This window comes from Callorhinus ursinus, unplaced genomic scaffold (genome assembly GCF_003265705.2).
Source record: "Callorhinus ursinus isolate GAN/ISIS: 27379988/994484 unplaced genomic scaffold, GSC_fseal_2.0 scaffold10, whole genome shotgun sequence".
Lineage (NCBI taxonomy): Eukaryota > Metazoa > Chordata > Mammalia > Carnivora > Otariidae > Callorhinus > Callorhinus ursinus.
In genome coordinates this window covers 66,218,521-66,362,699 of record NW_027397072.1, presented here as the reverse complement: position 1 = coordinate 66,362,699, position 144,179 = coordinate 66,218,521, and the positions used below count along the sequence as shown (strand labels likewise).

Genomic DNA, 144,179 nt, shown 5'->3' with positions numbered 1-144,179 from the left:
AATGAAGGGTTCTGAATAGAACATTTGGAAGCCAACTCACCTGTGTGCAGCTGCCCTGGACTTCTGGAAGAGGCACATTCCTTCCCTCTTCCCCTCTGCTTGCCAGTGGAGTTTACATTGTGGCCCTATGTGGTGAATTACTTATGACTCTGGCATGAGGAATCATCCTTTATTAGGGCAGCAGGACAGTCTTCTGCATTCTTACTTTCTGCTTAGGACCTGAAACTCTTTCCGTTTTATTTTTCTTACTGACACAGTTGTAGGCAACTACTCTACAGATTTAACAAGTATCTAAGGGAAAGATAGCAGAAGTATCCATGAATGTCCTCAATGTAGGTTTTGGCATTAACTGAACATTGATCTGCCATCATTCATCAGCTTAGAACTTTAGCCACAAAGAAAACCCACTGGTGTTTTTATGACATCAAGAAATTAGATGAAAACTAAAAAGTGCTCTCAAAAAAAAAAAAACACCATTTTTCCAACTATCTAAATATTTGGCGTTGGATAAACGCAAAATAGTCCTCTTTTCTGTGTGGGAAATGTAATTTGTAATACCTGCTCTCAATTTTCTTGTCAGTTTTCTCTAGCATCCTCTCTCTAAAGTTTTTATTAATGATCTAAAATCTGTGGGCATTTTCCTCCAAGCAAGAAATCTTTGGACGCTTAATGTCTTTTATGGTTATTTGGTCTATTTCCCCTCTTGGTGTTAAGCACATTTTCTCTCCTTACATATCTAAACTTTTATCTCTCTGTCCTAATTGCTCCTGATAACTTGCAGTGCTGTGCCTTGGCCCTAATGTCCATGTGTCATTTTGGACTTTCAAAGAAATGAAGAGAGAATGTTCAAACATCATTTCCTCTCCTTTCCTTGCCTGTCAGTATAGGGCCCGTGTAATGGGCATGGAGATGCTCTGTCTTGTTGTCTTAACTTACCATGGAAAATCTCAAAGTTACACAAAAGTAGAGGAAATAGCATAGTGGACTCCTTTTCACCCAGCTGCATCATTCTACAGATGGTACAAATCTTCCCCTGCCCCTTGTTTTTTTTCTTTTACTTACTTTTTGGCTAGACTATTTTAAAGAAAATTTAAGACATCGTGTCTTTTGACCTGTATATACTTCATTAAGCATTTCTAACTTAAAAATTATATTTTTATTATTTAATTGAAGTATAGTTGATATACAATATTATGTTAGTTTCAGGTGTACAACATAGTGATTTGACATTTATATACATTTTGAAATGCTAACCATGATAAAAGTAATTATCATCTGTCACCATCCAAGGTTGTTAAAATATTGGCTGTATTCACTGCTGTACTTTTCATCCATAACTTATTTATTTCATAACTGTAAGGTTGTACTTCTTAGTCCCCTTCAGTTATTTTGCCCTTTTCCCAAACCCCATCCCCTGTGCAACCACCAATTTGTTTTCTGTATTTATGAGTCTGTTTTTCTTTTGTTTCATTTGTTCATTTGTTTTGTTTTTTAGATTCCACCTATCAGTGAACTCTTATGGCATTTGTCATTCTCTGTCGGGGCTATTTCAGTTATCTTTTGGAATTGGTGTTTTTGTTTCCTTTGGGTAAATACCCAGTCATGGAATTACTGGGTCCTATAATATTTCTATTTTTAATTTTTTGAGGAAACTCCATACTGTTTTCCAAAGGGGCTGCACCAATTTTTATTCCCCCAACAGTGCATGAGGGTTCCTTTTTCTCCACATCCTCGCCAACACTTGTTATTTCTTATATTTTTGATAGTAGCCATTCTGACTGGTGTCAGGTAATATCTCATTGTGGTTTTAATTTGCACTTTTCTCATGAGTGATGTTGAGCATCTTTTCATGTGTTTGTTTGCCATTTATACGTCTTCTTTAGAAAAATGTCTATTCAGGTCCTCTACCCATTTTTTAATGGGATTTTTTTATGGTGTTGAGTTGTATAAGTTCTTTATATATTTTGCATATTAGCCCCTTATCATATATATCCTTTTCCAATAGTTTCTCCCATTCACTAGGTGGCCTGTTTTTTTGTTGATGGTTTCCTTTGCTGTGAAAAATCTTTTTATTTTAGTGTCCTGATAATTTATTTTTGCTTTTGTTTCTCTTGCCTGAGGAGACATACCCTTAAATATGTTGTTGAGGTCAATGTCCAGGATATTGCTGCCCATGTTTTCTTTTGTGACTTTTATGGTTTCAAGTCCTTAATCTATTTGAATTTATTTTTGTATATGGTATAAGAAGGTGGTCTTGTGTCATTCTTTTGCATGTAGCTCCCCAGTTTCCTCAGCACCCTTTGTTGAAAAGGCTGTCTTTTACCCATTATAAATTCTTGCCTCCTTTGTTCTAAATTAATTGACCACATAGGCATGGATTTATGTCTTGGCTCCCTATACTGTTCCATTGATTTATATGTCTGTTTTTGTGCCTGTACCATACTGTTTTGAGTACTATAACTTTGTAGTGTATCTTGAAATCTGGGATTGTGATAACCTCCTGCTTTGTTCTTTTTCAAGATTTCTTTGGCTATTCAAGGTCTTTTGTGGTTCCATGTAAATTCTAGTTCTGTGAAAGATGCTATTGGTATTTTGATAGGGATTGCTGTCAATCACTACGGACATTTTAATAATATGAATTATTCTAACCCATGAGCATGGCATATCTTTTCATTTGTTTGTGTCATCTTCAGTTTCTTTCATCAATGTCTTATAGGTTTTAGAGTATAAGACTTTAGCCTCCTTGGTTAAGTTTAATTGTAGGTAACTTATTCTTTTTGGTACAGTTATAAATGGGATTGCTTTTCTTAATTTCTCTTTTTGCTACTTTGTTATTGGTGTATAGAAATGCAACAGATTTCTGTGTACTAATTTTATATCCCGCAACTTTACTGAACTCATTTATTAGTTCTAATAGTAAGGCCATATATGAAAAACCCACAGCTAACATCATACTGAATGGTGAAAAACTGAAAGCTTTTCCTCTAAGATCAGGAACAAGACAAGGATGTACACTCTTACCACTTTTATTCAACATAGTACTGGAAGTCCTAGCTGCAGCAATCAGACAAGAGAAAAAGAAATAAAAGGCCTCCAGATTGGTAAGGAAAAAGTAAAACTGTCACTATTTGCATATGACATGATCTGATATGTAGAAAACCCTAAAGACTCCACCAAAGGTTCCTCCATGTCTTCTCATGGCTTGATAGCTCATTTCTGTTTATCACTGAATGGTACTCTATTGTCTGGATATACCACTTTTTTTTTTTTTTTTTTTACTTACCTGCTGAAGGACATCTTGATTGCTTCTAAGTTTTGCCAATTAGAATTAAAGCTGCTGTAAACATCTATGTGCAGGTTTTTGTGTTAAATTTATACCTTGGTTTTTGTTGTTGTTTATAAAATCATTTATTCCATTATATTTTTCAGCTGTTTTTTGCATATGTTGAAGTTGTTGATTCTGCACTTAATTTTGTATGCTGTAGCTTGACTAAATTATCTTGTTTATAATTGTTTTTACATTATTTTCTTTTGAGTTTTCTAGATACATAGTTGCATCATCTGCAAATAGAAATAGTTTCACCTCTTCCATTCCAGCTCTTATGCCTTTAATTTTTAAAACCTCACCTAACTGCACTTGTTAATATGTTCAATACAAGGTTAAATGGCAATGGTAATAATCTTGTTCCTGACTCCACTGGAAATGACATTAAATAAGAATCTGACTTTTGAGTTCACACACACACAAACACATCATGAATAAGCTACTGTTTCAGCAGTTTCTGTTTCTAAAGGATAATGGCCCACAACATCTGGAGAGCCAGCCCATGTATAGTTGTTCTTGAATGAATCTGGGTTTTTCAGTGAGAGTGCCTTGGATTAATAGATGAAATCCTTTCTCTTCCCATGGATGTGAGCTAGAGGCTTCAATTTCTAGTAAATACATTTCTAGCTGAAATTCTCTTTAACCTAAAGATATGCCTTCCACAGGAAAGAATATTACATTTGAAACTTCTCATTAATATGACAGCAGTGTCTTCCCCTTTTTTCTGTATAGGACCTCTATATCCTGAGAACTGCAATCTTATGATAGTGGCATTAATTTTATCTTATGGAAACATTCTGATCCATTATAAATATTTCATTAATTTGTTTAGAGCATAAGTGAGTAGACTTTGGTAGCAATAGGAGGGTTAGAAGAGAGGGCTCAAACATGCAAAGAAAAGTCAAAGCTCATGATTTTATTATAGACCTTATGTGTATTTTAAATTACATTCTAATTTACTTGTCCTGTTAGATGTATTTAATGAAAGACCAAATGTATGCTTTTAATAAAACTCTGTATTAAAGCTTCATGACAACTAGATTTTTTTTCTATTTGTCTCTTACAGAGGGCATAAAGACAAGATATTTGTGGTTAAGTGTAACCCACACCATGTTGACAAACTGGTTACAGTTGGGATGAAGCATATCAAATTCTGGCAACAAGCAGGTATTGTTGTTTGGGTTTATTGTTTATGTGGTTGAGAGCTTTAAAAAAAAAAATCTATCTGAAAAAAAGCCCACCACCATTACCTAGCCAGTCTCTACAATTTAAAATTAAAATGTTCCTGGAAGACATTCTCTTCCAAATTCCACTTTGGGCTGTTTATGTCCAAGCTGTAAAACTTGGAACACTCTGTATGATGCTATGCATGTTTATCAATATCTAGAAAGCATTGGGAAATGTTCTGTAAAAACAATTATTTTTATATTTAATCATCTGTTCTGAAAGCTGTAATTATGTTGGACCACTGAACAAGAAATAAAATAATCACTTTGGTTGAGTGGATAACATTTTCAGTATTTTGAGCGTTCTTTTATTACTTTCTCACTGAATTTAAACATGAATTAAACCCCAACACTATACACAACAGGTGATCCAAAAAATTTTTGTGCGTTATAATATTGATAATAAGGATGAGTGAATAAGCATATCAAAACATGCAAGGACATCCTATTCTTCTCACTAATAAAGCAGACCTGTTATTGGGATTGTGAATTCTTAGTATTGGCTTAGGTACCACGCACACGAATCTTACACTGGACAAAATGTAAACACGCAACTGTTCCAGTGCTTTCCGCTTTTAAAGAAAAGATAGTGGCACCCAACATGTCTGGAGAGCCGGTCTATGCATAGTTTTCTGGACTAGGTCTGGGTTTTTCAGTGCTTGTCAGGAAGTGCAGGGAAATGTGAACATCCTAAGGACAAATCTGATGTACCTTTTCCTACATAGTGATTCATTTTCTCACCCTAAAGTTCCCATGACAAAAATCGAGGCAAAACATATGTCACATGTTCACATTTTTCATTACTGCTAGTGTTGTTCGCATTCTCTTTGGTCAGCATTCATGAAGACTTTCCTAGCTAGCCCAGGCACTGAGTCCCTCCTCCGCTGGCTGGAATGGAACTGGCACTGAACCTTGGTTGGATGTATGTCTTGTTGGACTGAGATGCATAAAGACAGCCTCTCTCCAACCAGGACCTAAGTTCATTGAATGAAGAAGCTCCTCTTCTCATCTTTATACCCCAGCATTGACCACTGTATCTACCACAAAGGGGGGGATTCAATAAACATTGAATTAATGAATGTGTAAATGAGAAACCCTCTTAGAATATTTTTGTTTATGATGTTTTCTGCCATCTTTATACATCTTTCCATATACATATAATGTAGACACACTGGGGTTTTCATTGAAGACAGTCATTCCAGATGCTCATAGAAGGTGTCAGTATGTAAAAAAATAATAAATGCTCTTGGTCCACTTCAGGTGGGGGCTTCACCTCTAAAAGAGGAATTTTTGGAAGTGCTGGAAAATTGGAAACAATGATGTGTGTTTCTTATGGGCGAATGGAAGATCTAGTGTTCTCAGGAGCAGCTACTGGAGATATTTTTATTTGGAAAGATATTCTACTACTAAAGACAGTGAAAGCTCATGACGGGCCTGTGTTTGCTATGTATGCATTGGATAAGGTATGGCATATTTTCATCATTAGCTTTCTAAAATTATAAATTAGTCCGAGGAAGGCCCACACCAGCAGGATGCTTGCTTGTCTCTAAAGCCTATCTGAATTGGGAAATAGTTGTCATGAATGGAGAGGAGTACAAATATTTTTAAAAATTCTTTCATTTATAATTATTTACTTATATGCAGTTTCTACTGTTTTCATACTCGTTCCTCCTGGCTGTCAACCCTGAGAGCCCCTTAATAAGTGTTGAGATAATGTACAAACTCAGTAGCAGACGAGTCCTGAGAAATGTTTCAGCATTCTCTTTCTCCTTTGTACACAACAAGCAAAGACCTCAAAGTACCAAGTGGTTCGATTATTGTCCCACTCATCAATTTGACCAAAAGTTTAGTTGATAACCAGTTTGTTCCTGTGTAGACAGGTTCAGCTTTAAAAAGAGTGTTAAAGTGAAGTCTTGGCTTTGCCTGTATTAGGGTTTTCCAGAGAAACAGAATCTGTAGGACATACATACACATACACATCTACAAAAAAAAAAAAGATTTATTATAAGGAATTGGTTCGTGCAGTTATGGAGGTTAAGAATTCCCACTGTGTCCTCTGCAAGCTGTAGCCCCTGGAAAGCTGGTGGTATAACTGAGTGCGAATCCAGAGGCCAGAGAACCAGGGATGCCACTAGTGTGCATCTCAGTCTGAGGATGGGAAAAGAGGAGATGTCCCAGTTCAGTCAGTGAGACAGAAAAAACAGGGATGAATTCCTCCTTCCTCTGCCTTTTGTTCTCTTCAGGGTCTCAAAGAATTGGATGATGCTCGCCCACATTGGGGAGGGCAATCTACTTTATTAAATGCACCAATTCAAATACTAATCTCATCTGGAAATACTCTCCCAGACACATACAGAAATAATATTTAATCAGAGCACCCTGTAACCAGTCAGGTTGACACAAAATTAATCACACCTGCTCTATTTCCACTTAAACTCATCTTTGTTGTCCAGCCACCTTCCTGCCCTACAGTGTTTTGTTGTTGTTGTTGTTTGTTGTTTTTCAAAGAAAGATCACACTTACTGTCAGTACTATGAAAATACCTTGTTCAACCACTTTGCCAGAAAAATCCATTTTTTATTCACTGCCAGCTTGCTGGTGGTACCAGTTTGTCTACTCTCTGACCTCTAAACAGCATAAGCCACCCAGCAAACCTAACTAAACCATGCCTCATTTTGCATTTCCCTGTTCCCAGGTAAATATGCTGAAGTAGGTTCTTGTTAGATGTGCAACTACAATGGTAGTTTTAGTGTTTAAGCTGTTTTACTGGCAAATTTGTTTTGGCTAAAACTGTACGTTAGACAAGATGAAAGTAGAAAGCAGAATCTGAGGAGGTCTCGAAGTTGATGTGCTGGTAACTTATTTAAACTCTTTCACTGCTTGGTAAATTAATCCAAAACATCATGTAAAATACCAGGATGTCACAGTCTAATTTGAATATAATTTGGGGATTGAGTCTCCCCTAAAATCTATAATGAGAATATGGGTATTTAATATAAACAAAAACTTCAAAATATTATTTCCTTGTGAACTTCATTGAAATAAAGGAAACTAAAAGTCTCCAAGAAAACAATGAATTACTTAGTATTTTTTCATTTAAAAAAGGCTTTTCCTAAGAGCAGTTGGTATGTATAATTTGCCGGAAAGGAAAACTAGTAAGGCCAAGAAATCATAAGCTTAGAACAAGAATAAAGATCACTGTTCATTAAAAAACAAAAACAAAAACAAAACCTAATATGCTAATCATTTTGCTTTCCAGGTTTTATAAAACTTAATCTGGATTTTAATTATTATGGGCATTGATGTCCATTGAACAAAATAAGATGGTTGTGTTACATGAAGTGCCTAAGTTCCTCTTAAAAGCTAATGATGTTTTCTCCTGAAAGTAAATATCTAATTTGAACATATTTAGTAATCATTTTTAATTACAATGTTAATTCCAGTTCATTCAGTAGGAATAGATGAGATGCCAGAAACTCTGCCAGGCTTTCCTGTTCCTTAGGCGCCCACATTGAAGTGGGGGACAGGGCACAGAAATGGCCATCCGGGACCTAGGGTGCCAGATACCAACCAAAGTTCTGAGGAAAGTGTTGGGAACACACATTGAGAATGTGCTTTATCCACTAGAGAAGTAGGGGAGGGATGCTTCTAGGAAATACTATATTAATATTACTTGTAGTCAGGTTTTTCAGTCTCCTATATTTAGGAAGGAAACACAGACAAAGCTGCCTTTCCCAAGGGGGAGCCCTTTATAGGTGGGGTGGGCAACTTGTCATTTTGATGTGTATTTCATTCTTCCCATGTGTGCCTTCACAGGGTTTTGTAACAGGTGGAAAGGATGGAATTGTGGAACTCTGGGATGATATGTTTGAAAGATGCTTGAAGACTTATGCCATTAAAAGAGCAGCGTTGTCAACCAGCTCAAAAGGTGCCACCCCCAAATATGTGATTGGAATCTTTCTTTTTACAGGAATGGAAAAGATGGTACCGAAGTTCGTGGACACCCATTACTAAATCGGTTCTCCTCCTTCTGCAGTTAGACCTCTTGGCCCCTGGTAGAAATATCAAGGATGATTGCCTAGTACCTAGTACTTTTGAACTACAAAGATGGAGTATATATGACTATGAGGCTTGTTGTTGTTCTACTAAATGCACTATTTACAATATTAAGTACAACATTTCCCCCCTCAGGCTTGCTTTTAGAAGATAACCCTTCAATTCGTGCCATCACTTTGGGACATGGACATATCCTGGTGGGAACAAAAAATGGGGAGATCCTGGAAATTGATAAAAGTGGCCCAATGACACTGCTTGTTCAGGTACTGTGTACATATGCTAACGCACGGTTCCCATCACAGCTGGGACTTGGGTGAGGCCAGGGGGCCGGTTAGGGTGCAGTGTTGAAGTACGCACTCAGTCTCAGGGTGGCGCAACTGCTGTGTTAATGACTTATTGCAATATAACAAATTGCCACAAATCTAGCAGCCTAAAACAATACACGTTTATTATCTTAGCCTTCTATGGGTCAGGGGTCCAAGCATGGCTTGACTGGGTCCTCTGCTTAAAGTTTCACAAGGCTACAGGAAAGGTCAGGGCTGCAGTCTCATCAGAGGCTCACCTGAGGGAGGATTTGCTCCAAGATCATACAGGTTGTTGGCAGAAATCACATCCTTGTGGTTGTAGGACTGAGGGTTGCATTTCTTGCCAGCTGTTGGCCAGAGGTCACCGTCAGCTCCCAGAGGCTGTACACAGTTCCTTGCCACATGGGTTCCCCAACATGGCTGCTTGCTTCCTTGAAGCCATGAAGAGAAAGAGAAAAAAACAGGCACTGGTCTTATGTCACCTAATCATATCATCAAATGCATGTAATCAGGAACAACCATACCCTTTGCCCTATTTTATCAGTTGGCAAATAGTGACAGGTCATGCAACACTCGAAAGGGGGTGATTACACAGGGGTGAAAACCAGGAGGATCATGAAGGTCACTTCATGAATGTGTCCACCACAGTCTTCCCTCTGGCTGCAATAATTACTGTCCCTACCATATGCAGAGTACATTCCCCCCCCCACCCCCAAGAGTATTATCCCATTACAGTATCTGCTCAAAGTCCATAACCTCATTGTCTAAATCAAGTTCAGGTGTGGAGGAGGCTCTTTAGGTATATTTCTTCTCGATCTGTCAATCTATAAAACTATCAGGACAAATTATTTTCTCTACTCACAGCAGATATACAAATATCTCCTTAGATTTTTTGCCTCATTCTAGTCTTCATCTTGGTGCATATAAACACATGACCTACTTCTTGCCCTCCATCTCCCCTCAAGAATTATATTCAGGTAAAATCACATTACAATAACATCAACAGAATCCTCAAAAATCAGTGAAGTGATAAAATCTCACTTGAGGGGGTGAGACTATGTGGAGGTGACAGATAGTCCTACCCAATTTAGTAATGGACAGGCCTTATTTGTAGATGGAAGAGGCTCAGATTCGGATGAGGGTGTCCATTCAGAAGCTGGAGTGAAAAAATATGCACTGGTTATAATAAGCTTCAGGACTTCTGTGGTCCAATAGAGAAGCTTCACCTCCTTCTCCTACAGGCTTGCTATATTAGAGATGAACCCCAAAATCCCACTGAGAGTGGCCCTCGGATTTGCTACATCATGGGAACAGGTCTGCGCACACACCGTGGTTCAGAACACTGTGAGGTTTTAAAAATGCATGTGCCCAAGTCCCACTCAGGATATCCTGAGTAAGAATGTGTTTAAAGAAGAATTCTGTGTTAAAAACAAACCTCAAAAGCTCTGTAGCTAGGGGTGCCTGGGTGGCTCAGTCGGTTAAGCATCTGCCTTTGGCTCAGGTCGTGATCCCAGGGTCCTGGGATTGAACATCACATTGGACTCTTTGCTAAGCGGGAGCCTGCCTCTCCCTCTCCCTGCCACTTCCCCTGCTTGTACTCTCTCTTTCTCTCTATCAAATAAATAAATAAAATCTTTAAAAAAAAGAAAAAGAAGAAGGAAGGTAAGATTCCAAGCCCATTCCTATACCACTTGAGAAACTTCCAGCCTGTCTTGCTCACTGTCCATTCCTATGGTATGCAGAAATTTAGTCCCATTAGATAGGAAAATGCCATGTTTAAGTCAGTATATGAGGCAGTGATTTAAAAGGGTCTCAGAGCCACACAACCCTGTCCTCAAGCAAAATGTAAAAGGGACTTGGTCTGGGAAAGACCTCCAAGCACATCCATTCTGGGGGGACATTGGGGTTGACACCTGACCCATCCTCTGACCATGACCTTTGGGATGAGAGGCTTCTGAAGGGAAGAAAACTAGAAAACTAGGGATGTAGGGTACTCCAAATCCAATAAATTCAAAGACAGTATCTACACCATTTGGCCCTTCTCAGATATTTGAATGTCAACATGTCAGCTCTGTTTGGAACTTCTGCCAAATTATTGTTTTGCTCAGTTTCCCTGTTAAACCAGAATCATCCAGTTTCTCTTCAGAAAGCCACCTGTTCCCTGAAGCAGTCCAAGTACAAACACCTTTCCGATGCTGTGTATGGTCTTCCTTTTTGCTTTACTAAGCAAAGTCTTTTTATAAGTAGACACTAAACGCAGAAATTCAGTGAACAGTCTGGTCTGTTTTATTGTTCTATGCACTAATCTATTCTTTACACTGCTTTATTGAGTAATAAATTACAGGAATCAGTCATTTTCTCCCTAATTGTTCATTTTTAAAACACTTTTATCTTATTTCTAAGTCATTTATGTGCGTGTGTGATAAGATATAGGTATATGGAATTGGCCCAATGCCTATTAAGCACCTTTTAGTTTTCTGATATTCACTGAATAGAATAATGTGTGAACAAACACTGATCCTGAGTTATTCCCAGGACACTTGATATGAAAACTGAGCTTTTGTTTGGCCAAATGCTATGCGTTCAAAGGACTAAAATTAAATTAATAAGAATATTGCTGTCCAAACTTAAACTTATACACTGTTATGTGTCACTTGTATCTCAGTAAGACTAGAAAAGAGAAATATGACAACCAAATGCAATGCATATGCCTTAATTGGATTTTTTTTAAAAGTAATTACTTTTTTTGGAAAAAATAAAGAATATTGCTGTCCAATCCCTCTGACAGAGATAGGTGGTTACCTACATCTTTTAGAACATGGGTTTATTCATAAAGGTGCTTTGTGTCACGATCAAGCTGTTTTGCAAGTGTATGTGTGCCTATATATACTGTGTTAACTCAATATCAAGCAAGAGGATCAAATGAGGGTATTTTATCATTTACCCAGATGTTTCTAAAAGGAAAGACATTTGGCATCATATAAACAAAGCTTATGAGCAACGAGTCCATGTTTTGCTTTACAAATGAAGATTTTGTCATCATGTAGGCCCAGCTTTAGATTTAAGTTCAAATGAAAAAATTATTCAGTGCTTTCATTTTGGTTTAAGGAAGCTCAGCCTGTGTTTGTTCATATGTGAACCTGCTGGGTCTACAGCACAGTGCTACGGAAGGGCTAGCCAAGAAGCGTGAACCGAGTTGATATGGCTTTGTTTCCTCTCCCACAGGGGCACATGGAGGGAGAAGTATGGGGGCTGGCAGCCCACCCTCTCCTGCCCATCTGTGCAACGGTGAGTGATGATAAAACACTTCGGATCTGGGAATTATCCTCCCAGCACCGTATGCTGGCAGTTCGAAAACTCAAAAAAGGTACGTGATACCACTTTACACATCTGTCAAAGTATTTACCAACAACAGAATGTGTTGCATTCATTCATTCACTCAACTTATATTTACTGAGTGTGCCTGGTACATGCCCCCCCTTATGCTAGGTAATGGGATTTCAGTGTTCGTTGCTACAGATGGAAATTACAGAAAGCCGGCCTGATCTATTATTTCCTTCATTTTCCTTGCACTGCACAGACATTTGCCACCTGGGGGCAATATGTCCTTCTTCTTCTCCTGGTGGAGCTCTGTGGAAGTCTGTTGAAACCCATCAGCTTGTAAAGAATGCTTCTTTGTCTTTATGTTTAACAGTCTCTACAACTGATTTTATTACTGAAAAGCAAAAGTTTTATTAAAAAATAGTTAATATCAAGAAATGAGTAAATATGTATTTAACACTCTTTGCTACTAGAACAAAGAGGTATACCAAGAAGTGCAAATTCGGCAAACATTTATTGAGTAGCTTCTGTGTGTCAGGTCCTGGGGATCCCAAGATGAACGGTCCCATCTCTGGTGTCAGAGATGGACAAGATTCAGAGTCCCAGCAACAGATGGTCCACTCAAATAGGGTGATTTGAGGACAGTCTAAAAATGGGACCATTTGTTAAAGGGATGGGTAAGGTGTTGAGGAATGACGAGGGATAGTGCAGCGCCGTGCAGCTGCTAACAGCCAGGTCCCTCCATCAGCCCTGGGCCTGAAGGGGCAAGAGGAGAGAGCAATGCTAGAACCCAGAAGTGAGAACTTTGTGAGAGGACAGGCCGGAGAGGAGCTAGGACCTTCAGCCCAGGGCTGCCGCCAGTGCATAGTGACCCTGCAGGGGAGGCAGCTACGGGGGTACAGAGCCCAAACTCCCTGTTCCCCCTTCCTCCTTTGCGCCCTCCCTCGAGTCTCTTGTTCATGCTCCCCCTGGGCCAAACGCAGCCAAAAGCCAGAGGGCCAGGGAGACCACCGACGCGATCTGCGCAGGCCAGCAGAAAGCACAGAGAAGGGTGGAGAGCGGATGTGGAGCGACAAATGAAAGATGTCTGGCATAAGCAAGGTTGTGTGGAGAGGCTCAGGAGAAGGCCTGCTGCCAGGGACAACTTCAGCAGGGAGGAAACCCGAGAGCTGAGGCTCAAAGCATTTGTGGAAGTTCCTGGGGAAGGATGAGATGGGACCTGGCCCTAAAATATTTATATGGGGTAGTTTTACAAGTAGAGAGACATGGAGAATATATTGCAGGGGAATAAAATGAAAAAAGATGTCAACACAATAGTAACAGTGATGGTGGCTGATCCTGTTGAGTTGGTGACTCCTAGCCGTTTGCATTTGGTCTTCATGGGAACCCAAAGAGTAAGGCCGTTATTACTACCACGTACAGCTTAGGAGACTGCGGCACAGAGAACTTCGGCTGTTTGCCTGAAATTGCACTGAACTCCCACCCAGACAGAGTGGCTTCAGAGAACACGCCTACGGCTACTGCCAAAAGCCGTTTTTCTCTGCCATCTTGCCTTTCTTTACAGTGGACTTGTGGGCTTTAGTAAGTGGGGGAGCCAAGATTCAAACCCAGGTCTGACTCCGAAGCCCATGCTTCTTGCCACTGCAAGACTGAATCATTTGACCACGAATTTATACTGGGAAAATGATACACTGAGACCTCCTTGTGAGTGACTTCAACATCAGACGGTGGATTTTATTCACTGGGTTAAAAATTAGTTCAAAAGAACAATTACCCACATATCTTAGATGGGATGACCGTTCGATCCAGTTTATAGCAGTTTTCCTGGTGTAATTATTACTAGCTCTCCCTTTCACTCTGAGAAGTGTCCTGGTTTGTATAATAAAGTGTATGGTTAACCTCATCTTGATGACTCTCCTCAAGGGCAGGCTTGTCTTTTGTTCTCTCAGCCCTGGCACCATGCGTGACTCACAGTACATAAATAACTTGTTGCTACCTGAGTGCATGAATGAAGATAGAATTTAGATAAGGCGGTTTGCAGTTACTGGTATGACATAGCTTTCAGCATACCATGAACCGTGACAGAGGGGAGTGTGTGGAAGCTGAATTTGGAGTGCCTTAGCACAAAGCTGTATGATTGTCCCATCCCTGGGGCCATGCTTACCAAAATCTTGACAATAAGGAGGGCAGGATATTATTAAACAGGATTCCTATTAAACACCCCACACACAGAGTCCACACTCATTCAGAAATATCTCTCTGTGACCCTGCAAAGCAGGAGAAAACATTGCTCACGTGGCACTGGCAGCTCGTACTATTTAGAGACACCTTTTGAAAGAGTATTGTCCACAACAGAAGAGGCAGGATAAAATCTATCACCTCCAGAATTATGCCTTAGGACCCATGGATCAAAGACTTGGAGTGACTCTAAGATCAACAATGTCTCTAAAGCAAGTTTTGTGTGTAAGGCATGATATCCAAAAAAACGGCTTCTAGAAACTGAATTCCAGAATTCCCATTCTTAAGTATTATCTCTCTTCTTGGGAGCAAAGGTACTGGTTTTATTAATCCTTTACTCCTTTCCCCCACTCACTCCTGGGGTCTTTTGAAAATCCCATGTACTCAAGTAGTAAGAAATGAATGGATAAACCTTCAAGAAATAGAAAAGGTTTTGTTTCATGGGGTTTTGTTGTTAGTTGTTTTAGCATTCTGATCATTGCCCTTGGGTTTGAAGAGAAGATACGTTCTAAATTACAAAGTTTTAGTTCTCACAAGTAATGTTAAAGACACAGTCACATGTCTATGCGTAATGCATGTACGCAAATGTCCATCTCTTCATTGAGTTTGTTTGATAACAGAATCATGGCAATAACTGTTCTTCGTGGATTCTTTTGTAGGGGGAAGATGCTGTGCCTTCTCCCCTGATGGGAAAGCCTTAGCAGTTGGCTTGAATGATGGGAGTTTCCTGGTCGTAAATGCTGACACTGTTGAAGACATGGTCTCCTTCCATCACAGAAAAGAAATGATCTCTGATATTAAATTTTCAAAAGGTGAAGATTACAGCAGAAACTTTCTAGAATATGTCAGGACAAAAATTTATAAGAATAGACTATTTAAATACTTCCTTGACCTTTTCCCCATTTTGAAATAAGCTCCTGGAAATAAATTCCTGTATAAAATGTTTGGGTGTTAACTGCACATTTTCTTTACAGATACAGGAAAATACCTTGCTGTGGCCTCCCATGATAACTTTGTGGATATTTACAACGTCCTTACAAGCAAACGTGTTGGCATCTGTAAAGGTGCTTCTAGTTATATTACACATATTGACTGGGACTCAAGAGGTAAAGTATGTTGAGGCTTCTAAGATATAATTTTTGTTTTAAGAAAGTCAATATCCATTCATGTATTGTTTCCAGAGAGAAGAACAGTTGAGTTTTGGAGAAAAGCAGAGTGGGAAACCCACAACCAATATAAATGACTGTAACTTTACACCCCAGGGGCACCTGCTATTAACATTTTGAGTATTTTTTCTGTGTTATTACTACTACTACAGTTGCTATTATTAATTCAAGCCTTTGAGTTTTAAGACCGTTAAAGGTACACGATGCCTTCTGTTACCGTAGCAAGCCACTCCTTCACCTTGGGGTTCGGCGTGCTGTGTCATGGCCTTGTGTCTCTCCCTTCCTGTTTTCCCTTTTCCTGTCAGTGCTCCACCTCCCGGAGAACTACCCAAGAAGTCTCCAACAATTTTCACCTTCCAGCAGAGGTAGAGAGCTCCATTCAGCTCACCTAATATCACCCTACTCTCCAAAACTCCCAGCCGCCCCCCCACCTCCTCTAAGTCATGCCCATAACAAATCTAGTTTCTACCATGTGTGAGGTTTTAAGCCAGAAAATGTGAATGATTCAGAAGTAAGACACAGTTCCTGTAGTTCTCCACCAGCGTTTATAAGTTAGTGAGGGAGACATACTTGTACTTGAAGTACAGGCGCCCAAATGGTAAGGCACTGGAATGAGAAACAGTAAGTCACGGGGCAGTGGCGTGCAGGGCCTCTGAATGGGCCATGTCAGCATTAAGCACCCAGGGTGGAGCAGCATTATTACAGTGTGGGTCACTTTTTTTTTTATTATTATGTTATGTTAATCACCATACATCATTAGTTTTTGATGTGGTGTTCCATGATGGGTCACTTTCAAGTTTCATCTCAGAGACTTGGCTGATGTTATAGAGTTTGGGGTAGGCATGTAGGAATGGGCGGGGTCCCAGCTTCAAAGAAGTTTTAGTTGACTGTGATAGAAAAGCACCAAGCCCAGGGGTGTCTTTGAGGGAAGAGCTCACAGGGGAATCCATGGAGCCTCATGGAAGCAACGTCCTTTGAGATGGATCTTGAAAGATGAACGGAAGTTCACCAGATGGTGAAGTCTAGGACAAGCATTCCAAACTCAGAAGGAATATGGCATGTCAAGACAGGAGATGGGAAGAACAGGGGAGGTTAAGAAATAGTGATGTTGGGTGGCTGAGGGCAAGAAGGGAGGAGGTTGTGGAGGGACAGATCAGGACGGACTGCAAAGGAACATTTATATCATGCCAGGGAGCTGAGCACTGAACTTTATCCTGGAGGTATTAGGTAACTCTAAGGGACTTAGGGTGGGGCATTCCCTGCCACCTCAGGAGGACGAGTAAGCCTGGAGTTGGAAAGCAACTAAAATCAGCCAGGAGAGAGAGGGGCTGAGGGCCTCAACCCAAAAGAGATGATTTCAGAGTTGCCAGAATACTTTATTTCAAGTATTGCTTGAAGTACTGGCCATAGACAGATGGATCCTTCTGCTAGGCAGGTATTCATTTGTAATGGTACCTGCTGCCCTGGGATTTGGACTTTATTTGAGCCTTACAACCCATAGACGTTTTATACAGGGCACTAGATGGAGGGAAACATGCCGTGAATTGTAAGGTGCATGTTCCAGCAAGGGCAGAGGGAGATCACATAAGTCCCTCTCACTTTCACATCAGAGCCCTGCCAGACACAGTGTCAAGGGCCTAGGCTGGCCTTGGTGACCAGGCAGTACACTGATGGCCTGAGAGTGCTCTAGGGACCAGTGAGGCTGAGAGGGTAGAGGGAGACAGTTGCTTCTCAGCGCCCGCCCCCCCATGCATGTTCTCTGCTTTATTGTTTAAAAAAAAAAAAAAAAGGAGTGACTTCCCCCTGGATATCCTCTTGCTAACGTCCCTATTTATGCCATCATGGGAGCAGGGTTTAGAACACTCAGGGCCAGCCTTATGCGTACACAGAGTAGAGTACAGATCATTTTGTTGGGGATCCAACACCCACACAGTACGTGGCACAGCGTGTGAAATCCCACCATTACAGCGACCATTGATGGGGGGGGCTACACTCAGTTATTATTTATGTGAGAAAATGGGACATAGGAAGAATAAATTTCAATTGGGAAGATTTCTTTTACATTAGTTTTAACTGTGGTAAATACACATAAAATTTACCATCTTAACCATTTTTAAACGTACGGTTCAGTGGCATTAGCTGCATCCACATTGCTGTGCGCCCTTCACCACCGCCCATCTGCACAAACTCTCTTGTAAACCATCAATAACTCCCCTTCGCCCTTTCTCCCAGCCTCTGATAACCACCATTCTACTGTGTCTCCATGAATTTGACTACTCTAGGTCACTCATGTAAGTGGAATCAGACAGTATTTGGGTTTTTTTTTTAAAAGATTTATTCATTCATTTTAGAGAGAGAAAGAGAGTGAAAGAACATGAGCGAGGGGAGGGGCAGGAGGAAAGGGAGAGAGAGAATCTCCAGCAGACTCCCCGCTGAGCACAGAGCCCGCGGTGGGGCTCGATTTCAAGACCCTGAGATCACTATCCAAGCTGAAATTAACCAACTGAGCCACCCAGGCGCCCCCAGTATTTGTTTTTTGTAACTGATTTATTTCACCTAACATAATGTCCTCAAGATTAATCCATATTGTAGCATGGGTCAGAATTTCCTTCCACTGTATGTATAGACCACATTTCATTTATCTAGTCATCCATCAATGGACACCTGGGTTGCTTCCACTTTTTAGTTATTGTGAATAATGCTGCTATGAACATGGGTGTACTAGACCTTGCTTTTAATTCTTTGGGGGTACAGACCCAGAAGGGGAATTGCTGAATCATATGGTGGTTGTATTTTTAATTTTTTGAAGAACCACTGTACCATTTTCCATAGTGACTGCACCACTTTACATTCTTACCAGCAGAGCACAGGGTTCCAATTTCTCTACATCCTCACCAATACTTGTTATTTCTGGGGTTTGGGGAGGTCTTTTTATAGTCACTATCCTTATAGGTATGAAATGGTATCTGACTGTGGTTTTTACTTGCATTTTTGGTATTATTTTTTAATTCTGCAAATGTAGGGCACCTGGGTGTCTCAGTCTGCCTTCGACTCAGGTCCGGATCCCAAAGTTCTGGGATCAAGCTCCACATCGGGGCTCCCTGCTCAGCGGGGAGCCTGCTTCTCCCTCTCCCTCTGCCATTACCCCTGCTCATGCTCTCTCTTTCTTTCTCAAATAAACAAATAAAATCTTTTTTAAAAAGTTAATTCTGCAAATGTGTAGGCCCCGTGTGCATCACTTAACTATGTTAGAGATATAAAGAGGAGTAAGTCCTAGATGGAAAGAGCAAGATCTTGGCCAGGATCAGTGGGTCGCAATCATGCAGGTGTCCAGGTGATGGCCTATATAGATGGCCCTCAGTGTGGAGCCAACACTTTGCAGGGAGAGAGGCACACCTCACTATTTCCATAATTCTGCCCTAAGCCAGCCTCTGTGGTCCATCGGAGCTCCGCGTGATGGAAAAGGCCCTGGGAGTGAGGAGGCTGAGTCTTTGGAAAGCGTCCTCATCTCTTGTCCTAAGTGTCCCCTTGGGTCAGGTGAGAGCGTCAGACCAAATGTTTTCCACGGACAGAGAGGAGAATAGAATACCTCTGACTTTCAGGGGGGCGTTATGCCATCCGGAGAATAAGAGCAAGTATGCCCATGGATCTTCCCTGGTTTAACTCCAGTGTGATGGCCATGAGACCTGTGTCGTGTTGGTATGGTGTGCTCCTGACAGCCCAGCTCCCAGAGTGCCTGACCTCAGGGATGTGCCACACCACACTGCCTCAGGAACAACCTAGCTCCTCACGGCAGGGCCTCGAGGGTCGGGCAGGGGTAGAGAGCAGAATTCAGGAGCAGGGATCTGTTTCATTCCTTTGATCTTGTCAAAAATAGTGAATACATTTGCCAGAGCCAGCTGGCTCGTCAGGGGTGGGGGATAGCGGCGCAGCCACCAGCCGCGCGCGGCAGCCTTTCGTGTCCATGGCAACCACGGGTCCTAAGAAACCAGAAAGTGCATCAGGCTGTTGCAGGAATATCAGCTACCCCTGAATGAAAGCTCCTGTACAGAATGCTTGAGAAAGAAAAGAAAAATGTGGGGAGAGATAAAATAAGGGAAGAACATTTTCTAGCTGATAGTAGTTCGTTTCTAGAAATATCAGGACTATAAGATTTTTACCAGTGAACACTTTGGGCCGTAATAGAATGCTCTTTGCCATTTTCATTGCAAATGGTCTGATATATTTAATACATTTAGTATGAATTTTGGAACTGTTCTAACTTGTAAATCATATGGCAACTGGGATGATGGGTGTGAATCATTTTGTGGATTCTATAGCTCTGTACACCTGCGGGGATTGTGGTTTCCTATGCCTGCTTAGTAATGAGGACATGTGGACCTTCCAGTTCTCTTCCTCCTTGTGAGTAGACATTTCTAGTGAATAAAAATTTGGGGAATCTGAAAGAATAGGGTTACTCTTACTAAGGGGCAATTATACATGGATTATACAGATTTTTTGCTCTTTGCTTCTGTTCTCAGAATATTTCGGTGTTTATATGACAGAGCAGAAGGCAGCAGAAAAAAAGAGTGATGACCTAAATATTTTCTCTATGCTTAAAAAGAAAAAAAGAGTAATAACCTCAGTAAAGAATAGGGTGGGGGCAGGGGAAAGAATCACACCCATAATTCCACTTACCTAACAAAGAATTGTTGCAATTTTTAAAAATTCCTTCATATCCTTGGTTGCAAGGAACTCAAACCCACTCAGCTTAAAATTTTTAAAATCATAATGAAGAATGAGCTTATTGGGAAGATACAAGGATAGCTCATAGAATCCAAGAGCAGGAAGCAACGTCTCCTGAGGAACTGGCTTTAGGAATGAACCAGAAAACCAAGCAGGCACTTTGCCCTTCTTCTCTCCTCTCCTGCTCCGGGGCAGCTCGGTTCAGTGTCCACTGCTGTCCTCGGTCTGGTGTCTGTTTTTGGCCCCTCTCTCTGCACAGGCAGCTCTCCTTAATTCATCTGCACTCGGTCTACTCAGTCACCCCAAAATGCCACCCTCACTTCCAAAGTCCACATCTTATCCCAGCTAGGCACCCACTGATTGGGTCTCCTAGATTCTGAGTCCCATGGAAAAAGAATTTGAGTGCCCACTCCCATCTCTGGCCCAGCCCGTCCTGGGTCATTGTCCTCCAGAGGACAAACACGACCACAGGGGTCCAGCCCAAGGTGGGGGGCAGTTCTCAGGGAAGGGGCACAAGCTAGGTTGGTACCGCATGGGCATTATGGTGCTGGAGAGCACTTCCGGTGCTTGTCTTTTGTGTTTAGATTTTCTAATAATCTTGCAGTCATAAAGTGCTTCACTTAACTATGCTAATAATTTTAGGATGTTCTTTAGGTAAAACATTATCTTTGAAACTATGGTGTAGAGTGAATTGTTGGGATTATCTGGGAATTATAATTCTTTGAATTCTCTTAGTATCTCATGGCCAGAAGTCATCTAAAATTAGCTGCTGAATCAAAGGCTGTTTTCATTGAATCCCTTAATCCCTTTTCCAGATCATTTGTTATTTGCACTTCCTCTTGAGAATCCTAAAAAATACTTTGTAGGTCTATTTAGTCATTGGAAAAATATTGATTATTCATTTTCTTATAATATTAAATAGCCAAAACTAATTTAACTACCTTTTTTTTTTCTTGTTTGTGTATGTTCAGCCATAAATTCAGGGAAATGTGCCCCTTTCTAAGGAAATATTTTCAGATTCACTTGCTCCTCACGGCCAAGGCCCCTCATCACCATATTATAACCCAGCAAATTAGAAACAGTTAAGGTTTTCAGTTACAAAATTAGAGAGAATTATTTTTAATTAATCACTGAGAAATAGACCTGCATCTTCAGAAGGTTAGCCAAACCAGCCTGCAGACCCAGGTGGTACCCACCTGAGCATTAAAGAGCATGATAGAAGACACAAAGTTCTTTTTTGAAATTACTTTTTCAGGAAGGACATTTCAAGACCACTAGATGTCCAGAGTTATGGGGGAAAAGCGGGGGAAGAAATAGTATGATGTAAATATGCACAGAATTATTTACAGATGAAATATTAGGCCATCTGAGGTTTGCTTCGGAATAACCTGGTGAGGGCCTGGGTGGAGGCTCATGGAATGGGGTTGGGCCATGTGCTAATAACTGTTAGAGCTGAACATTGACTGGGCACATAGGGGTTCTTCATACTCTTCTTACTTCTATGTGTGTTTGAAATGTCCTGTGATTTAAAAATGCTGAAAAAATATCAGAGTCTGTATCTTTTCAGTCATTTAAATTTCAAGGCATAAAGAATTAGTGAGGTGTTAGGAGGAGAATCAGGGTATCTAATCTTTTTCAACATTAATCAAAATGAATCCAAGATTTTAATTTTACATCAGACCAAAAGACCATTTTTGTTCAACACTTTGTTTTGGGAAAATCTTGGATTTCTTTACAAATTTTCAAGTAAGATGGGGGGGGATTTATAGGTTGTTTTACACATCCTTATCTTCCAGTTTCTAAACTTCAAAGGACAAATTTAGAATTTAGGCCTGGATAAATGTGGATGCTTGCCACAGGGTTCTCACGTCTGATGCCATAGTTCTTGCCAAAGCCGTTTCCTTTTACTGCATGCTTGTGCAACCAGGCAAATGAGCAAAAAATCCCGGTTTTTGTCAAGCTTTTGAAAAATATGTACTTCCTTTGCAACAGAGTAAAACATAGCAGGCTTGATTCTAGGAGGGATGTGCAAGGCCACATGAAAAGGGATGAGGTGCACATTAACAACCTCCTGGCTTCGGGGCCTACACCATGCCATGTAATCACCTTTACATGCAGTTCTGGAGAATTCACCATTTATTTGCTCAATTTATGAGAATGATTCAAATGAATCAGAATAGTTGCAACCATGCTTATCTCTTTACAATAGAAAGATAAATGCAGATGTGAATTGTCTTTCTGTTTCATTCTCTCATATCAGGAAAATTACTGCAAGTTAATTCGGGTGCCAAAGAACAACTCTTTTTTGAAGCCCCAAGAGGCAAACGGCATATAATAAGACCTTCAGAGGTAATAGTCCTACACAGAGCTTTTTAAAAAGTGTTTTGTGAAGATGTAATATGTGCATTTTAAATAAAAACCTGTCACTTATTATCCCTCAGTATGGGTTATATTCAGTCTACCTTTAAGCCTGCTCGCATCTTAAATCTGACTGCTTAATCGGGTTCCCTACATTCTGAGGACCTGTGGATTCCCCGGGCTGCTGATGTAGCATCATGTATTCGTGTAGTCAGCCTTCAGCTCCATTTCCCTCTGCTGGAAGCCACCGACTAAGCTAACAGCTTGGATGCCACGTAGTACTTCTTCCACTGGACACACCCTGTCCTTTTGTGCACAGCTTTCTGTGAACATCAATTGTTGAAACATGCTTTCCCACTCTTTACTATTTGTTATATAGTAATACCTTCTGCAACAACAGTGAGAGAAATTACTTTTCAAAACAAAACCTATCTATAGCCTGACCATCCATTTGTATCAAACTGTTTCCCTTCTCCCTGTTTTCCTAATGTCCTTGGCCACTTAACGTCATTTTTTAATTGTTGAAATTAAAGCCTATATACAATTTTTGAATCCATGACCTAATGCCATCCTAAAGGCTCAGCTGCTCTTGTGGGCAAGTGGCTCTCTCAGGGTCTGTGCTAATGTGGATGGCCAAAAGGTAATTGCATGATAGAGCACTAAGGACCTCCGCTTCGCCCCAGGAGGCAATTTATTTGCTATGTAACCTTTGAAGAAAGAAAAGGAAATCTTGCTTCTTTAGAGGGAAAGGGGTCAGAGGATACACAGCTGAGAGACAGGCATCTGCCTCTCTCTGGAACTGCAGTTTGCTGGTAATAGAAACTATCCCATGGTTGCAAAGTGCCCCCAGGGACCCTGGGACATGGGCCCATTCATGATGTTTTCGTGGTTTCTAAAAGAAGTACAAATGCATTATGTAAGAAACAGAAGTTGTTATAGATGATGACATCATATTCATGGAAATTGTTTACTAATCAGTTGCTCTCACTCCCAGATCCCAATTTATTTATCTCTGAATAGTTGCTGTTTTAACTTTTTAAAAGAAATTTCTGTTGCCTTGAGTAAGAGATATTTTAACTTATGTCATTTGTTCACTGGATACTTGGTGAATGTGCCGGGCCCTTCATATGCCTGTATTTTTGTCTGCAGAAGTGACTTGTGTGATGGTTGTCAGTCTCCTTTTACAGAGAGGGAGATGAAAGCTCCAGGAGAGTAAGAACCATGGAGCTGTGGTCCCAGTCTTGAGGGGTCCATGTGTGACTCGGCAGCTAGACCATGGGGCCTCTTGGATTTCTCCTGTGTAGTTAAGCATCATTTTACACCACTGCATCTGTGTTTTCCCTTCATGTTCTGGTGCCCCAAAATAGGTATACTGAAATAAAATCCAGTCTAACCAAGTGGTGGAGGGGGAGTGATGCCAACTTGGGACCAATGAGCACTTAACTACATATAAGAAGAGTAGGCACAAGAGGGAAGTTCATGTTACGAGGCTTCTTGCAATGCCAGGCTCGGGCCGTGAAGAGCTCACTTGTCCCTCTGTGGTACACAGTTGGTATCCCAGAGGCTGATGTCTGGTGTTGCCGTCTGGGGAGGCCATCCAGCTGATGTTTCCACGCCTGGGCCTCCCTGGTCTTGCCCCCTCAGAGCACCAGAGAGGCAGCTCAGCATTTCCTTTACCAGTACTGTCAGGCCCTTCAGCTGCATATGAAGGATTTGGGAAATCCTCTTTCCACGAAAGATTAAAAAAAAAAAAAAAAAACAGCCATGGTGAAGCTAATGCAAAGCTTACTGAGCAAATTGTGAAGTATGACAAATATTAAAATGTCTATTTAAATCCTCCTGCCGCAGCCCGGTGCAGTTAAAGCCACACTAAACTAGGAGGCCAGCTCTCTTGAGCTCGCTCCCCCTCTGCTCCTAAGCCGGCTGTGCTGGACGTGGCTCGCCTCTCTGGGCTTCAGTTCCTTCCCTTGGAAAATCATGATGGTAATGGCACATCTGCCCAAGGTGAGGTGCTGTGGAAAAGACCCTTTGAGGACCCTTCTTCCATCTAAGTTCCAGGATTTTTTAACAAGTTTACCCCCTTGGGGTTTTGCGAGTTACAGGGGGTCATTCTTAATGTTCCATTTCACATGCAATTTCCATAGCTTCCAACAAATGAGATATTTGCTTGGGGACCATGGTGCCCAGATCTGGCCAAGGATGAGCTGCTGGGGTGACCACAGGGTGAGCCCTAGATACCGAGGTCAGGGAAAGTGGCACAAAGGGTGCTAGCCCTGCGGATGGACGGGAGGGTCTAAGAAATGGAATCTAGAACCTGGAAGGGAGTCAGTGGCCAGAAAGCCTGCTTGTACAACCAGCAGGAATGGTTCCCTCCTCTTCCCGTGAAGGCCAGTTTAAGCCACCTCAAGTCGCCTCAGTCTGCGGTCCTGGCCGAGGCACCCCAAATCACTAGGGCCAGTGCAGCTTTTTGGTTCCAGTTCTGCATGGGTCCAGAAGGGACACAGAACATGAAATGAGGAGACATTTGAGTAACTAAAACACATTCAGCACCTCCCCACGTTTTGTGACTAATACCCTAGCTGCATCTTTATCTTGCCGTTTCTCTGTAATGCTAAGGGATACTAGCAGATCAAAGCCCCCAGGAAAGTCTAATACAAAGTGTGGTTACTGTTGTTTATTTTAAAAAGGAAAGCCTAGATTATATCAGGATTGGACCTATACGAATTTTAAGTCTTCTGTCCATGAATTTCAGACAAAATAGTGTTAAAGAATAAAATACACATTCATGGCAATGCAATATGAACAATCCTTCAGATTTTTAAGATAGTCTCTGTGCTAGCTGCAGAATCTTAGTACTCATTCCTTCTAGAAAGCAGCCCTTCAAAACAAAAGTTATATCTGTGACTTTTTAAAATAGTTTGCTAACTGATCAGCCCGAGTGATCAATGTAGCTCAGTGGTCCTCACTTGGGAGCAGTTTTGCCCCCTCTCCCAGGGACATTTGCCAATGTCTGAGGACAACTTGGGGAGGAGGACTGCTGGCATCCAGGGGGTAGAAGACAGGGATGCCGCTAAAATACTACCACGCACAGGACAGCCCCTGACAACAGAGAATCATCCGGCCCAAAATGTTCATAGCGCTGAGACTGAGAAACCCTGGTCCAGCTTACGGATTCAACGATGGTAAATATCTAGGGAAGAACTAAAAACTTTCTTACTCTCTGGTTTCCACAATTCTGAAATGTTGATTCTATCTGTAGAAAAATATATGGCTATCTGACTGTAGTGTTTACTAAGATAATGCAGATGCCACTCAGAAAATGCAGCTTAGAACTTCCGCACCTCAGATCACAACACAAATGCCTGATGTTGGCGAAGTCGTTAGTTAGAACGACTCTGCTTCATATCGTTTCTTTTAAAAGAAAAACAGATGATACAGCATAAGGAATGCAGTCAGTGGTATTGTAACAGGGCTGGATGGTAACAGATGGGAGCTACACTCATGCTGAGCAGAGCTCAATGGACACATAGACTTGTCCAGTCACCGTGCTGTACACTGGGAACTAATGCAACGTTGCACACCAACTGTGACTGTGCTTCCATTAAAAAAGATCTCTAGGTTGTGCGAAAGTATGTTAACTTTCTTTCCTTCTTTTTAAGATTGAGAAGATCGAGTGGGACACATGGACATGCATCCTGGGGCCCACCTGCGAGGGCATCTGGCCCGCGCATAGCGACGTGACCGATGTCAATGCGGCCAGTCTTACCAAAGACTGTTCCCTCCTAGCAACTGGAGATGATTTTGGCTTCGTTAAGCTTTTCTCCTATCCCGTCAAGGTAATACTGCATGTTTATTATATGTACTTGCTCAGTCTCATTAATAACTTCAAATCTATGTATCGTATCTAAGTGGATTTTTAAATATGGAAGGCATAAGCAGTCAGTAATGTCATCAGCAGCCCTCTTGTTATGAATGCTATCTAAACACCTCATGACTAGTTTACTATAGAAGTCCGATTCTCGTGGTATCGAATTCCTCCTTGAAAGGCCTTCAGTGGCCATTAAATCCAACACCTCACCAACTGCGAAGGAGGAATTTCTTTACAATGTCTTGGACCAGTGTCTTTCCAACACATACTACCATACGTCCAGGGAGGAGGGATTTACTACCTCACAAAGCAGCCCAATTCATTGTTAAATAGTTGAATTGTCAAAATGTTCTGTTCTATACAGAGCGGAAATTTCTTCTCTTTAGCCAAAGTTCTGCCTTCTGAACCGTCACTAAATAACTGCAGTTCCTCTAACGGTCTTTGTGTGGAGGAAGATAATATTTGACTCCCCGAAATCTCATTTTCTCCTGCCTAACTGTGTCCGGTTCTTCAGCCATTTCCCACAGGACATGGTTTCCGGCTGCCCCTGCCTCTGGGTACACTCCCTGTTATCAGTTCCATTCCAGACTCTTTCATCTAAAATGGAATGCACCACTTCAGTTGTTGACCAGCTCAGGCTCAGTGGGACTCTTTCTTTCTTCTTTTGATTTTGTATTTGGATTAAATCAAACTAAAATGGCACCAACTCTGTGGGCTGACACACTATGCAACTGAATCATAGATTTCATTCTAAAAAAAAAAAATGGTTATCCCTCATATGTACACAATTGATTTTCTAAAATTTGAGTACAGAACTTTATATTTGTACCCAAATGAGATATATATCTTACTACACCTTGTTGTTCTAACCTGTCAACATCTTTTAAATACCTTTTCAAGATACTTACTTTCCTTTTCAGCCTCACGTTTTCGTCTCATTTCACAAGGGGAAGTTTTAAATCATGGGGAGAAAAAAAAAAAAAGACTAGAACAACCAAGCGGCACCACCAGGAGCCCCATTCATTTTGATATTCTGTTTATTAGCGTACACATTGAGTTCAAGTTCCTCAGTCAATCATAGACGTTTACATTTACCTGACTATGCTATCACCGAGCTCGCATTTCTATCTCTAGTCCAATGAACATCATTAATGACTTGGAAAATATCTTGCTACAAGCCACATGGCCTATGTCTCTGGTATCCTTAATCTCTCCTTCTTTTTTTTTTTTTCTTAATCTCTCCTTCTAATAAACCAGTCAGTAAAAGATATGCAGTTCACAGTGAACCCTTGTCGCTGCTTAGTAATCATTACTTCCTTTTCCAAGTGTTTATTGACCTTTTGTGTAATAATTCACCTTAGAATTTTCCAGGGATTACATCAACTCATGAATCAATATTTGCCATAGTCTACATGTTTTCCCCTTTGAATACAGGACCTTTTTATGTTTGATGCCACCAAGCAGGGGGAGCTGCAGGCAGAGGGAGAAGCAGGCTCCCCACTGAGCAAGGAGCCTGATGTGGGACTTGATCCCAGGACCCTGGGATCATGACCTGAGTCAAAGGCAGACACTTAACCAACTGAGCCACCCAGGCACCCCTTAAGGTGCCCCTTAAGGCCTTTTGATGAACATTGACAAATACATACACCTACATGATCCAAACACCTATCAAGATATAGATCACTATCATCAACCCTGGAAGTTTCTTCATGCTAACTTCTGAGTCAATCCCCACCCTCACCCCCCACCACTTCTATTCTCATGTGAAAAGACTATTCCATTGTTTTTCACCATAGATAAGTTTTACCTGTTCCAGAGCTTCATATAAATGGAGTGATCAAGGGGCGCCTGGGTGGCTCAGCCGTTAAGCGTCTGCCTTGGGCTCAGGTCATGATCTCAGGGTCCTGGGATCGAGCCCCACATCGGGCTCCCTGCTCGGCGGGAAGCCTGCTTCTCCCTCTCCCACTCCCCCTGCTTGTGTTCCTGTTCTCACTATCTCTTTCTCTGTCAAATAAATAAATAAAATCTTTTAAAAAAATAAAATAAATGGAATGATCAAGTAGGTACTGTTTTGTATCTGGCTTCTTTTACTCTGTAGCTGAATGGAATTCCATTGTATGTATAGAACAGAGTTTGTTTATGCACACGGCTATCAACGGGCACATGCTTTTCCAGTGTTTGGTTGTAATAAAGCTGCTATCAACATTTTTTGGATGAATCTTGTGGACATGTTTTCTCCCTCTTATGTAAATACATAGGAGTGGAATTTCTGGGTCATAGGGGGAAGTGCATATTTAACTTTTTAAGAAACTGCCAAACCTTTTCCAAAGTGGTTGTATCATTTTACATTCTCATAGAGAAGGTAAGAGAGTTCCAGTTGCCAACATTCAGTGTTGTCCAACTTGTAAAATTTATCTATCCCAGGAGCAGATAACGTGATCTCATTGTGTTTGTAATTTATGTTTCCCTGATGACTAATGATACGAAGCACTTCTTTGTTTCCTTATTGACCATTTGTGAAGTATTTGTACAAATCTTTTATCCACGATGCTAAGTTGGATTGTTTCTTTTTACTCTTGAGTTCTACTATGTAAGATCTGATTGAAGAAAGAGTTTCATAATTTAAAAGCATTTGAAAACCCCGGTCAGTGTAAACTACTTTGATAGTATCACTTCTCTTCCTCTCCTTTGTCTTAATCTGATTTTTCTGGCACACTTTCACTCCTAAATATGTTGACTCAAGCTGATGAATATTTCTAGCTGTATAGTCATACTCCTCCAGTGCTCTGAGTATGTGGGACAAAGTTCTCCATCTGTTAAGGACTGAATATTTGCTTCCCCACCAAAATTCATATATTGAAGCCCTACCTTCCAATGTGACTGTATATACAGAGAGGGAATTTGCAGAAATAATTAAGGTTAAATGAGAACATAAGGCTGGGGTTCTGATCCGATAGAATTCGTGTTCTTGTAAGAAGAGACACCAAAGAGCTCACTCTTTCTCTCCATGCACACAAACGCTGAGGAAAGGCCATAAGCACGCTTGCTGTGTTCTCATAGAGAGTGTGTCCAAGCTAGGAAGGGAGCTTTCACCAGGAGCCATATCGGCTGACACCTTGATCTTAAACTTTCCAGCCTCTTCCTATGACTGTGAGAGATGAATTTCTTTTGTTTCAGCCCCCTCGCCCGGATGTGGTATCTTGTTAGAACAGCCCTACCACATTAAGACACTGTCCCAACTGCAGTATTCTAGCATTGAGTTCCATGTCATCGGGTCTTAATGAGATCCCATCACCACACAGCCATCTCTTTGCTCAAAGTCCAAGTTCCATTTGTTAGACTCTAATGTCAGGGCTTCTTCTTGACTCTTTTTCTTGTTCTCTGTTCCCAGGAGTGACTTGGCCTATCTTCCAGGCAGTTTTCTTGCAATGACTAATACATGCTCTTATATGTTCAGTTTTACAGTTTAAAATCTTCTTGATGAGGTATTAGTCCCCTTATTTCTAGCCTCCCTGGAATAAACTCTTCTTTCCCAGAGTCCATCCATTTTTCTAGTACCTTAAATCATGTAGCAGAAATCCCAGCTCTCTCCTTGGATGCCATCTATATAGCTGGCCAACTGTTCCCTTAGCCTCCATTCCCTTGCAAGCTGTGCCCTTCCACTCTACCAGCAAGGCTAAAATACACCATGTCATTTACATTTCTAAAACCCACCCTTAAGTTCTCAAGTCTCCTTCTCGGAAAATCAAAGGCTCTAGAGAATGGTTCTTCTGAGAGGAACTTTGTCCAGTAAGTATTACAGGCAGAGAAACTCTATGTGAAATGTTGTGAATCTGGGGAGAGGGTACATTGCTTTCATCAAATTCTCAGGAATTTCTCACTGAACAGCAGTTAACACCCAGTCCTGTGGGGACATATTCCAGATTCTCTGTTCTGTCATGACTCAGGGGAAGAGGCAAGTTGTGGTAGTGAGTCCTGATGAGTGATACACAAATGCGTGGTTTGACATGGTGACCAAGAAGGACAGCTCATCGGACCAGCTCTGCCAGGTCTTCAGGAGGCTCCTTTCATAAGCCTTCAGGGAGCCACCAAACATCCCTGCTGGCCTGTTCCTCCTGGGGGAGCAGCTAGTTTCCTGGAAATGTCTAGTAACTGCGAATTCCCGTTATTGTTCCATGGAGCAGTGATCTTGTTTCATATTCTGAGAATCTTTAATCCACCTCTGCTGCAAGAATCTCAGCTTTGTTAAATTGCTTTAGTGGCTCAGAACTTTTTCCTCTTTCTCCTCTGTCACTTTCTTTCCCTCTGCAACCTGATTATGATCACCTTAGAATATTTTTTCTCCTGAACCTTTCTTTTTGGATTTCTTCTTTCATCCTGTCTAAAAACCGTATATCCCGTTATATAAGTAGGGGTATGGAGCAGCATTCCTCAGGCTCTTTTTCTTTGTCCACCTCAAGAAATAAGCTTGTATGTGTAGTAGATAGAGTGGGTAGGTTCCTGCTTCCAGCTGGGAGACCAGCAGGACACACGGCTGCAGCCACTATAGCTGGCCTCTTTGCTCCCATGATCTCACATAGAACTATGTGAATAGTGGTTTCCCTTGGAACTCCTTATTTCCAATGCTAGGAAATGTGCCTATTTTCTAGCAACTAGTGGCTCTGGAAGGCTTCCTGGAAATATGGCCTGCCTGTCTGCTTCCCTAATCTTTCTACACTCGGTATTCTGTTGGGGAGTGGGCATTTCCACTCTGCTGTCAGGTAGGGGTCCGCCCGATTCAGAGAGATCTTAACTAAGAGTATTTTAGAGTCATACACTCTGCTGCACCTATCTTCTGCCGTGTGTCTGTGCTGGTTTCAGGTTCCTTAGCATGCCAGTCCAAAACCCTCTGGAAGCTTCTTCTGTTACTGAGACCAGTTTCCATCAGGGACACCGATGGCGCTCTCACAACCTCAGAAAAAGCATGCAGCTTCCCACTTTGGTCAGGGTATTCTCTGGTTGTTGCTGAGAGGATGGAAAAACTCTCCCTCTTTAAATGGCTCTCGCTGGAGCTGTTTTTGCCAAGCCATGGCTCATGAGCCAAAAATGGAAGCTGGTTTCTGGTGGCAGCTTCAGCTTCCACCACATGTCAGGACTGCCCAGTGTGAGCAGCCGACTCATATTCCACCCTCATCCTTCCCCACCTGGGATGAACGCTGTGTGGCCTGGGTGGGCAACTCTGAAGAGCTTTCCATAATCACTCATAAGTTGGGCTCTTTTATTTGGTTATGCTTGTTGAAAAGGAGCTTCCTTTGTTTTAAAACCAATTATTTGAGTGTTGCCAGTGAAAACTGTTTCCAGTATCCGTGGCACAAACTGCTGTGTTCATTTTAAATCTTACTTTAGGCCCCAGGATTATAAGTGGTCCCTTGCTCTTCTGTCCTAGCCTGGGCTGTGGTACAAAAGCCACTATGGGGGATGACTGTGAAGACACTTCTGATCTCAAATGTCAGCCAGACTAACCATTAGGAGTTTACACTAGAGACCCGTGGAGAATGTACACTTAATATTTGAGAGAAACAAATAAGCTTTGTACACTTCATTAGGCTCCCAGAAGTAGGGTCTGTAGTCTAACGTTTCGTTCCTTCCCTCACAAACTACCTACTGAGGACCCATGATGAGCCAGGTAATGTTTTAGGAAAAAAAAGAGACCGAGTTCCTGCCCTCATGGAGCTTACACTCTAAAGAAATGGAGGGAAGTTGCTGCTTAGATTGACTGCTTAATTTGTATCTACTAGAAGCCACTCTGGAAAAGAACACGGAGGAAGTAGTCTGGAGACAGGAGTAATGAGACTGTGGAAGGGGTGCTCACGGGTTTCTGGTTTTACAGGGCCAGCATGCAAGATTCAAGAAGTATGTGGGGCACAGCGCGCACGTCACCAACGTGAGGTGGCTGCACAGCGATTCTGTGCTGCTCACGGTCGGCGGTGCCGACACCGCCTTGATGATCTGGACGAGGGAGTTTGTGGGGACCCAAGAGAGCAAACTGGTGGACAGCGAAGAGTCGGACACGGACGTGGAAGAGGACGGAGGTGAGTGAGCCCCACCTGCCGCAAGCCGGCTGCCCTTCCTACACATTCCCCCCCTCCCCCACATTCCCCTTTCCCACTGCCAACCAACTCCACGCCCCTGTTCCTTTCCGTTGTTTGAGGCTATGACAGTGACGTTGCTAGAGAGAAGGCCATTGATTATACCACCAAGATCTATGCGGTGAGCATCAGGGAGATGGAAGGCACCAAACCACACCAGCAGCTGAAGGAAGTTTCAGTGGAAGAAAGGTATGGTGTTGCCAGGTTTGTTTGCATTTACTGCATCTGATGACAAGAAACTGATTTCAACAAGAGTTCATTTTCTTTGCCCTCAGAGTTGCTACCTCAGCTGGTCTTTTGTGTATATGCACAGAGTCTTAACCTTCATACAAACTGAAACTGGGGAAAATTGCCCATGGTCCCTTGCTATGTGGCAAAGGGTGGGTTACCCTTTGCAGAAGTTGGTTGTGGAATATGACTTGAATAGAAGTGAGATCTGTTGAACCAGGCTTCCCCTTGCCCAGGAAGGATGTCAGGATAGCCACACACTGTCTGGAATGTGATGGCTAACAGGAGACATGCTGATTAGAGGGGTAGAGGGTGGGAGGGCTTCTAAGGTCCTGGAGGAGTATTTGTGGGTCATGAAAAATAATCCTCTGTTCTTACCAGAGTCTGTGCATTACACTGTATCACTTGGCGTACCTTCTCTCATTGTGTCTTCACCTGCCCGAGATTGTTCAGGTGGGTTTGGTGAGTCCAGACCTAACCAATTTGGTTTTGTCACCTCGGGATCCTTATATAGAAAGAGAGTTTCAGATGTCATTTTAGACCTTTTTGATGTGCTGTTGTGAGTATTGATAAGGGCAATAGCCAAATACTTAGGCATTTTTAAGAAAAAAGCTCCCAGTTACTACAGTTTCTTCATTTACCATATTCATACTAGGAAGGATAAATACTCGCTAAAACTCTAACATCTGAAGAGAATTTAATGGATCACAAAAATGTTTTAAGAATTCTCTATGGGTTCTTTATAATGACATGGGTTCGTTGTTCACAAGTACCTTTGTCCCACTATAATTAATGAGATTCAGGTTGGTTTTTTTTGCATTCAGTGTGGATTTCTGCCTAATAATTATTTCAAAAATTTGATCTATCACTTCTTAAAATTAGGTGGGAATATAAATATAAAGAAATATTTCTCCCTCCTGCTTCAGTTCATTACTAGATGTTAAAATAAGCTTGATAAACAGTGGGGGTGCTATATACAAACAGATGGAATCTGCCGCAAAAATCCCTAATTCATCCCTGACATTTTTGTTAGATGTCACTGTGAAGATTCAGAGTTCTCTTTTGATTAAGAAAAATTAGAGATTTTTCTGCAGTAGTCTGTAAATTATGGTTTATCTTCTTGCAACATGGTTTTTCTAGAGGCCACGAAGAGAAAATAATTTTTAAGGGCCTACTACTTAGAATAGAGAAAGAAAAGAATCATATGCACATAAGTGCCTTAATAAACCTCACCTTTAGAAACATTTGGCCTAAATTAAACATTCTTTTGGGAGAAAAATTACTCAACCTTCCAATGTCACATAACATTATGAAATGAGTTGCCTTGGCTGTTATTCCAAGGTTGTTTCTGGCTGATGTCTACAACCCAGTGCTTCATCATGCTGAGACTTAGGCCAGCCACTAAGATTTAGAAATCTAAGCAAATTCCGAATTCCAAACACTGCAGTTGGTTTCTAACCTAAACTGAGGCTCATCTGAACTTCCCCTTGTCATGATGTCTCTTTGGGTAGGCCTGTAAAAATATTCATCCCTGTTCAATTTAGGAAAAGGTGTGAGAGGTGAAGGTACAGAGGATCTTTAAGAATTTTCAGTAACTCCAGAATTTAGAAGCTACCTCACCACATCAGTTTGGGAACTTGTCATATGTACATTAGCAGCCACAGGACTGACTTTTTTATATATACAAAAAAAAAAATGCTGCATAGTATTAAGAGATATAGGGATAGGCATTTCAGGACTCTGTTGACATTTTAAAATAATTCACACCAGGGTGTAGCGAAGAAAACATGCACTGAACAAAACATTTTTGAGATAAATATAGGGTCCAGAGGAATAATCAAGCCTTTTTTACACAGAGCAACATCCTTGGTAACTTAAAAGCCTTGACAGCTTCAGTTCCCAGAGTGGGCTGTAACCAGAGAGCCGGATGCCAGCTGCAAGGCATGCTGGGAGCAAAGCTCGACCACAGTAGGAAGGGGTGAGCAGGGGGGGAGCAGCAAATGGTGTCTGAATCAACAGTGTCCATGGGGGCAAATCCTAATCAGAACCAAAAACAAGCAGTCTCCACCAGTCCTCATCAGTAATGTTAGGGGAACTTGAACCTCAGAGATATGACAGTAGACAGCATCTGATCTGCAGAATAGAGAAGGGGCACCAGACAAGGCGGGATGTTCAGAGACTTTGTGAAAAAGCAGGATGAGAGAAGGAAAGTGGGGTGGGGAGGACTCTTGCAATAAGCTAGGCAAATACCTCACCTGAGTCCTCACCTGGGATAAGAAACGGGCTCTGTGGACCCCAGCATCCCAAGCAGAAGAGAGAGAGGCAGAGACAGAAATGCTGGGGAGCTCAGACAAGAAGAGTCTGGGGTCAGGCAGCACCTGGCTTCTCCCTGCCAATATTCAGGACGGTCAGCCCTGATACTCTTCCCTCTGGCCCCTCAAACCCTCCTGATTGGAGAGACGGAGGCTCTTCTTGACCTGCCCTTCGCTGTTCCCTCCCAGGCATACCTGTGGGTACCTGGGTGCCTTTTCTAAACACCTGGGCCAAGACATGCCCCCCAGTAAGACTAATGGGAGACAAACACTGGAGAATTGCAAGAGGTGTGGCTCGGAACAGCCTCTCAGTGCAAGGACTTGTTTTGCCTTTTACCAATGTTTCAGAAAATTCTACTTCCGGTTTAAATCCTTTTCCACTTTAGAACCGTGAAATGAGCACAGGATCCAATATATTATTAATAGTGCTTTGCAGACAGCTGCACATTATGCACCAGTAAGTTTTTAAGCAACTGCATCTCTAATTCCTCACATTTCAGATAGTCCTAGATTGGTTCTAATTAGACTCAGTTATTTGATTTTAAAAGAGCTGTGAGGCTTTGGATTGTGCTTCTTTATACAATTTCTAACACACCATGAGTTTTGATTCTTCAACAGTCACGTGATATTCCAATCTCTTGAGAAGTGGGAAAGTGGAGAGAAATTTGTAATTGCTCTCAAAAGAATAATGAGTTATACCTACCAAATATGTAATCCCTTCCAAGTATTTATCAAGTATCATGGTCCCCCACTTCAACTTTGCTCTAGCACACTGGGATGCCTTGCCCCTTTCATCTAGCCACACTGGTCTAGCCAGTACCCAACCGCAGGTGAACTCTTGGGTAATCCTGCTGCTCACCTGCCGTGTGTGGCATGTGGCTGAGGAAAGTCAGGTTTGGGGAACCTGTGCTTTTAGACCTCATCTGCATATTTAGGGCTGCCCCATAGTGCTCTTCTTCATCCTCTGCTGACTTCAATTCTGGTCTTTTTTTTTTTTTTTAAAGATTTTATTTATTTATTTGAGAGAGAGAATGAGAGATAGAGAGCACGAGAGGAAGGAGGGTCAGAGAGAGAAGCAGACTCCCCGCCGAGCAGGGAGTCCGATGCGGGACTCGATCCTGGGACTCCAGGATCATGACCTGAGCCGAAGGCAGTCGCTTAACCAACTGTGCCACCCAGGCGCCCTTCAATTCTGGTCTTAAAGCAACCTTTCCAAACCCCTCCTGCCTCTCATGTTCCCACCTCCACCCTGACACACCCTCTTGCTTTCAACTTTTGGTGTCATTCCTACTTTGCTGTGTTTTCTCAATATTATAGCTGTTTCATCCACCTGCAAACTTAAAATTATTACTTAATAAATACTTTAAATGTCAGTTCTTTTTTAGAAAAGAAAAAAACAGGAGGGGAAGCATGGTTTTCAGAGCAATTTAAGATACAAAACGCCTACCATCATCACAGCACAAGAAATAGTACCAAAATAGTGTGTTCTCACTTCAGTAAAAACAGTTCTCCTGAACTCATCAGGAGAAAAGCCCTGAAATTTGCTCAGCACCAGATTACTAGAGTTGCCTATAAAATTAAGAAGTTTCTTTCACCACTTTACCAAGGTCACACCAAGTTGATATGTCATTTTCTAATTTATAAGGTACGACTTTCAGTTTCAGGGAGGTCACCTAGCCCAAACTGGCCTAAGCAAAAGGAACCTATTGGCTGACATATCTGAAAGTCCAGGGATAGGGTGACTTCAGGTGTCACATGATAGGGAAACTCACATCTTGCTATTCTCTCTCCATACCTCAGTCCTGCTTTCTCTCAGTGATTGCAATTCAAGTAGCAAAATGACTACAGTGCCCGGACCTTAGAGCCCAGCAGGAAAGAACTACTGCTGATTGACAAGTCCTTGCAAATGTTTTATTGGCTCTGGTGGGTCACATGACCACCCTTGGCCCAATCACTGGTGATCTGTAAACTATGAGCCTTTTACTGACTGTTCAAGTAAGTAGATTATATGCCACCCATAGACTAGTAGTGTAATCACCTCTACCAGAAGTAAAAGTCCAAGCTGGTTAACAAAATTTTATTTTAAGTTTTATTTATTTATTTGACACGGGATGGGGGGAGGAGAGAGCAAGCACAAGCAGGGGCAGCGGCAGGCAGAGGGAGAAGCAGGCTCCCTGCTGAGAAAGGAGCCTGATGTGGGGCTCTGTCGGAGGACCCTGGGATCACAACCCAAGCCGAAGGCAGCCACTTAACCGACGGAGCCGCCCAGGTGCCCCCAAAATTTGATTTCTATATGAACCCAAAACAGGACATGTCTACTGCCCTCCACCTTTTTTTTTTTTTTTTTTTTGGTCATATACGCACTCTTAAAATGCTCCACTTTAAGCTCTCCCACATAAATGATTGAAAACACAGTTAGCCCCTCCCCAGAGAGTTTCAGTCAGTTACTGTGTCCAGCCCCACATCCAGGATCTTGGGGAGCTATGAAGTCTTCTCATCCAGGTCCAGATAAAGCTCTTCCTAGTCCTGTGACTGACGATAATGCTGACCACCCTAACGTGCCAAATAGACAGTGGTAAAGAGAGGACAGAATGAGCATAGTTTTTTAAATTGCCACTTGGAGGGAGAGAGAGTGAGACCCAGTACGTAGTGGTCTCTGGTCCACGTGCATGTCATCCCCTGCTGGCTGGGACAGTCATAGGCTCCTGCCCTTGCCACGTGCTTGTTTTGCAGAACTAAATAGTAATACGAATGTTAGAAGAGGTCGTCAGAGGATGTAAAGGTTGTGTTTGTTATGACAAAAGATACACCAAGTGAAAACATAGAGTAGGAGGTAACACACTGTCTTCTAAAAGAACCAGCTTCCCCTAGTCTTTCAAATTCCTCCTGGAATGTAACTGATGCCCCTGTGGGGTAAGGATTCTACCAGGCACCAGAAACTCCCGTGTAATTCCCATAGAACTGAATCCTCTCCTCCCACCCCCACCCCCCACCCTGCCCAGAACTCCTCCCGGACTCTTCCAGAAACTCTGGCTCTGTGCTTAGCCACTCCCCAGGTGACCATGACCAGTGCACACAGTAAGACAGGGAGGAAAGGTCAACTTTAAGAGACATCACCCAGAAGGCCCAAGCTTTAGGTGCATCTAATTCCATTTTTGATCCTTTGCCCTCTGGCCTAAGAGTTGGCATTCATAGCATCAACTTAGCAGGAAAAGGACTTTGGACATTTCAGACTGGTAACTACTTGGATAACTCAAAGTCAGTCATATCAGTGAAACAAATTACTGTTTTCTTTTGAAAAATCCATTAAATCATTTTTCATACTTTTTGTCCTCATATTTTGATGATAAACTGAGCACTGGTTAATTGGTTACTGTTGGTATATATTCCTTTTTTTTTTTTTAAAGATTTTTATTTATTTATTTGAGAGAGAGAGAGAATGAGAGGCAGAGAGCACGAGAGGGAAGAGGGTCAGAGGGAGAAGCAGACTCCCTGCCGAGCAGGGAGCCCGATGTGGGACTCGATCCCGGGACTCCAGGATCATGACCTGAGCCAAAGGCAGTTGCTTAACCAACTGAGCCACCCAGGCGCCCCGGTATATATTCCTTTTTAAAAGCATAGTTCTTATTTGTCTCTTGAGGTAATAGTATAACCTTTTTCGGTGCAGCCGATTCTGATGGTGCTATTGTTATCATGGTTTAATGTTTAAATTGTCACTGTGTGGTCTTTAGCAGACCTTTCTTTGGGTTGGTATCTGCGGCTTTTTCACAGTACCATCATGTACTTCTGAGATTCTCCTTGTTTTTTGACAAGAGGTTGGTCCCATCCTCATCACTGGTTTTCCTGTCCCAGCATGGAATCTGGTTTCGGTGGGTGCACACTAGTTCCCCATAACTACTGGAGGTGGCTTAAATTGTTGTAGACCTAAAATAGAAAAGAAAAAAAAAAAAGCAACTTTTTTTAAGATCATGAGGTAAACTGATATTTTAAATTTAACTCTTTTTTTGCCTTGTTTTAATAGGACATTTGTTATGCTTCAGTGCACCACATTATATATATTGTATTTCTAAAGATTACATTGGATCATGTTGTGTAAAAGATGAGAAAGCTTTCTTTTCCTTTTCTGGTTTTGATTCTTGGCTTGAGCTCTCTGAAGTTGGCTTCAAAGAATGTAAAAATATAGGGCACCTATTATCTTAGATAGAATTTCTTAGAATTAGTGCACCGTGAGAGGTATCACCTAAGTCTTTCAGGTGTGACCTGAGCTCTCTGTCAGTTGTGGCCCCAGCAGGAAAGCAAGAGTGCTCTGAAAAGGAAGTAATTTGGGGAGAGTTTAATGAAAGGACTAGTCACAAAGGTGTGGGCAGGATTAAGAGAAGCAATAGGGGTGGGGTAGCCCCTCCACCACTCTTGTGTCCAGGGGTTGGTGGGGGGAAGCTGTTGCCAGATGTGGGGAGCATTAGCTGTGGGAGCAGACTGCCTTACAGGAGCTGAGACCCGAGGGAGAAGGCTAAAGGGCACCGACCTCAGTCCCAGCAAGGAGCGCTCCGGGGAATAAATTCCCCAGTTGCATTCTCCTCTGACCCTCTCATCTTCCACTGATGCCCCTCTCAAGCTGAAGCCAGTCAGAGCTGAAGGGTCGTCAAAGGCCAGCCCTGGAGGGCTCAGAGCAGGAGGAGAGAAGGGTGGAGAGTAGACATGGGAAGGGTGGAAAATATCCTGCTCATGCTCCTTTCATGTTTTTTTTTTTTTCCTAATGGAAACTAGTATTATTATCACAGAAAAGAGCCTCTGGCCATTTTGTTGAACAGTAATTCCTATAATTTATAAATGCCTTTGAATATATACAGTCATTTCAAGATACCAGTAAATATAACCAAATCAGTATCAAGAATTATTAGAGACATTTAAAGCTCTACCTAATTTTAAATGGATCAGTTTTGATGAGCCATAGTTTTACACCCCTGTCTCGGGATGTCAGAAGAATTAACTTGTAGAAAATATTAGTACACTGAGAATGGTCACTTTTTAAAATTGATTATTTTTACTCACATTTTCATATTCTCACATATCTTTAAAAATAACGTGTGAGCATCTTTGGCCCATCTCCAGAGGTTTTTATTTTCACATTAAGAAAAAGAAAAAATTAGAAACTTACAGCTCTACAAGTATCTAGTGCCAATACCCAATTTTTCGTGCGGATTGGATTACCGTGCAATCCCAATTTTGGGTATGAGGTAAGTGCATGGTCGCAACACAGGTGGATCACGAAGGTATCTTTTTCATAACTTGTAGATAGGATCTATAATATCTCCAAATGTAGCATGTGGTCTGTTAATAAGATCCAAATGAGCTGACCAGCCATTGGTCTCCCACGTTTCACATGATTGGGCCATGGTTCCTAGCTGATTTTGAAATGTCTCCTGTTTGACACACTTGTCCCCATCTCCTCCTCCCATCGCTGCTTAGATTAACCCTCTGCATGGGGGATGGGAATAATGGCGATTTTTATTTGATATATTTAGTTGGAACATGCATTCAGACAAAAACCTAACTCTGTAATGAAAAATACAAAATAAATACCAAGTGAAGTATTTTTATGGAAATTGGCATATAAATATTCAGTAACTTCTGTTCTTCTGAATGGGTACTCAGGTTAGCTCAGGGGTTGTGTTCTCACGGCACCCGAGTCAGCAGTCTGTATTTGTTCAAGGTCCTTTATTAACAAGTGCTGAGGCTTGCAGCTTTTGGCTGGCTGTCCAGGGATGAAGGAAAGAATGTGGGAATTGACTCTTTCTGTTTCTATCTTTATAACATTATATTTACCACCTTTCACTTGAAGAAAGAGAGGTTCAACCCCTTCCCCCTGCCTTCTCACCTCAGAAGCTGCATGACTTATGACCAGCAATCAGAATCCCACACTGAGCTAAAGTGTGTCTCCCCTTCCTCAGCCAGGCCCTCGGCTTGCTGTCCCCTCTCCTGTCCGTCTCAGACTGGGAGGGTCGTCTTTCCCTTTAGGAAAATGTCTGAGGTAGAAGAGTTCGTTTTTAACACCTAAATTGTATTGTCTTAGCACCAGTTTAATGTAGTTTACTTATGAATTATGGATAAGTGTAGAAATGATGACATTTATAGTTCTAGTCATCTCTTGATTGGATGTATGTAGTCTAGATGTTCAGCTCTTTGACCTGGCTCTGTAACATACCCAATCGTGTTGTAAGAAAAAGTTTCAAGAAACAAACCTTTTTATAGACTTTTATCAAGCAAGCCTTGTGTCTTAATTAAATACTGTTTGTTTTCCAGAGAGGGGGGTCTGTAATATAATTAGAAAATCACTTTTAAATTTGAATATCATCTTTAGTGTTTTTGTCCTAAATGATAAAGAATTACAAGGTTGAGCTACTGTCAGGGGAAATATTTTGTACCCATATATATTTTTTCATTTCCCTATCATCCAATAGTAGGTAAATGTCAATATATCTTTTTTTCTGTTTTCTTCCCAGTTTTGTTGAGAAATAATTGACCTCACTGTATAAATGTAAGGCCTACAGCGTTATGGTTTGATTGTCGTATATTGTGAAATATATCGCCGCAGTAGCTTCATCTAGCCTCCTTCCTCTCATAGAAATACAATACAAAAGAAAGAAGGAAATAAACCTTGTCTTTGAGAGGAGAACGCTGAAGATTTACTCTCTGTCCTGTATACCACCCAGCTGTGTTTACAGTCCTCAGGCTCTCCATTACATCCCTAGTACGTACTTACCTTAAAACTGGAAGTTTGTGCCTTTGACCACTTTCCTCCAGTTCTCCTCAGCTTTCCCTTCCACCTCTGGTAACCATAAGTTTGTCTCTTTTTCTGCAAGTTTGGTTGTTTGTTTTAGATTCCATATATAAATGACAGCATATGGCAAATGGCTGGAATTCCTCTGTTTTTAATGGCTAATATTCTACTCTTTATTATACCACATCTTCTTTATCTTCATCCCTTGAGGGACACTTAGGTTATTTCCGTGTCTTGGCTATTGTAGGTAATGGTGCTGCACACATTGGGGTCCAAATATCTTTTCAAGTTAGTGTTTTTGTTTCCTTTAGATACATTCCAAGATGTGGGATTACTGGATCATCTGGTAGTTGTATTTTTAATTTTTTGAGGAGCCTCCATACTGTCTTCCACAGTGGTTACACCAGCTTGCATCCCACCAACAGTGCACATGGGTTCCCTTTCTCCACATCCACTATCTATCTTGTCTTCATGATGATGGCCGAACAGGTGTGAGATGATATCTCATTGTGGTTTTAATTTGCATTTCCCTCATGCTAATGATGTTCATCTTTTCATGTACCTATTGGCCTGTCCTATATCTTTTTTGAAGAAATGTCTCTTGAGGCCTTTAGCCCATTTTTTTAAGGTTTTTGTTTTTTTCCTTTGTTACTGGATTGTATATATTGGATATTAACCCCTTATCAGATACATGGTTTGCAAGTATTTTTCCCATTCCATAGGTTGTCTTTTCACTTTTTTGGTGGTTTGTGGGTTTTTTTGCTGCACAGAAGCTTTTTAGTTTGATGCAATCCCACTTGTTTATTTTTTTTTTGTTGCTTGAGCTTTTGGTGTCATATCCAAAAAATCATCACCAAGACCCATGTCAAGGAGTTTTGTTGCTATGTTTTCTTCTAGGAGTTTCCAGGTTCCATGTTTTACTTTCAAGTCTTTAATCCATTGAGTTAATTTTTGAGAGTGGAATCAGATATGGGTCCAGTTTCTTTCTTCTGCATGTGAATATCCAGTGAGTCCAGAACCACTTATTGAAGAGACTGTCTTTTTTCCATTGAGTATTCTTGGCTCCTTTATCAAATATTAGGTTGACCATGTATGCTTGGGTTTATTCCCAGGCTCTTGATTCCGTTCCATTGGTCTATTTGTTTTATGCCGGTACCATACTGTTTTAATGACTGTAGCTTTATAGTATACCTTGAAATCAGGGAGTGTGATACCTCCTGCTTTGTTCTTCTTTCTTAGGATTTCTTTAGTTATTAGGGGTCTTTTGTGGTTCCATACAAATTGTAGGAGTGGTTTTTTTCTACTTCTGTAAAAAATGCCATTGGGATCTTAAATAGGGCTTGCATTTAATCTATAGATGGATTTTGGTAGTATTGACATTTTAACAATATTAATTCTTCCAATCCGTGAACATGGGATACCTTCCCATTTCTTTCTATCTTCTTCAGTTTCTTTCATCAAGATCTTACAGTTATCAGCATAGAGATTTTCACCTCTTTAGTTGAAATAATTCCTAAGTACTTTATTAGTTTTGATGCTCTTATAAATGGGATCAATTTCTTTACATCTTTTTTCAGAAAATTTGTTGTTAACATATAGAAATGCTACTGACTTTTTGTATGTAATTTTATATCCTGCAACTTTACTAAATTCATTGGTTAACTCTAATAGTTTTTGGGTGGAGTCTTTAGTATTTTCTATATATAAAATCCTGTCATCTGCAAATAGAAACAGTTTTACTTCTTCCTTTCCAATTCCGATACCTTTTATTTCTCTTTCTTGCTTGATTGTTTCACCCTAGGACTTTCAGTACTATGGTGAATAGGAGTGGTGAGAATTGTCACCCTTGTCTGCTTCCTGATCTCAGAGGAAAAGCTTTCAACCTTTCACCACTGAGCATGATGTTAGATATGAGCTTGTTTTATATGACCTTTATCATATTGCAATATGTTCCTTCTATGCCTAATTTGTTAAGAGTTTTTCTCATGATTGGATGTTGAATTTTGTCAAATGCTTTTTTTGCATCTATTGAGATGATCATAGGATTCTTTTCTTTCATTCTATTGTGATGTATCACCGTGACAGTCTGCATATTTTGAACCATTCCTGCATCCCCAGAATAAATCCCCCTTGATTATGGTGAATGATGTTTTCAATGTGCTGCTAAATAAGGTTTGCTGGTATTTTACTGAGAATTTTGGCATCTATAATCATTAGGGATATTGGCCTGTTATTTTCTAGTAGTGTCCTTTTCCAGTTTGGTATCAAGATAATATCAACCTTGTAAAATGAGTTTGGGAGTGCTCCCTCCTTTTTTATTTTTTATTTTTTGGAAGAATTGGGGGTAATTCTTCTTCAAATGTTTGGTAAATTTCACTAGTAAAGCTACTTCATTTTGGGGTCTTCTTAGTTGGAGTAATTCACATATTTTAAAGTAGAAATCTTCCCAGTTAAAATTTTTAATTTGAAATCATTCTCCATTTTTGGCCATTTTTTATAGCAAAGGTTAGTTAATGACAGAGTTTTATATCAACTGTGTCATTACCATTACCTCCAACATTTGAAACCATTGTTATCTGTAAATTCCCCTTGTTTTTTTATTCTGGAGTCTCTAACTTTTACAAAAAGAGTTGAATCAGTGAAAGTCAAAGCAACACTCAGTTCCCTCGGGGCTTCCTTTTACATCTAAACCTCAATAGGTGTGCAGTGTTTATCTGGAAAGTGGCTGGCTGCATTCTGGCAAGGGCCTGCGGGAGTCCTTGGCATTAATCCCACTCCGACAGCAATCTGCTTGGTCATCACAATAGGACAGTGATGTCAGTGATGGAAAGATGACCGTACAAAAGTGAGAGATGTAAAGTTTCTTTAATTTTGGAGTATTGGAAAGCTGTAAGCATAGTTACATAAGGCAGGAACTAACAGGATTTCCTTAGCCTGTGTTAAGGCTTCACAAGTCCCCAGAGTATGCCAATGAAACAGACAGCCATACTTAGGAGAACTTTTTCCAAATAGAAGAGCCTCCCCTTACTGTTCTCCTGAGGTTTTATTTTATACCTTTTAATATTCTGCCTCCTCCCCAAACACATACCCAAGTGTTTAGGATGGTCTGACTACATGCCGGCAAGCTCAGAAGCTATAACCACTCCAAAACAATTCTCACACACTGCAACATGTGTACATGAGATTAGGGAAACTGACTTTGGCTTGACCAGAATCTTGCCTCAGCATGCCCTGGTTTCAGGTTTTGTGAGGTTATCTCCAACACAGTGGGATAGGGTCCTTGGTCATCCTTCTGCTCAACCTGTGGTGCTTGTCAAGATCTTCTTTGTTTGTCCTTATTTTTTGCCAAGTCTGAGATTGGCTTCACGGAGGATGACCTTTTTGGGCTTTGCTCTATTATCCCACTCCTGTTGTTGGAGGCCTTAAGAGGTGAGCAATCACAGGCCTTTGTTGTTGGCCAGATTTGGGGATTCTCATAAAGCCCCTCTCCTGCAGCTAGGATGTCAACTCTGTGAAAGCAAAATTTCTGATACAGTGCCTTTTCTCAGAATTTGATAACAGTGCCAGCACTCAGTAAATGATTGTTGATTGAGTGAATAAACTCCTTAACAATTTAGCAAGGTTTAGGTTCATTTCTAGTCACTGATATCCACGGGCTAGATATCAAAGTCTGAGATCTTGTTGGCATCTTCTCTTTATATCCGTAATCCATTTTGGAAATTTTTCCTCTAAGAATTTGGCACCCCTGGCCATTTTTCCAGCTCTCAGTCTAGTCTCCCCCTGGCTTCTGCCTTTAGGCAATTCCAAACAACTGTCCTTACTCCTAGTCTCTGTGGCATTGAGACTAACTATCCCCTTTTTCTGGCAAGGAGTGTGTGACATGGGTGATCCAGGGGACCAGGCACCTCCTCTGCTCATTCATATGTGCTGTGAGCTTCCTTTCATTGTGGATGGATGAATGGTGCCTCCAGCAGTCCCCACACACAGGGACTCGTCCCCGGGCACCAGTGGCCCCCTGAACTACTCACCCACATTTGACTGACCCCAGCTGTCAACATCACAGTATCCCTTAGTAACCCCCACTTGGACCTACAGGTAAATCAGGATCCTGAAGGGTGATCCTCTCCTTCACATCTTAGTAAGTGTTCCACTATGAAGAGGGCAGTTTGGGCACCCCGAAACATGTATGAGGGAGGTGTTTGTCCTGAGTGGAATCTCTTTCCCCATCCTCCATGGTGTGTGAAATTATGTCACCCTCCATCCATCTTAGCTCCCCAGTGTGAGGAGATGCTGGGGTGGCATTGCCAGAATTATTCTTAGCAGGGGATTATAAAGGAGGAATCTGTGAATACTCCTACATTAATATTTTAGTCCCTCTAGTACATTTTTAACCCTCAGTCTATGCCATATGTTCCTCGGGAAACCAAGACGCTTTTACCAATCCACAATTAGAAGCAGATTCTGAGCCTTTTATAAATGCTGGTTTCCTCATCTCTGAAAGGTCGGGTCCCAGCACCAAATGACCTCAAGACTGCACTCTAGCACTAGGGTTTTGCAAACCTTTTCCTAAGTTGTGCTTACAGCTGAATGGGGAAGGCCCTAAAATTGACCTCCTACTTTATCATATCCCTTCTGAATTGGTTTATACAGATTTCTGAACGTAAGCAAAAAGAAAATCTTATAAAGAAAACGATACACCATGGGTTTATAAAGAAACACTAAAGGAATTTTGTTTTTGTTTCAGCCCCAAATTAATAGCCACCTTTAATCCTTGGATCCTGAATATTTTGGTCCATGGTATCAAGATACTTAAAGTTCCACTGGATTGTCAGCTTTGTCTGTGAGTCTCTTAGTGCCTCAAGGGTCAGCGCCGTATTGTCCTGGTTCTCTCCGTGTGCCTAACGCAGTGCTGTGCTCACAGTACGTGGTAAACAAGTGTTTGTCGAATGAGTAGATGAATGGATGAATTTACTTAGCCTGCTTCTCTTAATATTTAAATATATTCATCCGTCCGCACAAAGGTCTACAAATCCCTTCTTGGTCAGCAACCAGATTTACCTAAATTTTGTTAGCATCCATGGGTGGTCTCATCATTGTGGGGCACGGTGTGACCCACGTGGAATCTGGTGTGGGACGGCTCTCTCAGGTTAAACAATTTTATCTTCATACCGTCTGTCTGTTAGGAATTAAATGTCTGTTTGGTTTAAATCTATTTAAATAACCCAAGGCAAAAAGAACGGAAAAGACAAGTCGGTGTTATTGTAGCCATCACACCTGTTTTACATCCAAAGCTTCTCTGTCAGTGAATTTACAGTGAAACAAAAAACATGCTCACAAGTGGCAAAGTGTAAAAATATTGCAAAAGTTAGCTGGATTTCCCTGAATTGAAAGAAACCGCCATCTCTAGGTAATCCCAAATTTTTCTTCTAACCTTTTCTGCTATGTTCAGGGAGAGAAACCTGCCCCCCAGTTTTTGTTTTGTTTTGTTTTGTTTTAATGCTGTATTTAATCAGTCACTGCCCATTTCAAGTTTGCCTGCGGCATGATGAACTTGGCGAACCAGGACAGTGCCCCCTCCATGGGGAAATAAACGAATAAACGGCCTGGCACTTCCCCTTTCCTCACTCCCCTGGCCTCACAGAGGCCCTTTGTCATCACTGATCAGTAGCTGCTTTGTGAGCTCAGATTGTAAGAGCTGCTAAGAACTGACAGTCTTGCTAACAGGTGCTTCTGAATTCACCCTCAAAGTTACCATTTTGAGATCTGTCAAACCCCCTACATCCTATCTTGAAGCTTGGTCTGATAAATGGGAAGGAGCCTGAATTCTCTGTTTCCATCCCATTTGTGATGATTGACCTTAAAGAGCCTAAGAGTTTGTTCTTAGGAGACATGCCATTGCCTGTCTGTTGCGTGTAAGCCAGGCTCAAACCTCACTCGGGGGCAGCAATTGCACGTGTGCAGGGCACACAGGCCAAGGAGTGTCCCTGCTCTTCCAGAGCATTTCTCTCTAGGCTGAGTTGTTCTTTATTCCACCCCTCAGTTCTGTCGAGTTCTGCACTCCCGGCTGGTCTGAGTAGGTAGAAGCTGGGAGGATGTGAAGTTACGGTAGCTATTAAACTCTCAAAATGCTGAAATTAACCATTTCAAACGCCTGTTGTTTGCCTATGTAACTCTGAATAGTTGGGTTTTTTAAGGGAATTTAATGGTACCTTCATAAATGATTTCTCTTATTCACTTCTTTTGATTTTATGTATTGTTTGAAGCAAAATAATGACTTCACTATAACTGATAATTTTAGGAATCAAACCTGCCATTCATTAGAGCCTAGTTTGTTCACTTTTTATCGTAAAAAAATGTGCCAGGGCTTGAAAATGCAGAGGTAGAGTGATTTTTTTTTTTTTTAAAGATTAATACACCCAGGAAATCATACTCTTACAGTGTAAACAGTTGACTCAAACTGCTGGCTCATGGAGGTAACATACACATCACACACTGGTGAGCGATTTTCTGTTGAGAGGGAGCGTCTCTTACAGAACAGTGGCAGGGTTGGGTGCAGTTGTTTCTCTCAAGTCTCTGAACATGTCTCAGATCTCCATTTGGCGGGAATGGGCGCTACCGGGGTTGTTACCCTCCCTTTTTCTCCTATTGTGTGGTTGTAATGTGGTAACCGGGGAGGTGTTTGGAGAAGCAGTTGTTGGAGTGCATGATTCGTGCCCCTTGAAACAGTGTCCTTGGCTGTAAGGTGTGGGGGATCGGGTGTTCTGTGGGTGTTTGGAAAGCATATTGGCTCGCTCTTTGGCCAGCCCCACCCCACTCCTTTGAAGTTCCCATCATGCTCTGCCGTCTTTTCCCCTTTCCTGTCCTTGTCAGTTATCAACTTCCTGTCTCTGAGGAGTTTCGCTGACGGTCAACCAACTGACCACCAGCTCCTGCCAGCCAGGGGTTATATCATCACCAGTAGCTCCCTTCTCCATCAGTGTCTTCAACTTCTCTCCTCTAGATTTCTCATTCTCAGTAATCCTGATCTTAATCCTCATTAAACCATCCTAGATACCTTGATACTTCCATTTTTTTCTAGATTCATCAACTCCTCCTGGCCTTGTTTTGTCTGCCTGGATGCCACTTTCCCAGTCTTCTTGGCTCTTCACCCCTGTATTTCCCCTACAGCACATACCTCCATTCTTCTGACTAGAAAATCGCACTAGTGCAGACTGTCCTCACCAGAGTCCACGTTGCCAGGGACACTGAGGCCCTCCACTGCTCCTTCGTGTTCATTCTTGTCTTTGGTTGGCTCCCTCTGCCAGCCACTCCACAGTGAAAGACAGTTCTGGCCTCTCCTCATCCTCCTGCCCAAACCCTACACCCTCCACTCTTGGCTTTTCTACCCTACTTCATGGAGACAACAGAAGCTATTGGGCATGAACTCCATCTTGGCACTTCTTTATCGCTCCTCTGTTTTGCTTCCCATCCTTTACCCCATGTAAACCATTCACTTCCTTTCTTCTCAGAAGGATGAAGTCCCTCCTCCTCTTCAAGGCTGGTCCCTCAGCTGGTGCTTGGACCTCAGCCTGCCAGCCTCCTTGCTCCCTGATCATTGCCTTTCTCTCCTATATCTCTTATGCCACTCCCCCCAAACTGGATCCTTGTCCTCAGCCAAGAAATGCATTCTAGTCTTTCCCATCCCCACCAAACTCTACTCGGGAAATAAGTAAATCTTCCCACTGATCCTATGCACTTGCACACATATTCCCGCCCTTACCTTCCTTCCCCTTCCTTCTTCTCATCCAGGCTTTACCAAATCTCTCCTTCACTGTCTAGCCCATTCCATCAGTCAGTCTTCTGTCCCTGCCATCCTACAGACATGGTGACTTTCAGATTCCCAAATCCTCTTTGTCTTATTAAAAGGAAGAACATGCTGCTTTTAGAGTAGCATTGTGTGGTAGAAATACAATGCAAGCCACATGGGTGATTTTTCTAGTAATCGCATTTAAAAAGTTAAAAGAGATGGTGAAATTAATTTTAATAATGTATTTTATTTAACCTGATATATTAAAAATATTATTTCCACACATAATCATTGTGAAAATTATTAATGAGTCATTTTATTTTCTTTTTTAAAAACTATTTTTACTAGGTCTTCAGAATTGGTGTTTATATTACTGTTACAGCACGTCTTAATTTGGACGAGCCGCATGTGGCCAGTGGATACCATGTAGGATGGTGAAGTTATATCCATTCTTCTCTCACTTATTTTTAGGAACCATCTTTCCTGGCCCTCCTCCTACCTCTTCAGTCATTTCTTCTCAGTGTCCCATGTCTGCCCCCTCTTCTAGCCATTCACATGCTGTTGGTCCTCAGGCTTCCAACTCTCTTCCTGATATTCTCATATATTCCCCCCATTGGCTGATGATTCTCTGAGTCCCACCTCTCAGCTGAGCTTCCAGCCCACAGACGTCCAAAGTTTAACATGCCACAAGGGAGCTCATCATCTTTTGTCATGACTCTTCTCTTCCTGTCTCAGTCATTGGTACCACCATCCACCAGGTGCCCAGGCAGAAAACTGGTATTCCACTTGAAATTGCTCTTCCTCCTTCCATGCCTACAACAAGCAATTACAAAGTTCTTGAAGTCTACTTTGCCAGTATTTCCCTAAAGATTCCCTTGTTTCCTTCTCTACAACCACGGCTTTAGTCAAGATCTTCATCATCCTTCCCTTGGATTGCTGGAGTGGCCTCTTCAATAGTCTGCCCACCTTATTCATAGTTCCTCCTTTCTATTCTTTATGCCCTCAGTTTTTCACCCAAATAAATTGATATTCACCTGAAATGGCCAAGTCTGGGATTATATCCCCATTTTTGTAAAGATAAAAAAGGGGGAGATGGGCTGTATTATAGGCTTCAGTCCAAAGCATTTAGAAGTTGGCAGGCTTCCCTCAGGGCATCCCATAATTCTCCTGTCTGACTCTCTCCCTTCTACTCCAGTTCACCACTGAGCAGTTCTACAGGTGGTTCTGGAAGACATAGGAATACATTTAACAGAATCCAGCTCCTTTTGTTTTGATAATGGAGATCTCCCATGGCTTTGTAGAATTTTCCTCAACCTGAATTTATCTGAGCACAATGGTTCGTAATCTCTCTCTCTCAAATCACATGCGTCTTCGAAAATTTGCTAAAGACATGCCTCATTTCCCCCAGAAAAGTGCACAGGTGCAAACACAATTTAGCATAAGTACCTGAAGCCCACCCATGCGCCGATAGGTCTCGTTGGAGGACAATACTGAAACAGTGCCCAGATCATCTGCTGGTTCCCGCAAAAAAGAATCAAAAGTAGCTTGGTTTCCCAAGACGTTTCGAAGACTCTTAGACCATTTTATGCCACATTTTGGAATCTGAAGAAAGCTCTGTTTCCTCCGAGGACCCTTTGAACATTGTCTGACTAACAACACTAAAAACAATTCCAAACTTTCATTTCTTGGCTAAATGTAGCTGATTTTCTCCACACCCACACCCCTCTCTTATAGAAGCTGTTTGCAACAACTTTGTTTCTTACCGGCTTTCTGATCCCCACTTGGCTGTCATGTTGCGCTCATCTGGGGGTGTGACTGATTTTCCTCCCGTCTTCCATCATTTCAGATTCTTCCCTAAGAGACTTGGCTCTGAGCCCTCTCCTGTGCATCTCAGGTCATCATGTGCTCTGCCCCACCAGCACCCTGGGGAGGGGGCAAAAAGGGGTGAACACTGGGCCCTGGCCACCTCTGGGGGGCTCTCTGTGGGGTGAGAGCTCGTGTTGGGAAGACCACACAAGTCTTCAAGTGAGCCTAAGCTTTCTCTTCAGCAGCCCAGCTGCCAGACGACAGGATTGCAGCACCAACTGACCTCGTGGTCCTTCCCTGCCCAGGAATGTGCCATTTCCACAGAGGCCATGGGGCTGTGCAGTAGGGACTACCCACCGGCAAGGGTGGGTGTTGCAGCCTGCGCCCCCCAGTGCCACACAAGAACACTGCCACCTCGTTACTTAACACCCAGTCACAAGCCCGAGGCCACAGGCCTCCCCTTGGCTTTTTGCCTCTGCTCTGTCTTCATTGGCAAGGCTTCTCTTCTACTCTCTCAGAGCTCAAGCCTGTCCGTAGTCCTCTCTCCTGATTATCCAGTTCGTTTGCTCTTTTGCCAGGCTCCCTCAAGTTTCTTGCCCAGTGGAAACTCTCTTCTTTGTTTCCCTGAGTGACTTCAAAGTTCCACTTGCCTCCAGAGGCCCCTTCCCCCCCTCTGGGATCCCCCCCCCCCCCCCCCAGGCTCTTCACCTTCCCATGTCTCTGTGCTAATCCCCACTGCGCTCACTCCCTTCCTGGCTCTCCTGTCCTGAGTACCAGCTGGGACAGCCAGCTATAAAGAGTTTATTGGACTGAAAAGTGAGTGAATGTTCTCATGCACCCTACTCTTTCCCACCTCAGCAAAGCTTTTCAGAGTCACATTTCCAATGGAATCTGAATCTGGAAGGATTTAGATCTGCTGAAAAATGCCAAACCTCCAGCCTTTGGCTGTGTTTGAGATTTTTGGCAGTTCCTCCCACGTCTGATGTTACGAACACTGTTTATAGATGCCCGGAAAGAAGCCTTTAATGCTTGTATTGTGTTTTAACTTGCTTTCCTTTGGAGGCAGGGAATTGTCAAGTAAGTATTCACAGCACTCTGGAAAAGCCCAGGTGTTCGATGAGCATCCAGTACTAAGCGTTCATGCAGAATCCACAACCGCCAAGGGTCTATACTTACAATCCGCTGAATTTGCCACCATGCAGGTTTCTTCCTTTTGCCCCTCTCATCTTCAGTTTTGAAGCAATACAGCTATAAACATATGCTTGTGAAATAAGAAAGAAACATTCTGAGATTGCTTTACTTTTCAGTTTTTAACTGAAAATCGAGGTGAAAAAAAGCATCGGATTGCCTCTATGTGTATATATATACAATCTCGTGTATATATAAATACGCAGTGTCTGTGCTTGTATGCGTACTTCGTATACACTGTATAATATGGAGCATATTATACAGCCTGTGTGTACCCCGAAAATGAGCCCTGTGTTTAATCTCGAATTCTGCCTCTGAACCACGCTGTAGCCCCAGTGTCCTCCTGCCCCCATCTCAGACCTCGGCTTGCTTTTGTCACACACTTGAACATTCTTAGGTGAAAGAAGAAACCCACGGATTTCATTTGAAAGTCCCACTAAAACAGAAGAAAGAGCAGATGTCCTGGGAAGTGATAATTAATGTGAAGGAAGTGTCTAATTGCGAGGACTGGCATGCCCCCAGCCTCCCGGTTTTGCTCAATTTGGCAGCAAATGACATCAGCCGGGGGTGTCGTTTTGCAGAGATGTGCTCACTCCCTATTCTTCAGCGCAGATAATAATACCATTTGGTCCAATTATCACTTATGATTACATAACCTGTTTGGATTGAAGAGTTTCTCAGAAAATAAAGGTAACTTGTTTTTGCCCCAGCACAAAAACACAAGCCATTCCAGCAGGCAAGCTGCCCGACCAAGAAACACTGGGAATTCTTAGGCTAAATTATGAGTCGAACTTGAGTCGGAAACAAAGCGCCCATTGTGCGTAACCGCCAGCGACATCCAGGAGGATGTGATTGTTTCTCTGACCACAGGTTTTTCCCCAGCACACTCTCACATAAGCCGAGTCCCCAGGCGCATTCACAAAGTCGCCGAGAGCGTGCGGGAAGCATTGACAAGGCTTCCTTTTTTCTCCCTATTCTGTAGGCGCTTTAGTGCAGAGTTTGCCCAGAGACGCCAGGGTATGAGCTTTCTGAATTCGTAGACTGGTGCACTCTTTCATTTCTGTTTTAGTTCTTTGCTGGCATGCCCGGGAAGCATGGTTTGTGCCACACAGGAATGTCTGTTCACTTGGATAATGCTTGTGCATGAATGAGGTGGTTGCTAATGTGGCTCTGAACTGTACTAAGTTTCTCACTTGGCTTTGTTTGCTGCTTACAAGGGGATCAAGGTAATCCTTTCTCTTTGCATAGCCCAAGAGCAGTCACTGGTGGATTTGGAACCTGCCGCGGGAGCTGGGACAGGTCTCTCCCCACTCATCCCCCATGTCCTCAACTCCGGGAAGTCTGATTTAAGGGAACCCCACGTTACAAAAAGTTGGCCTACTGGTGTAAGAGTGGAGAGCCTACCCATCATACAGTCTCTTAGCTAAATTTGGAGGCCCAGAGCCAAAATTGAGCAGGGAAAGGCAAACTTTGGGATGATGGTGTCAGTTTAAGGTAAACCATAACCCCAAGGTGTAGGGCCAAGTGGGCATTCTTTCTGCCTTCTCTCCCTATACTTCCCACTTGCCCTTTTGTGTATCGAGAATGACCTGGGCACTTGGCCATCTGGGCCCGTTCCCACACCTGACTTGTAAGTCCCACTTCACACCATGCCACGATCTTTGACCACCTAATTCTGAACAACGTAGGCGCATTCCTGCCTGGAAAATGGCCGGTGGTTTCAGAAAGCATAGCCTCTTCCTTCTCATTCTTAGGCTCCTCTTTGGTTTGAAAATCAGCCCCTCTGGCTCCTGTGTTCTTCCTGGCTCCCAGGAGGTAGAGAGCCTGATCCCTGACTACGATGCTTTAGGTGTGGTGTAGCCCACCCCAGTGCATCTAAATCTACTCCCCCATCATCTGGGACCCCTAATGTCAGAATCTACCCTTTCTGGGGGAGCAAAGGAGGAAGCAGGACAGACAAACCCAGGTGGAGGGTCTGCTGCGTGGGGGGAGGGGAGAGGGGACCCTGGCACTGGCCTTAGCTGAGCACACTGGACCAGCAACCTTCTTGCTGCCTTTTGTTCAACACTATGTTTTGGGTTGTTTTTTTGTTTGTTTGTTTTGTTTTGTTTTGTTTTGTTTTGTTTTTGGTCCCTCTCTGTTCTAGACCGCCCGTTAGCAGAGCAGCTCCCCAGCCTGAGAAACTCCAGAAGAACAATATCACCAAAAAAAAGAAACTGGTTGAGGTGAGGAGGTTAAACTATTTTGTTTTTAATCTGATATCAGTGTCCTAAGACCTGCCTGGTGGACATCACCATCTGCGTGTCCCATAGGTACCTTCTAGTAAACCTGAATGGACCTGCTGGATCTCTTTTGTCCTCTCTCCCTCCTACATAGCGTTGTGGCCCCAAACCCAGGGAATCACAACCATTGGGTCATGTTCCTTCAGCCCTGTCACCGGGTCCTGTCAGTACTAACTTGCAAATGTCCCATGTCCTTCGAACCTGACTCCTTTCCCCCAGACCTAGGCCCCTCAGGGGAGAAGAGGGGAGACACAGGGGGGAGCGCGAGTTTATTCACTGTCTCTAATGTTGTGGGAGCTCTCACGGTGAGCCGGGGACTGTGTACGTACTTCCCAAGGTGTATTTCATGCACCTCTCATACCTGTGAGGAGGGTAGTACTATTGTTTCCATTTTACAGATAAAGACACCAGCTTCCAGAAGTTAAGTGGCTGATTAGGTCCCATGCTCAAGTTCTCCAAGCTAGGGAGTAGAGAGAGATTTGAACTCGGTTGTTCCTACTTAAGGATTGCCGCTCTGTGGACCTGTTCTTCTCTAAGAGAGGCCTCCTAGCTGTTGTTTCTGCCTTCAGAGTCCCCTGCCTCTCTGACACATCTTGCTGCCCACAGAGTTCGAGCTCTAAAATACAACTCTTGAAGTTTCACCACAGCTTTAAGACCTGGGAGATTCCCACCCTGCCCGGGGGATTCAAGTGCCTGGTTTCAAAACCTTAACCAGGAGCCGCCTTCCAGCTTCAGCACCTGTGATTTGCCACCGCACGTCAAATCTCCAGTCCCCAAACCCATTACTTAATGTTCTCTGATGCTGGGGTGGGCCCTCAGGACCCTGTGTATTAGAAGGCATTGCCTCTTGCCTCCCCACACCCTGGTCTTTCCAAGGTCTTCTCTAGCGTCTTCTCTGTGCGATCTTCCCTGATTCTCCTCATCCTAAACCCTCTTACACTCCTTCACACACACCCCCCATCCACTGCCCTTGTCACACACGCTACCGCCATTATTTCTCAGTCATCTGTCCCTCCTACCACACTGTGAACTCACTAAGGACAGAAGAGTCCATCTTAAAAATTTTTTTTATTGGAAAAGGAGGACTAATTGGGGGTATTTATCATGGAACAGAGCACAGGTCAGAAGATGCAGCTGAGCTTTAGGAAAAGACAGGATCCAGAAGCTGAGAAGCCATCACAAACCAAGATGGTGCCTCTTTCTGCCCACCAGGGCCCTGTATGTCTGATGCATTCTTCTCTTTTTCTGCAGACTTCTTGAACTATTTTGGTAGATGATGGGTATGACCCAGCCCCTGAGTTTATATCTCCTCACTTAGTTAGACAGGCAAGCCTACCAGTGTCCTCAATTCTAAATTCCTGGGAGAAACCATCTGGCCCCGTTTGACTCAGTGTCCACTAGGATGAGGGGTCACATATTACACATGCAGCTTCTGGGAGACATGGGGGTGGGAGAAGGCGGAGATGAAAGGAAGAGAAGGGCTCTCTAGGCAAGGGAGATTTCAAAAAGCAAATTTATAAAAATGGGAAAGCTCATGATAAGTGGGCTAAATAGACAATTCAGCTTGACCGAGGGGTACAGGGCATGTGTGAGTAGGGGTAATTATGCCAGCTTAGGAGTTTGGGCTTTATCCCAAATGCAGTGAAAGTCAGTGAATGTTCTGGAGTAAGGAGGAGTTATGGTATTTTAGGACAATTTGATGTTTGCAACTGATGGGCTTTAGAGAGAGAAATCAGGGAACCTAGAAAAAGGGACCCATACCTTCTTAATCTTGTATCCCACCCACCAGCCCCGTGCCTGGCACAGAAGAGCTGCCAACGGTACATGTGTGTCAAATCACATTAATAACTGATCTGGTCTTAATCGGCCACTGCTCTTTGTCATGGAAGACAAGATGGGAAGAAGAGAAAGACTGTAAACCCAGAACAGTATCTTGTTGTTGAAAAAAAAAATGCAAATGATGTGGGAACTTTGTAGGGCAAGCACCAGGCAACAGAATGAGCATGCCATTTGCCTCGATATTCTGCCAGTCCCAGTGGCATCCGTGGGAATCAAAGCAAACCCCCGGGCGACCATTCGGCTCCCCCTAAAGAGTGCCTGCCCAGGTACGGACACAAAACTTCCAGGTGACCTCTGTAGGGCATCAAATCAGTAGGCCTGGACTCACCTGGAGAGCCTCGAAGCTTATCTAGCCTATTTAGAAAACTGCCTGTAATTCTGTATGTGAGCCTAGTCCCCCTAGCGTTTCAGGGAACTAAAGAAAGGGCTGCGTTTTCTCCTGAGCTAGCCAAGAAGCGAGACGCTTTGGGCTTGGGGTCGGCTGTCCAGCCGGCCGCGCGGTCCCCATGAGGTGAGGGGCTGGCTGCCCCCAGAGCGCGGGCTCGCGGCCCTGCTCCTGCTTCCTCTGAGGGCCACTCCCTCTGTGTGTGGGGATGTAGGAGCTGGCTCTCGACCACGTGTTTGGCTACAGGGGATTCGACTGTCGCAACAACCTGCATTACCTGAATGACGGCGCGGACATCATCTTCCACACGGCGGCGGCTGGCGTGCTGCAGAACCTGGCCACGGGTAACGCGGCCCCGGGGCCCCCTCTGAGGGCAGGCTCTGCTTCCCGCCCCCCCCCACCCGGGTGTGCCTCCCCCTCCTGAGACGCCCAGGAGCTGGCACCTTCTCGGCCTGTGGGAGCTGTTCCTCTCCATTCCAGCCTGGAATCACTTGGTCCTAGAAAGTGTGGAGGCCCACGTTCAAAGGTCAAAGCCCTCTTCCTCTCTAACAACACCCTGCTGCCAGCCCTCGGAGGGAGGTGTCCACGTTTCCATCAGCTGCTCAGAGGCTGGGAGAGGGGGGGCAGGAGCTGGAAAGAGGGTGTGGGGAGTGGAGAAATTCCTTGCGGCCGGTTACCAAGAATGGAGCCCAGGGGAACTTTGCTCATTAATTTTTCACAGTGACCAGTATTTTAGCAGCTCAGATTTTCAAGTTTGGCTTGCTTTGACTGGTTAGCCAGAAGAATGAGAACTCTTACAGCATAAGCAAATCACCCCAAATGTCCCTTCACTGTAGGATGACTCGAACAAAAAGTTGAAAAAGAAATACCGCAAGCTGAAAGGAGCGTTCAGAAATTAATTTGACACCCATATCTTTGCCACCAGATTTAAATGTGTTCACGTCTTGCCTTATTTGCTTCATATCTTAAAACAGACCCCCTTTCTTTTTTCAAATTTTTATGCTCCTTCCCAAGTCTGCACGCTTGTTTATGCATACATTTTTAGACCGTGAAGTCACTGAGCACATAATGATTTGCCTTTTTTGGAAAGAACGGCCTTGAAATTTTCTATATGTTTTCTCTTTCGTGTAGCCACATATTAGCACTTTAGTAGCAACGTGCTATTTCTTTGTCTACCAGTGGCATCATCTACCTCTTAGTTCTTGGGCCTTTGAATGGGTTTACAGTGGCCACCTTGGAAGTCGGCAAGCCCATTTGTCATAGCCGATGATAACATATTTCTTGTCCTTTTTTCTACCTCCTGTGACATATGTTGAGTGAGGGCATGAGCGGGTGAAGACCTTACCTGTGCTGTCTAGGCACCCAAGTGGATTGGCGCTTTGAGAAATAAGGAGGATGTGAAAGAGAGTCCCTGATTACTTTCCTATTCCACAGCCCTCCCTTTCGGTTGAGTAAGTGGTGCCATTTTGCTCAGTTAGGTAGTATCTCCCTTATCATTTTGGACCTTTGGGAGCCTTGCACTTGGACTGAGCTCTGGACCCCCACGGGCAGCAGGGGCCGGCAAGTGCTAGAGAATAGACCCCAGCTCTTCTGCCCGGCCTGGAACAGAATCTGTAAATGTAAAAAAAAGGTCTCCCAGCTCCCCAGGCATGATTCTAAAATTGAGAACTTGGAGCCTTCACCGCTCAGTTTTACAAGGCTTTTGCAGATGCTACATAATAGTTCGGGGTTGCCCTGAGAGGTCTGCAGCCCCCCCGCCCCCACTCACCCTCCCATGTCTGCCCCTAGGGAGCCAGAGCTTCTACCTCGAGCACACGGATGACATCCTCTGCCTCACGGTGAACCAGCACCCCAAGTACAGAAATGTGGTGGCCACCAGCCAGATAGGTAGGAGCGTCCCGCAGTCGCCGAGCTTTCCCCCAGCAGAGCAGGGACACTGCCTGATGGGCAGTCATCCGGAAAGGGAGCAGGCGGGTTGCTGACATCTACTCTTTCTCGACATGGCTGTTATCTTTGGAGTCCCCAATATATCTGTGTCGTCTGGGTTGAAATATCCAGTGATTGGTGATTCTGAGGGATCGTAAAGTCAGACCAGAGCCTGATATTCCCAATAAGTGGGTGCCCCAGCCCTGTGGGCTTGTGGGGGTAGTTTTTCAGACGCCAGGGGTCAGATAAAGAGCCCCACGTCTGTAGTCTGGGATTGTGCTTGGTGAGGGCAGCTTGCAGTCTGCGTGCCTGGCTCTTCTGCACCCTGGGGAACTGCCAAGGACAAATGTGAACTGATTCACATTTGTGAGAGGTTGTGTTGTGTTGTGTTTTTTTTTAACTTTGTCATTTCAAAGGCAGTCTTTACAAACATATCCACTGCTTGTGTTCCTTGAACCCATGTCCATTTCTAAGCTTAATTTGGAGCTTCCCGATGCTGCTGCTAAGTGCCTCGCTATTAGAAACGTGACTTATTTTAGCTGTTGTCTTCCCTTGACGCTTCCTCATTGCCATTGTCCACCCAACGCAGTTGGTATGACGGAGACCCCAGGTAAGGCTGCTCCATCCGTGAGTGGTTGGAATCTGCACAGCAAAGTCATGTCGCTGTGTCGCGTTTGCTGATTGTATCTGGCGAAACTGCGGATACAAATCACTGAGCTCACCAGTTTCCTTTGTATAAACCCCTCCACAAGTGCGTGTGCTGGACGTAAATGCCCCCTTGGCCTCCGGCTCTAAAAGCACGGCACATGTGTCTCATCGTCTCTCACCACTGGCCCTGTCGGGCTGGAGGTCTCTGAAGCCCAGTAACTGTAACACCCCAGAATGATGGTCTTAAAAAGACTTTGGGGTGAACCTAAGCATGGCCTTGGCCACGCCACCCCCCCCCCCCGTTCTCCGGCCTCAGTTCTGTGTCATGCCTCACACATTCAGGGACGACGCCTTCAATCCACATCTGGGACGCCATGACCAAACACACCCTCTCGATGCTGCGGTGCTTCCACTCGAAAGGGGTGAATTACATCAACTTCAGTGCCACCGGGAAGCTCCTGGTGTCGGTGGGAGTGGACCCTGAGCACACCATCACCGTCTGGCGTTGGCAGGAAGGTAAAAGGAGTTAGGCCGTCTGTTCCTCCGGGAGGCTTGCTTGTGCTGTGTGTGGGGCTCAAACCTCCATGGGCCCCACTCTGCAGCCCACCGTAGGCACTGCTGCTGGGTCCGGCAGAAGCCGGAGAATCCCGGAGAAACTGCCCACCAGACCCCTGGACCCCATGGCCAGGGCAGTCCCAGGCTGGTTGAATGAAGGTTCTGTGGGCACTCTCTGCTAGCAGCCTTCCTCCTCAGGCGGAAGACCGTGGCCTCCTCCATTTCCATCCTAACTCCCTTCCCACCCAAATGTCCATGTCCTTGACATTCCTTCCATGACCTCCAGATCCCGCTGCCGCCTTGTCACCCTGGTTGCCTTATTACAGGAACTGGGGCAGGATTTTACCACCATGGGCTCAGAAACACTTTTTTAAAATTTTTTGTTTTTTGGCATTTTAACTTTTTCGAAATGGGGATTCACCTTATAATCAAGGTTTACATTTAACGTAACAGGATTTCTTTCTTGCCTTCTCCCAACACACTCACACACACACTCACACACACACACACACACACACACACACGTACACACACAGGCTGCTACTAAATTTATGTTCATGTTAGAATCAAAGATGTGTAATCTTTTGAGTGTATTCTCAGGTTGGCAGAACAGATCCAATTAGGACGTTAATGAGGTCTGTCTCCAGCCGGGCAGCCTGTATCTGGGGCACACTGAGCCAGGCACGCACGGAAGTGGCACTTCTCCAATTCAGGGCTTCTAGAGATTCATTATCTCAGCACCTCCCCATGGAGGGAGCTAGAAAGAGCTGGGAGCTAAGTTCCAATCCCTCCTGAGCCCCCATGTGAGAAAAAGAGGTTGGGAACCTGCAAACTTTTATGATGAGACTCGTTCATCTTATCCCATCCATTTCTCATTTTCTTATTCATTGGTGCATGGTGCCCAAATGGCCCCATTATCTAAGTTTTGGGGATGCAGCTTCATTTCCTGTCATGTCGAGTTGGTCTTAAATAGACTCAGCTCCTGATGAAACATCGAGGGTCTTAAACTATTGACTCATAGCCTTGTAGCATTGGAAGGACCAGTCCGGATCCCCCCCGTAGAGCAGTCCCTGCAAGTGCCCTCCTGACAGACTGACTCCCATCCTTGGCCGAATACTTGCAGGAAGATGGCCCACGTCACTTCCCAAGACAGCCCACCCACTGCTGGAAATCTCTTATAAAGCCCTTTCTTGCGAGGGCCTAACTGGCTTCATTATGCCTTTCTTCTATGGCACGAACTCTGCCGTCTGCAGTGGCCAAGACCAAGTCCATGCCTAGGTCCTTGGAAGAGAGTTGTCCTGTTGGGCCCCGTGCACAGGCTAGTCCTTCAGTCCAGGCCCACTCTCCTCCCTTCTGCCATCTGCCCCTCTGGATAGCCACCTGCTCCAGCCCTGCCCCAGCCCAGACTCCTGCTCATCCGGGGCGCCTTCTGACCTCCCGTGGGGGAGTGGGGCTCGGGGGGTGGGGGACTGGGAGAGCCGGGACTTTTAAGTAAGCTTTTAAAACATGATCAAGAGAAGCCTTCTCTTGGGGAACTTTCTCCCATTGTCTTTGTTGGAACCAGCCCTTGGGTGTCTGCAGAAGGGTTCTGAGCCAGTAATAATGTCTAATGTTGTGTCACCAACCACCAGCTCATCTGAGCCGATTGTGTGTGGTTTTTCCTTCACTTCAAGTCCTGTTTACAGATGATACAGTTTTGAGAGTGGTTTATCTACATTTTTCTTACCATTAGCATATTATTCATTCTTCGTTTGTTGGAGGACTGTTTTTGTGGAACTCCAGGTGTATGTGTGTGTAGCTAAGAAACAAAGTTGAGTACAAAATGAGCTTATTATATAAAATGCACATTGTCAGGTCCTCGATACTTGAATGAAACTTGTTCTGAGCAAAGTAGAAGCCACTGCAAGGCAGGACACAGGCATGCCTACAATTAGAAGGGTCCCTGGAGTAAGACCAGGAAAAAACAAACAGTGGCTTAGAAGAAGGTGCAAAATAAACCACTCAAGTGTACTCTCAAGGCGGAAGAGAGAGAGTCTGGGAAATTTCCAGAGCGGCAGTGCTTCTAACATAACCCTCCATCCCACTCCACCCCCATAAGCCACATCCAGGCCCCCATGAACACAGCAGGAAGGGTTGGCCCCAGGGGTGGAAGCTTCCAGATATGAGAAAACGGCAAAGGGCACCCTTCATTTCCCCACTTCTGGTGTCTGAACTCACCACAGGATTCCCACCCACGGGAAGCTGAACCCTCCCCTGGAGTGTAGTTGGAGACTCCCATTCCTTTAGACAGTTCTTTCTTTCCAAGATTCTCTACTTTTACGTTCTTCAAAAAAGTCCTTCACATTCCTTTCTCTTTCATGGTTTTTGGGTTTAAAAATTCTACCTTTTATACTTAATTATTAGTTTTTTCCTCAACCCCATTTATGTGTTTGACTCATCTGTGGAGCTTTAACTTTTGTCCTCAGACAACCCCAGCTCCACCTTTTATTTGTAGAGCAATTTTGGGAAAGTTATTTTAACCTCCTGGTGCCTCAGTTTGGCTCATCTGTAATTTGGGGATAATAAGAGTTCCCATTTTATAAGGTGTTGAGAGCAGTGTCTGAGGTGGGGAGGGTGCTGTTGAGGAAGAAGGAACATCTGCAGGGTACCCTGGGCCTTGCTGGGATGGAGAGCCATCTTGAGTGAGCTGCGCTTCAGTGCCTGGCCCGGAGTGTGGGAGGACCCCCCTCTCACCAGAATCTCTCACCCATACAGGCGCCAAGGTTGCCAGCCGAGGGGGTCACCTGGAGCGCATATTTGTGGTGGAATTTCGCCCGGACTCAGACACCCAGTTTGTGTCCGTCGGGGTCAAACATATGAAGTTCTGGACCCTGGCAGGCAGCGCCCTGCTTTACAAGAAAGGGGTCATCGGGTCCATGGAAGCTGCCAAGATGCAGACGATGCTCTCTGTGGCCTTCGGTGCTGTGAGTTCCAGCAGAAGCTTCCTGAGAGGGGACCCTGACCCCCGGGCATGGGCATGGGGGTCACCTATAGCCACAAAGCTGCAAGCAACAAGAAAGCAATTTCCCCATTTTCTCCTTTATTGGCTTACTTGCAACCATTATTCCCTTTCCTTAGCACAGACAGGTGAATTGACTGTATTTTTCCCTATTTTTACCCTTGAAATATTCATTAGAAAAGGTAGGACCCCCCCAACACACACACACTCACTTAGGGCAGGAGCTTCGTCATTCTAAAGGCAGACTGACTTGCAAGCCTGTTAGGCCTGAGTTAGACAGGTGCAGACGGTTTGGGACCGATTCCTCCCCGGACAGCCTCCCGATTCCTCCTAGCCTTCTTGTGCCACAGATGCCCCAAGTGACCCCTTGCGTAGGCTGTGGGGCACCCTCAGTCAATGCAGGCTCCCCTGGGGACATTCTGAAACCCAGCCAAGTCTTGGTCCTGCAGGTGTGGATTTACGTACCTTGTTCCCAAGCCCATGAAAATTTGGGCTGGAGTCCTGCCCCTCACCCCTTACTCTGCAGTCATCTGGGGCTGGTTCCCAGGATGGAAGTTCATTTGCATGCAGACATGCACACAGTGGGGAAGTCAAATGCCCCAGACCAACTCAGGAGAGTGAATTTCAGGGCTGAGTGATTTTCTTATCATATGTGCCTCGTGGTCTCCTGTCAAGTCTTTTGCCTTTCCTTAGCATGGAAGGTCAATTTAAGCGTGTGTTTGTGATTCTCTAGCTCTGGTTCCCGAAGCAAGGAGCAGGTGGCTGGGAGGGGGCCCTCTTGAGAGCTGCTGTGAGTGTCCTGGTGTGGAAGGTGTCCCTTTGTTTACAGAACAACCTCACTTTCACGGGTGCCATCAATGGAGACGTCTACGTGTGGAAGGACCACTTCCTCATCCGGCTGGTGGCCAAGGCTCACACAGGCCCCGTCTTCACAATGTACACAACCCTTCGGGACGGACTCATAGTGACCGGTGGCAAAGAGCGGCCGTAAGCTGAAACTCCCCTGAGGACAGCTGGGCTTCTCTTACTGTCTTGGGAGAGAGTGACAGAAACACTTGCCCCTGGGAGAAAATGCAGCTTTTCGTTCTCCCATCTTTTCTGCTGCAGCAGGGAGATCAGTCTCCCCTCTCTCCAAGAGGGCCCTAGGTCAAACCTTTCAGAAGTACAAATCAGAGATGGGGAGAGGTGGTTTCATGGTAGTTTAAAATCCAGAGAGGTATTCTTGGATAGACCCGAGTGACTATGCTGATCATCAAGTGTTCCTCTCCATAGCTCTTTGGGGGGCAGGAGACTGGGGAGGAGGGGAGAGAAGTTCCCGTAGGAACAGAGATGTGAAAATGAAGCAGAAAAACAGAGAAGCATTTCTCTTCATGTTTGATCTGATAAAAACATGGTTTGATTTTTTTAGATTGCAATCCTCTCCTTCTACCATAGTGGCCTTTGAAAGTATTCTAGGAAATCTGCCAGTCCAAATGGTTGTAACCACCCATCGGTGGGGCCGAGAAAGAGGCCACCCTGGAGGGTCTGTCCTGCTGGGCCCCAGTGGCTGTGACCTTGATGATAGGGACAGGGGGCCTGGCGTGTCACAGGCAAGTCTTAGGACAAGGGCCAACATGCTAAGTGCCTCTTGATCCTTTTTAGGACCAAAGAAGGAGGTGCCGTGAAACTGTGGGACCAGGAGATGAAGCGCTGCCGGGCCTTCCAGCTGGAGACAGGCCAGCTGGTGGAGTGTGTGCGCTCCGTGTGCCGGGGCAAAGTGAGTGGGCGGGGCCGGTCTACCCCCAGCTGTCCCCTTGGGGCCCAAGTGAGAGTTAGTGCAGCTGGACACCTTCCCTGTGCTGGATTGTTGAATCCTTAGAACCAGCCTCCGAGGTGGGACTCGAACTGCCGTGGGGAGTTGGCTTAGCAGAATCCAACAGACCCAGGTGCAGACTCTTCTGAGTAGCCCTGGCTGTGTGACCTTGGGTGTGTTACTTAACCTTTCTGTTCCAGCACATGCATCGTTGTGAGGGTCACATGCATTATAATGCATGGTGCCTTTCCTTACGCCTGCCTCATAGCCACATTCAGTGGATGTTAGCTGCTATTACAGATAATATTATTACTATAGGCATAGAGATAGTCGATAATTTGCCTATGCCCACAGTTACACGAGCAGTAAGGGGGCAGGAAGCGGCCATCAAACTGTGATGCAAAGCCATAGGTTTTCAAGTCATACCTGGGCTGAGTCTCAGAAACAAGTGCGAGGTTGGGTTTTTTTGTTGTTGGTCTCTTGGTGTGTTGTGTTTTGTTCAAATATGGATGTCCAGGCTCTTGCCCAGAGCTGCCAAATCAGAATCTTAGTCACGTGTGTTCCTTTTTTCCTTTTTTTTTTTTTTTTTAACTCCCCAAGAAATTCTGAGGTACTTGAAAATAAATCTTAACCTCTGCTTTGGCTTCAGGATATACCCCATAAAAAAAGGCAGACATGACTTGGAGTCTCCATAATTAGGAATGGAGAACTTTGTTTTTAAATAGATCAATGGCAGTCATCCGGTAGGGTAATGAGACATCTGGGAGGTGAGGCGGAGCTAGGCCCAGAATGTGGGGCTCATCTGGAGATGGCATTTTTGTTCAGTGTGTGAGGGAGAATTTAGGAAGAACCTGAGCTGTCCAACAGCAGAAACTGGCTGCCCAGCTCTGTAGTGAGGTTGCTGTCGTGGAATATTCTTGCAGAGAGACCCGATGATGGAGGCTCTGTTCTCATCCACGGCTGAGGGAGAACGGGAGGTGAGGGGTGACGTGTAAGGTGGGCGACTGAGTCAACAACAGAACCCTCTCAGCCCTTCCCGCGGTAGTGCCGTGGCCGGCAGAGCCACTCCCAGTTTGCTCTAATTGTGTTCTTCTTGAAGTTATTCTTTAAAATACAGATCTCCTTTTTTACCTATCTTTATCTATTTGTCTGCCAATCGAGCACTCCCTAGAGAGCGAGTAGATGATAAAATTATTTCATTTTAAATTGTGGCAAAATATAGATAACATAACAATTTACCACTTTCGCCATTTTTAGGTGTGCCATCCAGCGGTAGTGAGTACATTCCCGTTGCTGGGCAACCATCGCCCCCGTCCACCCACAGAACATTTTTTATCTTGTAGAACTGAAACTCTGTACCTGTGAAGTACTCACGCCCCTTTCCCCTTCCCACCAGCACTTGGCGACCGCCATTTGACTTTTCTCTGTGAATTGGACTAGTAAGTCATACGAGTGGGATCATACAGTATTTGTCTTGTTTCTAATGTTTTTATTGCAACAGGGAAAAATTTTAGTAGGAACCAAAGATGGAGAAATAATTGAAGTTGGTGAAAAAAATGCTGCTTCCAACATCCTGATTGATGGACACATGGAAGGGGAGATCTGGGGCCTGGCCACACACCCCTCCAAGGACATCTTCATCTCTGCCAGCAACGACGGCACGGCCCGCATCTGGGACCTGGCTGACAAGGTGAGGGGCCCTCTCTGCCCGGGCTCGGATGCCCGCAGGTGGGTCTGGCCGGAGCCTGGCGGGAGGAGAGGTCTGGCCAGGGTCAGGCCAGAGATGCGCGATGTGGCAGGTCAGCCATTAAGTTGGACAGCCAGCACACACCCAGTCCGTCTGTCTTTTGGCTGCGTATCCATCCATAACTACAGTACAGGAATAATCTGAAAATGATTTTTCTCTTGTCATAGAAAGTCCACAAAGCCTTAAAAAGAAAGAGATAGGTCTTCCCTGGATGGGAAGACCAAGAATGATTTAAAACATCAGATGTTTCCAAATGGAACGTGTCAATCAAAATCCCACCAAAGTTCCTCTTGGAGTATGGAAAAAAATTAAAAATTAAAAAATTCATCTTGAGTAAAAAATAGCAAAGAGTAGTCTGGGGAGAAAATTATTGTTGCCAAGTCTTATCTGCTATTAAAACAAGTAGTGAGGGGCGCCTGAGTAGCTCAGTGGGTTACGTGTCCCAATCTTGCTTTCGGCTCAGGTCCTGATCCCAGGGCTGTGGGATTGAGCCCCGCGTCGGGCTCTACGCCGGGCATGGACTCTGCTCAGAATGCCCTCTCCCCCTCTCCTTCCGCCCCCCTCCGCCTCCTGCCACCTCACTCACACTCTTTCTAAAGAATTTTAAAGATTCCTCTCTCTAAAGAATTTTAAAAAGTTTTTTTTAAAAAAAAAAAGGTACTTAAGTTCTAATAATTAAAATAGTTGGGCTCATCACAAAATAGCCAGTAAATATTTCATATTTTTAGTGTGAGGATCAAAGAACAGATATGCAAAAGCCTAACTATGGTTGCTGTATTTACGTTAATTTTCCTAATTATTTGCTGTGTTTATTATTAACAATGGCCATCATTTAGTGAGTACCTGCTACACACCAGATGTCTCATATGCACGATCATTAATGCTTACAGCAATCTTGCACAAGCAGTATTAATCTCCCTTCTTTTCCAATGGGAAAATGGGGAAGTTACTGACGCAAACACACCGGGCTAGTGACAGCCAGGACGCGGGATTTGAACCACCAGGTGCGGAAGCTCCAACTCTTTTCCCGGAGCAAGAGGGGGTGCAGTCTAGGGCCGGAGGGTCCGGTCCGGCTTGCTGCCTGTTCTACAAAGTAAACCAGGCTCGTGGGTTACGAGGCGCCTGTGGCTGCTTTGGTGCCACACTGGCAGAGCTCATGGTGGCCAGAGATCATATGGACCGTGAAGCCTACAGTATGGACTACCAAACCCCTTACAGAAAACTTCAGCAGCCTCTGCCCTGATCCGTGTTGTCTCCAAGCGGCTCTAATTCAAACATCCTGGCTGCCACAGCTACTCGGGCATGGTTCCTATAAGAAGCAAGAGGTCTGCAGGCCAGAGACAGCCTGAGCGCTCTGGCCTGGGTGCGGGATTTCCCTGGGCGACCAGCCGAGGCGGCCGGGGGCTCAGGGACTGTTACTCTGTATCAATGTAGAAGCTGCTCAACAAGGTGAACCTGGGCCACGCAGCCAGGTGTGCAGCCTACAGCCCCGATGGGGAGATGGTGGCCATCGGCATGAAGAATGGGGAGTTTGTCATCTTGCTGGTGAACAGTCTCAAAGTCTGGGGGAAAAAACGAGACCGGAAATCTGCTATCCAAGATATCAGGTACATAGCAGGTGGTCTGGGCAGGAAGAAGGAGGGTGGTTCCCATTCCGGAAGGGTCAGGGCCAGGGCTGGACTGAAGAACTCATTTGTGAGGGGGTCCCTTTCAGCGAGCCAGCTGTGGAAGGAGACTCTCTCCCACACGTGAACTCTCAGACATGTCTTTGCTAATTTCCATGAGAGTTTTTACCAAGTAAAAACTACATGTACCATGCCATTCTACCTAAGGCTGCATCCATTTCCTTACTGTCCTGGGCTAGGATCCAAAGAAATGGCTGAATTCCCTAGAATGTCAGAGAAGGTAACCATGTGTGAGTCATGAAGTGAGATCTCCCTGCCTTCGAGCCTGGGAGGCCCCTCCCAGAGCCGACCTCATGCCTGACCGGCCCAAACAGCCCTTCTTATGGACCATGCTCTTGGATTGCTTTTTCTAGAATCAGCCCAGACAGCAGATTCTTAGCTGTTGGTTCTTCTGAACACACAGTTGACTTCTATGACCTCACTCAGGGCACAAGCCTGAATCGCATTGGCTACTGCAAAGATATTCCAAGCTTTGTCATTCAGATGGATTTCTCAGCGGACGGCAGATACATCCAGGTATGTTTCAGCTCTGCTGTGCTCCGAGGCAACCAAGAATAATAATAATAATAATGTTACTAATACTAATAGGAATAATGCCAGCCACAGCAACAACAGTGACGGCTTACAGTAAGTAATTGAGTCCTTGCTTTGTGCTGGGCTGTGTACTCACTTCCTCTTCATAGGAACCCGGTCAGTACTGTTACTTTCCCCCGACTTGGTTAAGGAAAGGGCAGAGGCCTAGAGAATTTAAAAATGTTGAAGAACTAGAATTTTAAAAAGTGGAGTTGTCCTTCAGTAAGAAATGCAGGCAGCATAAGCCCTAATCCACTTCTAGCCTCCCCCCACCTCCTCCCCGTCAAAGCCTCCTAGCTTCGGGTTCCCTGGGGCCGTACCTGAGCCTGTGTGGCTTCTTATCCGTGGTCATTTCAGTTCCGCTTCTTCAGTAGTGTGGCCCATCCACACTTGGGACCTGAACTCTGGGCCTGGAGTGGAGGCTCCTCACTCTCCTGGGGAACAGACGGTGGGAAGGGACGAAGAGGGGTCCCACCTTAGGGACTGTGAGCTGAAAAGAGAATGATGTCTTATCCAGCACTCTGAACAAATATTAGGCGTTAGTGAGCCGGCCTGGAGTCGGATACCCATTGTGAAATGAGAGGGGACCCATTCATCAGGGGAGTATCTACGGAACGAGGCACCTTGCTAGGCTTTTGGGTGGACAGAGTGGGCCTGCTCCTTGCTCTCCTGGAGCTTGCCCTGTAATGGAGAAGACAAGCGTTCAACAGATGATCACAAAATATACATATAATTACAAACTGTGATTATGTCCTGGGAAGGAAAACTACAGGGTGCTGTGGGAGCGCTTAACAGGCGCCGAATTTAGATTCACTTCCTCTCCGCACAAGTGATACTTAAGCTGAGGCCTGTGGGCTGTGTAGGAGTTAGCCAACAAAGAGAGGCAGGAACAGTTTTCCGGGCCATCTGTACAAAGGCCCCGAGGTGGGGAAGATCTCGGCGCATTCCATGCACAGCAGGAAAACGCAGGGTGGCCAGCCGAGAGGCACCCATGGGGGTAGAAGGGGCTGGAGAGTTTTTGGAAAATGGCTATCTCCCCCTCGGATATTCTCAAAGAAGAAAAGGTCAGGTCCTAGATGCTTCAGAAATCATCTACGTCAGTGGCTGTCCGTGAGAACACTTGCCTACCTCTGTACCAAAGCACCTGTTTCTCCCAGAACACGGATTCCCAAACTTGGAGCATTAGACATCCCCTGGAGGTGTTGTTAAAGCACAGATTGCCGGGCCCCACCCTCACAGTGTCTGGTGCGGGCGTACCCAAGAATTTGTATTTCCAGCAACTTTCCAGATGCTGCTGCTTGTGGTCAGGAACCACATTTGGGGAACCACTGCCTTAGGACTTTGGAAAAGAGCTAGAAAAGGAATGGAAAAATGTCCTGCTCCCATGACTTTTGCTGCAGGCTGACCACAGGCTTTGCAGCCTCAAGCTGAACTTGGATTTGTTGAAAAGTCCTGGGGATCCAGAGGCTTGGCTGGTGTTCTGGGAAACAGCACACCGAAAGGGGAGCCCTTTGAACTAGAGAGAAGGTTGATGGACTTGGTTGCCTTCTGCTTGCAGGTGTCAACAGGAGCCTACAAGCGCCAGGTGCATGAGGTCCCCCTGGGGAAGCAGGTCACTGAAGCCATGGTCATCGAGAAGATCACCTGGGCCTCATGGACAAGGTGACTGGAGGAAAACAGCTTCTTAAGGAAAAGGTCACAAGGGAGCCTCTTGTGCCAGGCTCGGCCTCCAAGTTTGCATGTGGCCGGGATGTGAAGAAGCTCAGAGATGGAGCTGTCTTGTCTTTTCTTGGGGGCAAGGGAGGGCTTGGAAGGCTTCTCGGTACCAGTTTGGGCCACTGGCTTTGATCCAGCGTCGGCTTTTGAAATGCAAAATCCCTCCTTTTGTGTAATGGTCCCAGGGCCCAACCTCACCCAGCAAGTGCAAAGGGAAATGGTCTCCGGGCTCCTGACTCAGGCCCGGGCCGCAGCGCTGGGAGGCAGAGCCACTTAGGATGAGAAAGACGGCCTTGCCAGTTCAAGGGAAAGGTCACCACCAGGCTGTGAGCTTGAGGGCGCCTAAGCAGGCGTACAGTCCGAGGGAAGGACCGGAGGGCCAAGAGAGTCAAGGATGGGGGTGACTTTTCTTCTGGGGTGTGAGGGACTGGGGCACAGCAGAACAGTAAGATCGAGGGTAAGTGCCCAGTGTCCCCCAGGAGGGGACAGAAGAGCCACATGATCATAGTGAAGGACGCAAAATAGCCCTCTCTCCCTCTTACCCCCGGGAGAGGGTGCCTGACTGCGGGAAGCCTTCTCCTACGTCTCCTGCTGACACCTCGTCTTGTTCAAACAGCGTTCTGGGGGACGAAGTCATTGGCATCTGGCCACGAAATGCAGACAAGGCTGATGTCAACTGCGCATGTGTGACCCATGCTGGCCTCAACATTGTCACCGGGGATGACTTTGGGCTAGTGAAGCTCTTTGATTTTCCATGCACAGAAAAATTTGTGAGTCTTCCTCAGAGTAACCTCCGTGCACTGCCTCCGGGCTCTTTCCTTCTGCAGACCGCAGGCGGTGGGGCCACACTGAGACGGCCATCTAGACTCTAGAACAAGAGCAACCCTGTTCTGGCCCTGTGGAGATTTGGTGACCCCTAACCGTTGCATCTCCCTCTGAAGGAGAGGTCCCGGAAGCCAGGGGAAGGGAGGATGGGAGGTGTACAAATTGGCCACCTTGGGCAAGAATGAACGGGAAAGCCAGTCAGCGAAAGGCTGGCTGAAAGAAACGTCCAGAGCCAATGGGAATGGCCGGAGTGACGATGATTCCGGGAGGGGGAGACTGGAGTCCCGGAAGTGGTCTGTGGTTGCTGGGAGGGGCAGGGTCTCTCAGCTCTCTCTGTTCACTTCGGCTCACAGGCCAAACATAAGCGTTACTTCGGCCACTCAGCTCACGTGACGAACATCCGCTTCTCTCATGACGACAAGTATGTGGTCAGCACTGGAGGAGATGACTGCAGGTAGGATCCTGACTGACCTGGCTCGGATTCCCCGGGCCTGGCCGGTACTCCCTGCCCCCGTCCCCACATCAGGTGTCCTGGGGGTCAGCCCCTCCCAGGGACATGGGGAGGGGCTGATGTCCCAATGAAGACAAGGACTTTTCAAGTATGGTCTTTAGTCTCTGATGACTCCCAACCCCAAACTTGATGGGCCCATGTCCCCACTGGAGCTGTCCTGGGACTGGTGAGAAGGGGAGGGCATGATTCCTACTCTGAGCACTGCCGGGTGGATGGGGGAGGCAGGGGGGGCGGGGGGGACCCAAGATGGCTGATTCCAGGCAGCCCGTGGCATCCTTGCCTATAATCAGGTTAAAATGACCTCGATCTGTAGGTCTTTTAACTCCTAACTTCCAGCTGATCACCAGCGTTCTTAAGATGGATGATTAATCCACAACCAAGAGAGCTTTAAAAATAGTAGTAAGCTTCAGTCACCCTGAGAAACAAGGGTGTTCCCCAATTTTACATGAGGTCAGATGAGAAGTGAAGCCATTAGGCCCAGTGCTAGTTAGTAGCAGGAGAACCTCAACCAGCTATTTGCACGGGGCTGCTTTTGACCTTAACTGCTGCTGTGTTAAGGCCCAGGGTTCAGTGGGAGGCATGACTGGCCTTCCAGTGATTTGGAAGGACCCCTGCCAGCCTGCTCCAGAGATGACCTCAGCCTCTGCAGCATTTCCAAGGCCCCTTTCTCTTGTCCCTCCAAGGGCATCCCTTCTTTGGGTCACGGACGAATAGGACGAGGTCGTTCCTCAACTCTCATTCTCTACCTCTAACGTAGTTCAAGGGCTTTACTGCAACATGAATATTGGTTTCATTTCAGCCCAAGCAAAATGCTTGGGGGGTGGGATGAAGAATAGAGCAATCCAGACCAGCAATGCACTGGTCTGAGAGGTTGTGGAAAAGGCCTCTGTAGAGAATGCCAGAAGGATGGTGCAGAAAACGGCCCCCAAAGGTGCTTTCTGATAGCCTGCGGGGCGGGGGGAGGGCACGGTCTCGGGTCTGCCGAGCCGACAGCAGCCGGCACTGAGCGCCCTTGAGGTCCTACCGCCAGCCTGTCCCCGCTTCAGGGCCCCCCTGAATGCCCCCTTTCGGGGCCGTGCCTGCCAGACCACCACCAAGCTAGCAACGAGAGGCCAAGTGAACTGGTCACCCCGGTGCAGGAGATCGGAGGTGACTTTTGATGACTCTAGAAGGCTTAGAAGTAACCTTTAAACTGCATGGCCCCTGGGCCTTTGTAGCCATGGGAGCGTACTCGGACCCCTGGCTCTATGTCCAACACTAGCAAGGGTTCTCCTACCCAAGGGGGGCTGATAAAACCTCTTCAGCAGTAACGGGAGAGTGTGAAGTCGAGGTGCCAAGGTCCTTCCATTCAGCACACTCAGGCTGCCCAAAGAGCCAAACGAAACAAAAACCAATAGGCCATTTTAAAGAAGCAGATCTTTAATTGGCGGCAAGTTCCCTGGTTCGTCTTTAGAGATGGAAATCACAACGTCCGGTACATCCCCTGAGCTTGATTCTGGAGCACTTGGTAAGATTGCTTTTGGTTACTTGACAGAATGATGATGTCCAGCCATGCAAGATCAATGTCTGGTCTGCTTTTTCAGTGTGTTTGTGTGGCGATGTCTGTAAATGCCAGAAACCTCTTGCTCGCTGCTGCTCCCCGCCCCCCAGCCACCGCGGAGGCATGCCGGGGCCCCTCCGTGCCACCAGCTGCCGCGTGCCCACAGCGCTGCAGGCCACACGAGCACCACGTGCCAGCGAAGCGGGGTGACCGCCCCATCCTCTGCGGAACTGTGCTGCCCGGAAGGTCAGTTCTCACATGGGAGGAGTGCTTGCCTCTGTTCGTGACACGACACAAAAAAATCCTCTCTGACCATGTAGCCCACTGACAGAATTTAAAGCCTCAGTTACCCTAACCAATATGTAGCTTTTAATTTGCATCAGAACTTTTACAAAAGATGTTTTGCTATTCTGTTTCTATATACTTTAAAAATGTTCATTTTTACCAATGAGTTGAACAAGACCGCTTCAGTTAGATGCACCTAAGCATTAGAACTACCGATAGCCTCAGTTCTCCACATTTAGCTTTCAAAACCAAATGAGCCATGTATAAACAAGTTGAGAAACTTAATTTTTTAACGTTTCATTTGCAGAGTTTTATATCCATTAAGTGCCTTTGAAAGTTTCCAGTTGTGTGGGCTGTCTCACCTCCCACAGATTTTCTCCTTTCTACATATGGTGCTAAAACTTCAAAACTGAGGAGGGCTACAGGACCCTTAACAGATTCCTGGTCTGTCACCCATGTCATGTGTTTATGTCCCAGCTTCCTAAATGCAAGACATCGGTTACCTGCTTGGGAAATAGTGGCAGGTGAGCAGCAAGGAAACTGAAATTCAGGAGGGAGGGGGTAGAAATGGGTTTTCGCTGTTCAGTGCCAAACCTACAAAATCCAAATAGAAGTAAAATAAACCTCTACTACAAAATAGAAGGGGGGGTGGGGAAAAAAAAGATCAAGTGGGTCTAGGAGGATGAACCCTTAATCCTAAAATGGTAATACATGAGGTGACCCAAGGCTGCATTGGGTCTACCCCCTCCCCCCCCCAGAGTGGGACTGACTTGACCCCATGGATTTGTTCAGGTGAGCTATATAGGTCAAGTCCAGATAAAAAGAAAAAAACAAACAAACAAAAAAAACCCTGCTGAACAAATTCCTAAGCCCAAGCAATATTTGATAAGATTATAAAACAAAATAAGCTAGCCTAAGAGTTCCTCAGAGCTGGCTGGATGACAGAAAATGTGACCTGGACAATATCAATCAGAAGATAGCCCTACCCTGCCTCAGTCACACTTTACACGTGGCTCACCGCTGACCCCAGGAGGGGCGGCCCACATACGCCTCGAGGAAGGCCAGTGAGGGACCGAGGACTCTGAGCACACAGACGCCAATTAGTCCTTCCCGTCAGTGAAGCAAAATTCTGGGGCTTGAGTTCCTGGCTATTGGCAGTTGTCAGTTTAGAGAAGGGTGAAATGAAGCATTTTCAGTTAAACAGACTAACATTTACCCCAGAAGTGCTTCTGCATTCTAAAGTGGATTAGATCACTCATGAAGCTATTTTTATATGCCCAGTTATGAATGCCTTACATTAATCCCCTGGTAGGCTGTTGGGTCCCCAGTTTGAGCCCCTGTGCAGTCCTAACTCTGTTTTCTGTAACCATGTGACGCTGAGTGATAACCATGTCTGCCTCTACTGTACCACTGACCTTGCATTGAAATAACCATGTGGAAGAATAAATTGTTCAATGAGGATATATACAAACTATATTTAAAGAGCAATAGTGTCTGTGTCAAGAAACTTGTCTTATTTGTAAACATTTATATGGTATGAGTTTATGTATGTTCATAAATCCTGCACTGTGTTCTGTTAAAATATTGGTGCATGAACTTATTTTCAATTAGCAAAGTATAAGAAATACATCATTTGAAAACATTTTGGTATGTGTCAAATAAATTGGATCATGCAGACACAGCTGCCCCACGTGCGGGCAGGCTCTCTGAGGGGACCAGCCCCCACGCCCCAGAAGCAAGGGCTGTTGTGTGGGTGTACTCTGAAGGGGCTGCCATTTCAGGGAACCAAAATACCAAACATCCTTTAAGTCTAGAAGCTTTATTGATACTTTGCTTTTACAGTTCACAATGCATTCCACAGATTCAGGACAGCTTAAACCACAAACGTATAAATCTTCATTTTATAATTTTTTTGCATCACAAGGTTTGATATTTGCAAACAACGTTTTTGGAAGCATTAGATTCAGTCCGGAGATTCCGAGTTTATGACAAAATGAACTACAGGAAGTCTGTGCAGTGAAGTTTACTATGTGCATGGCATCGCCTCATGTTGCAAACAGATGGTAGTGCTCCTGGAAATGGATTTTCTTTTTCTAAGCTTATGTGCTCTGGAACTATACACGTATAACCAATGACTCTCTGAAATACCAAGCACTGTGGGATAGCCGGAAGGTAAAGGTCTAAGCTTTGTGAAACACTATATATAGATATATATATCATCTATATTTACTTATATTGGCAATTAATATAACAGTAAAATTCACAATACACCTAGAACATACCAGAATGGCAAGCTTTTTCACTCTTGCTCTAGTGGTATGATCTCGTCTAAACAAACATTTCATTTCAGAAAATCTGCATCAATCCACACAGACCATACACAGTGCACAAACTGTGGAAAGGATTATTTTTTTCAGCTCCACTTTCTCTGCGATTCCCCCCCCCCAAAAAAAAAACAGCAAGACTACCTGCCACAAGTGTAATATACAGCTTTCTCAGATCTTTTTTTATTCACCAGTGCCTCATATAGGAAAAACAAATATGATTACGGTTTAAATCCACACATAGCAGCTTACAATACTTAAGATGATGAACACATGGCAGTCAAGACAGGTAATTTTTCCTCAGACACCGCATTGCTAAAAATAAAGATCTGTGAAGCTGCAATGTCAAGGTTTCCTTCTTCCCTGACCCTCCCCCATGTAATCAAATGAATATCCCGTTTAAAGATAAACTCCTATTTGTTAATGATTTCTGGCTTTTTCATTCAGCTTTGCGCTTCAATCCAGGGATTTTTGCTTGGATTCTACAAATGAAAAGGTTGGGAAAAAAAGGTCAATGGAAATATTTTTCAATTTTAAGTATTTAAAAATGCTATCCTTCAAGAACTACTTGTGTAAGTGCTCAGCTTCCACAGGACATGAAATCCTAAGACTCAAACTGTAAGCTGTAATTTTGCCACCCTACCTCCTGAACTAGACTTAAAGCCTAAATACAACACAGAGCAAATGCAGGAGTCAATGATCCAAATGGAGAAAAATCTTTTGGCAATTCAGTCGTACTTTTTAGGTATGATTAAGATGTACTACTGATTAGGCCTATAAGATGAAAATACTACACTTTGTTCTCCAAGTCCAGCACACCTTATCCTTAGTGGGGAAAAAAAAGTTGTGGATTTGAAATACTTACTTAGCCATAGCATCTTTAACATTTTTATTTGCAAGTCCTAGATAATGATCTATCTGTGCCTGAAAGAGATATAAAGGAGTTACTAGAAAATTAACATTGCTAAAGAATCTTATTAACCGTTGCTATGTTCCAGCAAATTAAAGGCTTTAATAAAGGCTTAAGCGATATTTTTCATTTTTATAAGGCTTTGGAAACCAGCACTGGTTTTTTAATGTAATACAGTAGGGCTTGTGTTCTGAAATCTACAGTTAAGAAATTACCTGATGCCGTTCATAAATAACAGGAACGCTGAAGAGTGAAATCAGAGCTGAAAAAGCAAATACACAACCTCTAAAATAGACTGGTATGATTTAGGGAACAAGCACTGAAAAGTCACCTAACTGGTAAACTCATCAGTCAGTGTTCCTAATGAATGAATAAATACCCAAGGTTCTGGAGGCACCTGCTGGTGGACAGCCACTCAAAAGAGGAATGAATGAATGAAGCAAAGGATCCTGCCGGAACCATTCCTAGCTTAAAATCACATCCCAAACACCTTATAAGATAGAGGTACCCCATGTTAGTCTGATTTATGACTGCACCATCAGGTGAGGCCAGCCCCCATCTGGTTTATCACTGTGCACTGGAGCATTCTTTAGGAATTAAAGTAGCAATTCAATACACAATAGCAGTATCAGCAATTTATTTAAAGAGCTCACAACCTCAAATATCTTCCCTACAATATAAGAATTTTCTCCACTAAAATGTCTCTAAACTGCACATAATCTTACTGTGCAGTTTTTCATTCAAATCGTTCTGTAAACTTACCCAGAATCAGTAGCGTCAGACCGTTGAACAAAGCACCCACATAGGTGAACACCCACATCAACACTGCAAACTGTAAGGAAATAACGTCAGCCTATTAAAACAGCTCACACAAAGCTGAGGCTTTCAAACAGAAGCATCCCATCTAAATGCCAACCTACCAGAGGCATAATCGTTGGAGACTTGGTAAAGTAACAGGATATTTTACCTGTAAGTCACCAGTCTCAATTCAAAATTTCAGGATCCTAATTAAAATAGCTTTGATTCATTCTCTCTGGACTATACCAGGCCAAGTAGTTGACTGTTTTCTCTGACCAGAGAACATGCCAAAGGTATACCTTACCTCTTCAGCTCTGATATAGCATTTAGCTTTTAAATGGGAAGCCTGAAAAGGTATGCAAATTTGCTCCTAAACCTGATTTTAAAGCACTAACAAGTATTTCAAGATCGACATGAGCTGAATAATTCAGACATTAAAATCTCAGCTGAATAAGCAACAATGAGGCAGGGAATATTTATGATCAGAGAGAAGGGGTTTCAGGTACCAAAAATACCACTTCTAATATTTTATTAAGGATCAGAGGCATTGTCTGCACAGTGATATATATTTTAATAGATAACCCTGGAAATGAGGATGCCTCAATCTTATATACCCGTTAAAAAAACTGACCATTAATATTCTTTTAGCCACTGCCTTCTGTATACATTTAACAAACACCAATATAGTTCTTACTATATTAGTGCCAGGCACTGCTTTAAATGCTTTACAAATATTAACTCATTTATTCCTCTTAACAACTTGGGAGGTAGGCACAGCAGACGGAGACAACTCCAGAACAGACAGGTTTACTACCTTGCCTCGGATCAGCTTTCACTGTCTCCTCTAGGGGCGGGGACCTGCAGGGAAGTAACCAAACTTTCCTACTTTAGAGGTCAGGGTCTTAAAATCTAGTTTGGTTTTTGTTTTGTTTTGTTTTTTAAATCATCCAACAAAGCAGCTAGGGAAAGGCTGTTCTAAAAAGGGATTTCATTTTGAGAAGTCCTTTATTTCCTCTGCATACCTTATTCGTGAAAGGTTGGACAAGAAGATTTCAGAGTTTTATTCCAGTTCTAAAATTTGGTTGACTTCATCTAGTACAGACTCGATGACATGTTCGAAGCAGTTCTTGGAAGACTTAAAGTCAGTCTGGATTTTATTCTTCTTAATCAGTAATTCCTTCGCTTTCTATTAAAGGCCTTCATGTGTCTGGCATTAGCTCTGCCCTGATTAGTAGGTAACACAATACAATGGCACCGTCTACACTGATTAGTCAGGTACATACAACACGGTATACATGAAAAGGAGCGTGGACTGGAGTCAGCACCTCCATCCCCTAAAGCAGGGATCAGCAAACCTTTCCTATCAAGACAGTAAGATAATAACCATGTTTGGTTTTACGGGTCTCTCACATATCCTTTGAATGTTATCTCTGAAAATTTTTTGAATATTATCCTTTAAAAAATTTAAAAACCATTCTTAGCTCCCAGGCTATACCAAAACAGGCCATGAGCCAGGCGCCAGTAGTTTGCAGACCCTTGAACTAAAGCATATATTCCTCCATATAGTCATTCATTCAACAAAATCTGTTAGTCTACTATGAGCTGAGTACCAAGCAGTAATTAAGGTGTTCAAACTCTAATAAGCACATTTACTGTAGGTTAGGAACACACATTGGATTCCTCCACCAACTGTCAGTTCTACAAATAGCAACCTCTGGTTACCCCTACAACTGAATTTAATGTTCAGGTGACCAAATGTCAAGCATTCCTAACACCTGCCAGTTGAAAATCAAAAATTAAATACTGCCCTGGTCTCAGCAACTGCTATGGTAGAAAGGTTTGAAGCATGACTCCAGTTAGCAAGCCTTTTCCTTCTCACAGAGTTTTACAGACTCCTATTGCAGAAGCTAATTGTAACTTCTGGTTCTTAAGCAAGTCTGCTATAGAACATTTTCATGTTTTCATCCATCACCATCCACAAGTCTAAAGGGAAAAGCGTCAACCTTCTATATTTTAGAAGAAATTGCTTTAGCAATAACGATGCCTTTGTCCTGACAGAATTCAGATACTAACACACACAAGCTAAAAAGAAGTCCTAATTTGTCATTAAGTCACCCACAAGGCCGTACTCGAAATCCACAAGGAGAGAAGCCCAAGACTTCACACCTAGCTCATCTAAGGGACTCAAATGAGTCCCTTATGTCCCCAAATGTCACTGGACTTGCCTTTTGGGGGACACTCTGCCTAAAAGCTACACTACCCAAAGGCAAAGAAAGGAACAGAGGGAAGACCAAATGTCTGTGGGACCAGGCAGGCACCTTAAATTCACGAAGGAGCTTGACTAAGGACTGAGGCAAACAGACATACGTATTCTCCTTCTCACAGAGGCATGTATGACCCAGCTTCACAGACTGTTGCCATGCAAGTATTCCAGGCCAACATTGCCAAAATTTCCCATTTTAAGAGAGAAAGCAGAAATTCACATTTTTATGTTATCATAGAACTTTTAAATACTGCAATCTGGAGAAAATTTAACACTTTAAGGATTAACAAAAATGCTAGGTAAGGTTTTCCAGAGAATGCAGCATGAGAGGAGAAAGGAATGGTAGTTAACGATATGCATCCAGCAATTGCACAATTACTGGAACCGTTATATAATAAAAGCAACATATTTTTCTTTGCAAATATATTAGGTCAGTGAATCTCATCACAATGCCAGAAGTACTATTGTTATCCCTATTGAAGAGCAAACCAAGACAAAGAACAATTAAGCAAGTTGCCAGACCAGAGGTCACAGTGATCTCCGGTTTATCTGACTCCAGAATCAATGTGCTCTGCTGTACGGTAAAATCATCTACCGAGTAACCAAGCATCATTAGTGGGTATTTGCCAGGACTGTGCAGGCTATCATTCAGAGGCAAAGAACAAACACTTCAAAGAAACAAAACAAGCAACTTGCATTTTGGACCTACAAATTCTATGCTACGTGGCAACTATTCTGTGACATTATAGCCAATGCATATATTCACACGGAAATCAGAGATCATCTCTCTTTGAGCAATAACGAGAGAGGAGGAAAAAGGACCAAAAAGGAAGGTCTAATAAATCCTTAAAGTGAGCAAGGGCCATGTCTTGTTGGCCTTTTGTCCCGGGGGAATAGGGAATTAAACTTTAACTGTGTATCAAACACCTAATTAAAAAGCTCTGCAGATTTTTATTAGATGATGTCTCAACAACCGGGGGCAACATTTTAAGGAAAATGGAGGAAGGATGCATAACAGAATTTCAGACATTACTCTGGCAATTATGACATTTTCAAACATTTGCTGCATTTTTAAAGAAAATGCTTTGCCCTTTTTGAAATCTTCAGCCTCATTCACTAGTATCGCTTTGATTGCCTACATTTTCCCTAGCCCATTTCCCTTCTAATTTTTTTGTGAGCCGGAGAAAGCAGGAACTGTCAAAATGTGTATGTTAATAATCACATAAGAGCCCAGGGTCTAGATTTTAATATTCTTCTGGGTCAGCTATTTCTGGAGTTCAGATCTTTTAGGCTCACTTTCAGATTTAAGGTTGTATTCTGGAGCATTAGGATTGCCTGATGTGCAGGCAACTATCACTGGCAATTCTCTTATAATTTTAACATGCATTTTCACTGAAAGTCACAGAACTACAGTCATACAGAATCTGGTCTTTATCACCCAAAGCTGTATTACAGAAAAATAAGAACCTCTGCCTAAAACACCTGGTCTTGGTATCTGATAAAATTTTTTTTTTTTTTCGAGATTTGAGGTTTCAAAAGGCAGGATCCCTCTAATCAAACTTGGAGGCTTATTCAAGAAGCTCCAAAGCTGAGCCCAGCAGGGACTGTCCTATGCCTATTACAGTGCGGGTGGTGGTGAGTGGGAGGTGGGAGTGGGGGAAAAAACCATAGGCTGGGGTTTATAGCTCAATGCCACAACTTTTAAAAAAGTGATTCTCCCAGCAATATCCCCAGAAAAGTTAAATCACAATTTTAGGAGAAGGGTCCCCCATTCCTTCTCTTTCCCCCCTTCACAGTTATCGGGTGGTTCCAGTGTGCAGCCAAGACGGAGAACCACTGTTTTAAAATAAATGAACCCTATCAAAGATCCCTTACACAGAAGACCAATCACAGAAACAGAATTAAACCTTAACTCGGGATCTAAATATACTCAACTACCATATACTAGTTTTCTGGTACTCATGGGTATTATTGAAGACAAGGTTAACAGATATCACTGGATTAAGTAACGTTACCCTGCCTCTTTCTGACTTTTCAGAGACTAATAAAGTACACCAGACTCTCCCAAGAAAAGGCTACATACATGGCTTTTGCAACTTAATTTTACTAGAGGACATTCCTCTTTCCTTTCCTTCATTCTCCTCCCCCCACCTGATGTCTGGCACTCAGTAGAACAAACCCACTTTAAGAAACAGAACCTTTAAAACAAATCCTGAGGACTGGACAAAACATTTGGCTGCAGTGAAATTTTATACTAATATTTGAAATAGAATTAGAAATATTTTGTCAGAGATTTTGCCCATAATATTTGACTAAAATTAATCCTTTGGGAAATGTATCATTGCTCCATCTGTGGACACTTGCAATCTTTTCTAGGACTTAGAAGCTTGTAGTTAATTGCAAAGGAGCAAAACAAGTGGAACTTTTACACAAGAATTTAAAAGGAGAAATCTGTAAAACATGTCTTATTTATCCAAGTCAAACACCAAAAGGAGACTTAGGCCAGACACAGTGATGACCACCATGTCACATCAGGGCTTTTTCAGCAGGCCTGACGCCTCAGGAACCTTGGATTTGGTTATTTATTTTTTTTTTTTAAATCACAGTTGATGATGTGATTTTTTTAAATCACTATCAAAAAAAAGTAATAAGCAAGAAGAAAAAGTTTCACATGCTAAGACTAGTGGCTCTAAAATTTTCACTTTCTGAGGAAGAAGGTTTCAAATAGAAGTAGTGGTTAACTGTGACCCAGAATCTAAAAATGTAGATTATATAAATGTGAGGGCACCAAATTTATGAAGATAGCAAGTTACAGAGAAACCTCTTTCAATGAAAATTTTTGTTTAAAAGCTATTATTTTAAATACACCACAGAGCTTGATACCATGTGTATTTTCTACATTTAAAAACTTATGAGACTCCACTGCATTTTCTTGAATTTAGGGTGGTGTCCATCTTCCTAATGATGAATCATACAAAATCAAAGTAATTCATCTGGAAACTGGAGACACCAGGGCTATTTATGAGCAAACTTTCAACAGACTGAGACTCTAAATATAAGGAAATAAATCAGTCTAATAGGGCAAATCGTTTCTTCTTTACATTGAAAAAGTAAAAAAAGAATGAACTGAAAAAAACCTATTTTTGCTTGCTTTAGGGAGAGAGAATCTATCATTCTACTGGCTGTTATGGCTAAAGGGCAAAAAGTAATAGAGTCAGAAGGAAATCATTATCTTTAAAAAAAAACAAAAACAAAAACAAAACCACTCTGTATATACAAAAACTGTGGGGGAGTAAGAGTGGTAAATGCTTAAGGAACTACCTATAGAAAGGGAATACTAAGTCATTTTTATAAAGAGTCAAGAGTGTTAAGATTTTTGTTAGCTTTTGTCAATGAGACATTTTAAGCAAGCACCCTGTTTCTATAATACCCTTATTCAGTGGAAACAAACAGATGGAATCTGTGCTACTCAGACACAATGACACTAAGATTTAATTTTAATTAAAGGGGGTCAATTTTTTATTTGAATTAATTTTAAAGGGGGTCAAAAGGTAAAAAGAAAAAGTTTATTGACTTTAGAGGTACCCCAGGACAGGAAACAAAAAAGAAACAAGAAAAGGTTTAACGAAAGTCTCCCAAGCAACAGGACCACCAGGTTTATCAAGGAAGACTCTTTGTGTATATTATCAGAACGTGCAACTGAATTACCAAATGCTTCATGCCATCACCATTGCACAGGGAGAAAAAGACATAGCCTGCCTTACTCTTTTGCTTCAACAGATTTTGAGACCTAAATGCAAAGTTCATTCTATGTGTTAATATGTTGAAGTACCTGTTCCTTATTCGGAGCCCTGAATGAATCACCATGTGTGGAAGTCACCAAGCAGCTTTCCTTGAGCTCTGGGTTTGCCAAAAAACACTACTCGAGAAAACCATTCAAATAAATTTTCTTTTCAAAAGTACTTCTAATCCATAAGTAGTAAAGTAGTAAAATATAATTCTAATGCAAGTCTTCTTTTTTCAATATTAAGAATAAAGAATTTTTTAAAAAAATAAGAAAATTTCATAAAAATAAAGTGTTTCAGGAAGTAAATCTGCCTCATTATGTGCCACATCTGTTAATCAAAGGTCACATATATAAAAGCCACTCAAGGCAAAAATTTATCAAGTTCAATTTTTCTCATTTATGCTAGTTTCATCATGAATAAAATACCTGCTTTAAAAAAAAACGCTGAGCATCTAAGGTAATTTTCAAAAGAAATTAAAAATTGAGATTTAACAGCAAAATGAAATTCTTCATCTTAGAGAAGTAATTTATTCATAAAATTTCCTCATCTTTTTTTCAAGTATCTGTGCAAAACAGATTTAAAAGGTGTTTATAATATTTAATCAGGCCTTCTCTAACATTTTCATGCTCCTCTAGCTTTTGCCAAGTATTTCCACACATAACTGTGTACACATAGGACTGTATATAGAGGATAGTAAAATCTGAAAGAACAAAGAAGTTTGGACTATAGACATGTGGAGACTTTAAACTAAAACCTATAAAAACTGGAACATAACAAATCATTTATTATCTTTTGATATTAAATTCTGGGTATATCAAAAATGAAAAGCAAATAAACTTACCTTCAGAGAATCAACTAAATCATCAACTAAAAAGAGGCGTCTGAGTTCTTTTATAGTGCAGTTCACATGACCAAGAGCAGAGTTACTGTATTTCTGAACCAACTCCTCAGATATAGCGACTTCAGATTCCAAGTATGCCCTGGAAAACAAAACACAACCTAACGGTCACTGATCAGAGTGATTCTCCCTGGATGTCTATCAATCAGCAAGCATGTACCTGTAAAAGAAGACATTAATAAAATATTTTACTATAAAAACCTGTTTCCAAATTAAGCAGAATGTAAAAATTCACCAATCAATGCATATTTCATTGACATGCACAGGGTCAGCTGATGAGCACAGAAAAAATCATTTGCTTTGAAGTTAGACTGAGCTGGGCTTGAATCGTAAGCTCCGCCGCTTACTTGTCTGTTAACTTTGCAAAGTTACTATCATGAGGATTCAAGGAGTAGAGTGCTCACTACAAGTGGGCACAAAGAAGCACTCGATAAATGGAAGTTATTATTATGAATTTGGTTTTTTCTCTTCATGCTGACATTATGCTGTCTCATTAGATTTTCCTAACAAAGATCCTATTCATTCCCAAATCCTACACTCTCTCAGCCTAACTTTTAGGGGAAACTGCCCAATATGTAGGGGCCCAGATTGGGAAATGGCTGCCAAAAGTATGGTGCTAATGCTAGTAACACGTAATAGTTACTGTCCATGTAGCTGCCCTCATCTACACTAAGACAGCTGGAACCGTTCTAAGAAAACAACTGTAATGAAGAAGAAAAGTCACGTGCAGGAACGCAAGGAATATTTCATTAGTTACTGTTTCAAAGAAGCCATTTTATCTTGATAGAGTAGAACCAACTCAGAAATACTAAGCATTCTTTTCTATCATTGGAAGTAGCTCCTTATAACCCAGCCTCTCTCCATCACTCTCTGATGTTGGTGGACACTAGTTACTCATACTGGAAAGAATAGTCCTCTCATAACTCCCTGTCCCATAGTTTACTTCTGTAGTATGTCCCAAATATGTCTCTTCATTTTTATTCACTATGCTATCTCTCTAGTTTAAGTGTTCATTATTTAAAAACTGGAACATTCTTTCTCCAAACCAATCGCTAATCTGTCTGCATCCTAATCCATTCCTTCAGCCAATGCCAGATTAGTTTCATTTAAATTTTCCCAGATAGTGCTACTTAGATTGAACTCAGGTAGGAGTAGAAGACCTGCTACTATCTAGCTGTGTAACCTTGCAAAGTCATTTGACTTCTCAGGGTCATGGTTCCCACTCTATAAAATTAGAGAAACAGACCTTCTTAAATCTCTTCAGGCTCAATCATTCTGTAATTCTATGGTTCCAACTTTTCAACCAGAGCCCTCCTCAATCTTTCCAAACCGATTTCTCACTACTCACTATGTAGCCAAATATGAGCCATTCATCAAACATTTTTTAATCTTACTGCCTTTGTCCATCGTGCTGCTTTCCCAATCCACAATGCTCTCCTCTCACCCCTAGTCATAGCATACCCACTCAGTTAGCCCATCTCAAATCCCACCCATACGGGAAGCCTCTTTGGCTCTTTCTTCCCTAAGACCCTATTATGCAATTCTAATAATGCTTTCTTTTGTGGTATTATTATAGCATTGACCATAGCCAGCCCTGGAATATGGACACGTGTATACTTGTATATTTTTCCTACAAAAGTATAAACTGTTAAAAAGACCAGGAACATATCTTTACTATGATGGCACAGCACTCAATTATTATTGATTAACCAGCACAGATCAAGTTGTTCTCATCGAGTGAAAAATGATCAAAGAGTCACATCTACCCTTAAATCAGCAATAATTTATTTGTACAGCTCTGAGAAACACAGAGCAGAAGCCGGTGTAATTTTCAGTTGGCTTTCTGCTTCTTCGTACGGCTTTCGCCCGTGAAGACAAGGCGCCCGGCCAGCCGGCACCAAAGCGACGCTCTCCGTCCGGGGGCCCCATGCGTATTTACGCCCATTCAGCCGGCACGCGCGCCACACTAACGCAATGCCCGCAGAGCGCCGCTGCCCCAGGGCCCGCGGGTGGTCGGTACACGCCGTACAGCCCCGCCCTCGGTAGCGCAGAAACTGCCCAATAGGGTCAAACCGGCATGTTGGCTGAATGTCTAATGGCTCTAGAAATAAGGAATAAGAAAAATCTCTAGATTTCTCCCCCAAAAGTCTTCTTTAAAATGATTAAAAAAAAAAAGTCTAAAATTTATAGTGTAGTTAATTTAGAAGTTTTGGCTTGACAATATTTTTATATATTTCAATATATCTAATTCAAAATCATATTCCTCTATAGGAGGATATAGCTCTGCCATTTTGCAGCTGCAATTTCAAGTTACTGAACCTCAAGTATGTTTCCCTCTCTGTGGAACGGGCTAATACCATCTGTCTCATTGAGTGGTTATGAAAATTACGTCTGTACATAAAAGGCCAAGGATATAAGAGCCATTCATAAATGTTGGTCTCTCTCCCAAACTGATGTAGCATCATTACTTCACCAGTATGAAGAGCTAGAACAAAATAAATAACCAATCTTTACAATAAGCAAAATAGATCTTTTCTTATAAAGTCTGAAAATCAGTTTACATTTACCCATTATCAACTAGATAATGTTCTCGGTAGTTACATACTCATTCATGCCCACATAGATACTTGCCTTGCCAAAATAGTTTTAAAATATTCAAAATCTATTTGAGAGGAAAAAAATGATGTCTATACACAAAACAACCAGAGAACATTTCAAAGTCATACTTAGTGCAATAGGAAATGAACCCTCAGATCATTTGGAGCCAGTGTTAGGGAAACCTTCTTCAAAAAGTTACATCTTGAAATCAAACACAGAACCAAATAAAAAGTCTAATAGATTAGGTCATCTGAGAAGCTAAAAAGGCAGCACAAATGGGCACAAACAACACCCTACAAGGGGTGAATGAGACAAGATAAAGATATTTGGACTTGATCCTGTAGTGAACAGAAAGCCCGTATGCCTAAGAATATAATAAAATTAGTATCTGAGGAAAATCTGACAACATCTATAAAAGCCGAAGTAAACCAAGGTAACCAGAACCCAATTTGGTAACAAGTGAAGTCCAGCCAGCGTAGACAAACTTTTTCTGTAAAGGGTGAGGAGGAAGTATTTTAGGCTGTGAAGACCATATAGTCTCTGTCACAACTACTTAACTCTGCTATTACAGCATGATGAAAACAGCTAAATGAGTATGCCTGTGTTCTAATAAAACTTTATTTACAAAAGCAGGCAGCAGACTGGATTTGGTCCCTGACTATAGTTTCAGGAACTTGTGGTCTACACTGAGGAAGCAGGAGAAAACAACACAACTTATCTTCTTTACATGAGTTGGGAAAAAAGGTAACATCAAAACTGGGAGCCTGAAATGAGGAGAGTAGTGGTGTTACTGATAGAAATTGACAAGTTTGAGAAAAAATGTTCACTTACAGACATGATAAGTTAGTGGTTGTCAGGGAGTGGGTGGGAAATAACTATCAATGGGTAGAAAATGTCTTTTTGGTGTGATGAGAATACCTGGAGTTAGATGGTGATGACTGTACAATTCTGAGAACATACTAAAAACCACTGAATTTTATAATACATGCATTATATCTCCATTTTTTTAAAACTGGGAGAAAATACATGCTGAGTCTGAAGTTAGGGCAGAAGACCCAAACTGAGGTATGTCCCATTACCAATTAGATATGTGATGTGACAGTGTACTCATAAAAGTTAAGGGCAGAAGATGATTGTTTCGAGATAAGGAGTGGCCATACAGACGCTCATCAAAGGATAACAAGACAATACAAAAGTATGCGTCAGGGAACAAGAGGAAACGAGACAGAGAAGGAAGGGCAAGAGAACACACGGGCATGACAAGTTGGCATTCTGGGAAAACATGCACATACTAGTGGTAAGAAAGGTCTTTCAAATATCAGTATAAAAAGCAAGCAATAAAGAAAACAGAACTTTCACCAATCCTAACCATGTTAAAAAGATATAGTTCCCATTAAAGTAAAATTAGATAACCAATACCTAGTTTCCACAAATATTACTAACACATAGTCGAGTTAGGCTAACGACACACAAACGCAGTATTTTTCCATCTTGAGCCCATGAAATGACCTTTAATCTAAAAAATCTCAAAAGCGGATGCTTTTGGTATAGCTTTTTAGCAAAAATCTGCAATTATCTTTAAACAGTAAAAAAATGCATGCCTGTAACTCTATAGAATGAAGTCTTAATACTAATCCTGTTTATGGCATTGCCAGTGTGTGCCTTGTTTTCCAGACATCTCACCTGAATGGGTGGCCTTCATCTGATTTCTGGATAGCTTGGATCACACCCTTATATATCCTAAAGCTGATAGTCACAGAGAGCAGGGCCAAGACAATGTAGGCCGTTACACTCACAATGCTGAATACTGTCAGTGAGAGCAGCAGGAATAAGCTGGCACCAAACACTACTCCCGTCTTCTTCATGTCTCTCCAGTAGAGGAGGTCAGCCACTAAAAATGAGAAAAGGAGAAATCTGAAATTAGAACATTATTTTATCCATTTGGATTTGGCACATTTGCTCCACCTACAAAAAAAAAAATGTCTCTAAGGTAAAACCAAAACCTAAAGTGTTACAGAAAGATTAACTTCGTAAGCTGCATTTTAAACCCATTCTAAACTGTAAATTAGAATCAGACCTGCATCTATTTACCATAAATTTCCCCTCATGAAAATCTGTTTCCTTCATGTCCAAATCAGTCTGGCTATACAAGATTGTTCAATCTCTCAAGCCCAGTATAGCAGACTTCTAATCCAAAACAATTTTCTTAAAAATCATCTTGAGGGCTTTCAACTTCGTTCACTGCATGATATAAATACAAATAATATAAAAAAATCTCAACACACACTCACTGAAATGATACTTCAAAAATGTAAAAACATTTATTTGCAGAAAAACCACTAATTCAAAAAAATGTTAAGCAATAAAACTATGAAAAACTACACATAGGAGTTCTACAACTCTGCTTTTAAGAGATCTCTCTTCGAGAAACATAATGAAACTATAATCTAACCTGGCTATCATTAAAACAAAAATTTCCTACAAAGCCAAAGACAAAGGGAAACAGCCTTTAGATTACCTGAAAAGCTACTTCTCTTTGAGAGTAGATAAATACAATGCTATAAAAATGTAGGTGTCAAAGAAAACGAGAAAAACTAAATTTGTTACACTGTTTATATAATGTTTATTAATAGTAAGGAATCAGACAAAGCCAAACTTAGCAAGTTTGCTCTTGGCCTATGGTCACAGAGACCCTGTGGCGATCAAATATCCATAGGCCTGCGGTCTTAAGGTCGAGCTATGTACAACACACTAAGAATTCTGCAGTGTGTCAAAGGGTTCTTGAATTCACAGGCTAAACATAATTTGTCTCTCTCTGGATTGTGAACAACTGGGGAACTGGGGGAGGTTAGTGTCCTTATAGTAACATAAGTATGGGCATATTCTTGAGTACAATCTTAAATACCCGTTAAATTTTTAAGATAAAAAAGGTAACAAAGAAAAACCACATTTCCAGGGGCTGCTCTGGTCTTGAGGTTCTCTAAGGTATGTAACTTTCCTTTACTGTTAGGGGTACTTCTGCGGGGAAAACTATGTATGTGAAATGTAAAATGTTAAGAGTGTCTGACACATAACAGGGGCTCAACATTTATTTAGTATACACTTATTCTATTCTATGATTTGATTTAAATACTATTTTTTTTAAGATTTTATTTATTTATTTGACAGAGTAAGAGAGCACAAGCAGGGGGAGCAGTAGAAGGAGAGGGAGAGGGAGAGGGAGAAGCAGGCTCCCCGCCAAGCAGGGAGCCCAACACGGGGCTCGATCCTAGGACCCTGGGATCATGACCTGAGCCGAAGGCAGACGCTTAACCATCTGAGCCACCCAGGTGCCCCAAATGCTATTAATTTAACATTTTATGATTTACGGTTTTGTGTTCAACCTCTAATTTCAATTCTTTATTCACATTTTCCCCTATCTCAAGTTCGTTCCAACCCTGCCTAAAACATCTACCTTAGTTTTCTTCTATTCAACTAGTTTCTACTATTGTACCAATATAGTAGCACAACTGAGAAATAACCAGAACTTGAAGTAGTGCATCTATGCTATTAAAATGACATCATGAATAATGTCATATTGAATAAAGAGACAGCAAGTGATGCTAACAGTTTTGTGACATTTAGCAAACATTTATTGAGCTGATACCATTCAAGAAACTCAACCTAGTAGAATGAATTAAAAACCTGAAAATGGGGATGTGGACTTTAAGGCCCTGTCCAACTCTAACACACTACAATTCTAGGAAGACAGTGACATGTAAAAACAATGACAAAAAAATTATAAGAAACTGTTGCACCATCATGAGAATTCAGAAAAAGAAAAAAACTGGAGGAAAACTTAAAGATTGTGAAAAAGACAGAAGTTGAGCTGGGTCCTAAAGAATGGGTAGATCTAGAAAACGTAAAGATGCAGGTCTCATTATAAGTCTCTGCTAGCAATGGTTCTCCTAATTAATGAAGTTTTGATTTTTTTTTAATTTTTTAAGATTTTATTTATTTATTTGAGAGAGAGAATGAGATAGAGAGAGAGAGCATGAGAGGGGGGAGGGTCCGAGGGAGAAGCAGACTCCCTGCCGAGCAGGGAGCCTGATGCGGGACTCGATCCCAGGACTCCAGGATCATGACCTGAGCCGAAGGCAGTCGCCCAACCAACTGAGCCACCCAGGCGCCCTTGATTGTTTTTTTAAACAGGGTACCTGAGAGGGTGGGGGATGCAATGATAAAGATTGCTCTTGGTAACATAATTCCTTCCTGTGAGGCTCCCCCTGCTCCAAACAAAGCACCTAAGAGTCTGGTGTTGGGTCACCTACATTCAACAACTGGCTCCATAACTTACTCGCTATGTGACCTCAAGCAAGTCACTAAATCTCTCTGTACCTCAGTTTCTGTATCTATAGAATGTGTATTGCAAACAGGAATGATCCTATTGAGATACTATGAGGATTGAGAAAATGAATTAACAAAATTTTTCTTTAATAAGATAACAAATATAATGCATTTAATACAGTACACAGCATATAATAAATTCTTAATAAATGTCAGGGCTGTTATTTGTTGTTGTTATTATGAACACCATCACAGTCACTATCACCATTCTTATCAAGATATTAAATATAAAGAAAAAGAAAAGAAAATTTCAACCTCATGATTAACTTGCAAGTTAATAAATCATATTGCTGTTATAAACATGGTACTTTAGAAGCCACGTGGAAAAGGATTTTCAAACTTATCTAAGATTTCACTAATACAGAACAAAAAGTCGATAACCTAGAAGAATCAGCAAAGTAAAGTACACCTCATATTTTTACATGAACAAATGCTGCCTTTAAAAATGTATGGTTCTCTAAGTGCTCCAAAACATTTACTAACCTTCGAAATCACTACTGGTAATAAATTAAAATAAATGCAGATATTTCTCTATTCCTTACCATCATTAAAAACCATCCAATAAAACCTGATTATAAAAGAAATGACTTCAGACTTGATGACTAACCTAATTACCTAAGAGTTATTGTCTGGACAGTTTCAATGACTAGATAAGAATTATTTATAACTGGTCTATGATTTCTATATAGATATGGTAGAAGAAATTTCCAGTGGCTAGGATTCAAGAGACCCACAACCTAGTACTGGCTCTGCAACTGTAAAACTCTAGATGAGGCTCCCAACTTCTCTGGACCTCAGTTTTATCATCAGTAATCAGGGCATTAGATAAATGATTTTTCCTTCCCCTTCAGAAACTAACACACAGTCAGTACAAAGATACACAATCAGTCCTGCATTCAAATTCCCAATCAGTGGATCTGTATTAATGAGATTTTATTGCTGTATTATCTGTGCCAAATACAAATTTTAAAATATCTTCCTTTTTAGTTCTAGATTTTTTTAAGGGGAGAAGGGCTTAAATCATACCAGTCTTTTGAAATGAACCTTACTAAAAAACGCTTTCTTTTTTTAAGTGTCAAACTTTATCAAAACTTTAGGAAAACAAAAATTCATATTCCTACAGTTTTTCAAGCAATTATAAATTATATCATTATGGTCACAGTTTGATAGAAGCTTAAAAAGAAAAAAAAAAAAAAGACTGAGAAGCTACACACCTTTTAATCCTGACAGATGTTTCAGAAATCTTTTCCAGGTTGCTGATCTACATTCTCCACACCTCCCTTTATTTCCTGAGTCAGTATTTACCAGGTACTCACATTGTGCCAAATACTGTTTATAGACTATATAACATTATCTCTTTCAATTATTAAAACCCTAAGAGGCCAGCTTTCAGACAAGAAAGTGAGAACCAGCTCTTACATGACTGGACTCAGATCACTTAATTACTAAGTGATAGAGCATGGATTTCAACACAGGCTTCCTATTGATAAAACTCATATGCCCCATGTATGATGCCAAACTGAAGGTTCAGCACATTAATGTTCTTCAAAATGTCACACATTTGCATGCATAATGAATAGGCAGAGTGTTGGCAGGTAATCACCATATGTGAGATGAATCACAAAGGCCAAGAGAGTCAAGGTAAAACTAACAAGATAGGTTAATTAATGAGACACAAATTTTAATGTGAATACTTAACCTACAGTTAAATCCAAAAAGGAGGAAAGAGCTCTATTCCAATATACCTGAGGCTATTTTCCCACAGTTGAAAACTATAATCAAGTTGTGAAAATAACATCTTTTAAAAGCTATGTGAATCTAATTAAGTAAAATTAGAAAGTATATCCATGCAAAAGAACACTATGTAGCCAGTAAGGACAGTGAGGCAGATCTCTATTACCAAAGAAACATGTCCGTATTGATAAATAAAAACAAAATGTTACAAAAAGATTCATATAGTCAGATTTTAAAAACTTAGGATAACAATGAAGTCTGAAAGGATATCTAGTAAACACAGTTTGTACCTCTGGGTAGTAAGGGTAATAGATGAGTTTAACTTGCTTCTTTATTTCTTTCAATGCCATTTGAAACTGTCTCCCACCCTCCTTCATGGCAAACATGAATTACTATTAAACTTAAAAAAAAATTCACCCTTTCCATTCCTGTTCGATATCGCTAAAGAACCTTATAACACAAGTGTGGTTTCCCAATAGGTTTTCCTATGGGGAGAATATAATGTATGCTAGCTTAATAAATATTTAAATCCAGGTGATAGTTAAATTTTAACAGTATATAACTAAGTTGGTAACTCTGGTGCTTTGGGTTGAACCAACTCAATTTCCCCAAAGTTGACGATACAGGAATATCCATATACAAGGTCCAGTAGTATTCAGTGATCACAGCCTAAAATAAACTTAACTGCACGACGGTACAGTAAACCCTAACCTACTATTTCTTTCTGCCTTTCATATGATTCCTAAGAATAAGGTCTTTTCAATAAATGGAAGAGCTCTGAAAATCACAAATGTAAGCTATACATATTACATAAACATATGCAAAAGCTATATAAGAATACTCAAAGCAGGTATCTTGAAAGCCTTGTTGAAACAAGCCTTAGGAATGCTCTGGTGGAGCCACAGAGCTTAAAGCACTCAGGAGGAATAAAGGGAAGAGCAGGAGAGATAAGACAACTAGGTAATGTAGGTCATTCACAGAACAAAACGAATATATGCCAGAACAGGAAGGTCTGAGAGGCAATCTGCACTGTTACCAGAGTCACTGTGCAAAATATAGAAGGATTTCAGTATTTTTATGTAAAGAAATTTAAGATTGTTAATGAAGCTGCAAGGATGGAAAAATATTACATTATAAAAATATTAGCAACAGGGTTGCCACCTTAACAGTCTAATATTTCTAGTCTCTCAGATTCATTAAATTGGTTTTAATGAAGAAATTTTGGAAGATTCCAGGATTGTTTATTCTCAATTAGAGGGGAGTAGTCATTAAGTTTTAATAAAATCCTGAGAAATATATTCAAATGCTGTGGCTTCTAATATTCATCAAGAGATTTATATCCATTAATTAATTTAGATATTCAATCCTGCTATCAAAATCAGGCAAAGACATCGCAAGAAAACTACAAACCAATATCCCTTATTAATACAGACATAATAACCCTCAACAAAATACAAGCAAACTGGATCCAGCAACACATAAAAAGCATTAGATACCATGGCCAAGTGGTATTTATCTCAGAAATGCAAAACTGGCTCAACATATGAAAACCAGTTAATATAACACACCATATTAATAGAATTAAGGTGAAAAACTGCATGATCATCACAACAGTCACAGAAAAAGCATCTGACAAAACCCAACACCCTTTCATTATAAAAACTCTCAACAAACTAGTAATAGAAAGAATGTCTTCTGGCTGACAAAGGGTACACAAAAAACCCACAGCTAACATCATGCTTAATGCTGAAAGCTTTCCCCCTAAGGCCAGGAACAAGACAAAGATACCCACCCTCTCCACTAATCAACACTGTCCTGGAGGTAGGAGGTAGAGCAACTAGGCAAAAAAAGAAATAAAAGACATCCTGATCATAAAGGAAGAAATTAAACTATCTCTATTTGCAGATAACATGATCTTGTGTATATAAGATCCAAGGAATCCACAAAACAGCTACTAAAATAAGTCCAGAAAGGTTGCAGGACAGAAGATTAAATTAATATACAAAAATCCATCTTATTTCTATAAAAGCAATGAACAGTCTGACAATGAATTAAGAAAAAAATTCCACTTAAAATAACATCAAAAAGAATACTTAAAAACAAAGTGAAAAAACCCCCAAGACTTAGAAACTAAAAACCACAAAAATATTGTTGAAAGAAATTAAAGAAATAAATGGAAAAGACATCTTGTGGGGCGCCTGGGTGGCTCAGTTGAGCGTCTGCCTTTGGTTCAGGATGGAGCCCCGCATCAGGCTCTCTGCTCCACGGGAGGCCTGCTTCTCCCTCTCCCACTCCCCCTGCTTGTGTTCCCTCTCTAGCTGTGTCTCTCTCTGTCAAATAAAAAAAATCTTAAAAAAAAAAAAGACTGTGTTTATGGATTAGAAGGCATTATTATTAAGATGGTAATACCCCTCAAACTGATCTACATACAATACAATCTCTACCAAAACCCTAGCTGCCTTTAACAGAAATTGACAAGCCAATTGTAGACTTTGTATGGAAAAACACAAGGTATCCAGAATAGCCAAAACAATCTTGAAAAAGAACCACAAACATGGAGAAATCATACTTCCTTTTTCCAAAACTTCCTACAAAGCTACAATAATCAAGGCAGTCTGGTGGTAGTTGCACAGGATGGACGACAGATCAATGGATCAATGGAATAAAATTAACAATACAGAAATAAACACATTCGCAGTTGATTTCAACAAGGGTGTCAAGACAATTCAATGGAGTGAAATTTTTCACAAATGGTGCTGGGACAACAGGGTATACAACTGCAAAATAAATGAAGTTGGACTCCTACCTTCCACCATATGTAAAAACTAACTCAAAATGAATCACAGACCTGAAAAACTTAAAACTATAGAACTCTTAGAAGAAAAAAATTCAGGTGCACATCTTCATGACTTTAGATCAGGCAGCAGTTTCTTTGATAAGACACCAAAAGCACATTCAGTAAGAGAAAAAAATTAGACCTCATCAAAATTAAAATGAAAAATTTTGTGCTTCAAAAAACACTATCAAAAGATTAAGAAGACAGCCCACAGAATGGGAGAAAATATTCACAAATCAACCATCTGATAGGAGACTTGTATTCATAGTATATGAAAAACTCTTACAACAGTAAAAAGACAAATAAGGCAATTAAAAATGGGAAAAGGGTTTGAATAGACATTTCTCCAAGAATATATACAAATGGCCAATACGTAATGAAAAGATGCTCCACATCATTAGTTACTAGAGAAATGTAAACCAAAACCATAATCAGATACCACTTCAGACCCACTAGAATGGCTAATATTAAAAAGAGGGACCATAGCAAGTGTTGACAGGAAGTGAAAAGATTGGGACCCTCTTACATTGCTGATGGAAATGTAAAATTCAGTCACTGTGAAAAACAGTATGGCAATTCCCCAAAAAGTTGACAGATCTACCACACAACATAGCAATTCTACTCTTAGGAATTTCCAGCCAGAAGACTAGAAAACCTGTGTTCACACAAAAACTTAAGTTCAGAGCAGCATTATTATATATAACAACCAAAAAAGAGGAAACAACCCCAAATGTTCAAAAATTGATGAATGGATAAACAAAATACAGTATATCCATACAATGAAATATTACTGGTCCATAAAATGGAATGAAGCACTGATACATGGTACAACACGGATAAACCTTGAAAACACGATGCTAAATGAAAGAAGCCAGACACAAAAGGTCACACATTGTATGATTCTCTCTATATGTGATGTCTAAGAACAGGTGACTCTAGAGACAGAAAGTAGATTAGTGGTTGTTAGGGGCTGGGAGGAGTAGAGATGAGGAGTGACTGCTAAGGGGTATGGAGTTTTGGGGGGTGTGGATAAAAACGTCCTGGAATTAGATAATGATGATGGTTGCATAATTCTATGAATATACTAAAAATCAATGAACTGTACACCTAAAAAAATTTAAAAGTAAACTAAAAAAAATTCTTGTTTTTAACATGTTTCTCTACTAGGCTGTAAACCCTGCAAGAGTCATGTTGCCTTATTATTATCTACCATACCCACAGATAAACTTTCAATAAATATTACTGATAGATTAGAATGGATGCATACTTTATGCAAGTTGTAGGCATGTACTAATTTATTCAAAAAATTTTTCTGTGCTTTGGATTTCACATTAGTTTTATTTAAACTATTTTCAGATATCTACACTTAGTAACAAATAGCAATGCTTTCAGATAACTTATAAAACAGTAAATATCGGTTTACAGCCTTGTCTCTTCTTACTACACCCTGAAGGACTGATGAAAGCCTTTCATCTTTATACTCCCATTACCTGCTTCATTAAGATTTGCTGCATTGTCTAAACAGTGGCCAGATTATTCTTAGGAACAGAAACATTTAAATTTAAAACTATACCATTTTCAAATTAAAATAAAGGACATCTTTAAGAAATATAGGGTCACTAAAATGCTAACTTGGGGTTCTTCTGTAATTACTAGTTCTGTTTATGAATAGACTTTAATGGCCTCTTTATTCTTGAGATAATAAAATTAACACAAACGGCTTGTACAAGAAAAGCTTATTAATGTTTCATGGTTCCTCAACTCTCCTATACTGAAAACTAAAGTGTTAATCATGCAAGGTAACCTACGGTAGCCTTAACTTTAGTCTTTTATAAAATATTCATGAAATATCCTTTTAAAGATCTGAGATTATTTTAACACTGCTGTCCTCTCATAACTGTGGGAAATGCTTATGGACTATTGTACTAAAATAATGCTGATCCATTTAAATAAATTCTGGTCATTTAGAAAAAAGTGATTTACTCCCCGCAGTAGTGCCCATTTTTATTTTCAAAATAAAAATCTGAAAATTTTTTATTCTGTGTTTTGTGCAGTGTTCAGAGCAGCATCCTTATCAAACTAAAATTTTAATTTGAAAACAACTCTGTACACTACCATCTTTTCTTCAAAATAAAAACTTCTGGCCCAATATAGAGTAAGAAAAGTTGCCTACACTTGGTAATCATAAAATGTCATCTGTCATAACTAAAAATAGTGCTACCGTGCATGCCTTACATGCAAAAGTCATCCAATTACATTTTGCCTCAAATCAAATTCTTACTGAAGCTCTTCCTTGAATAGCCTCAAGTCAGGTTTCAATTTTAAAATCTTTTGTCTAGGGGGAAAAAGTTGAACTAGTGGGTCCTAAAAATACTGGTAGGTCAGGGAATGGCTGGCAGGACAATAATTACTTCCTAAGCAAAAGCAAATATTAAGTTTTCTTTAGTCAGGCAGTAAGATGGGAAATTAATAAACAAGTATACATTAGAATGATAATAAAATGTTATTTTTCAGGACCATAATCTTTAAATAGGTAATTATGTATTTATTGGGAATCATAATCCTTAAATTCTTCTCAATGGCCAGGAAAGTGACTAGAATTTAGAGCCGATCATTTAACCCTACATAGTAAGCTCTCACCTCTACCCAGTAAGCACTCACCAAGCTAGTTAAGTGACAGGTAGAACGTCCAGAAAAAGATCTGTATAGAATGGGAACTTAACTCTTCCAGCAAAGACAGTTAAGAGGGGCGTGAGTCCTATTTCTTCCTTCAATTTACCAGCAGTATGACCCAGACTAGATCACTTAACCTAGTTTCCCCCTGTATAAAAAATTAGAAAATGGATACCAAACTAAGTAGTTAGTTGAAGCTGAAAAGAAATTTCACACAATGGAAATACTTGGTGAACTACACACACTAAATAAAGGTAGTATCATAAAAGACAAAGTCAAGCAGGGCAATCAAATATTAAATGCAATGCTTCACTAAGCCCGGATTTCTTGAAATATGAATTCAACTTTCTCTGAAAGCACTGCTAATTTGGTTTCAGTGAGCAAGGTTCAGGTTGATGGATACCTACAACTGCTACAAAGTATCTCAACCAAACAGTTGGCAAAAAATACTGGCGTCTCTCTTGGCCATCTCCTCTTCCTATAACTTGAGTTTCCTGAAAGATCACGCACAATTTTGGGTCCTTGTCTCTTTTATCACTAAATCTTTCCTGTTTTACTTTCAACAACATTACAATGCATTGGCCAATTTCTACCACCACACATCTGAGGAAAAAACAGTTTAGGTAAAATCAGCATAAATTCTATACTTGCCTTTTCTATAATTTAGTAATCCCCTAATCTGAACAAGGAACTGTCCTGAGTACTTTGCATATTGAGGCCTAGAAGTATTATTAAATAAACTATGTAGGGGGCGCCTGGGTGGCTCAGTTGGTTAAGCGACTGCCTTCGGCTCAGGTCATGATCCCGGAGTCCCGGGATCAGGTCCCGCATTGGGCTCCCTGCTCGGCAGGGAGTCTGCTTCTCCCTCTGACCCTCTCCCCTCTCATGCTCTCTCTCTATCTCATTCTCTCTCTCAAATAAATAAAATCTTTAAAAAATAAATAAATAAATAAATAAATAAATAAATAAATAAACTATGTAGGGTCACAGATTGAAATTCTGGTCTGACCACAAAAGCCTCACTTTCTCCATTATACCACATTTTGTATTTAAAGGAGTGCATCAGTACTCATACAGGCCTCATTTGTTAAGTTAAATTCACCAATTTAATTAGTTCATGTGGCTTTCATACTTCCTTTAATCTCACATTCTATTTCTAGCTTTATTAGAAGGCAAAAAATACAGCAGAAAATAATTCTAATTTCCCACTTCCAATTTCTCTAAACCACAATAATTTTCCTTCCACAGGAAAATTTATATAGCTAATTCCATTTTCTCTAAGGTAAAGCTAAATAAAAGCTTTCAGCATGTTAAATATATATATTCCTAACCAATGATTCTCCCTACCTGTGCCAATGTGAATAATCTTTAGTTGTAAAGGATGTCAAAATAAGGACTCTTCCTATAAAAAGCCTGTTAGTTCCAGTAAATTTTGGTAAGCATGCAGTTATTTATTTTAAATTACTAGAACTGATCAAGATGTACACAAATGTAAATATGAAATTAGAACAGACATTGGTTCAATGCATAATTTACTATGGTTTAAATTTTATTTCTTGTTGGCATCCAAGCATTACATCACAAGAAATAGGAACCAAACCTTAGAAATAGGAAATCACTGCTCAAAATCCTATTTTCTACTAATAAGAACTAAATGGAAAACATACTGTTCTGTAACTCTAGAAACTTGAAAAGCTTAATAGACTGGAATATGGGGAGGGGCTCAAAGCAAATTATTAGTACAAAGAAAGAGAATTAACTTCAATACTAGGTAAACTAATTATATTTATACAGACAGCCCATAACTTAGATGGTTCGACTTTAGGATGGTGCGAAAGCAGTACGTATTTAGTAGATCTCATACTTTCAATTTTGATCTCTCCCTTGGCTAGTGGCACATGGGACGCTACTCTCACGAGGCTGGGCAATGGCCACGAGCGGCAGCTCCCAGTCAGCCACGTGATCACGAGACAACTTATAAAACCATTCTGTTTTTCACTTTCAGTATAGTATTCAATAAATTACATAGACAGTCAATACTTTATTATAAAAGAGGCTTTGTGTTAGATTATTTTGCCCAATTGTAGGCTAATGTAAATATTCTGAGCACATTTAAAGTAGGCTAGACTAAACTATGAGGGTTAGTAGGTTAAGTGTATTAAATGTATTTTCAACTTACAATATTTTCCATTTATGATTCATTTATCAGGATGTAACCCCATCATAAACTGGGTAAGATCTGTACGTCTATAACCATTTATATCTACCATATTCACATTGAATATAAATGCTCACTGGAATAAACAGCTGATAGTACAAATGAGGTAGTATTCACATCAGAATGCTAAAACAGACCAGAATAACATATATCAAATTATTTTAATTATTTCAGTGGAAAAAATAAACAAATGGGTGCATCCAACAAAAAACAGCTATAATTCCTCTTATTCTTATGAAAATCGTAATTTTAACAAGTCTTCAGTCTGAGAACAGAAATTCCTAAATCTATCTCAATGCTCAACTCTTAACAATGGATTTACAGGGATATCAGTAATATCTGATAATTTTTAATCTTTAAGTTGCTTTGAGCTCAAGTAAATGCTCTATAGAATAAAGCTGATAGTGGTGATACAGTATTTGAGGAGAGACAATAGTATTTTAGTGTCTATCAATACCTTCCATAAATGCCTAAGTGGTGACTGGCCTGAAACGTGAAAGCCCTGAAGATTTAAAAACATACGTTTGTACATTTTACACACACACACACACACACACACACACACGTAACAAAAGTCAGCAACAACCATGATGAAGCAGAGAAACAGAAAATTTGGTCTCAGAATACTGTTCTGAAGATGCAAAGAAGAGAGCTGGTTAAATTAAATTTAGTAACATTGTTGAGCCTAAATTCTAGCAAGAGATGAGATCAACTGAATAAATAAAAAGGGAACCTGGGGGATACCTAGAGACCAAAATAAGAGTTCTATTCACTGCTTAAATATTCTTCCTACGTGCAAGCATGTAATCCAACCCCTAAGGACCAAGAGAAATTATTCTCCTGGCCCACAGAGTCCTCACTAGGCTTAACATTTTGACAATACTCAAGAACTAACCACACCTAACCTTCTTTCACTGCTAGTGTGAAAGACTACTGCCTATTTTACTGCAGAATGAAGACCATACAAAAAGAGATATACACCATGTTCAATAAGATGACACAGACTATATAAACATGGGTCGATTTAGTAGGTTTTATATTTTTCAATCTTCAGTTGTTCTAATAAATTGTATAATAAAAAACAAAAGCCCCGTGTCATCAGCTATGTGGTCCTGAATAATTTAATCCCTTTCATTTTCTTGGTTTCCTTACCTGTAAAATGAGAAAGTCAGAATAAACAACTAATAAGGTGCCCTGTCTGCACTTTTCAAGACTGTACGTATAGGGGTCAAGGCCAGGACTAAACCTAGCTGAACGTCAGAGCTCTCAGCCTCTCCCTTCACTGTGGTATACAGACCAACAAGGAGACCCAATGATGAAGCCACCACTGCTTCCGACTTCATGGAATTCATGGCTAGATACACATGTATATCCAGATACATATCTATATACCCACACAGACATCTATAGAAGATATATAGGTATCCTGACTCTTTTCCTAGCCTCTAAATTCCAGGAAGGCAGAAACAGTGGTGGCTTCATCACTGCGTCTCCTCGTTGACTCTGCACAGTTTGCAGAACAATGGAGTACCTCCACCTGAGAGGATTAGTAAAGCCCTCAAGGAAGACTAGGCCTTTGATTAGTATGACTTGAACAGAATGAATGGGAAGAAGGGGCATTCTAGACAGAAAAAAAACACAGCAAATGCAAAGAACATTGAAGGCTGGGGACAGAGTAATGAGAGATGGGATTATAAAGGTTGGGACTGAGCCAGGGAATGCCTTCTCAAAGTCCAGGATAGACAGTATGAACTTTTAAGTAAAGAGAAACCTCTTAAGTGCTATGATTACAGGCAGAGTTCAGGAAGATTAACTTGGCTGTGACACATAGGATTTAGTGGAAAAACCAGTGAAAGAGTCCTGGTGAGGAATTAGGAATACCCAGACGTGGATAAATAAATAAAACAGAGAAGATAATTTCCACCATTCCTCCCACTACATACCCATACAAGACTTTGAACCACATATAAAAGAAAACATTTGTGAATTTACTGTTTTTTAATATAAACCTTGCTCTCATCAAGTGATTTTACTACTTAAAACTGACAAAATAACTGTTTCAGAATTGAAACGATCAGAAATGCATACGTAATATTTAATCTTGGCCAAAGTTTCAGGACAGACACTTTAATACATTTGTACAATATTCTGTACCATCTTAAAAAATAATACTGTGTATCATCTTTCTGGAGGGCAATTTTGCACCATGACCCAAAAGCCTAAATACTGTAACCCAGCAATTCGGAAATTATCAGGATAAAAACAAAGATTTATATTCATTTTAACACTGTTTATACTTGCAAAAACATTAGGAATAACAAATTTTTAACTAGATGGGATGTATTTATGTATATATAAATATATATACATTTTTGTAGGAGATTTAGGTGTCTTGAAGACGAAAACTTTTGCTTCACATGGAGTGGTTTTGTTCTGATGTATTAATTTTAATGGTGTGTGTGTGTGTGTGTGTGTGTGTGTGTGTGTGTGTGTATGTTGAGGGGGTCATATGGTACGTTTTGCTCTGTAGTCTTTCACTAAATGGGGAAATGCCTTTTATTTAAAATATATTCTACATTGCTTTAATGGCTAATGGCTATATCATTCTAAGTATGTACTATTAATTCCATTGCTCAATCTTCATACTACACAGCTTCTCTGTAGTATTTAACCATTCAATTCCCAATTCTTTATCATTAAACTTGTCATTTCTCTGAGCTTCACAGAAGTTCTATAGTCACTTCAAATCTGAAGCTTCTAAAACCGAACTTGGCATCATTTCTGCCATTTCCTACTGATACTGAAAAGCTCTAGCACTTCCAATGTCCCATTCCAATGGAAATCATGTTGTCCTCCGAGTCCCTCCCTCACCCTAGTCCCACAAATCTATGCCAAATGTCAAGTATTTGAGTTTCTCAAATCTGTCACTTCCTTTTCATGCCTATTTTCAGGCCAAGTTCAGTCATTATTTGCTTTAAATCTGGGCACAAATACAGTCTTCCTAACGGCCTCTACGTTCTCCTCGAATTTCTCTTACACAGCACCCCCAAACCAGTCTTTCAAACCTGTTGTCATTTTATCACTCCTGACTTTAAAACTTCCAAAAGCTCTTTATTTCCTTCCTGGTAAAATCCAAAAGCCAATGTCTTCTGCAATCTTCTCATAAGGTATCTTCTCATAAAACCAGACAACCTCAAAACTGGAAGCCTAGAAATCATCCAAATGAGGAAACTGAATGAAGACCCAAAAGGGTAAGTTTCTTACTATGGCCAAAATTAAGTTACCAAACCAGAAACTTAAAAACCTAAATCAGTATTTCCTAAATTTGCCTGATAGTAACACAAATGACACCAAGATGTTTAATATACAGATGGCCAGGCCCTTCCGCTGTAAATTCTGATTCATTAAATCTGAGTCTGATCACAGGAATCTGTATATTTAAAAAGCACTAGGTGATGCTCATCTTCAAGGAAGTTTGAGGAAACCTGACCCCGATCTTGCAAATCTTCTATATTCTTTGACCATGTCGATCTATCTTTCAACTGCTGTCTTATACTCTGTTCTTTCCAAAAAGCTCTACTCACTGTCTCAATTATACCTTGTTTAGAGGTTATATCATGCTCCCACCCTACCCAAACCTCCAAACTTTCCCATTCCTTCCTATTCTAAGCTCTTCACAATCTTAAGCAATGCTTTCCATATAACTCCAATAATCAAGTACCATGTGGATTTCATTTGTTGCAATTATGCTGCTAAGAATGGAAAATCAAAGATAAAAACACATGTAAGAGAATACAAATTAATACTGGTTTTAGCCTGAAAGACAAAATGTCTTAAATACTAGTTAATCAGCAACAAAACAAAACAAGAAAAAACAAACTTTTTAAAACATTGAAATCAGAGTAGCTCTCACTTCTATTATACTATTGTACTTCACCATCGTTAGATGACTGTGTTTCAACCTTGGCACTTAAGGTAAGGAGGTAACAGTAAGAAAAAGGGGGGGGGGCGCTAAGTTTTTTTTTTTTTTTTTTTTTAAGTATACCCAGAGTCTAGATCTGTTTCTCTTCTCTATTTGTCACACACTTCTAAAATGAAAAAACCTCATTTCCTCATAAAATCGGGAAAAACTCATTCCATGGCAGTTTCACCTCCTCAGTGATTTCCATTTAAGTCGTAATCTATAATCTAAAACGTTAATACTAAAATATAACTTCACCAATAAATCAGAAAAATAGGTAACAAGCAAAAAAAAAAGACAAAGACAAGCACTAAAATATTAGGCCATTCCATTTAACATACAATGTGAAGCTCCCCAGAGATATCCAAGAGTAAATGTGACTTTACATTTAGTGCCTAAAAATAATCAAAATAAATTTCTGGCATAATATGGGCTATACTGGATCTTAATTGCTCCTGTCTCAAAATATCCCTCAATTAGTTCAGCAAATAAATAACTTAAGATGTTATTAAATAGTCTAAGATTTAAATTATTAATACAGAACCTTAGTATCTGCAGAGTAGACCATGATGTAACTTTTACCCATTTTTAAAGCTTTTTTTATTGTATTGTTATCACTACTCTCAATTTTAATTATCAAACACTAGTGTTTCAATTCACCTTTCATTAGGTCAGAAGGATGAAGAAATAAAAGTCCTTCTCTTCATTAAATTCACATATAAAGAAACCATACAGATAAAACTCCAAAGCTGTATTGTTTTCTGGTCTCTAAATTCTAACTATAAAAATCTTTGTCTCAATGTGAACTCAATCTCAAATTCACCTTTTCCCCAATTTATTGAACCAATTTTTAAAAGGATGTTATGAATGTTACTGTAATTAGCTCCACATACTGCTTTTAGAAACATTATCACCAATTTTGCAAACAATTCTGCTATAGAAGGAAATAACATTTTTTTAAAACAACTATAAAATTTAAATGTGGCCAGAAAAAAAAAAAACTGTGTAATGCCTACCTGGACTACTTAAAATAGCTCTATTTTTAAGACAATTTATTACAAGGGGTCAGATATATAGCTTACCACCTTCTCTTTTTTTTTTAAAAAAATGGCACATTTAACCATCTACATAAAATATTTTTAAAATATTCATTACAGTCAACATTTTAGCACTTATGGGCTTAAATTCTTACACAATGACCCACTGAGACTTGAAAGGATCTGCTGGGCTTTCAAGCGGGAGGAAAGGGGATCAGGATCAAGATCACTGATTGGTTATTACAAGGACAAAGGTTAGAGACTTAAATAGAGACATGCATTTAAAATTAGTGTGTATACAACTTAATGATTTCAAGATATACAAAAATATAATCTACTTAAAATGTGACTGGTAAAGACATTAAAGGTTCAATCAGATTTCCAAAGAAGAAACAAGCTTAATTGCAAACACAGTACCCTACTACCTACAAAAATCTTGGATAGAATTTCAACTACACCAAATCAGCTTTAAAAAAAATACTCCGTCACAGAAAATATGTCATTATGTAATACAAAGATAGCTGTGTGAATTTATCGCACCAAAGTGCCAACAAATGAAACTACACTGTTTACAACGTGCAAGATTAAAGAATAGAACCTAATCAACAATAGGATTGCAAAGCCTAAATCAAATGCCAGTGAAACAGAACAGCATGACATTTCCTCATACACAACCAAATATAAAAACATATGAAATAGCTGTTTTAATCTTTAACTTTTAAAGCTTTCATAAGCTCCATTTCCAATCCAAAATATATCTAAAATTGCAAAGCTTATTCATAGCAATATATTATTGGTCACATAAAAACACTGAATAGAAGATTAAAAAGCATATACCCTTATCCTTCCAATTTTTCTTCTGACAGTCCATCTCTTGTCACGATCTGCCCTCCAGATGCAATTATCAATTATGCATACCAACAGAAAAGCTGTAACTGCACAAATCTACCCTGTGAGACATGAAATACCGGTTCCTCAACCGAAGTCTGCAGTCTCTGCTGCACAACTGCAGCAGGACTGAAGTCACCTGACGTCTTCTGGGTGTGGAACAGTCTGACGCAGTGCAATCTGTAACTAGGCTGCTAATACTCAGGCACTACCGCCTTCCTCCTGTGTGTTTATTGTTCTAATCTTTTGCTTGTTGCTCATACCAAAGGGAGCTACTTCTGCAGGGGGAGGGGCAGGCTACCAAAGAAAGGCAAGAAATGAGAGCTGTTCTTTTGGCAGAGTTAACCACTGAATATATTTGAAATGCACTTACAGCCACATGCAATTTTTTTCTTTTCATAGATGGGTGAATTATGCTGTTGGTTTCAGTTTCATTTAAAACTCTAAAATCAATAGTTACCTAATAAGATAAAAATGGACTGATCCAAAGAAGGGTAACAGCTTAAATTTCAAGCCTGAGAAACACTGAATCTCTTCTTTCTCCTGAGTTTATTAAGGCTTAAAGCATTCAGCGTTTGCACCCTTATGAGGGTATGAGTGGAGAATCACAAAGTCAAATTATTAATATTTGCTGAATATATTCTACTTAAGGAAAAAAAGGTTTTATTCAATTTCAGGAGTCTCATCTTTCTAATGTAATGCTATTTCTTCTTTTACAATAATGGAAATCTAGACACTTAAAAATATATATTTATTCCTAATCATCACCTGCTACAACTCAATCTTTCAATAAATATCTATTAAACATTACTGCAGGTACTATTAATAGACTCTTAGCTTGAAGAGAAATATTCATGTGCTAATTATATCATTTGCCTTGGGAAAATGACATAAGACCAAACCAAAATTTTACTGATAAACACAAAAACAAATCTATGTATAGGACTTCCAAAATTTTTGCTCAACTTTCCTAAAACTGGCATTCATTCCAGTGCAGAATGTCTTTACTAATGTTCCACAACTGGTTTAACTGATGCAAGCATTCAACGAAGCTATAGAGGCAATATTTAATGACAAATCAGCTAAAATGTTCTAAAGTGTGTGATAGGATAAAGTATTATAAGATATATGGCCTATGTATAGAAGTACATACTTCTGAAGATGATATAGCTACACTGAAATTGGCGTATTTTCTGGAACTTGCTATAAAATTCTGCAAAATCCTTAGAATCAGAAGTAGTCTGGTCAATGACTCAGTTCTTTCCTATCTGCCTTTCTAACTCCATACATAAATAAGGCAAAGCAATTTTTAAAGAGAGTCTACTATTCGATGCTCAAAAGTTAGTATCTAACTTAAAATTTTATTCACTGGACTCGTGTACAATGTGGTATTTGAGAACCCTGTCGCAAAGTCAAACAATGGCTGAAAAAGTCTGGCTTCTCCACACAGTACTTTGAAATCTCAAACTATTCAGTTAAGTATCAAATATTTCCAAAATACTATCTCTAAAAATGAATCCCTTGAAACTGCAAAGACATGTAAATACATTAGCATTAGGATAAAGCACTCAAAAACAGTGCCCAAACGCTGCTTTCAAGACAGAGATTACTGCACAAATAGGAGAGAAAAAAAAGATTTCTTGAGACAAAGGTATTTGCTATTTATCCTATTCATATCTGCTGGTGCTTGATTTGATTCAAAACATTTAAAAATAGTTTCAGAGAGCAAGAATGTGTGATAATAATAACCATTCATCTAAACGTTAAATACATTTAAAAGCTCCTGGCAGATTTAAAAGTCAAAGTAGGAGCCCTGAAATTTGATCTTACATACTGATACCTAATTCTTTAATTTTTAGGGTCTTTGCATTTGAAACTATTAAGTTTGCAGGAAAAACTAACTCATATAAATCAACTGACATTTTGCCCATTTCTTTCTTAAAAAGTTTTAAAGGGGTTATGTTGAGTTTGGTTAGCTAAGCAAGAGAAGTACCGAAATTTAAAAACCTGGTAATACAAATCTGTTAAAAACATAAAGCCATATGAGCTATGCTTTTAGTGAGGATCAAATGAATTAGCATACGCAAGGCCTTAGGACAGTCCCTGACAAAAAGTGGGCCCTATATAAGTCCTAGCTATTTAACACTATTATTATGCTACAAATAACAATCAAGCTAGTAGGAGATAAGGTACATAACACATCTAAGAAAGCGCATATATGAAGCCATTCAATTCTAGGGAATAACCCAATACCTTTCTAAACAAGTACAAGAATACACATACACACACACACACACACACACACATTATTGTGCTTTGCTATACAGTTCCATTATACTCCAGCTCAGAAAAATTTATACATGGACAGTTTACAGGTCCTACTCCACATTAAATCTCAACATAACAGACAAAGGACATAAATCTGTTAAAAACTTACCTTCACTTATTTTGTTTTCCTTCAAATACTTAATATTTTGTTTAAAAAATGAACTCTTTCAAGGACAATTTTCAAATAGAACATACATCCCAACTTGTAAAACAGCACTTTGAATATTTGGGACAGGAACCGATTTTTACCTGAAAAGTAAAAGCTTCCAAAGGAGGAGACCACAGAAGATTGGGGAGGGTGGGTGACGGAAGACATTCTCCTTTTTAAAATGCAAAATTAGCCTTACACAGAACTTTTGAAATAAATTTTCCAGAGTTCATGTTTGGCGACTTCCCACTCCTCAATATCCACATCCCCAGTAGGCAAAGCATGACAAAAACAAAGAAAACCTCCCAAGCATAACCCTAACTCCTTTCCAAAGGGTACCATGCTCTAAAATCAGCTACACTCTCTAGATTTTTCTTCTCCTATCTCAAATCAAAACTCTCATTTTCTTAGCACACTTAACCTCAGTAGTAGGAAAATCATGTGATTAAGTCAATTCCTACTAAAGAATAAAAAAAATTCCTTTCTCTATAACCTTCTCATGGAGAGAGGGAGAGAGAGAGAGAGAGTAAATAGCAGGATTTCAGACTGAAGACTGTACTTTGGAACAGGCAGCAATATGTAAGCTGTAAGTCTGCTCCAGCCAGCCTTCCCAAGATATTCCTCCTTTCCCATTTCTTTCCTTCCTCCTCTTCTGAACCCCAGAAAAATTCAAGTTTTTGTTTGTTTTCTTTACAATATTTAGAAATCAAGGGAAATAAATGAAAAAGAGGTGGTCATTTGGATTTAAATAGTCTCTAAGTTGGGGAATGCTAGTGTACAATTCTTCATAGCTAAAATAAATACTTCTACTTTCTGGAAACAGAAAACAAGAATCTTTTTTTTTAAATAATTATAGTTACACAGGAGTTTTAAACTTATTTCAATATTTAATTATCCTGAGCTATATACAAAAATATAAAACTAAACATATGTCTCATTACTGAAAGGTATTAAACAATGCTGTTTAATACCACAAGCTGTACTATAATGCCCTCTATGGACTAAATTATAGCACTTCAACATTAACTATTAAATTGAATCTGAAGACATGGAGAAACCTTTGTCTAGAAAATGAATGGAACACAAGTTCAAATGGCAAAAAAATAAGAGTATTTTAAAGTCTATAAACAATTTCATATAAGTGGGGCTAAAAACAAATACTAAAATCCATAGAAAAACTGAAAGTGATATACTACTCACTAAGAACTAAAGGCTGGCTTCACGTATTATAATCTAAAATAAATATACATATTCCAAAAGATCCAAAACATTTTAAAATTCAGAATCAAAAAATTAATAGTCACTAGGCTCTGAACAGATCTTGTAAAACTTATAAATTTTCACCAAACCACACGGGTTTGGGGGAATCTTTAAGGTCATTCCATGTTTAAAATAACATGACTCAAGCATTTGTCTGATTCAGTACAATGTGTCAAAACCCTTCTATAAAGTCATTTTTAAAGTCATTTGTTAATGTAAAGCAAATATCCACAACTCACTAAATTTCTCTGGTCATCTGAATTTATTTCCTACAGTCAATTATAAAGCATTCTGTAGACCTATTTTCTATATACAACACTAGATGGCACCAACACCCATCCAGTAGATTGCTAATTCTGGGCATGCAGTCCAACAAAAACTGTGTTCCCAATTTTCTGAGTCTTTCCATCTGATACTAGGGAACTAGAGATCAGAATATGATGGCAGTAGAAAAAACAACTCCACCACCAAGAAAGCATGTGATCTCTGACCAGAATTCAAAATCAATTGTAAATAGCTAAGAATCAGGTATAAAAATAAAGTAATAGATACATACATACATATTTTCCTTTGTGAAAACTGAAAATGTCCATTAAAATGTATAGTAAAATAAAAATTGTTCTCAAAACTATAACATAAAAGGAGCTGTCATCCTTTGTAAAGAACTCTCATAAAATCAGAAACAGATGAACATCTAAATTTAAAAATGGGCAAAGGGTATGAACAGGCAATTCACAAAAGAAATAAAAATAGCCAATAAATACATGGAACATGTTTACTTTCACTAATAATCAAAAATCAAAACTGCAAGATACCACTTCATCCTACCAAACTGGTAAAGGTTTTTTTTATTTGTTTGTTTTTTAAGTGTCAAATACAGGCTGTCTGGAAGGATACCTAAGAAATAAGTCATATATCAGGACTCTGAAGGTGTATGAGGTGACTAGTTGAGACAGGAAGAAGACTTACTGTCATTGTGCTCTTTGAATTTTGTATAATGTGGAATATTACCTAATGAGCAAAAGAATAAATAATATCAATTGTTGGTGATAATAGAGAAATGGGTGTTTTCTTTTATAGAGGGGGGAAAAATCAGTACAACTTTTCTGACAGCCAATTTTTGTCAAAACTCTTAAAAATGCTCATACTCATTTACCTAGGGTTTATTTCTAGTAATTTGTGGAAAAGAGTAATTCAGATATGTAAAACATATTTAAATATAAAGAGGTCAATGACAGCATTATTTATAAATTAAAAAGTCAGAAGCCATCTAAGAATCCAACAATAACAAACTAATTAAATCATATGCAATACCAAGGAACACTAAACATTAAAAAATCATGCAGCAGAATAATGACATGAAAATGTCAGCATTACATAAGATACTGCTAATTTTTTTTAAAGCTACAAACCATGTGTAGACTATGATCCCAATTTGGCAAAACACTTACTTTTTCACTCCATCATAAAGTATCCATACGCACAGAAAACAGACTAGAAGAATATATTCTAAAATATTAACAATTATGTCTGGGCTATATGATTACAAATTTTTCTCATCTCAATAGTTTTCTCTACTTCTCATATTTGTACAATGAGCATGTATTACTGCAGACTGTTTATGTACTGTTGGTCCTGATAGCAGGTCCTTCAGATAAATTCTGACTACTGAAAGTACTGAAGCTCAAAGAGATTAAAACATCTGCCCAAGGTCATACAGCTAATCACTGATAAATCCAGGATTAGAACTCAGGTCTATAAGATGCCCAAAATGAAGTTCTTTCAACCACACTATATTTAGTGTTATCTAACTTTTATGGTACATATTTCATAACTGCTAATTATGAAATATATTCTTATATATATTATTTTTGGTACATAGAGTACCAAAAATATGGTACATATTTCATAATTATTTCAATCTGTATTGGGCTCATAGTAAGCACTAAATAAATCCCCATTAATCTGACATTTACATCACATTTAATATAATTGATTGTTTTATTAACAACAGTCCATCTCTAATTTAGCTATATTGTAAATTTACTAACAGATTTCCAGTTAAAGGTATTTCTACTCAATTTGTTAGATTAAGCATTTTAATTTTTCAGGGTACTTAAATTTCTTACTTTTATCAGATTAACTGCTCAGTGTCATAATTAAAGTCCAACTAATAATTATCAAAGAGTGTCCTAAATATGCTCCCTAAAAATACATTTTAACCAAAATATCAAACCTTAATATCTTAATGCTTTACAGAGACATTTCAAAGGCTATATAGTAAATTTGGAAAAAATGTTTTAAGTCATTAACACTATCTTAAGAAAGCTCTTATTCATGAACACATTTAACAAGCACATATAAATTTGCAAAGGATCATTTTCAATTCTTTATCTGGATAAATGGGCCCTTTTTAAGTGAGTCTTTTATTAAAATGGCAATACTACTTGGTTATTCTTAGATATCACACAGTTTAAGTATAATGAATGAACAATCAAGTTGGTGGTGGTTTACACTTCATTCACCAATAGTTCCAACAAGTCAGGAAAACACAATCTATACTCATTTATGAACAGAAAATATTCTGTGCATTATTGGCAAACCAAGCAACCAACAAACATATTAAGCAATCACTATCGTTAAGTGAAGATCTAAGTGGTTTGATGAAGAGACATTATTAGTACCTTTCTTTACCAATAGCTTACCAACAACATAGACAGCAGTTGTTCACACAAGAGGGTTATTCAGTCTCCACATGGAAGCAAAAGTATTACCTTCATTTTGATATCCCTACATACGGAAAACCATGCAAGAAAATGTACATGATAAACAACTTTCTTGACTTTTTAAAAATATCTTACGTTAGTTAATGCCTCAACACAACAGGTATGTAATAAAAGAAAAGCAACCTTGGTTGCCTGCTAAATTTAGGACTAACCATTCATTCCAAAATGGAAAACAACTGAGAGGGGACAAAACCTAAGTTGGAATCCCAGTTCTTCACCTGCTGGGAAAAAGATCTTCCTTGTGGAATTAAGTGAGAATATAAATAAGAAAGTTAGCCCAATGTCTGCAACACAGAAGTTCAAAACTATTGTGCTTACTATATAATTTGCTAAGTAACCTTGCAAAACAAGACTAAGTCCCAAAGTTAGGTACTGTCATCCATAAAATGGTTCCTTCTTTCAGATTATGGAGGAGACTAAATATGTGAAACTGCTTCATGTTTAGGAGATTTCCCATAAATAGCGGTCTCCCCTTTCCAGGTAAAATGGTAAGTATTCAGTTTCTATTCTGTCTTTCAAAAGTCTCAATTTAAAAACCTCCAAAATAGAAAGAAAACCTAAAACTGAAAGCAAATTGAAAACAAATTAATCTAACTATATTTCAAATGAGTATTATAACCACACTAAGGTTGGGGAAGAGGAAAGAAAAAAACTAATTCAAGTAACTTGTGCTTGATTATATACATTCAATCTTGGGAGGGTTGGAGTGGTAGATTTGCAAAATAATCCTCAATTTATTTTACCGTGTCTACCAGAATCATATTAGAAAACATTCTAAAACTATTTAGAAATATTAGAGGATTAAGCAAATGAGTAAATGTATTGATAGTGTTAGCAGCCACGTTCTCATTACAGAAGGAGCATACAAATATGAAATGAAGGAAGAAAGAAATAATCTTCTGGGAATGGATCAGAATTGGAGGTATCTGTGTGAACTCATGATTTCAAATACATGTATGTGTATGCGCTTAGGTTTATTTGTATGTATTTTATGTTTGTATATAAGCATTTCCTACCTCTGTCCACTGAAAGGCTAGAATGGGAAGACCTCAAGGAGGCAAGGAGTACAACTAGGGTCCAACTCTTGATCTCTAATACTATTCCCATGAATAATGGGTATCTTCAGATATGATACCATGAGAGAGGTAGGGGGTACTACACCATCTTCATTTTGGCCATGAATCCATAATCTCAATCTAATCACTGAGAAACAGCAGACAAATCCAAAATCAGAAAGTTCTATTGAAAAGGGAGAGAGGGAAGGGCCTATGTTCTTCAAAACTGTTAATGTCATAAGAAATAAATACTAGAAATGTAACAGATAAAAGAAGCCAAAAACAACATGACAACTAAAAGCAAATTTTGGCCCTAGATTGGATCTTGTAGTAGAGGACACATTATTGGGTTAAAGGTCACATTAGAATATGGATGGTAGATTAGAAAAAAGTACTTCATCAATGTAAATTTATGAAATTAACGGCTATACTGAGGTTATGTAAGAAAATACCCTTTCTGAAGAATTTAGGGATAAAACAGTGTATATAACTTACTGTCAAATGGTTCAGGAAAAATAAGGATGTATTTAGGTATCCATATCTAGTTATTTATAAAGGAGGTCATAACTGATAAAGCAAATGGGGAAAATGTTAATAGATTAAATTTAGATGAAGACAGTAAGATGTTCTTTGCACTATTTTTATTTTTGCTATTAAGTTTGATGTTACTTCCAAATAAGTTTATTTTTAAAAAGCAACCATCCTTTAAAAAAAAATTCTCCTAAATACCATTGTTTATTTCAAGTCTACTTAATTCCAGTCACAGAAAATTTAGCATCTAATGTATCATAAACCCTTCTTTCGCATAGATTGGTTTTTCAGTTTAGTTCTCACAAAAATCTAAATGTTTCTTTTCACTTTGTCACCCACGGCCAGTCTGCAAATCCACTATGTCCTTAGATGCAAGTGAGTAGGTTTCTACAAACTGACCATAATATCCATACACATACGCCTGCCCCAAATACACCAAAACAGAGCCTCAAACTTTTTATCATATTTTATATAAATGAACAGTCCTATGTGTCTACTCACATTTGCTATCTGTAACTTCCAAAGAATCTTCTGTTCTGCAAAGCCACTCCTAATATCCCAAGGAAGAGCTAGCCTCTCTGTACCTTATTATGTGTTGGTGATCTTCTACTTCCAATCATTATACACTTATATTCCTAACCTGACATTCCTACGCCAAACTTCCATGCCATCATCTAAGGAAAGCATTTCAATTGTCATGTGGTAGTGCTGCCTGTTAGTTAACTATTCTTTTCAGAAGTTTCACTATCTTGGTCTATATACAGTAGTATAAGTGTACACAATTATTGGAATATTTTATCTTCTACCTGTTGTTTTATTTTTAAAATGAGTGAAAAGTAAAAAATGTAAGTGCCAATAATAATCACAGTATATTTTAAATAAAAATAGAAACCATAAATCTTTAGCCACAGATTTTTTTAAGTAAAGAAAGAACATATGAAATGCTGAGCCTAGATCAAAACCTGCCTCTAAACAATGAAATACAGTTAAAGAAAAAAAAAATGTTCTTAATTTTGACCTGAGAAAAATCAGTATTTACATTTTATTATTAAAAATAGTTTGATAAAATTCCTTTATCAAGGGAGAAGAGGGAGAGTAGCATTCATTTTTTTATGACAAATTTTATCCAAAAATATCAGTAAGGCATCAAAGCCTACATCATACTATCTTGCTCATCCTCCTTACAAAATTAGCCTTTCTTCCCAAAATTAAAATTGAATTCTGCCAACAAATGTCATTTTAAGAAAACAAGGAGAATAAATTGAATAATAAATTATCTGAGGAAATTAATATTTTGTTATTTACTATTTATTAATGCTTTAATGTTTAAATGTATCTTCAGTAATATGACACCAAAATTTTAAAACACACCTAAGTATATCACAATTAGGGATGATATGTAATTTTTAGCCATCTGAGAATACAACCGCCCTAATGTTCTTAATAGTCTCTTGCTACCCTTTGGTACATTTGACTTCAGTACACTTAACCATGGTTTTTCGAAGATGGGGAAGCACTTGTACCGTTATAACACATGTTACAATGTTTAGCCATGTCCTTACCAGCCTGTTTTCACCAGCTGACTGAAAGTTGCCTGAGGGCAAGACACTTGTCTTAGTCCTCATTTTCCTCCACACCTCCTCCAAAAAACTGGTACAATGCTTGGTATAAAGCACCGTAAAGCAACTATCCACTGCTTAAAACAAATGCCTATTAAAATTAAAGTCAAAGACCCATTAAGTCACAAGGACCTAATTCAATCCCTTTCTTCTTACAGAGAAAGGCAATCTATTTCTAGAGAGATAAAGTGGTTGTCAGTGGTACAGCCGAGACTAGAACTCACATCACCCACAGTGTTATTACACCACAATGGGTCTCCTTTGCATGACTTCTGTAGCATACATATACTGGGGGTATCCAAAGAGTTTTCTATTCATTACTGAGCTGCTAGGACACTTAATTAAAAAAAAAAAAAAAAGATTGAGTAAAAGAAGCATGAGTAAGTTTTCTCAGAGAAAAGACTTCAATGACTATTTTCTAAAGAGAAACGCTCAACCACTACTTTGACTTCCTTCTTCAACCATCCCTACTTAGGCTTCAAAGGCACTGCCCTCGGGGCGCCTGGGTGGCTCAGTCGTTGGGCGTCTGCCTTCCTTGAGCTCAGGTCATGATCCCAGGGTCTTGGGATGGAGCCCCGCATCCAGCTCGCTGCTCAGCGGGAAACCTGCTTCTCCCTCTCCCACTCCCCCTGCTTGTGTTCCTGCTGTCGTTATCTCTCTCTCTGCCAAATAAATAAATAAAATCTTAAAAAAAAAAAAAGACACTGCCTTCTTCCTTTACTTAATTCTAAACTATTAGGCTATAATCAGCACAGGCCAACATCCCTAGGTTTAGTAAAAATCAACCCAAGGAACTACTGACTCCGGAGTGCTCCAATCTACTAGGGGATTGCTAACAGTAAGTTCTGGGAGGCAATGTTGGGTAGAAAAAGTGGGATTTCACCGGTTCACCAGCTGTTACAAACCATTGCTCACATCACTGTTTATCTGTGGTCTTCACCCACACTATATCATTACCATGCTGCTCTGGGATTCTCAGAGTCTTCTTTCTACCATTGTCTCCTAAGCCATTTTATTGTGCTGTTTAAAAAACCCCATTCCAGGCACGCCTAGGCGGCTCAGGCGGCTCAGTCAGCATCTGACTCTGGGTTTCAGCTCAGGTCGTGATCTCAGGGTTGTGAGATGGAGCCCTGCATCTGGCTCCAACTCAGGGCAGAGTCTGCTTGATATTCTCTCTCTCTCCCTCTCCTTCTGCCCCTCCCCGTGTTCTTGGTCTCTCCAAAATAAATAACTCTTTAAAAAAAATATCTATTCCACTGTGAACTGTCTCCCCTAATCTTCAGCTTCTTTGCCACTACATCCTTTCACTAAAACCCGGCTCTTCCTTGAGGATACTGCTTTCCCCATGTAACCTAAATGGGGGCTGTTTATTCTCTTCTACTTGCACACTCGAGGGAGGAGGAGAGAGGTCAGTACCCTTCTTAGCTCCCCAGTGCTGCTTCAAGACTATCTCGGAGGCCTTGGGCAAAAGTCCTAGTTATTCAGCCCTGACGTTCTCTATCTGCTTACTGCCTCCATCTACCATCCTGCCAGCTGACCCACTTGCCCTTTTACCAAAGTCTTGTGTCCCTAACTTCTAATCTTTTCTACCCCAAGTCTTGCCATCATCCTGGGTGACTTGATGAGAGCAATCCAACCTCTCAGCCTCATGGTTCACTTGACCTTAGCTCTAGCAACCTTCACCCCACTCAACTACAGCCCTTGCCTCATGGCCAAACTTTGGCCATGATAATCCATCTGGAATTGTAAGTTCAACATCCAACCAACAAATACACATGCACAATCCTACTTTGACCACAACCTTCAACTATTCTGGTGTTCATATTTTTATTCTTTTTACCCTTAGTTCTTAGATCTAATTTGGACCACAAGTTCTGTGACCTTCTATTTGCCTATCAACTCCCCCTGCGCTCTTCTTTACATTCTTCAACTTAGATGCCACAGTCCATCCCGTCAAACTACTATTACCTTCAATTCCTTTGATTCACTGTCCTTTCACTGGGCCAGACCCCTCTTGCAAAACACAAGCGTGAATCAATAGAAGCATCCGCCTTCCCTGAACCTATACCCAGGATGTTAGGCACAATTGAAGAAAAATCATCCTGTCATACAGACTACCCTTCAATCTTGACTGGACTCTTGATACAAGGCCTTTGTTTCCCTAGTCAGACCTCTTCCACCCAAGCATGTTCCAGTTCATTCTCAGCAATTGACCTAACATACCACTTTAAAGAATAAACATAAACCATCACACTCTTCCCTCAACTTCCAGCCATGAAACTAGCAGGAACAACACCCACACTTTCCCTTCCATTCACTACAATCAGTGTCTTCCAAAATTGTTCCTTTTTTAAATGCCAATTCCTCCACCTGAATTCTAGATCTCATCTCATCCCATCCCATCCCTTCCTGACTTTCTACTAGCACCTTTATTTAGACTTCCACTCCCATCTTTAAGAAAACAAAAAGGCCCTTCCTTAACTCTATCCTCTACCGTATTCTTGCTATCATTCTTTCTCCAAGATCTTAAACTTTTTTTTTTAGAAAGAGAGCACAAGAGCAAATGAGGGGGAAGGGCAGAGGGAAAGAGAGAATCTCAAGCAGGCGCTGAGCGAGGCTCCATCCCACAACCCTGAGATCATGACCCAAGCTGAAATCAAGAGTTGGATGCCTAACCAACTGAGCCACCCAGGCACCCCATGATCTCAAACTTCTTAAAAATTATCAACATTTAGTATCCATTTACTCAAGTCTCCTTCACTCCTCACCCCTAGCCCTGCCCACCCACACCACCTTGCCATTGTTATGCCAACACCTTCCCCACTTTTTGACAAATTCTCGTTCCTTATCTTAACCAAGCTCTCTGGCATTTGATAATGCTGACCAATTTTTCCACCTTTAAAGCTTCCCCTTTTCTTGGCTCTCCCTAATTGATACCTGTGGCTTTAATTATGGTCTCTGAGCCCATGATAAATATACACATACAGCCAAGGTGTCTCTCAAAAGCTTCATATGTATAACATCCATCACTTCTTGAAGGTCTCATAGTTACTTTAATACCAAAATATTCAAAACTGAATGTATCTTCTCTCTTTAAACCCATTTTATTCTCTCATGTTCCCTAACTCAGTTTCTCATACTGCCATACATGTATTTGAAAACACAAGGAACTCAGGGTTCCTGGAGTCATCTTTAACTTCTTCCCTTACCCTTCATGTCCACATCCAATCAAACATCAAGTCCTATGTCTCCATGCTCATCCCACTGCCTTAACAGTCATAATCTCCTCTTTCTTAGATTATAGCAACAATCTCTAACCTGGTTTCTCTGCCACCGGTACTATCCGTCTCCAAAACCTTAGTATACTCAATAAATAGTAATCACTACACATTTTTATAGAAAACAAAGCTAAATTAGAATGCTAAATAAAAAACACATGTGCAAATCACTCTACACACATCAAGTGTGTGGGAAATGTAGTGTTAAAAGACAAAATGACAATCCCTACTTTTCAGAAGAATTCATAACAGCATACCTCAACTTATACTTTTCAACAAAATGTCTGCTACTCAATATTCTTAACTCTATACCTATTACTGGAAAATACAGCAGTATAGTGAAATACTGGAGACATGTTACAGAAATGTGCTTTCATAAAAATTTAAAATGAAGTAATTTCTGGGAAAAAATAGTAAATACATCTGAAAATATTTTGTTTTAATACCTCTCACTCTTCGTGCTATGAAGAAATACTGAAGGAAAAGAAAAGAAAGACATGAGGCCAATTCTAATATAATCTTCTAGTTACACAGTGTAACATAAAAAGGAGCGATGAATAATTGTGTGGAAAAAAGTAACAAACTACAGAAATGATTCCTGAAAGTATAGTCTTTGTGTGGAAAAAAGTTACAAGCAAGGGCGAGTAATGAAGAGTTAAAAAAAAAAAAAGCACTAAAACTTCTGGAGACAGTAGAAAAGAATTCTTATCAATGTGATATATTAGAGACTCTAAATATAATATACTACAGAAAATGTAGTGGAATGCTCCATGACCAGTCAAAAGGTGGTAAGAAAGTACAAAACAATGTATGGACTGATTACCTGAAGTTTTACTCAGCTCTGCTGAAAATATAGCAGATGGTGATCTGTTCTCTCGCTCTGTATCAGAAGGGGTTTTTTTCTCAGCTTCTTTCACAAGAACTGTGGGTTTGACTATACTGCCTATTTTTGTTTGAGTGGCCAAAGCAGAAACATCTGGAGGCAGTAAGGGCACCTTCGAGATATCAGACCTATCTTTGGAGAGTTCATCTGGGACATGGACTTTATCTTCATCTTTAGGTTGTACATTCTTGAAAGAAAGGTCGTGAGGTAACTCTGAGCAAGGTAATGACCCAGCTTCATCCTGGACATTAGCAATCTCACTTTTGTGGGATACTTCTAGATCAGTGTGTTCCCCGGTTAATTTAGCAGAAGAATCAGTTTTAGAACTGACAAATGTAGGGAACTCATCTATAATCTCAATTGGAGATGAATCTGAGAATGTTTCACTCTCCCTTACTTTTGCTTCCTTTCCAATAAATAAGCCATCATCTGAATAAACTGCAGTACTGAGCTCCTTCATCTGCAAAGGAATTTTCTCCTTTTGGGTCAATGTTGAAACTTCATCAGGTGATAAGGTATCTTTTGTGGTATCTAAATTGGGCTGAAAAGATTCCAAATACGGCTTTCCCCCCTCAGGTGGTAGTGAAGCACTGAGTTTTTCCTTATTTTCATGTTCTATCATCGACTGAGAAGTTGTTTCCGTGAGATTTTCGTTCACAAGTATCACAGCTTCATCTTGTTTTTGTGGAACTTCAGGTATTGAATCATCACTAAATAAGTCCACTGGTTCAGAATCAGGTGAGGAATCCTCAACTAACTCAGAATGATCAGCCACTGACTGTGTAACTTTTGCTATTTCTGAGTAATCAGAGAAATCTGAAGATGGTTCAGTAGAGAGTTTCGTTTCTTTAATTAAATCACATGCAATAGATATATAAGGAGCTTCTGTTTCTTGAGCAGCTACATTAATACTTTCAGGCTCTTTCATTTCTTCCTTTATTCCTGATACATTTTTTAGTGATACATTCATGGCCTCTTCATATGGTGGGGGATTTTCAGGCTCAAGTTTTATGCTTTCATAATTAACTGAAGGAGGAGCTTCTAATTGTGGTGAACTGGGCTGCACTGCAGAAGCACCAGCACCAGGAACTACAGAATTTAATGGTGCTTCCATAACAATGTCAGGCAACACTGGTGAAGGAGTAGCTTCAGATTCTTCAAAAGACGGGCAAAGCTGTGCCGCCACAGGGTAGAGCGACTCCTGCATAGTTTCTGATGTTTGAACCAAGTCCATTTTTGTTTCAAAAGCAATCTTTGTACCTGTAGCCTCACTCAATTCACTTTCACATGCTTCCTGTACTAAATCTGGGGTTAGACCCTCAGCCATGTTTGCCACTACTTCCTCAGTCACCTTTGACAAATTATCTGTTGTGACATAATCAGCCTCAGAATCCTGTGTTGCTACAAAGAACGGGTTTGATGTTTTGGTACTAAAATTCTTCTCTGTTACAATTTGGGCCTTTTTTTCTTCTATCTTTTTTTCATCTGTCTTATTTTCTGAAGTATGATCTTCCAACAAAGGAAAAATGTTTGTCGAAAGGCTTTCGGCTGCTGTCGGGTTAAAGGGGGCACATGTGATATATGCTCCTGAACCATCTCTTACAGCTTCTGGTGTACTGGGGAAAGAAGTATCATCATTACTGCTTTCACTCTCTTTTTCATGATTTGTTTGCTCAGGGCTATCAGCAAAACATTTCTTATCCATTTTACTCTCTAACTTGCTCTCTATATTACCTCCAGCAGCCAACACATCACTATCTTGCTTCTGAGTATCTTTCACATCCCAAACTCGCTCAAATGGTTTGAAGTCTGCATATTCTTCCCTCATAGGAGCTTCTGCTGCAATTCCCTTTTCACTGAAACTGTCCTTTGTTTGTTCTGGAGACATAGCTTTGTCCTCTTCTTTAACTGATTTATTAGTAAGGGCTATGGGTAACTCTTGTTGATTACGAAGGATGTTATTACTAACTAAATCCTCTTTTTCATCTTTATTCTCTTCCCTAGGACTTGCAACTATTATGGCAGATTCTGCTTTTGGAGAGCCACTGAATGATAATCTCATTTCTGAGTATTCCAATTGTGAAAACTCTGTTAAATCTCTGTCTACAAATGGATTTTTTGCCTTCTCTGTGAACTCTTTAGAAGCTTCAGTTGAGGTTTCTTGAAGTGTTCCTCCAGTGGCTAATACTGGTAAATTACCAAGATATTCATGTTCTTTAAAAGAAGCAGCTGAGAGGGGAGACAGAGAAGGAAGAGAAGCAGTAGTTTCAAGCAGGACAGATGGAAAATCCTCTTGACCAGTGGAAACAGTGTTACCTGGCTGCTCCTTCAAGTCCATTATTTTTTCTGTGACCATGGACAGAAAGGAAAGTTAGAGAATGCCAGCGTTCTCAGAGTTAATGCAAGTTTTATGACAGATTCAAAATACTGTTAGTAAAGAGTTAATGTTAACTAAAATTGAATGTTAATAACAATAAATAATCAAGCAATCTTGAATCATTACTGAAAAAATTAAAGCTATTGTCAATAAAACGTGCATGGCTACAAAGGCAAATACATGCTATGAAAAGGCATAAATCGAGTCTCTGAGAAAAAAACCTCAAGTATAATCAACTGAGAAAAGCTACTTCCAACTAGTTTTAGAGGAAGACAAAAGAATTTTGAGAGGAGAGTTTGACAGTGCAGAAAAGACACTGAATAATTAAATGCCAAAGAGTGGCATTCATTTCTATAAAAGCCTTTCAGCTATAAGTAAGAAAGCCTTTCAGCTATAAGTAAACTGCATTTGGAAAAAAGGACTAGTCAATATATAAATGTAAATCAAGGGTCCAAGAATTCCTTACATATATCCAATTTATTAATCAGGTTCTGCCCATTTGTCTCTTGGACACAGCATATAAAATATAAATTTCAACTTTTTCAATAGACAAACATTCTTGGAACCATGCTAATTTTTAGTAAACTCAAACCACTCTGTACAGAGTTAATAAAACTAAAGAGTTAAAGTTAGAATACACAGAGGATAAAAGGCTAGCAGAAAGAACTTGCCTGCAGAGGAGTGTATCACAGGCTCAGATGCAGCAGGAAGAGCAAAAAGTGTCTCATCTGAAAAACAAATAGAATACAACCTCAGCAGAAATAAAGACAGAGTTTGAAGGAGACTAAAGGTAAGAGGAGCAAGCAAGGGTTCAGTTTGTAATGAGTTAACACAAAACTTGTAAAAGAAAAAGCCAAGATGGAAAAGAAAAAGTAGTACTATCAGTAGTACCATTAATTCAGATTAAGTTATCATATATATTATAAAGATGATTAAATGATATCCATAGAACCTATCATTTCTCAAGAGGCAATAACATGTTTATGTTAAAGAAATTTCATAAACCAAAGTGGCTTTAAGATATTATTCTTCTCAGTTAACACATGGCATCCAAACTTTTATTCACATTTTTCAGATAGGTAAATTTTTTGCCCTAATCAAAGCCAAAAACTTTAAAAAAATGTATTTGAATAAAATTAATAATTACTTTTGCTTAATCCTTTTTTATTAGCATATGTTCAGTTCAGAAGAACACTTTCAGAGAATCATGCATATTTTCTTATATTCCAGGTTGTCTATCTCTAAAGAAAAACATTCTAATAGTCACTGTACACTAGTATGTGAGGACATTAGTGCTATGTACCACTGTCCAAATTGCTAAGAAAACACTGTCATTAGGAAGATAATTATTATCATCAGCCTTGTTTTGTTTAAAATTAACATTGAGGGATACTTGTTATTCTTTTTTTTTTGAGAGAGCGCGCACACATTATTGAGGAGAGGGGCAGAGGGAGAGGAAGAATCTTAAGCAGGCTCTACACTCAGCACAGAGCCCAAAGCAGATCTCACGACCCTGAGATCATGACCTGAGCCAAAATCAAGAGTCCAATGCTGAATCCACTGACCCACTCAGGCATCCCAAGGGATACTTGTTATTCTAAATGCTTTACATGCAGGAACTCATTTTATTCCCTACAACTCTATTGTTGTAAGTGGAGTTAATATCCCTGATTTTACAGGTTAAAAAAAAAAAAAAAACCAACAAAAAAAACTGAGTCACAGAGGAATAACTCACTCAATACATAACTAGTGAGACTCCAGGCTATTCAACTCCAGAGCTCATTTTCTTAAGCACTACATCCTGTATGTTATGAACTGAATGTTTGTGTCCCCATCCCCCCAAATTCGTATGTTGAAGCCTTAATCTCCAATGTGATAGTATTTGGAAATGGGACCCGTTGGGAGGTCATTAGGATTACAGGAGGTCATGACGGTGGGACCATGGTCTGATAGGGTTAGTGCCCTTATAAGAAAAGACACCAGAGAGCTTGCTTATGCCTCTGTGATGACACTTCCTCTACTTCCCCACTCCTCCTCTCCCTCTCTCTGAGCAACATTCAGAAGCCATGTGAGCACACAGTCACATGGCAGCCACCTATAAGCCAAGAAAAGAGACCTCAGAATGAAACCCACCCTGCCCAAATCTTGATCTTGGACTTCCGAGCCTCCAGAATTGGGAGAAATAAATTTCTGTTGTTGAAACCACCGAGTCTATGGTACTTTGGTGCGGCAGCCTGAGCCAACGAATACATTACATACTGGCATATTAGGCTTGCACAATGTCACTTTATATCTGCAGTTGGAAGATCTGGAGCTAAAGATCTTCTGTGGTTTACACCAGAGAAAGACCTCTAGAAAAAGACAATTTGAAATAGCCCAAGGAATGACAGGAAGGTATTCCTTTGGTGCAGAAGACCTAATAAATCTGGGCATTTCTATCTGGAAGGACAAGCTAGGCAAGGTTGATCAACAGAAAAAAACAGAGATGTGGCTATCGTGAACATGGACATGTCTTCCAAAGATACTCCCCTTAATGAGAGTTAAATTCACAATGTCATATAAATTTTAGATAAATCCATGTTGGGTATGATACCATATCTAAAAGATTCTTAGATGGGGTAATGAGGGGAAAATCCATGGTATGCATTTAAAAAGGTCTTCTTATAACCTAGAACACTAGGTTGGATGGGCAACTCATCCAAACCAATAAGCCAAACCACCTTATAAGATTTTATAAAACATACACATGTGTACACACTTTTTTAAAAATTTTTTTTATTTGAGAGAGAGAGCGAGAGAGCGAGGGAGCGTGTGTGAGTGGGGGGAGAAGCAGAGGGGGAGGGTTAAGCAGACTCTGCACTGAACTCAGAGCCTGATATGGGGCTTGATCTCGGGACCCTGAGATCATGACCTGAGCCAAAATCAAGAGTCAGAGGCTCAACGGACTCAGCCACCCAGGCGCCCCAGGGTGTACACATTTCCAAAAGACAACTTACTATGTTATCTTCTTTGATACAGTTTCTCTTTTGTAAAATGAGGGAATTTGAGAATTCCTTTTAGTTAAAATAATGTATTATAATCTTGTATAAAACTGAGATTTGGGGATCAAAGAACAGAAACAAATAATTACACAGCTGCTCCATCTAAATAAAAGGTAGCAACTCCTTAACAAAAAGGCTGTCTTTTTCATCTAGTTAATATAATTAAAAGCCACTAATGCAGAGGCCAGTCTTCTTGGAAAGTGAACTCGAAACATGTTACTGTTAAAATTATGAGGGAAAACAAATTACAACTAGAATTGTGCCAAAAATTTTAAGTATTTTTTAAAATGTGTCCTTATTCCTATCTAATACCAGACTCTCTTTCATAATGAAAACTATATTCCTGGCACTTGGTCAAATGACAAAATTTACAAATTGGTATTTCAAATATTCATTAATTTTGAAAAAAGAAAAATCATAAATTTAGATTCAGTCCAAAATTAACCATGAAACAAGTATTGCATTTCTAAAAGCACTTAGAAAAAAATATCCAGAAGAGGTCACTACCATTTGGCCCTCAAGAATAGAGTTGCTGTCACTCCTCCTAAAGTTATCACGGGATCAAACTGCCTGGGTTCAAATCCCAGATTCATCACTTAAAACTGTGTGACCCTGAGAAAAATATTACTTATCCCTTCTGTGCCTCATTTCCTCATTTTTTTAAATATTTTATTTATTTATTTGACAGAGAGAGACATATCGAGAGCAGGAACACAAGCAGGGGGCATGGGAGAGGGAGAAGCAGGCTTCCCGCAGAGCAGGGAACCCGATGTGGGACTCGATCCCAGGACCCTGGGATCATAACCTGAGCCGAAGGCAGACGCTTAATGACTTGAGCCACCCAGGCGTCCCGTCATTTCCTCATTTGTAAAATAAGGATAATAACAGTACCTACCTCAAAATGTTGGGTGGGGGAGGAGAAATAAAAAAAACTTGCCCTAAGCCACTGAGCTAGAAGGCCAGAGAGCAAGGATGTAAACATGTCTAACTCTCAAGTTCATGTGCTTTATCTTTTGGAGGGATGAGTTTATGCATAAATGCAACCAGTGTAAATTCTTCTTTCTTTATCAGCCCTTTAAGTTTGATATCCTGAAATAAGGTAAGTTGTCATCCAGCAAATACCCTGTAATTATTGGAAATATTTGGTTATTTGTTTCTACCTCACAATATAAAAACATTTATAGAGATGGTAATGCTGGGCAGGCACATTTATTTCAGATGCTCCTTCAATGCTCAAACCACCCTATAAAGTTAGGTACTCTTCCTATCCTCATTTCAGAAATGAAGAAACAGGCATAAAAACTAGGTAACTACCCCAGAGTCACAAAACTGAAAAATGATGGATCTGAGATTTGAATTCAGAGAGTATAAAGATCTAGGCTCTTTTCTTTAACCACTCTGCAGTACTTCCATTCCTGGACTTTATAAATTTAGAATTTTAAAATTGTAATAAATAAAATTAAGGATGTTAAAGAAAAATTTTGATTGGCAACACTTACATATCATAAGCTACCAAATTCTAAGGCTAAACAATTACTTTGTTTTGAAAAAAATTACTGATTTTAGGTTAGTCTTCCTTTTTCTGTAAAAGATCCTAACCTTCACAAGTGAATAATAAACTATTTTATAATCAGGGACACTATATTAAAAGTATAATATTTTGAATTACTGAGACATGTTATATATACACTTATACTACTACTAGGTTTATAGAAAAGGTAAACAACTCTCCCTTTTTCTATGATCATGTCAAATGCTAACTACTGAATGAAACTGAAACTTCAATCAACATTATTTGTGCCATTCTGAACAAAAAAATATTAAGGACTTAATTATACCCACACTAAGTAAAAACACAGTGGCATATTTAAATAAACAAGTTTTCACTAAATACGCAAAAGGGAAGCCAGAACTTTTCTATTAAGTCTCTCTACTGCCATCAAATTAATATTCCTAAAAGAACAATTCTATATATTCTCTTGCACAAAACATTTAAAAGCTCCCAGTTATCCACTGAATTAGACCTGAAACTCCTAGAGCCCTGAAATATATGGCCCCAAGTTAGCCATCTAAACTTATTTCAACGACTTCTCACATGACATGTTAACCAAACATAATTCTTCCTAACCAAACCCCTCCTTCCACCTCCTGCATATCAGAATGCTCATGTCCAGTACAACAAATTCGCCATATTCAGTCTTACTTTCTTTTTAAAATATACTCATCCTTATTTTTGCTAATCTACCACATTTCCAGTTATCTAAGCTCAGAGAACTAAGTAACTTATTCAAAGTCAGCAAGTTAATGACAAATCTAGAAAATTACAATTTATCACTATAATCAGATAGATATTTATTTCCTTATAACCCTCAGTAAAATGAATAGAATCACTATACTTTTGACAGTATGAAAGATGAATACCCTTCATAAAAACCACTTTTTTCCAAATGAACTATTCCTTATTGTTGGCCCTAGTTTCATTTCCTTAGTCAAGTTTAAATCTAGAGTGTAAATTTAGACTGTTTCAGGGCTACATACTTTGTATACTAGTTATTTCCATCACATAAGGATTGGTTTCAAAATTAAAGTTCACTGAAGAGATTTATTTTTTTAAGTCACTTTCTTAAAAAGCAAAAGTGGTATGTCAGTTTTGAACTTATTACTGGTCAATTCAAAATATGCTATCACAATCTCACTAATGTTCACATACTCTTACACTGAATATTTTTCTTGACATGTTCATTTCAAAACCTGTTTATCAACCAAAAGTATAACTGGTCAATAAAGATCGTAACTAATTTATAAAGCACAGGAAATAAACTGCATGTTAAAATCATAGAGAATTTCTGCTATGAGAATAATTCTATCAGATTAACCTAATATAAATAACTATAAAACAGGGAAAAATATATGAAGCAACTATCTTGAGACACTAGACAACAGGAAGTACAGGGTGTGATTCCTGAGAAGTGGGAAGCACACCAGATGATGCCCTGGCTTTCTGCTTGAAAGACCTTTGTCTACAGCACATGGAAAAGGAGCCCAAGAATACTGCACTCTTGCTGAGTTGAGGAAGCAGCTTGAGTTATCTGGAATTTGTGGAGCAAGGTAACATAAAAAAGAAAACATCATAGAAAAGGAGCTCCAGAAATCTGGATAGAGGGTCCTTTTAAATCTTTGGCTCAACTACGCTGCACATATACGGCACAAGACTTACAGAGGCCAAACAGAGAATCTATGATAAAGTTGTGAGCTGAACAGATATTTTGGAGGTCAGACTGTACTGTAAGACCTGACGAGAAGTTTTTGATAAACCAGAGTGGAGAGGTCTTGCTGAACACAAGTATAAAAATGAGACCCCCAGAAAAGGCACACCTTAAGAGGAAGACTACTTTAACCCTAAACTAAAGGTTACCTAGTCTAGGTTTCTTGGTCTAGACTTGGACCAAAAGTCAGCAAAATATCGCTCATGGGCCAAAGTTATATTGGAAAACAGCCAAGTCCATTTGTGTGATGTATTGTCTATGACTACTTTGGCATTATAAGGGTAAACTTGAGTAGTTACAAAAGAACCTATACAACCCACATGCCTAAATAAAATATTTACTGTTTTACTCTTAAAAAAAAAAAAAAGAGAAGAAAAGCCAACACCTGCCCTAGACCCTACCTTTAAAATCAAGACTTGAAAAGATCAAGATGATTTGCCAGCAAATTAAGTGACTTACAGAACAATACTAACAACACATCCATGACAACCAGTATAGAATATTACTGGACATGAAAAGACTGATAAACTAAGACTTCTTCAAAATTAGAAAATCATACTCATCAAAAGAAACTATCAATAAAATTAACAGGCAAGATACAGATTAGAATATATTCACAATGTATATATCTGACAAAAGACTTTTATCCAGAATATATAAAGAACTCCCTACAATCAGTAAGAAAAAGACATACAAGGCAATATAACAACAGGCAAATTACTTGGACACGTCACAAAACTAAACATACAGGTAGCCAACAGACATGTAAAAGCCCTCTAATTCATTAATGATTAGGGAGATCTAAATTAACACCGCAATGAGAAACAATTACACATCCACTAAAATGGCTAAAATGAAAAAGACTGGTATCAAACGTTGGTGAGAATGTGAAGCCACCACAACTGTCCTATACTGCTGATGGAAGTAAACCACTTTGGAGAACAGTTTGGCAATTTCTTATGAAGTTAAATATATACTTAGCCCATGACTCAGCAATTCTACTCAGTTACTCTCACTCAATTCTACTCTCTTTACCAAGAGAAATGAAAACGTATGTCCACAAAAGGCCTATGCAAGAATGTTCATAGCATTCTTTTGTTCATAATAACCAGAAGCTATAAATAATCACATCCATCAACAAGTGAATGGCTAATTAAACTGTGGTATATTCTTATCGTGAAATACTACTTAGCAGTAAAAAGGAACAAATTGCTGATACCCGTGACATCAATGATAAATCTGAATGCAAATAATCAGACACAAGAGTACATACTGTATGATTCCATTCACATGGTACTATATAATAGGCAAAACTAATCTGTGGTGAAAGAAATCAGAACAGTGCCGCTGGGGACTGGGGGATTGGAGGAAGGACAGAACAAGAATTGAATTTAATGACTGCTAAGGGCCCAAGGGATCTTTCTGGGGTGATGTAAATGTTCTCTACCTTGACAGTGCTGTGGGTTAATAAGTGGATGCACCTGTCAACACATAAAACTTATAACTTAAGCTCTATGCATTTTATTGTATGTAAATTATATCTTAATACAAACATTAAAATGAAAAATGTGTATGAGCATTCTTCAGCAAATAAGTTGCAGAGAGATAATGCAAGCAAACAAGGAGTAGTCAGTGAGACTTATAAAACAAATCAATCCATTGTAATATGTAGACCTTTGATTTCTAATTTTTTAAAAAAACTCTGAAAAAAAAAGACCATTTATAACACATACACACTAGGTGGATATTTGATGACATTAATTTTTGTTAAACATGTTGGGAAACCATTTGATTATTGAGTGTTACAGTTATGTTTGGCAAAAAAAGTAGTTACAGTAGTTACAGAGGGTGTAGGATTGGCAGAATTGACCACGGGTTGATGGCTATTGAGACTCAGTGACAGCTAAGTCAAGTTTCATTCACTATTGTCTTTGTTTCAAATTTTCCATAACAAAAAGTATAAATAATTTTTTGAATCCCTCCAAAAAAAGAGATAAGGCAATGTAAACATACTAAAATTCTATCATATATAAGCTATTTTAACCAGTTTTACCCACAACTCTTAGGAGACATTAAAATATGTATGTTTGATTCCATCAATGCTAAACTTAACTATAGCTCCTGATGAACATGTTCCATTAACAAAATTTTAGTAAGAAGGTCAAAAGAAAGCTTGGTGGAATAAAGGGCGCCCAGATGGCTCAGTCAGTTAAGCATTCCACCCTTGATTTCAGCTCAGGTCATGATCTCAGCGTTGCTTGATTGAGCCCTGCCTTGGGCTCTATGCTCATCAGCGAGTCTGCTTGAAATTCCTCTCCCTCTGCCCCTCCCCCCAAGCGCATGCACGCACTCTCTCTCAAAAAAAAAAAAGAAAAGAAAGTTTAGGGGAATAAGAATGGGTAAGTGAGGAAGTATGATGGTAGGTGTAGGTGGTAGTTTTTCAGTCCTTGTTCAAAAGTGATGTCATATAGTCCTGATCCTTATAGCAGGTCTGTGTTAGTGATATAGATGGCCTATAACACATTACATAATCAAACACTTACTTGGTCTTCTAAGTTCTGATTTTCCTAAATTACCTTATTCAAGCAAAAGCACCTAAGTTTTTTATCAAGTTGTTTTGTATAAAAATTGAAATATCAGAACTTGATAGATTTAATATTAAACCTTTCTATAATTTAATAATAATGTTGATTAGTTGAGACTGAGAAGTTTTAAAGGCTATTTATGAAAGGGATTTACATGGTTTAAGCATATTTAATAATTTCCTTAAAACAAAGAAAAAAATTTTTTTAAGGAAATTCCTTCTTTTTTGGCCTGGTGGTACAGTTGGTTAAGCAACTAACTCTTGGTTTCAGCTCAGGTCATTATTTCACAGTTCCTGGGAATTGACCCCTGCATGAGGCTCTATGGTCTGTGAGGAATCTGCTTAAGTTTCTCTCTCCCTCTCTCTCTCTCTGCCCGCCCCCCACCAACACTCTCTAAATAAATAAATAAATCTTGAAAAAAAAATGTCTTTCATGCTTTAGGTCAGGTTTACCTAAAACTGTCAAAACGCTGAGATAAATAAATTTAATAATGGCACCTTCTAATTACTCAAGTTTACAAATCAATCTGTAAAACTGGAGACAAAATATGTGCGGGGTGACATAGAACCCAATTAAGGTATTTTTCTCTTTTCACAAAAGCTGTTGACAAGTAGGTAAGTTTATGATTGCCCCTACAGTACAATCACAAGACTCCTCTGGTTTTAAGACAGCAGAAAATTCTTTACAAGGGCCTTGTGTTTTTCCCTTAATCTGCTACATGTAGTTCTCCTAAGTTCTCTATACTCACATGTAGTTCTCGTAAGTTCTCTATACTCATCTTTTTGTCCCCATATTTAGCCCTAAGCCTGGCTTAAGAAAAGGAGTATGCTAATTTTTTAACTAACACTGAATTTCTAAGGGACCACCAATATAAGCAGACAACTGCTAAATCTGTTTAAACAACAAAACTTTATAAGCCTTCTTCACCTGTTGTAACAATTCCATCAGTGGGAAGAAACAGCTATTAAAGAAATCATGTTTTGTTTTGTTTTGTTTCTAAAACTAGTGGGCCACTTAAGTAAAGGATTCAGAGACTGCTAAAACAATAATCCGATATTTAGTAGCTACAGCTCTAACTACAAGAGTATAGAGAATGTTTCTACCCTTCTCAAGTTTTTTTGTGTGTTTTTTTTTTTAGAAACGAAAAAGCAAGACAACTTCTCTTTACCAGTCTATGTACGATCAACTGAAAAGAGGTGGCCAAATATCTATATAACCCAGCATTTCAAGTGTTTCATACTAAGTAGGCCAGAATACTTAATTGCTTTTAAAAGCCTATATTTCAAATAATTATAAACTAATTTAAAAAAAATACATGTTAATAAAAACCATGCTTAGAGAAAAAATATGTAATATCAATCCCAAAAATACAATTCTCCCCTAAATCAATGCATGAATTTAATGTAACTGCACTATAATTCAAACAGAGGGAGAGGGGATTAAATAAACAATTTTAAAGATCAGACAGAAAACTATACATGCACAGATAGCCAGAAAAAAAATAATTCTGGAAAAGCCCTATCAGCTAGTATTTCATTTGAAAGTTATAGCAATTAAAACAGTTTGGTACCTATACATGAAAAGACAAAGACATGGAACATAAAGAGGAAATATTTCACCCATACTACAAGAATATGACAAAAGTGGCACTTTAAATAGTAAAAATGTAGAATTCAATACAAAGTGTTCGGGAAAATGAGAAATCATGTTGAATAATAAAATTATATCACTACTTCACTCCCTAGAATAAAATAAACTGCAGAGAATGAAAGAATTAAATGTTAAAATGAAATCATAAAAATCATAAAAGTACTAAAGGAAACATGGGAGCAATTTTTACAATCTTAGAGAAGGTCTAAGAATTACACAAAACTCAATGACTTGTATGACTCAAAGGCATAAAAGAAAATGAATCTGACTACATAAAATTTCTGCACAAAAAAATACACCAAAGGTCAAAATACAAATAACAAATCATGAAAAAAGTTTTCAGGACACAACAAAAGGCTCATTTCCTTACACTAGATCAAGCGTTCCTCCATCTGTAAGAGCAAAAACCCAAAGGAAGAGGAGGCAAAAGCTATGATCAGAAAGAACTTATTGGCACCTAAGCCAAAAAAAAAAAAAAAAAAAACCTCTGAGATGTAAATTTTTAAAAAAGGAAATTTCCTAAGCCATTTCCTAGTCTTACCAATACACTGTATTGGTAAAGGCATAAGGAAAAAGGTACTTTTAACACAGTATTGGCGGGACAGAGGTTGTAATAACTCTTTGTAATACAATTTGGCATTATCTATCAAAGTTTTAAACGCACATACCCTTTGGACCAGTAACTCTACTTGCATGAATTTATCCCACAACACATATAACAACATGTATTCCCAAAGTAGTATATACAAGTGTTAACAGCAACATTATTTATAACAGAAGTTGAGAAACAACCTAATTAACCATCCATAAGAGATTCATCAATAAAATGATACATCTATATCCTTGTACATGTAAATAAATGCTTTCATTCATAAGAATTCATGAGAGAAAATATTGTAATTCTAGGACTACAGAGAATTTGAAGATCAGTTTTCATCTACAGTATCATATTCATTCAACAAATCTCTGAGTGCCTACACCACACCTAAGGCACTGTGTTCAGCAATAAAGATATGTCACATTGTCTTTTTCTTCAAGAGAAGAAAAGTAATATAACCCCTTACCCCAAGGAGCATACAGTCTGGCAGAGAACAGAAATGAGTAAACATACCTTTACCATATATGGTATGATATATACAATGAGGTAAGAATAGAATGTTATGAGAATACATGAGCAAAGCAACTTAAAAATAATCACCATTCCAAAAACAAAACGAACAGCTTAAATGTAAAATTATTAACTCTCCTTTAGAGTTGAAAACAATCATTAGCCAACGGTCTGAGAAGACCTTAGCATCCGTGAAGCTGGGTCCCACCATTCTGCATGTCTATGTCCTATAGGAGCCAGCCACAAAAGTCACATTCACCCTTTTAAAAACACTGATGATTTATGGTCTGCTCTTACAGTTTCCATTCCTGATGCTGTCACCCCCAGAGGGACCTTCTAGGGTCTATATTTAGAAAAGGAACAAAAAGTCTCAAAGAATGTACTGTAAGACTAATATATCTATGACATTACTTCTACTTAATCAGAAGTTTCAGGAAAGAATCAAGAAATATCATCCAATGAGTAGGAACTTTTTCCTGGGCTAGCAAAGTACCTTTAAATTTGTGCCATTTAATTTAGGGTTTTGCATCAGTAGTGTTTCAAATAAATTTCTTTTAGGTAGATTATGAACTAACTACACATAAAACAGAGCCAATTATTAGACAATAGGTAATATGCTCCTTTTTAGAAATGTTTTTTTATAAAGATAGCAAATCTTGGGACACCTGGGTGGCTCAGTTGGTTAAGAGTCTGCCTTTGGCTCAGGTCATAATCCCAGGGTCCTGGGATTGAGTCCTGCCTTGGGCTCCTTGCTCAGCAGGGAGCCTGCTTCTCCCTCTGCTTGCCATTTCCACTGCTTGTGCTCTCTGATAAATAAATAAAATCTTAAAAAAAAAAAAAAAGATAGCAAATATTCCAAGTTTACAGGGATATAGTGCTAAAATAGCATGTTTTTAAATACTATTCCTTGTAATGAGGTATTTATCAGAGGTTCAATATATACTCATCACTTAATTTTAAAAAGGTTTGAGGGGAGCTTGCTAGTTACGAAAAAGGACTATAAAGTTGACACAGAGCATGCTAGGAACCAATCTAAAATGTAACTCAACTTATCCATAAGGAGCATACCAGTTCCCAACTTTTATTCCCAGTCAGAAATTAGAAATGGCTTAACAAAAGAAATTATTCAGTATCTGTAAATTCATCAGTTTTCCTTTTTACCATTTTCAAAGGAGGATAGGGAATGGATAGGGCATGATAGCTCCTATAGAAGCAACGGCTTCCTGGTAGTGTCACATCACTGTTTACTTGAATTTTATATTAAAGAATTGGAACTTAAGATTTTAAACTATACATCACTCAAAATCTTTTAACATTTCTACTATTTGCTCTTATGCCACTGTATCTAATCATATAATTAATGACTTTATAAAAAGACTAATAATTTTTAATCCAAGCCATAAGCTGTATTTATGAGCAGTATTCAATTCTATGCAAATTTCCACTGCAATTAACAAATTTGGACAGTTCTGAGACTGATTTAGTAAGCACCAACATTCTTTGTATTTACATCCTTTGCCTCCAAGTCCTATCAATTCTTCTTTCATAAAAACTTTTTTAACCTAACTATAAAAATAAGAGATTTGCAGCCAAAAAACCATGCTTCCTATAGTTTCTTATATTCCTCCCTTCTATTCCGTTTTCATTGACTGAAGTAGTAGGGAACTAGTTCAGGCTCTACTCACCTCTTTCAGAACAACTGCAAAAGCATTCTAAATAGTGCCCCTGTTCTTTCCAACCTACCTTTAGTACTGTCACCAATTCATTTTTTTCCTAACACTGCTTTCATGATGTCATGCCTCAGTTCAATAATCTCCAGTGGCCTCCCATGGCATAAAGCAGTGATGGGAATTGGAGTTTATTCATATTTTTTACTCTTTCAGGACAAGGGTAAAAAATAATGAAAGAACTTTACATTTTGGAAACAACAAAAACATTTTTGTTTCATAATAGAAATTACCAAAAGCAAGAGCAACTGCGGATGGTAGAGCATGGATAAAAACAGGATGCGAAAACCCTAGTAGCTTAATTTATTATTCAATATGCCTCAGAATCCAGATCTACCACATTTTTTTTAAAGATTTTATTTATTCATTTGAGACACAGAGAGAGACGGAGCATGAGCAGGGGGAGAGGCAGAGGGAGAGAGAGAAGCAGACTCCCCACTGAGCCAGGAGCCCAATATGGGGCTCCATCCCAGGACCCTGGGATCGCGACCTGAGCCGGAGGCAGACGCTTAACCATCTGAGCCACCCAGACGCCCCCAGATGTACCACATTTTCAGTCTTAACACTGGTTTAGCACATGCCCAGAGACCAGCTCAGTGTCATTGTTAATGATGTTTACATTTCCTCTCAACACAATTTCTATCCAGCATTTCCCTCATGTATCCTCAAAGCCCTTTAACCAACCACCTTCTCAAAGTGAAGCCAAATGTTTTCCGTGAAAAATGGTCATCAAGTGAGAGGCTTCCACCTCACTTCATTACTGCATTACAATGGGGATGCTCCAAGCACAACAGTAAACAGCAAAATTACTACTTTCCTAGTGATGGGAATCGGAGTTTATTCAGAAATAATGTAAACAATGTTAAATGCACAAGTGTCAGGAGTCCGCCCAACTCAGTAAATATAACCCTCTTCCCGTCAGGTTGCTCTGTTTTTAACCATGCCCTGCACATTTCTCACCTTGTCTTTACTCACATCAGTCTTCGCAGTTCCTCTAAATCTTCAAAACTGTATTTTTGCTCCAAAAGCACAATTATTAAGGAGCATATTTCTAAAATAAAGAATATCTTTTATTTTAAAAAGCCAAACTTTTTACCATGGCCTGTTAGAGACCCCAAATAATCTAAGTTTAGCCCACCTCCCCAGCCTCACCTGACACCAGTCTCTCAAGTTTTTCTCATTAGTCTTCTTACTAGACTTTCAAACACACAAAGCTAATTCCTGCCTCAAGGCTTTTGTCTCCCTATGGCTTGCTTGGAAATTTTTATCTGCAGCTCAAATCTCACCTCCTCACAAAGGCATTTCTCAATGCCACCCTACTTAAAACAAGCCCCCCCCACACACCCCAATCATTTTCCATACCATCATCCTGTTTATTTTCCTCATAACACCACTATTCTGAGTTCCTTACTTATGTGATTATCGTACACCCCTAATGGGGAGCACGGGTGTCCTGCTTATTTGCTATACCTTCACAGCCTAGAATAGAACCTGTCTCTTTGTAGGTAATCAATTATCCGTTGAATGAACGAACTGTGAAGAACCTGAGACTCACAGAAATGGTTTAACTATCCATGACCATAATCGTGATATACAGTGGTTTCCTAAAGGAACTAAAGTTTCCAAATAGCTATCATCAATACAGAATTAGGCAACTATATAAAGATAAGAGTCCCTGGGTAGGCAATATTCTCTGTCCTTTGTTTTCTAAACTTAGTATTCCAAAAGTCAAAATTCTACGAGAATGCTGTGCTCTCCTGAATCCCTAATGTTCAAAGATCAGAACTCTTCTCTTTGTTCCCATACTGGAATACAGTATGACAAACTAGTATGCCTTTGTTAATCATTAGATTTCCCATTTGCAAATTTCTTATAACTCTTTATTCTTCTACCTCACCTTAGTGTCTCGTAAACGTGTTTGTTAATTCAGAAAAAGGAAAGATTGAGTTACTCCTCATCTCCTAATATCTTTAGTGTAATGATTAATGTTTTGAGTAATGCTTTGGGGTATGTCATTATCAAAATGTTATTCAGAAACATCACAATTGGCTTATTTCCCCGTTGGGAGGAATGAACTGAAAGATATATATGTTTTCTGTGATCTCAGATTGATTTTCTTCTTCTAGAAAATGAACCATTTCTAAAATCCTACAAGGCAAGATTTCTCAGCAGGCAGTTATACTACCAGACTCTGGCCCTTTTATACATAAAGAAAAGTCCTAATGCTCGCTGGTGGGACACTTTCTGTCCCCAAAGTAACAAGATACATGCTAGTAAGTTAATAACTTGTCTAGTAAGATTCTCCATCTCTAACAAACTTGATTTTTTTTTCCTCTTCCAAAACAAACAATTTCCCAAAATGAAAAGGGTAATAAGACAATGTTCCTTTAAATACATATATATAAAATCAGGTACTAAAGTGAATGAAAAGATTTGGAAACTGTTTATAGACTATGCGGATTTGTCCCTGTCGACCTAAAACAAATAACTTCTAAGAAATATAATTCTAATCACTACATGAAAATATCTTTCTCAAAACATTTCATTTAGTGGCAAGTCGGCCACAAATTCAATTGGCCTATTCGCAGTAAAAACCCCACAGGTTTCCCTTCTTTAAGAATGTCAACCATTTTGCCTTTTTTCCTCTCGATTCAATTATAACCCATCAAGAGCCTAAACCACACTAACAGCAATTCCTCTCATTCAGCAGCTGAGACCCTGGTAGAACTGCGCTCCCTCGGACCATAAATGCTCAGATCCCACTTCCCTGGCTCGGTTTAGCTGGGGAGTCGCCACATCACAACCCGGATAAACTGGGCGGTGGCAGGACTTTGCCAGAACTCTCTCCTTCCCAATTCTCCACGCGCCACACCACTGGAGGCGCTCTCCCCTCACTGCAGTTGGGTCAGTGTGGATGTTTTCCACTGAGCCAGCTCCCCACCAGCGCCGAGTCGAGAGGGAGGGGAATGAGGCGCTGAGGAGCCACCCAAGCCTGAGAGAGGATGAGGAGGGGGCCAGGGCTCAATGCTGGCAAACAGACTAGCAGCAAAACTGCGCCTTTCCCCTAGGAGCAACGCAGACCGGTAGACAAAAGATTAAGGGCGCCAAGGCCTTTCCATCCTCACTCGGGAGCCTAGCCAGCCCAATGTATCCACGACCCTAGTTCCTAGATACAGATCCAGCTATTAGGGGTGGGTGCCTAACTTCCGGGATGCGGAAGAACAGGGACCAGAGGCAAGAAGCCGAGAGCAGGCGGGGTGCACGTGTTCCCCCATACCGAGACAGACAATAAAGAACAAGCCCGGGTTTCCTCGGCCGCCCCACCCTGCTCCTGACGGCTCCTACCAGGGGGGGCGCCTTCGCCCGGAGGTCCACGGACAAAGCCCCTCGGGGCGGAGAGGAGGGCTCCGCCCGAGGCATTTGGGGGTGCACACAAAAGACCGAGGGGAGCGAGGGGCTGCGCGAGGCGGGAGGGCACGGCACTCACCCACTGAGCCTGAAGAGCCTCTGCGCTTGGGCGCGGCCGGGGTGGAGGGGGGCGCGGCGGGGGCCGGGGCGGGTGGGGTCCACGCGGGCTCGGCCTGGGGGCTCACGCTGGCCGGGGGAGGAGGGGGAGGCCGGGCCGGAGGCTCATCGTCCTCGAGGAGCTTGGAGGGCGAGGCTGCGGCAGCGGAGGGCAGGGATGGCGCGGGCACCGCGGGTGACGCGGGGCTCGCGTCCCAAGACTGCGGCCGCTCCGGGGCGGCGGGGGGCGCGGCCGGCAGTGGTCCCCGGGGCGCCGGGGGCACGAAGTCACTGCCGAAGTCCAGCAGCGGCGCGCCAGCGACGGGGGCGGTGGGCACCGGGGCTGCAGGCAGCCCCGTGGCGGGCTTCCTCTCCAGCACCTCCAGCTCCTCCAAGTCCTCGTCTTCCTCCTCCTCGTCTTCCTCCTCCTCGTCTTCCTCCTCGTCCTCGGGCTCCCTCACGAACTGGTACTTGAACGGGGGCTGGGGCCCGGGCGGGCTGTCCGAGGACGAGGAGACCAGAGGCGACTGGTCCATGTCTTCCATGGCTGGCGGGTCGGAGATGATGCTGCAGCTGTTTCCACGGGACGCTTCTCCTCAGAGCCGCGGGCGGTTGTGGGGGTTGGGGAGGACTGAGAGGGGCAGGGCCGAACGAGCCCCGAGACCTGCAGTGGCGACGGCTCCCGGAACAATGAGACTGCTCCTCCTGCCTCTGCGCCCGTGATGCGCCACCCGCCCCGTCCCCAGTTGCCGCCACCGCCCAGACGAGCGAAGGAGAGAGGCCAGCGGATTCTCCGCCCAGTTTGGCGTGACTTACCCTCCCGGGCGGGGAGAGGCAGGGACTGGCGCGGGAGAAAGGAAGCCAATCGCCTACGGAACAGAGACGATGGGCAACCAGCCAGTCCAATGGAAAGAGAAAGAGAGAAAAGCGGGTGGGGCCTTTTGCACCTCCTCTCTCCTACCGGCTGGGGTGAGTTCCATGGGAGGGGTTTGGAACTGGGAGCCCCACCCTTCACCTTGGGTAGACGCGGGGTGGGTTGGGGTCTTAGCTTTGCCCAGAGGTGGGGGTCAATCTGTAGCTCCAGTACTGCGTACACTTGCGGCAGGACAGGCGGTCTGCCCCGAAGGATTGAGGATTCCTGGTCCCCATCCCCGGAAGGGCGTTATCCTGGGGGACTGGGGGTGGTAACATTCCTCCCAGGAAAGGAAAAAACCCGGAGTGGAGAAAGGTACTATGAAGTAGGCCCTAAGGATTTAAGTATACACTAAGTATTAAAAGATTTTGAAATAAAAAAATAACCCGTTTTTCTAACATAAATTACCAGACCAACTCGTCACTACTACCTTAACCACCTTAAAAGAAAAAAAGGGGGGGGGGGTGCGCAGCTGTAAGATCGTTTTCCGTCCAAACTGCAGACCCTGGATGAGGTAGGCAAAACAGCTGGGCTTGGACAGTCCGGACGACTGGGGCCATTGCAAAGTCGGCTCATTCAGGAGGGTTTTGGGCTCTGCCTGCTGCTGGACTCTCACATGGTAGAAAGATGAGTCACCCAAAGAGAGAGAGGAGGAAAGTGGAAACAAAACGATGCCTTGGAAGGCAAATTTGATTCCCATTACATTTCAGTCACCTTAGGCTCATGAGTCAACATTTCAGATGATTCAGGCCTTCTGGGAGTCAGGAAGGCCAGTATTCATTCGTTTGATATGCTGGAATGAGCGTGATCCCCATTCCACTTTTTCCAAAACTGGAAAGGAAGTTTAAAGGAAAGTGGTCACAAAACAATACAAGTATCAGCAATGCAAAGGTTTAGAGAGCCCCTTTTACGTTTCTGGTGTACCTTACAAAAATATCCACTGCATTTCTATTCTGGAGGCCCTGGAGACAGGATAACCTTTCAGATTGCTCACAGTCTAGGCCTGCACTGTCTAGTATCTTAGTCACAGGCCACTTGTGGCTGTTGAGCACTTTAAGTGTGACTAGACTGAAATGAGATGTGCTGTGAGTTTAAAATGCACACTAGAGGGGGGAGCTGGGTGGTTCAGTCAGTTAAGCATCCCACTCAATTTCAGCTCAGGTCATGATATCAGGGTGGTGGGATCCAGGCCTGGGTCAGGCTCCTCGTTCAGTAGGGAGTCTGCTGGAGATTCTCTCTTACCCTCTCCCTCCATCCTTCCCCCCCAAAATAAATAAATCTTAAAAAAAAAAATGCACACTAGGTTTTGAGTGTTAGTACAAAAAAACTAAAACATCTCAATTTTTATATGGTTATATTTTGTAACTGGTATTGTCAAAAATTGGAATAAGTATAAAATACTAAATTATTTTCACTTGGTTTTCTTTTTTAAATGCAGCTTCTAGAATATTTTAAATACACATATGATCACATTATATTTCTATTGGACACTGCTGGTCTAAATGATTAAGAAATTTTGATTGCCATGGGGAATCATTGGTTATTTAAGCAAATTCTTAGCTCAAACTAATTAATATTACTCTAGGCTTAATTTAGGTATTAAAAAGGAAAGGTGGTTGGGGAAGGAAGGAGGAGAGATGAATAGGTGGAACAAGGAGAAAAGGAGATTTTTAGGGCAGCAAAACTATTCTGTATGATACTATAATGGGGGATACATGACATTATGCATTTGGCAAAACCCACAGAACTATACATCACAAAGAATGAACCCTGATGTAAACTGTGGACATTAGTTAATAATATATCAATACTGGTTCATCACTTACAGCAAATGTACACCAAGGCAAAATGTTAGTAATAGGGGAAACTGGTTGGAGAGGAGGCATGGGAGTGTATGAGAACTCTCTGTACTTTCTGTTCAGTTTTTCTGTAAATCTAAAACTGCTCTAAGAAATAAATTTTATTAATTCTTAGAAAAGGGAAAGGTAGATTTCCTGGGAACGTTACCTGACCAGGTTGATTATCAACAATACAGGGATGCCAGGGTGGCTCAGTCAGTTAAGCATCTGCCTTTAGCTCAGGGCATGATCCCAGGGTCCTGGAATCGAGTCCCACCTCAGGCTCTTTGCTTAGCAGGGAGCCTGCTTTTTCCTCTGCCTGCCGCTCCCCCTGCTTGTGCTCTCTCTCTCTCTGTGTCAAATAAGTAAATAAAATCTTTTAAAAAATTATCAACAATACATTCAGGACCTGGCATATCCATTCTACAAAGATGAACTGGTTTTATTTCTACAAAATGGCTGTGAGGTGCTTTGAGTTTGTTTGGTTTTATTTTGTTATTTTTGAAAAGTAGGAAGAGAAAAATACTAATGTAGAATTTTGGGGTGGAAGTTTAATGCCAAACTAAAAATTTTAAGCAAAACAGATTCCTACAATAACTAAAATAGTCATATTTCAAGTATTTGTCAAAAATTATCAAAAACATATATGATTTTCAACTGCATACACATACAAAAACATACTAGCAAAATTTTATGGTATAAACCTTTACACCATAAGTAACAATTTAGCTATCAGTAGGTCAGTCTTGGGCGCCTGGGTGCCTCAGGTGGTTAAGCGACTGCCTTCGGCTCAGGTCATGATCCTGGAGTCCCGGGATTGAGTCCCACATCGGGCTCCCTGCTCAG

General features: G+C 40.8%; 2 protein-coding genes and 1 pseudogene across 11 annotated transcripts in view; 1 reads left to right on the top strand and 2 right to left on the bottom strand.

The window, feature by feature from the left end:
• Positions 1 to 74,376, top strand: part of EML6 (EMAP like 6) — a 273,045-nt gene extending 198,669 nt beyond the window's left edge. For 3 of the 7 annotated variants that reach the window (XM_073897700.1, XM_025868832.2, XM_073897702.1), the window contains 25 exons: positions 4,392 to 4,492; positions 5,812 to 6,014; positions 8,368 to 8,479; positions 8,743 to 8,870; positions 12,138 to 12,279; positions 15,131 to 15,283; positions 15,446 to 15,577; positions 22,623 to 22,711; positions 26,380 to 26,556; positions 32,458 to 32,659; positions 32,779 to 32,905; positions 54,964 to 55,042; positions 57,538 to 57,667; positions 59,112 to 59,210; positions 60,240 to 60,413; positions 63,207 to 63,415; positions 64,280 to 64,437; positions 65,092 to 65,206; positions 66,744 to 66,932; positions 68,424 to 68,596; positions 69,028 to 69,190; positions 70,806 to 70,909; positions 71,580 to 71,733; positions 72,142 to 72,242; positions 73,883 to 74,376. In XM_073897700.1, the coding sequence (XP_073753801.1) occupies positions 4,392 to 4,492; positions 5,812 to 6,014; positions 8,368 to 8,479; positions 8,743 to 8,870; positions 12,138 to 12,279; positions 15,131 to 15,283; positions 15,446 to 15,577; positions 22,623 to 22,711; positions 26,380 to 26,556; positions 32,458 to 32,659; positions 32,779 to 32,905; positions 54,964 to 55,042; positions 57,538 to 57,667; positions 59,112 to 59,210; positions 60,240 to 60,413; positions 63,207 to 63,415; positions 64,280 to 64,437; positions 65,092 to 65,206; positions 66,744 to 66,932; positions 68,424 to 68,596; positions 69,028 to 69,190; positions 70,806 to 70,909; positions 71,580 to 71,733; positions 72,142 to 72,242; positions 73,883 to 73,907 (3,439 nt within the window). In that variant the 3' untranslated portion in view covers positions 73,908 to 74,376. Of the gene's footprint in view, positions 1 to 4,391; positions 4,493 to 5,811; positions 6,015 to 8,367; positions 8,480 to 8,742; positions 8,871 to 12,137; positions 12,280 to 15,130; positions 15,284 to 15,445; positions 15,578 to 22,622; positions 22,712 to 26,379; positions 26,557 to 32,457; positions 32,660 to 32,778; positions 32,906 to 52,691; positions 53,520 to 53,799; positions 53,835 to 54,034; positions 54,044 to 54,963; positions 55,043 to 57,537; positions 57,668 to 59,111; positions 59,211 to 60,239; positions 60,414 to 63,206; positions 63,416 to 64,279; positions 64,438 to 65,091; positions 65,207 to 66,743; positions 66,933 to 68,423; positions 68,597 to 69,027; positions 69,191 to 70,805; positions 70,910 to 71,579; positions 71,734 to 72,141; positions 72,243 to 73,882 lie in introns of those variants that run through there. The other 4 variants (XM_073897704.1, XM_073897701.1, XR_012379830.1 and 1 more) reach the window with 4 other exon arrangements.
• Positions 74,377 to 75,927: 1,551 nt separating this feature from the next.
• RTN4 (reticulon 4) lies at positions 75,928 to 141,374 on the bottom strand. 4 transcript variants are annotated; one of them, XM_025868833.2, is made up of 9 exons: positions 140,566 to 141,374; positions 124,373 to 124,429; positions 121,265 to 123,670; positions 89,387 to 89,594; positions 85,049 to 85,187; positions 78,121 to 78,190; positions 77,574 to 77,620; positions 77,314 to 77,372; positions 75,928 to 76,930 (listed from the first exon to the last, which is right to left on the bottom strand). In XM_025868833.2, the coding sequence occupies exons 1-9, from the start codon at positions 141,125 to 141,127 to the stop codon at positions 76,888 to 76,890; spliced, it is 3,591 nt and encodes a 1,196-aa protein (XP_025724618.1). In that variant the 5' UTR covers positions 141,128 to 141,374; the 3' UTR covers positions 75,928 to 76,887. The 4 variants fall into 4 exon arrangements, with proteins under 4 accessions (XP_025724618.1, XP_025724619.1, XP_025724620.1 ...); XM_025868834.2 differs by lacking the exon at positions 121,265 to 123,670 and having other exon boundaries at positions 140,566 to 141,357; XM_025868835.2 differs by lacking the exons at positions 121,265 to 123,670; positions 124,373 to 124,429 and having other exon boundaries at positions 140,566 to 141,356.
• LOC112821736 (small nucleolar RNA U3) lies at positions 121,015 to 121,055 on the bottom strand (annotated as a pseudogene).
• Positions 141,375 to 144,179: the final 2,805 nt, after the last annotated feature.

Excerpts from the sequence above, each read along its gene's own strand:
- RTN4 (XM_025868833.2), bottom strand. The coding sequence starts at position 141,127 with ATGGAAGACATGGACCAGTCGCCTCTGGTCTCCTCGTCCTCGGACAGC. Across the intron at positions 77,621-78,120 it reads TCTGACGCTACTGATTCTGG|CTCTGATTTCACTCTTCAGC; the intron begins GTAAGTTTACAG and ends TTGCTTTTTCAG. Across the intron at positions 76,931-77,313 it reads GTTAAAGATGCTATGGCTAA|AATCCAAGCAAAAATCCCTG; the intron begins GTAAGTATTTCA and ends TTTCATTTGTAG.